The sequence below is a fragment of the Cryptomeria japonica genome, chromosome 10, assembly GCF_030272615.1.
Source record: "Cryptomeria japonica chromosome 10, Sugi_1.0, whole genome shotgun sequence".
NCBI lineage: Eukaryota > Viridiplantae > Streptophyta > Pinopsida > Cupressales > Cupressaceae > Cryptomeria > Cryptomeria japonica.
Genome location: NC_081414.1, coordinates 100,981,782 through 101,125,960, shown reverse-complemented (window position 1 = coordinate 101,125,960; position 144,179 = coordinate 100,981,782). Strand labels below are relative to the sequence as shown.

At 36.5% G+C, this 144,179-nt stretch overlaps 1 protein-coding gene across 6 annotated transcripts; it reads right to left on the bottom strand.

Moving 5' to 3' along the window:
• Positions 1-24,965: 24,965 nt before the first annotated feature.
• On the bottom strand, positions 24,966-129,413 carry LOC131072555 (flowering time control protein FY). Of its 6 annotated transcripts, none has more exons than XM_058008732.2 (19): positions 129,192-129,413; positions 129,022-129,083; positions 107,266-107,350; positions 106,775-106,866; positions 90,422-90,490; positions 90,123-90,227; positions 78,901-78,996; positions 78,688-78,770; positions 78,404-78,475; positions 78,200-78,297; positions 77,826-77,885; positions 77,646-77,706; positions 77,450-77,537; positions 76,838-76,901; positions 51,245-51,323; positions 50,791-50,880; positions 44,795-44,850; positions 43,447-44,360; positions 24,966-25,424 (listed from the first exon to the last, which is right to left on the bottom strand). In XM_058008732.2, exons 3-19 carry the CDS (start codon positions 107,297-107,299, stop codon positions 25,293-25,295), a joined length of 2,193 nt encoding a protein of 730 aa, XP_057864715.2. In that variant the 5' UTR covers positions 107,300-107,350; positions 129,022-129,083; positions 129,192-129,413; the 3' UTR covers positions 24,966-25,292. The 6 variants fall into 6 exon arrangements, with proteins under 6 accessions (XP_057864715.2, XP_057864713.2, XP_057864712.2 ...); XM_058008730.2 differs by having other exon boundaries at positions 44,765-44,850; positions 90,422-90,500; positions 129,192-129,410; XM_058008729.2 differs by having other exon boundaries at positions 44,765-44,850; positions 107,266-107,347; positions 129,192-129,408.
• Between the last annotated feature and the right edge of the window lie 14,766 nt (positions 129,414-144,179).

Here is a 144,179-nt window from a genome sequence, read left to right as displayed (position 1 = left end):
GTTAGCCTTTTCCTTTATAAAAATGAGACACAAGTTTGTACTTTTACCCTCAAAATTTTCAATCTCCTAAGACACCAACAGATGACATGATTCCATTTTCTCCTAAGCAAGATGTTGAACCTAAATCTCCAAATCATAAGTTGCAAAAAACATGTGATGGTTTTACTTACAATATTTTTTATTTTATTTTTATCGATAATGGGCCATAGCCATATAATTTTATTAATTAAAAGAAATGATTACATTTTCATACAAGTTTGGTTCAATGTGGCACCGGTGGGAAAGAACCGAATGAAGAAAACCTTTGGTCTTGCCCAAGGATAAAATCCTAGATCATCAATACATATCCCGAAGAGCCAAATGGGCTAATGGTTGGTTGCTTGGGTGATTAAATAATCCATTAGCCCCCCTTACAGCGTGATTAACCTTGACCTTCTGTGATGATATTCCAGTGGAAAAAAGGAGAGCCTTGTCTTCTGTGGAAGAGATGGTTTTGCATTAACCCCAAAAGCATATGCTTTTGTACCTGGTTGCAATAGTTAGAGAATGGTTTCCTTAATTGCCTATGGACCTGCAAATTACTGTAAAATGTTCCTCCTGCAACCTGGATATTCATGTTAATCTTGAAAGGAATTAAACTAAAAGCGTGAATAAAATTGTCGAACAAGGGAAGATAATAAGCTTAGCCTAACCAACTTCATAAAGCAAACCTCAGATACAGAGCCATGTACAGAAATGCTTCTTGAGTGCCTAAAACTGGCTAATTTTAAGTCAGACTGATAACAAATATAAAGGTTGATCCTACAACGACAACTTGTTAAAGAGCCTTATAAAGAAAGGAATAAATGTGACCAAATGGACCAGGGCCATTACTTTTGTGGGTCGTTGAAGATCAAATTTGAAGAGCAGAGAAAAGACAGAACGGAGTCAAAGCCATCTCAGAATACAGAAAGGGATGTCTATTTTATAAAGAAAACAGCATAGCAAAGGCCGAGAGTAGTATAAATTTATAAATTATCAGATTAAAGATGAATAATGAGAAAAAAGCTGATCTAAATAAACAGATAAGCCAAAATGAAGATACACCTAGGATTGAACCGACAGAAACGGTATTGAAAATGACAAAATGTATATACCTATATGTATCTATACATATATTTATGCAATATATATGTATATTTACATATGAGTATATATATGTATATCTACATATGTATATCTACATATGTATATCCACATATGTATATCCACATATATGCAAATGTATATATATCTTTGTAGTACTTACAACATTTTTCAATCACTTGGTTAATTCCAAAACGGGGTTTGACCTGATGGCAAACTCCCAATCCCAACAATAGTTTCCTCTCTTTTCTGTGTGTAGGTTGCAGGTGCGCGGCTATAGTTACAGGTTTAGGCTTCATTTTTCAAAGACGGCAAAACCCTTTTCAACGCACGGATTTTTCGGAGGATCATGTGCAACTTCAACTCGATCCCTGCAAATTTTTCTCAGATTTGCAAGGAAGCTTCATCTCCACATTCTACTCCTAATTCCAGGTGCATAGCTTCATTCCACATCTCCATCTCAAGATATAATTGCTTCTTTGTCATTTTTACACTTAGTCTCAATTTGCTTAATTCAACTAGTCTATTTTAAAAGAGGGTTAATTTACTTTCCTAATACATTCCAAATTCCCTACTATTTACTTAGTCTCCAATCTCTTTCCATTGGGATTGGATCTAGTGAATTCAACCCCTCTTTTAAATGTAATGTGTGTGAAAAGTTGAAGGGAATCCTTTGTGAAACTTTCATCTCTCCGTTGAGGGGAGTAAAGCTTTCCACTTGATCTCCCCTCATCACTTTTCACCATATTAAAATAGTATTCAACCAAATTCTTCTTGAAATGGATAATTTTACAACTTGATCCTACTAAAAGTACTATTTTTTTATAAAATCTAAATATAAGTAGTACTTAAAATTAATTGGTCCCCCCCCCCATCCCCCAATAGCAGTCGGTTGAAACTTAATTTTGATGGGTCTTGTAAAGGTAACCTGGATCAGGCGGGTGAGGGAGGGGTCATCATAGATCCAAGTTGTAAAGTCGTGGTAGCCTATGTTAAAAATCTCGAATCTCAAATGTCTAATGTGGTGGAAGTTATGATGGATTTCTTTGGAATTACTATTGTGAAAGACATTACCAACAAATCATCATTAAAGGTGATTCAAAAAATGTAATTTTGATGCCACAAGGGAAAGCAAAGTCAAGATGGTGGGTGAGGGATCTAATCAATAAATGTTGAGACAGGATTTCTATGCTTGGCCATCTTAGATATTGTCACACCTTCAGAGTAGGAAATAAGGCTATGGACATGCCAACCAATGTAGACCCTTTTATTAAGGGCCTTGAAACCTAGACAATGCTATACGATTTACTAGTATTGTTCATCCTATGATCCTTGAAGACAATCATCTTAATGTGAATTAAAGATTTTACTATTACCTTTTGTAGTCACACAAATCTGTCCAGCTTAATTAAATAAATATTCGCTATTTATTTGATTAAAAATCCACTAGCCATCAATTAATTAAATAAATATTTAATTAATTCATCCCCAAACATTCTTCTATTAATTAAATAAATTATTCAATTTATTTTAATTAATTCATTAAATCAAATTGCAATCAATTAAATAAATTAAATCTATTTATTTAATTAAATCCCTTTTTCCTCTTTTAAATAAATTAAATAAAACATTTATTTAAATCATTATCCCCACCCCACTTGCATTTTCCTACAAATACAACTTGCACACATTTATTGAAATAAATGAATTTTTATTTTAATAAAATCCTATTTTCCATCACCCACCAAATCCACTTGCAAAATCTAATCCCCTTCTAGATTCTTCTAAACCCTTCCTAATTAGCCTAATCCATCTCCTAATTATTGTCACATTCCTAAGCAAAATGGAGTCACTTCTCAAAGACTCCAAAGTCTTTGAAAAGCATTTAATGCTTTGTGTGTTCAACAAATTAACCCCCAAAGTCTTCCAAAACCACTAATGGCTCTTACATGACCATTTATGGCTCTTACATAACCATTTATGGTTATTTCAAACTTGTCTCCCCAAACATTTATTGTTTTGACCATATTCCTCCATTTCACATTTGCACAAGAGTTTATCCATTGGATAAAAGCTTTATTCTTTGAATAAAGAGTTTATTCATTCAACTAACCTTGACTTTAACTTCCAAAGTCATGTCAAGCATTTAATGCTTATTCCCTCTCCTCTCAACCTATCTCACATTGACACTTGTCATCCTAGGATTGGGTTGAAAGCCCTCACATGGATTTGAAATCATTCAATCCTGACCCTTGTTGAGATTACTCAATCTCAACCATCCATTGCTCCATTTTCCCTATAAATAGAGCCCATTTCTTCATAATCCAGATCCTGAAAACTTGTATGCATTTAAGCTATAGGCATTTTAAGAGAGCATTTTAGCAATAATTAACTAATATCTTGTCATTTTGGATAAAATCAATCATTTTAGTATCAATAGCTTAATATTAGCTTTTTATTTTACATTTAGAGCAATATTTCAATCTCAATCCTCCATAAGCATCCATAGTGCAAAAAGCTGCTGAGAGCTACACTATTTTGGAACTTGGAGAGGAGAGGAACAAGGGAGAAGGAATTAAGAGCATGCTAAGAGGCATTTGGAGATGCCTCATTATCTTTGTTTCATTAGTTAGATATATTAGCATGATTTTAGTGTCTCTCTTGGTATGCCTGTTTAGATTAGTCTTTGATTAAATAACACTAACGATTTTCTTGTGTGTCTTGTGTTGTTTGTCTCTTAGACTAACCTTGTCCATTTTGCAAGGCATCACCTTTATAGTCTCTTTTCTAGCCACATTGCACTGCAATCATTTATTGGAAATGACTAGCTTCGTTAAATCTTGTGATTGCTATGCTTTTAGCAATACTGCCCTTTGTTGTCTTTTTCCTAAAGTTGATTTTAGCTATCCCTCTATAACTCCTATATTTGGTTTTACTATGCATACCATGGGTGGGGAACTCATCCAGACATAGAAAAATAGTTATGATAAGTTTAAACAAAATGAGGTTCTCTTGAGTAAGGTAGTGGAAGGAAAGCTAACAACGTATGTTGAAGGTATGAAGGGTTACAACCCTACTGTATTTGAAAAAATTACCAAATATTGGGATGATGGTGAAGGTAAAGTTCAAGTGGGTTGGGTGAAAATCATTGTGTCTATGGAGACTCTTGCGGCTACTACAAGCCTAGTGGTTCAAGGCACGACCTTCACTAAGATGTCAAAAGGTAATTGCAAATAATATTTTCAAAGGTTCCTGAAGCCACAAGAAAGAAATGGATGTTATCAAAGTGGCTTCAATAGGAATGACATACCTAGAATATGGAAAGAGTGTATTACACTTTAGTTTTGGCTATTTTATTGTTGTTTTATCTCTGGCAAGAGGAATTTATACCTTGTTGTTGAGGTTTATGTCATATTTGCTCTAGCAAGATGAGTGTTCCTTGTTGTGGAGGATATGCGTGTTGCTCCAGCGAGAGGACCAACACCTCACTGTAGAGGTGATCTACGATTTGACTATGCAAGAGGATCTATACCTCGCCTTGATTATATGTGTATTTAGTTTCATGAGGCTCTTGATTTAAATGTTGGATTTATGGATCTTTTTATGTTTCAAATTTGCATATATGTGCAAGATTGATATTGTTGATATTCTTGTAATGGAGACCTTGGTTAATCGGGTTATGTTGTATTGAGAGCCCTAGTTCTTGTATATGTGGGATGTTACCCTAAGGCCTATGAGCATGATTAGGGAGAAAGGGCTTACATGAATCTACCAAGGTCATGAGGAATGGATTGATAGGATTCCTTGAGTGATGGAGTCGGGATCTAGACGATTGGGATATCTCATTGGAGGTTTATTATAATAATCAAGTGATAACATAATAAATTAATTATAGGTGGGTTGGGTAGTAGTAACTCATCTTAAAAGGATAAGAAATGTGTGTATTAGCCCATCTCATGGTTGGATTTCTCCTTATGAAGTTCATCACCTTGGATAGGAGGTTCAAATGCTTCCATTCACCAGTTTTCCCCATACTTAACCATTTAAGATATGGGTTGAAAATGAATTTCCCATATTGTATTTTTTGGTCTATTTCTCGATCTGTAGCTTTGGCCAAAACCAAAGATGTCCTTTCCCTACACTAGGGGCTTACCCTTGGGATTTACAATTTTCATCTTAACTTAACCCCTACCAATGGCTCGATTTTAATCCTTTTGGCCATTCTCTATGCATTGAGCTTTTAGACATCTCAGATTGCAAAGAGATTGACCCCTCTCTTAAACCTAAAGTGACCCCTGCCAAGGTTAACACATTGACACTATTGTAAGTATTGTTGAAGAGTTGAATGATGAGGAGAGTGCCTATGAGGATTATGCCTCCTCTTGGTCTACTTGGTCACAAATGGCCTCGAATGACCTTGTTAACAAATATGGTACTCGTTCTACCCCTTATTTTGGTTACCCCCCCCCATAGGAGAAATGGTCAAGAAAATAGGACTACCTTGTCTATGCAAAGAAGTTACTGATGTTTATGACGACTACAATAAGCAGAAAGATATTATCCACTAGCTTTGGGGTCAGCTTAATGTGGCAAGAGATAAAATTAATAGATTGGACGTCCTTGCTAAAGCAAATTCTAAAGCTTCTAGCTAGGTTGTGGAGGACAAATACTAGAGAGTTTGGGAAGCAATTAACAATTTGGCCACGAAGTTAAACAAATGGGAAGGAATGAAGGAAGAATTGAAGAGGCTATATGAGAGTATTGACCAAAATGGGGACAAGAAGGAAACAATGAAGGTGATGGAGGAGATTCAAAGTAGCTAGTTGTACCTCAAAAGAAAATGGAGGATGTGATTGTGCAGAGAAATGAAATGTTTTAAAGGAAATTATCAACCCTACAGGTTATTCAAGAGGAGATCGAGAAGAAGAAAACACGAAAGAAGAGGCATTTAGACTATTCCCCTACTATAGGGTTGGAAGTGTCAATGTGTAGGGTGAAAGTAACTTTTGAGTCACCTTCTATGTCATCTAGCAAAGGATCCAACAAGTGATTCTCCTTCTCTGATAAGAATGAGGTTATGAGTTAGGATTGGAAGATTGAGAAGCCTCTGACTAGGTAGGCCATCAATTCATTCCTTTGGTGGGGTTTACGTATTTTTGTTAGTCTTTAGTTTAATCTTTCTTTGGGTTTTGTTGCATCTGATTTTGGGTGTCGGTTGGTTTTTGTTATTTTTTGGTAGTTGGTACTAGGGTTTTTGTTTGTCACTACTCATGAATCGCATGTTTTTTCTCACTTTTTAACTTATGTAGTATGTATGTAATGGTTCATCATTTCCAATTCCAAGTTTAATCTAATCAAAACTTAAAATTAATTAGTAAAATTATCTCTTTAGTTATTAAGTTGAAGATTGTGTATGTATAAGGGAGGTCTTCTATCACTCTATTAAAATAAAAACAAGATCTCAAATAAATGTGAATGTAAATTGAATGTTGCATCTATGAGTAATAGACACAAAAAATAATTATAGACTTGACCAAGATTACATCACTATTTTTCCTTATCAATTTTGATGTTTACACGCTTATTTAGAGCACTACCTCTATAAACTAGTATTTTCATCCTTGAAAGTGATTTTTCTAGGTTAAGTTATTTTTCCTTGTTATATTGTTTCTTCATTTATTTTATTTATTTTATTTCATAATTTCAACACATAGATGGCTATCATTTGGATTCGAATTTATGACAATAATTTTAATGTTTGGTTTTTGAATTATTAGGTACTTTATGCTTAACATATTAATCAATAGGTATACAAGTAATTTATGTCTTGTAGGAGATTTGGCATGGCACATCTAGAGGTTTTGTGTCTATAACCATTACTATTTTTTAATTTATTTCAAAATGACTAGGTTGTACGATACAACCTATAACTAAATATCAACAGATAAGGATTCAAGGCATCCAAAAAAACTTAGAATAATTGTTGGGAGAAAATCAAGATCGTTAAAAGAAGTAGGATATTTAGTTGATAGGATTAAGGATTTATTAGATATTAAATAATAATATAATGTATTTATGTGAATGATTTAGTAGATAGAACAAGTTGATTTTGAGAATGAACTACTATAAAAATATGAACAAGAGTGAGAGGAATCAACTAAGAAAAATGGACCTGACACTTTTTAAGAAGAATAAATTTGTGAAATTATATGATTTATTTTACATGTTTGAAATGAATAAAATGGGTATTGGATCTAAAATGCGAGGATATTTCAAATAGAAGAAACTATAGAAAATGGTGTAGGACTTTGAAACATGGTTGTAGAAGCTTTAATCTTGGAGAAATTTCTAAGGAAATTATATTTCTATTGACTCTTATTTTAGAATGGTTCAATGTGATTATAGTATACTAGTTTCAATTATGATTTAGTTTGAGATAATTATATGCATTTATATGATTCCATAATTATGATGATTTTAAATTTTTCTATTGAGTAATTTGAACTAGTATTTGACTAATCAAGTTTTATGCCTATCATGGTTATAAATATCATGATGCTTGATATGGTAATTAAATTGACACATTTTTTGTGTTATATGTGACATAATTCTATGGAATTTTGTATAAATGTTAGCTCTACATACATGATGTTGGAATAACTCAAGGACTACAACTCTAAAGATCACCTACAACAAAAAATTCTTTCTGTAAGACAAAGAAGAAAATCGTATTCATTTTAGAATAATCTATGTATAATGATTACATTGATATAACTAGTTCCTAATGTACATATGGGGCCTTTCTTATGTAGGAAATATTGATAGGTAGGGATAGATATGATCATATATGACATGAGACAACTAGTCATAAGGTCATATGGAAAAGTTAGTACCTTCTTGATGTAGGGTTGTCTTGGAAACACTCAGACTAGACATAATTTGAAAACTTTGAAAACTTTTTCCAAGACATAGAGCTAATAAAGCATGTCATATTGAGCTAAGTGACATCTAAATAGGTCTACACCTATCCACTTGAGTATTTAAATCCCTTTCAACCAACCAATACTTATACACACATTACACCAACTTTAGGACCTAGGAGGATGACACAAATCACTTCTAGTGATGGGATCGATATTTTAACATATGATGAGGTATAGGAGAACATAAGTTAGTATCTATGGGTACTTATGTTGTGCTAGATATGACAAAGTTGATCTAGAATAATTATATTAGTTGTTATCTTTGTAATAAATGCATGGTGGCCTATGATCTTGCATGTGGGTCTAATGGACTAAACATGAGAACCATTTGATAGTTTACATAAATATACTCATTTTATATACATTAATAACAGTTTTTGTTACTTATTTTATTCAATTTAGTTTTACTCTTTTTATGAATGTTTGGCTGCAAGATTGGATAGTCCATTTAGAACCCTCTAACCTTTACTACAGCAAGTAGTACCAAAGAAATATTCAAACTTGAGGAGGTGGCAATTTTCTTAGTCAACATTTTATGTATTACACGCAAACCAAATATGTGGATGTACAATACCATTTTGTTTGTGAAAATATTTATAATGGATAAATAGAGCTGAAAAATATTGGCACTCAAATGTATGTTATAAATTTACTTAATCTATGCATGCAAAAAAGTTTGATGAGCATCTGATTATACTTGTGCGGGGGGGAGGGGGGTGAATAAGTATAATACTAATTTTTACTTTTTCAAAACTTAAGCAACCACAATAATCATAACCATACAAGATCTAGAAATTATGAACATAGGAACACAAGATGTACATGGATAACCTTATAGGAGTAAAGAACGACAAAATGTTGCTTATATAAACCTGTCTTACAAACTTCATAAGTACCAACCCATAGGCGACACCAATCCCCACAACTAAGCACCAACTTAGTGAGAGATACCAATCTTTGCTTTAGAAAGAACCAACTTCATAATTCTTCAATGGATAATATTGTCCTCACAAAATCTAAAAGCAAATATACTTTCCTTCACAAATATACTTGTAGATGATCCAACCGTTATCATAAAAATGCTCTCCTTCACAAATCTACTTGATGACAATGCAACTTTCCTCAACAAATATTTTTTTTTTAAATAAGGGTCTGGTAAAAATTTTAATGCAACCGGTGATGCTGGCAAGACATGCCCTATGGCCCCATGTGAAATGATTTTGACTTGGAGCTATTAACAAGTTAGGTCACAAATGGAGGACCTCATCTCCATTTATCAAAGCTCAGGCTCAAATCCACGAGCACCATAGATTGGCGAAGGTACAATCTTGTGATCATAATGGCCTAGTGGGTGTTTGAATCTTGGTGGCTACAACAACAACACTACTTAACCAACACATTATGGGAAGAATCCACTTTCCTCCACAAATCTGAATGCACTAGTTTCACATATATTTTTTCCATAGATTCTTCTTTTAAATCTTACATATGCTCTTTTTACAAATCTTCTATGGATCTCTTCTTTATATAATTTTCCGTATGAATCTACTATATATCCCTCTTTTGAATTTGCATATTTAATTAGTTCCAAAATTGCATATACTTACAATCTACAGAAACCCTCCTTTCAAAATCTTATGAAAATCATTACAAGTCTTCCTTCAACAATCTCCTTATATATATGTGTCTTCATCTATACTCTTCTATATCTTCACTGGTCTTCTTATATATCTTATTCACTTCATCATTCCATTCGCTTTAGTGATATATTTTCATTTATGTTCCATACTTCCACTTGTGTATGTACATTATGTTCTCTTTTATTTTCACACACTGCTAACTTCATTTTCTACTCACATCTATCCATCATTTTCTACTCACATCTATCCATGCCTTTAAACAATTTCATCTCCTCTCTTAACATAATTGTTGCCTTTTGAAATTGCTACACCTCTTCATATCTCCACTACACAAACTTATTGTTCCTTTTTATTATGATCATTGCCTTTAAATATATGTGATTAACCTGGGCTCTCTCTCTCTCTCTCTCTCTCTCTCTCTCTCTCTCTCTCTCTCTCTCTCTCTCTCTCTCTCTCTCTCTCTCTCTCTCTCTCTCTCTCTCTCTCTCTCTCTCTCATCCCCTATACTGCAGCAAAAATCATTCAAGAAGAATATAATAAAAATACAATTCAGTAGTTGGTCAATAATATACAATTAAATCAATCTTGCAGCATCCCCTATAATGGGCATTTGCCGCAAAAATCATCCAGGAAGAATATAATAAAAATACAATTCAGTAGTTGGTCAATAATTTACAATTAAATCAATCTTGCACTATATTTCTCGGATAGAACTTTAGAATAGGTGGTTCGATATTATTTCAATCTTGCAAAAATTATGGACACTCTATTCACAAAGTTCTATAAATCTTCTTGCAAAATACTAGAGGTACATGTAGGTGTCAATATGATAAGATCAGGATGTTCCTCTTTATCTTTTTGAAGAATATTATCCACAACTCCTTCTTGAATAGGATACAATTAAATCAATCTTGCACTATTTTTGCACTATATTAATTCAATAGCAGCGGATAGAACTTTAGAATAGGTGGTTCGATATTATTTAGATAGATGTCATAAACAAGAAAATTGGGATCAATTTCTAACCGATGCCCCTTTTGTCAATATAATTGGAATTTTTACATTGGGTTTTCATAATCAACACGATTGTCGTGAGTTAAGATGTTTATTATGAGATTTGGACATCGAAATTAATCAAATAATTCCTGAAGGAAGATCTATAGAAGATCTTAAAAAATTCCCAAAAGCTTGGTTCAATTTAATTCCTTATCGTGAAGTGGGCTTGATGACAACAATGTATTTAAATAAAGAATATGGGATGCCTTACGTATCTACAACTCCCATGGGAGCTATAGATATGGTGGAGTGGATCCAGCAGATTCAAAAAAATGTGAATACCTTGGCTCTTAGTTCATCGAGTAAAAGAGTGGATTATGAACCTTATATTGACGGATAGAACCTTATATCGACGGATAGACTCGATTTGTTTCCCAAGTTGCTTGGTTTAAGATCTATTGATTCTCAGAATTTGACGGGTAAAGAAATAGTTGTTTTTGGTGATACAACTCTAGCTACTTCAATCACTAAGATACTTGTTCAAGAAATGGGAATTTGTGTGAGTTATGTAGGTACTTATTGCAAACATGATGCAAAATGTTTTAAAGAGCAAATTCATGGTTTCTGTGATGAAATACTTGTTGGCAATTGACACTCATTTGGCTTAGTTGGGTTGTCATTGATGGAAACACACACCATTTTGGGTTGGTCACTTAACCGGTACTCGCTGCTATTCATCGTTTGGCAACCGACATTCAGTCATTCGACACACAAGGAACTGGCACAAGCAGGAAAGGGAAACCGGCAAACTAGGAACCGGTATATGAGGCCTCCATGGGAGATTGATTTGGCAAGTCCACACGGCAACAATCAAAGCCATCAGTCTTGAAGTTTAATGAATTTATTTTTGCTTAGGCCGACATGTAAATAAATTATAATATCATTGTAAGTCGGCATAAGGCATTTATGTTTGCGTTTGGGAAGGGTATTTAAGTCAGTCTAATTAGGTTATTTCGATGATGCAGTAGAAGGTAATGGAATATATTAATATGATGTTGTGTGAGCAATCTTGATCGACAACATGTGAATGTAATATTCTGTAGTCGGTCTTGGATTTTGGTTTAGAGGTTTGGGAAGCAAATAAAGATACCAGTAAGGAAGGACACAGTGTAAATTGGTATAGACTATGCTTTAACAGGAACTCATCCAGAATAGCAGATGAACTCTCAGAGTTCAAAATTTTGTTTGTAACTCCATATGTGGTGATTGTATTCAGCGGGGCTCCTTTTGTGATGAGCAGTGTGCTCTAAGTTGTTGGCCTTCCAGCATGTGCGGGCCCCTATTGTAAAATTTAATCATTTGGCCAATGGATAGATATTGTGGGTCTCCAATCCCACCATGGTTTTTCCTCTTCGAGGTTTTCCACGTATAAATCTATGTGTTATGGTGTATGTTCTTGTGGATGTTTCATTTCTATTTGTTGTTATTGATGGACTTGAAAAGCACTGAAAGGGGGGGGTGAATCAGTGACACCAAAAATAAAACTACTTCAAATACTAATCGGCAGATGAACTTAACAAAACTTTTAAACACAATGCATGCGATCCAAAATGATATAACGGCATCCACAAAAAGTAAAGCATCCACATTAACACAAGTGTTTGTACATGGAAAACCCAAATAGTTAAAAACCACGGTGAGATGGAACTCACAAGTTCACTATCTGCAGTAATAGATAACTGACCGGTTCAGTTCTACAAAGTGCACTGCTAGGAGCAAATCTTGTTAGAGATCCCAAAGCTTGATTAGAAGCTTATACCCTGTTAAAGGTAGTACCCTGTTAGGAGTAACCTCGATGGAGGATTTCTAAATCCAAACTAATGGATCACCCTGTTAGAGGATTTATACATTGAAGCTTGTTAGATCTTACCTGGTTAGGGGATTTGATTATGTTGTAATTGTTAGAAAACAATAGGATTGGTTTGATCTATCTGAGTAGCACAATACTTGCTTGATCAGATCCTTCTAAAGATATTCAACACTACTCTTCTGCATACTCTTCAACTTAACTCCTTTCTTTTACTTTCGCACACAACATAACACTTTCACTTATATCAAATAATTCATTGTGATGTCAATATATAGACATTATGATTTCATGTCGGCCTTAAGAAATCATAACACAATTTCCTAGGTGCAGTGTATCTGGACAAGTGATCATAACTCATCACAAAAATTACCGCCAAAAGTTTGTCGGTGGGATAACTCATCACGATCTGTGGTAACTCGTCACAAAATTATAGAATACCGATTGGAACAATCAAATACCGGTTTGAGTAAAACATATGAACCATTATCCTTGAATCTCTTGTCATGATCTCCACTTGATCTCCATCTTGATGTTGACTTAGTATAACCACGGGTTGTCTCTTATGCATAGACCGGTTGACTCAAAGTATCATTTAGAGATAAACCTCTTAGTATAACCTCTAGCATATCGGTTGTAGTATAAACAACTTGAAGTTATACTGGTAGACAGTACAAACATGTGTGTGTATGTGTTTCATCAATGACAGCATATGATGAATATATTACAATCATCATCAAGCCAAAAATATCCCCCTTTGGCATTGATGGCAACACTTAGAAAATTTTACAGTAATATCGCTAAGTGTGCATAAAAGAAAATTTACACATATACACATGCTCCCCCTTTATACATACATTATACAAAATTTTCAAAAACACACATACATATTTTTACTCCCCCTTTGACAACAATGCCAAATTGAAAAAACAAAATATATATATATATATAGAAAATTTGTTTCAAAGTGTTCAGCATATACCACAATAACTTCTTCTTTTTTAAACTGTATCAAAATTCAGGCATAAGCAATTCTCATGAAAATAACATTGTAGCTCTTCTTCAATTGTGACAAAGCATTTGTCCATGATGCCAACACGTTCTCAATGTACTCGAATGTAGACATCAGCTGTGAATAGAATTCTTCCATGGAATCCAGTGTGCAGGTTTCAGGAGTTGCTAGGATAGCTTCTACATTTGAGTAGGCTCTCTGAAGTATGTCTACTTGTGATGTGAGCAAACTTTTAAGTTCCTTTAGAGACCAGAGTCTCTTTGCCTTCTCATTATCATAGATATCCATCTTGTTATGCAAGTCATCTATGGATTTGCTAAAAGCAAATATAGAGTCCTAAAGTGGGACTTATGCCTTGTGTATCCTTTCTAGCTCTTGCTCTATTTCTGTTTGTCTTTTTGAAATGTCTGAATAAAAGAAAGAAACATGAGAGGTGGAAGCAAGATACTTTCCTCCTATTTCAATAGCTTTTCCCAACAAATCTTTATTGTGCGACAGAGCCATTTTTCCACTATCAATATCCTTTACCAGTTTCTCTCCATACTTCTGCTTGTGATTTTTCTCAGCATGGGTCTGAGTAGCTTCTTCAAGTGAATTGATTTGATCAGATGCATCTGCAACTAATTGACCAAGTTTGCTAATAGGGGATGTCAGATGTGTTGTAGAAGTGTTCTGTAGCAGACCAGATAAAATATATATTGCGGTCTGAATTGTCTCTGCCTCAATCCTTTTCTCTTTGAGTCTCTTCTTATGCACCCTAGATTGCATGACATTAGCAATCTTCATCATTCTAATGCGCTCATTTTGTCCACATCAATAGGTCCTAAAATACATAAAGAATCATCATCATCCTCATCAAATTGCTTTTTATTTGCTGGTTCAGAGGATACAACCTTAATGATCGCTTTCTCTGTATTCTTCTTCGTTTCCTTTTCAGAGAACTGTGTGACAACCTTTTCAGTAGACTCCTTATTTTCTTCAATGACCGGTGGAGATTGGGGTTTCTCTAGTTGTTGTATTTTTGGTGGATTGACCACTTTTAGTTGAGTTGTTGGTTGCTCAACTAAGGTAATATGTGTATCGGTGATTTCAGGAGGCTCCATATCTGGTGCAATGTTGTCTCCAGATAGATCAACTGTGTCCTGAACATCATCATCGACATGAATAATGGTGTCATCCTTCTTCTTGACAGGATAGACCTCATCAACTTGAATAATCTCTTGTTCATCCATTTTCGGTCGATTAACAACATCTTCCTCATTCATAGAGCAATGGATGAGTTCTTCCAAATTTTTTATTTCATAGGCTATTCGATGGGTCTCAGTTTCAATAATTGCCCTCTTTCCACTAAGTAGATTCAATCTTCTTGCTTTGAACATAAACTAAGATTTGTATCGAGCGACTAAAGCACTAATATCATCTTTAGAAAATTTAGGAAAATATTGTACAAATATTTCATCAATGATTTCTTTTTCTAATTTTATAGCTTCCTCTCATTTATATAAAAGAATAGTGTACAAAGAATTTGAGATATCCTTTCCAGTTCATGTGGATATCTACTGTAATGACACAAATGAGTGATTACTTGTTCAACGACTTGCTTCTTCTCATCTTCAGTGAAGGAATCAAAATGCTCTTTGACATTGTCAAACCTATTCCTCCCTAGTGTCTTCATTTTTCTTTCAAAATGGGTTTCGAGATTGTAAGATGCTATATCAATAGGCATAGTTGCCTTTGGCACTTCCTTAACTATTTTTGCTACTCTACCGGTAGCCTTCATCTTCTTAGGTTCTTCTTCAGTATTTGTACCCTCAGTTTCTGGTTGGAGAATAAGTTTTCGATTTCTCTTCTTTGGTGCATTCTCCCTCTTTGTATAGACTTTAGGTGTCAGTTCCTTCTTGGTTTGGATACTCCGAGTCACCCTTGTAGTCTTTATCACTGGAGGTGCTTCATCAGACTTCTTTTTCCTTCCTTTCACATTAGTAACAGGAGCAGTACTGGTTTTTGCTAGTGCAACTTGGGCTGCCACAATGTCCAATTTTGCCTTCTTTTTGTCTTTAGGAGATGCTAATAGGGTATTAGCATAACCAACCAATAGATCATAGTTCACCTCATAACTCATGTCTTCCATTTCTTCTTATCTTGGCTCAATTGCTTGCATTAAGCAAAAGTCAGTGGTAACCGTAAAGACTATGTCTTTTGCAAAGTGCCTTACCACATCTTTTGGTAATCTCATTCTCATGCTCATCTTTTTCTAAAATTCATTAAAATACTTATTCATAGCTACAGGAAAAGTATTTCTTACAACCTTAATGTTGTTCTTGATTTGTGCAGTGACCGGTAGGTCTTTTGACCATTCAATGTCTCCAATTCCCGGTAGGAAGTTTTGAAAATAGAAGAATAACCCGACCAATAGCTAACCATACTTGAATTTTAGACTATTTGCATTTTTGATAGATTGCAAATTTCAAAATAATTGTCTTCTAATTGCCTCGCAAAGATCATAATCTGCATTTTCAGCTATCATCTTGTAAGTTGTGTGTACTGTTGTTGATGGAACACTATTTAGTCTACTAGAGTAATATACTCGGTGGCCTATCACCATTGATGTCAGTTTCACAACAAGGTCTCTGATATTGTTAATAGAAAAAGCACGCTTGTCAAATGTTGAACCGGTTAGTGAGAAAACTGTCTCTTTTGAAATTCGTCTTAGAACAGGTACTTCACCAGTTAAGAAATAACCAGTTACAGCCTGAATGGCTTCCTTAGTAATTGTGTGAGTTCTCTCTAAATACATGTTCTCACCATGAACCCGACTCAAAAAAAATTTGATATGCTCTTCCTTGAAATCTTCAAGAAAGTAAGCGGCATTATGAAAACCATTTTTTGAAAACCCTAGCATACTTTGTTTCAATATTTTCGTTCTCATCACAAAGTGATTTCAACTAAGTATAAATGTATAAAGATCCTAGATCCTCTATCTTGCAGTCAATATAACTAGATAAATCACCTTTGACCAAAACTCCACTCGGAACTTATGACAATGCATTGTACGACACAATTTGTTCAGCAACTACAGCTTCCATAAGCTCAAAAGTAATCATTAACCTCTCTACATATTTTGAAGATGATACCATTGCAGATGAACAAGACTTTGAAGCAAGATTTTCAAATAAATACCTTGTTTCGCACACGTTGCCCCGTTTATCAGTTGAATGCCCAAGTGCACACAAGTTCGATCTTCTGCAACCTTCAATTCAGCTTGATTACACATATCAAAATTCAATTCAACAATTGACAACAAAACATTCTTTCTCAGCTCAGCAAGCGCTCCAAATTTCTTTCTCGAATGCGTTAGGGTAAAAATTACAAAGTAAAAACTCGCTTTTATCATTTTTACCTATTGCATTAAATGCTCGCCTATTAGGGTTACAAACCCTAATTTCACCGCTCAAGGAGAAAACCTGGTTGATAACATATTGACAAAAAGTTACCAAAATTTCATGCTTCACCGCTCATTTTTCTCAAGGGGTCCGGAGGTAATTTGACCGTTTAGCTCCCCTTAGCCATATTAAAAAGGCTTAAGTCACCGATGCAGGGTTCTCTTCATTGGGTGAAGGAACAGTTTCTTCTCCAAGTGAGTCGTCACTTTTCTTCTTCCAAATCCGATTCATTTCCTCTCTGGTTTCTTCAACATTAACTTTCTGCTTTCCTTTCTAATCCTTAGAAGAATTGACCAGTTTATTATTTCTTGATCTACAGAATTTCGCTAAGTGCCCCGGTTTGTTGCAGTGATAACAGGCCATACCAAATGATCTCCAAGGTCTTGCATTTCCTCTTCATGTTCTTCTTCTACAATTCATAGCCACATGACCAAAGTTATTATAGATGGTGCAAATAACATTTGTTACCTTTTCCATCTCAAATGGACTAAACTGGTTGTCGTAGGGTCTTTGCCAGTTCAGGTTTACCCGGTTGTCAAAATTCCTCATCCGGTCACCATTTGGTCTTGGATGCATGTGCGGTACAGGATTCTTTGCTCCATATCTGCACTCAACATATCTATGTCCATACATTCCACATGTGAAGCAATGACCTTCAAAATTCTTGGACACATACTTAGCATTAGTATTGTAACTTGCATTTATGTTAGGTTTGTCTCTACAAACATTTGCAGTGTGACTAGGTTTATGGCAAACAAAACAAATAGGTTTAAAGACCTTCTTACCAGTAGGCTTATTGATCTTAGGAGCAGATTTGTTCTTAAGAGTTTTTCTCTTTGTACCAGAGGATTCACCTTTTTCAGATGTGTGAAAACCAAGTCCAGAGATATCACCCTTCATCCTTTGTGATTGAATTTGTTCTTCCAGCATGGTAGAACTTTTTTTGAACTTTTCCTGTTTCTCATTGACTTCGATAAGCTAACTTGTGAGATCTTCATTATGTTTTGTCAGGTTCTCTCTCAGAGATGATGCAAGTTCAAGATCTAGTTGTAGGTTCTCCTTTTCTTCTCTTTCAGCAACCAAATGCTCATGCATAGTGACATTTTCCTGCTTGATCTTGGAAATCTCTTGATCTCTTTCCTTGATAAGATCTTCAGCAGCTCTTATGGCTTCCAATTCCTAACTCATGCAGATAGTGAGACCTTCTCACAGTTTAACTTTTCAACTTCCTCTAATAAGGCATCAATATTGGCTTCATCTGAAGAACTATTATCAAATATCTCTAACAGTTGTTCAGTTAGCTCTCTCCTTTTGACTTGTGAATCTTTCAGTTTGACCCTAAGGGTTTCAAGCTCATTTCTGCTAGCTTCTAGCTCTCTAGCCATCTCGAAGTAGCTCATGTCCTCCATGATGGTTTCAAGGTTCTCTTCTAAGCAATTAGGCTTCAAATAAGTTTGGCTCTTATACCAATTGATGGACTTGAAAAGCAATGAGAGGGGGGGGGAGTGAATCAATGACACCAAAAATAAAACTACTTCAAACACTAACCGGTAGATGAACTTAACAAAACTTTTAAACACAATGCATGCGATCCAAAATGATATAACAACATCCACAAAAAGTAAAACATCCACCATAACACAAGTGTTTGTATGTGGAAAACCCAAATAGGTAAAAACCACAGTGAGATGGAACTCACAAGTTAACTATCTGCAGTAATAGATAACTGACTGGTTAAGGTCTACAAAGTGCTCTGCTAGGAGCGAATCTTGTTAGAGATCCCAAAGCTTGATTAGAAGCTTATACCCTATTAAAGGTAGTACCCTGTTAGGAGTAACCTCTATGGAGGATTTTTGAATCCAAACTAATGGATCACCCTATTAGAGGATTTATACATTGACGCTTTTGTTAGAGCTTACCCAGTTAGGGCATTTGATTCTGTTGTAATTGTTAGAAAACAACCTTGGTTTGATCTGTCTGAGTAGCACAATACTTGCTTGATCAAATCCTTCTAAACATATTCAACACTACTCTTCTGCATACTCTGCAACTTAACTCTTTTTTTTTTACTTTTGCACACAACGTAACACTTTCACTTATATCAAGTAATTCATTGTGATGTCAATATATAGACATTATGATTTCATGTCGGCCTTAAGAAATCATAACACAATTTCCTAGGTGCAGTGTATCTGGACAAATGATCATAACTCATCACAAAAATTACTGCCAAAAGTTTGTCGGTGGGATAACTCATCATGATCTGTGGTAACTCATCACAAAATTACCGAATACCAGTTGGAACAATCAAATACCGGTTTGAGTAAAACATATAAACCGTTATCCTTGAATCTCTTGTCATGATCTCCACTTAATCTCCATCTTGATGTCGACTTAGTATAACCATAGGTTGTCTCTTATGCACATACCGGTTGACACAAGGTACCGGTTAGAGATAAACCTCTTAGTATAACCTCTAGCATGCCAGTTGTAGTATAAACAACTTGAAGTTATACCGGTAGACAATATAAACATGTGTGTGTGTGTGTGTGTGTGTGTGTGTGTGTGTGTGTGTGTGTGTGTGTGTGTGTTTCATCAATGACAACATATGATGAATATATTACAATCATCATCAAGCCAACAATCTCCCCCTTTGGCATTAATGGCAACACTTAGAAAATTTTACAGTAATACCGCTAAGTGTGCATAAAAAAAAAATTACCCATATATACATGCTCCCCCTTAATACATACATTATACAAAATTTTCAAAAACACTCATACATATTTTTACTCCCCCTTTGACAACAATGCCAAATTGAAAAAGCAAAATATATATAGGAGCTCAAGATACCTCCTTCTACAAGATACCTCCTACTTAAATGTGCTCAGGAGGATCAAACATTCCTATTTCTCAACATGGGAAATAGCAAAATGTATGTTACATCATTCCGTAAGGACGAGAACCACCAAAGTAAAGCTTGGACCTAATGATTCACAAAAATTGATCTCAAAACAAGAAAATTCTATTTCCGATCAAACGATTTGATCCATATAATGGATTGAGTTATTATTAACATATAATGTATAGAAAAAATAGATGAAAGACAGCAAGTGGAGAGAAATATTCCACTATATTAGTAATATTCTCTTCTTTTTTAAGATAACTCAAGCATACTTGAGCAAAGAATACAAATTTTATCTGTCATTCTCCTTTTTAATAATTAAAAGGAATAAGATATCTAATATTATGTGCTATTGTTCATTTTCTCGAATTAGGAGCTCAACCTACGAAAACTGTTCATGGTATTTTTAGGGCAAAAATTGATCATTTTAAGTGTGCTTTAAATTATTAAAAAAGGGGAGGGGGGGGGTATAAATAATGCATCTACGTCTAGGTCCAATAAATTTATCAATAACTTTGAATCATATAATATTTTTTTACTATACACGTTTCGTTTCATGGTTGTTTTCTTATTATCCATTTTTATTTCTCTTATTATATGTTCATTTCATGTATTTTTTTGCCTTGAGATCTAATATAGGGAAGCACATAAGGAATCTTTTTCAGCGTGTATGGAAATGAAAAACATTAGAGTTGTTCCACTGAGAACGAACTGAATGGAGGAAATAAAAAACTAAAAAAAATGATTATTTTTAATGAATATAAAAAAATTTTACGACCATTCCTAACGGTCTTCTCTTTCTAATTCTAATAATCTTTCATCTTATTGTAGTGCCAATCCAACAATCAATCCCAACATTTTGGGATTGACAATATCATATTGTTTTAATATAATAAAAGTGAGTATCTCCACCATTTATTTTTTATGATGAATTCGTTTAACGGATCAGAAATAACCTGATCCGAAAAGATCACTTGATTTGATTCAAAAATGGTGATTTCTTTTTTTAAAGGCTCTATTTCTGTCGTTCAATCAAAACAATTGTTCAAATATTGATTAAAGTAATTGTGTATTCCACTTCGACTATATCTCTCCAAATAAGGGTTGCTAACTCAATGGTAAAGTACTCGGCTTTTTAAGTGTGACTATGGTCTTTTACACATTTGGATGAACTACTAAATTTGTCTGTACCATCGATAAAATTAATAAGGCTATGACTGATCCTCAAAAGTAAATAAAATGGAAAAAGTAGCATGTCGTTCTAAGAATCTCGACTTTCTCTTTTGATTAGAAGCGGATTTTATCCAAGAAATTATGCATGCATGTAAATGCATATTATTTATATGTATAATTTGAAAAAAATTGAATTAATTTTGAAATCAAATCATATAAATTGAGAGTGCGAGTGATTAAGTCAAGTGAGTTAATGGATAAAGCTAGATGGCTTGAATCATACGTAAAACAAGAAGAATAAGCTTATGTTCCTCATTTCAACGAGGAATTCCCTTTTCTAATCAGAAGTTAAGAGCCTTTTAGTAACCGATAAAAGAAGTTTTCCCTGTAGTAAATCAGGATTTGTACATCCACAATGAGTCCTAAGTACTCAAAGAAAAATGTGTAAGAGAAATAGTGTTCTAACCAAGTTAATTGTATTCCACGAGTCAAGAGAGCGATCGGCGCCAAAATAAAAGATTTATGTTCTTTCTCATGACATGAAGATCTATGTGAAGAGAATTATTAGATGGATATTTTCTATGATGTCCCAACTAGATTGTACCATGTATCATTTAATAATACAAGAGGTTATTCTTGGGTCCAAGGGTTTTTTAAAATGGGTGAATTCCAAAGAAATGAAAACAAACATAAATCTTGGCAACATGCCTTTTTATATCCATTTTTTTTTGGGGAAGATCTTTACGCAATTTCTCATATCATCATTTAGATAGATCTGGTTCCTTCGAACCAACTCCAATTTTTTGAGATTCTTAACTGTAAAACATTCAATTTATCGAATATGTAAAAAGAAACAATTCAATTAGTTTATTCGAGAATTCCTATCCAAATAAATTGATAGGAACCCTATAGCAATGCAATAAAAACATTTCATAGAAGGAATGAATGAGTGGCATAGTCTTCGATCCATCCATTGCCTATTTCCTCTTATTGAGGATAAATTACCACATTCCAATTATATATCAGATATACGAGTGCCCTATTCTATTCATCCAAAAAATTTGGTTCGAATTTTTCATCACTGGATTCGAGATGCTCCTTTGCATTTATTAGGATCCATTCTCCATGAAAGGAAAAATAGTTTTAGTAGAGAAAATTTGCAGAAAGCTCTTATTACACAGAGAGAAAATACGAGGTTCTCCTTATTCCTTTCGAATTTTATGTATGAATGCGAATTATTTTTAATTCCTCTTATTAAACAATTTTTTAATTCACAATCGTTGCTATATGGATCTTTTCCCAATCAAACTCATTTTGATAAAAAAAGATCAATGATATTGTTCTATTTCCTCGTAAAATTTCAACAAAAAAATCTGGTTGTTGAAGGATTCTTTCATCCATTATGAGAGATATGGAGAAAGATCCCTTATAGCTCTAAAGGGTACGCACCTTCAAGTGAAAAAATGTAGAAATCATCTATTTCATTGTTGGCAAATATTATTTTCATCTTTGGTTTCAACCGTATAGGATATGCAATCTTGAATTATCCAAGACTTATTTTTCTTTTTTAGGTTATTTTATGCATGTTAAAATGAAACCTCTCGTGAATAGGCCCAAAATGCTAGATGATTTATTTCTTACTGATCTCATTACCAATGAATTAAACCCAATAGCTCCGATTAGATCAATTCTTTTCTTTTTGGCTAAAGAAAAGTTTTGTGACATCTCATGGTGACCAATTAGTAAATTGTCTTGGACCAATCTATTAGATGATGATATCCTCGATTGATTCGATCGAATTTGGATAAATACTTTTCATTACTACAATAGATCAATCAATCAAAATGGTTTATATCATATAAAATGTATGCTTCTACTTTCATGTGCTAAATTACATTTTGTTATATTCACCTTCATTTCTAACAAAATTTTATCTTTTTAACATTTTACAATTTCAAAATCACATTTACACCACTAAATTTTTATGTACTTGTAATATATCAATAAGACTTGTTGATAAAAATTCTCTTGAAAATATACGTTTTATCATTCTTACAATAACCACTCTAGATAGGCTGAAAAGGGGTTAGGGCAGGTTGCCACCTCCCTCTCCACCTTTACTACAAGTTTATTACACACCCTCGCTATTTTTGTCTTGGCTCCTTTAACACGAGTTATTTTTTCAAGCTTACTACAAGGTGTTCGCATTTGTCTTTGCTTACCGGACGGTTTGTATATATATATATATATATATATATATATATATTGTGTATTCATCTACATCCCGTGAACATAATATATTTGTATTATTTGTACCTTGAATAAAGGGGCCTCAAACCCACAAAGAAAAGATGGGGAAGTAAGAACCATTCAATTGGCAGAAAAAGTTTGTACAGTCAATTGCTCCTCAAAAGCAAAAACAGAATGGAATAATATCATGAAATTCTAAATAAATGCAAAAACTTTTTTTTGGTTACAAAAGGCTAAAATAATTACAGAAAAAGCGTAGTTCCCTCCTTTACAACAACTGGTCAATAAGCAAAAATTTACCTTCAAAAACTAGGTAACAATAGGTATATAATGAAATAAAGCATGTGTAAATTTTGGTTGCCCGCTCTTGCCTACAGGTTTTCAGTGGTCGATCTTGTGGTGTGGGTCGCCTAATTTTTTGATGATGTTTCAATGTATTTGAGTTTGAAGTCCCTTTAATTGTTGTGTAGCAACCTAGCGCAGTTTTCCTGTTGTCTGACATTTGTGCTGGTTGTTATGTGTTGTATAGGGTTCCAAAATCCTTTCAAAACCTGTTTTACTTTATTTAATAAAAAATGAAATAGAGCATAGGCTGGGATACGCTTAAACTGTAGGAAATATTACAGAGAACAGATTTACTCTGAAGGCAAACAACATGAGGTATTTTCTGATCTAAATTCCCTTCTTATCAAAGATAGCACGTTACCAAGCCCATTTTAATTTCTGGAAAATGGTAGTTACCTTTCAAGGAGGTATATATATAAAGCAAGTATTGAACACAATCAGTGTAAAAGAATCCACTACACTTAAAACAATATTTGGCAAATAACCATACAATTCTATACTTGAGGATAAAAAGATGAGACCTTTGAATATGTGATTTGGGAATACAGCATTGCATCCAGAGATTCAACCATATTGATAGATGCATTACCCTTACATGATACGTTAAGCATGTCATAAATAAATTTATTTTCCAGCACTCAAAAACAAAATTCTACAAGCTGGGGAAACAAAAACAAGCAGTAAATAGTACAAACCCATAATAATTTCCAAGATTAATCTTAAAATTCATTGCCAGTTGTTTGCATTCACTTTTTTGTAGATTGGACCTTAAGGGAATTAGCTTGGAGAGAGACTCAAGCAAATTGCTATGATAATTCAAGGAATAGCAAATTTTCCTAGAGTCAAAGAACTTTACATTTCAGCTTACTGCAAACTGCTAGACGTCACACCTTTGACTTTAAATTAGATTATTCTAAAAAGAAAATAAAAAAGATAAATTAAGTTAGCGAATGGTTCTCAATTATATCTAATTGTGCAGCTCAAATGTGAATCAGAAGTTTGCACTCCAAATGTGATATTTCAATGTCAGTTCAGCCACCAAACATCGGATGGAATGTTTGATCCTCTAAAGTTTGCTTGGCAAATATGAAAACTAATTTAGTTATCTAACACAATATTGTGTATCTGTTATGGAAAGATCACTCTCTACTGGTATTAAGAATAAAATGGAAAATTTTTCATACATCAATTTACAAAATTTCTCCCTGCTATTAAGAATTAATTACTTTGAATGAATGTCACCCTCACATTGAATTAGAATTATACATGAAAACTGCAATGAGCAGGACATGTGGTACTTCAACAGAATAAGAAATTATCATGCTTGACTATTGAAATATCAAAATCTGTTTACATTTCTCCTACGTTTATGGGTCACTACTTCAAGAAGTCTGGCTCATCCCTGATAAAGAATACCGGTACTAAATCTTATATCACCAGACAATTACATACAGAAGAAGAATTTCCAAACAAAGCTTGATGCGAGGGTGTATTTTAGTAATTGCAACCTTTCAAAATGACAAAGATCTACTGCAAATTCTGATAATCAACTATCATTGTTGAGGTGGAGCAGGACCACGAGGATGAGATGGAACACCCATGCCCATGCCCATTCCAAGGCCAACATTGGTTCCCAGGTTTGTGCCAGCCCCCCTCATGTCCATCATGTTTGCTGGAGCAGTTGACTGCAGAAACAGAATCAAACCCAAATGATTTACACAAGTATAATTTAAGTGCCACGCAAATTAAATAACAGTTAGCTTTTGTCAGCCCGCAAAAGCAAGCAGCAGTTATGCATGTCATGTACAAGCCATAAGTTTCAATGATCATGCAGTACCAAAAATTAGAATTCAAAGAAATACAAATGTTCCTACTCAATTCATCCTTCTGTCAAGCAGAAGTCAACACAGCTACCAAATAGATAAAACTTATTTATATTCTACGACCTCCCCGACAACAAGCCACAAAAACATAATTTTAAGCATTCTCCATGCTGCGTATGTATGTATCCACTTAAATCTGTCTAAGGATTATTTTTGGGGAACTTGCCATACACGGTTACTTCTTTTTGCAATTACTTAATGTAATCTTCCTTTTTCATTGACATAATTATTGAGATCATTTTTTATTTTTATTTTATTGGTAATTGGCCGAAGCCTGAATAGCTTTTGACTGGAGCTATGAACCAGTGGGGACACAGTAGGGGGCCCCATCCCCATTACATATCTTTGAATTATTATTATTATTATTATTATGTTTGATTAGATTGACCCCAAGACCTTCCCCATCCTATGGAAGGCCAAGAGTCACAGCTTAGAATTCCACTTCAGATGTCCCTATTGGGAATTGAACTTGGGTCTCCACAGTGAGAACCCAGTGTTTTAGCCAGTTAAGCTCAACCCTTTGGACATTATTGAGATCATTTTTTGTTTATCATAATGCAAGTTAATTATTTCAAATATGAAAAACCATAAATTATTTGCACTTTTTGAATTTAAATCCATATATATATATAGTCCATAACTTCTCATAAAAACTTGAAGAGTGTTTTAATTTGTTAAGTTTATGGTCCAATTTTTAGTCTATAATGTGCAGACATTCACCATTCAATTTGACATTAATTTGTGATCACCATCTAAATCTATTTCCTCCTTAAATGATAAATTCTTCAATTTGTTTGGGGAAAAACTCCAAGTATTTGTGTTCTATATAGTACATAGTATTTGTATTAAAAATGCTCCCTCTTTCTCTCTCTCTGGATCCTTTGCTCATGAAGAAATCTGGTCTATTTATGAAACAATAGTCACCTGCATTCAAAGCAAGAAAATCTCTCTCTCTCTCTCTCTCTCTCTCTCTCTATGAAACCTGATCTGTTCATGAAACAAAGTCCCACTCTCTCTTTTGGCTGTTTACTCTAAAGTAAAAATAACATTCCCTTTGGGTCCTTCGCTCATGAAGAAATCCGATCCGTTAGTGAACATTGATTACCTGCATTCAAAGCGACCACATCTCTCTCTCTCTCTCTCTCTCTCTCTCTCTCTCTCTCTCTCTGTGAAATGTGATCTGTTTATGAAACAAAAGTCTTGCTCTCTCTTCCTCTCTCTTTTGGCTGTTTTCTCTTTGAAGCAAGAACAGAATAAGGTCTTCACAGGGTCATGTGGTACTCAAAGCAAGAACAAGGTAAGGTTTTCATAGGATTCTTTGTTCATGAAGAAATCTGGTCTGTTTATGAAACATAACTACATTCAAATAAAGAACAACATTCTCTCTGGGTCTTTGATCAAGAAGAAATCTGGTCTGTCCATTAAACATTAATGTTTCGCTGTACTCCTCTCTGCGAGGTGTGATCTGTCAACAGGAAGGTTATACCTATCTCTACTATTAGAAAGTGGATTCTATATGCAGGAACTCTTCAAACACCTAAAAAAGCACTCTTAAACCACTCAAAAATGGTTATCAAATGAACAGAGATGTGGAAGTCAAGGAAACACAGATATCTTCACACACAAACATAGAAACTAACACTGAAAACATTGAACAAACTGAACACAATCAATTTCCCTTGGAGTAAACCCAGTATAGGGTGAAAAAATCCATCTCTACAGAGAAAATACCATCCATTCCACTAACAGGAGGTTTACATATGCTTAGAGTGTGCAAGTCGGGGCCATAACCCCGCCTTACACCAACACAAATGCACAAGAAAAACGGTGTATATCGAGGTTGTAACCCCGATCTACACCAAGTCTCCCCTTCACGGAGTATGTTGGGTTCATAACCCCGACCCACACCGTTTTCTTTTGTGATTTTCCCAAATGCTTTCACATGGTACATGTCGGGGGTATAACCCTGACATACACCAAATTGCAGTTTTCCTTTCCTTTGCTTTGAGCAAGGTGTAAATTGGGCTTATAAGCCCGATTGCCACCATTTAGTATTGTTTCATCTTCCTAGGTGTGAATCGGACTTTCAAGCCCGATTTACACCATTTTATATTTTTGAGTCTCTCAAGTGCAAATCAGACTTATAAGTCTGAAATGCAATTCTTAAACCCTAATTGGCAATTTTTGGTTTTTTTTATCTAACGTCGAGAATTCTTCAAAGCCACTCTTGCAACTCCGTTTCAGACATCAAATTCCACATACCAAGACCTGAGTACAGGCTACCAAGCGAGGACATCAAGACTCCATTGGTGAAGAATGTTGGAAACAAGACGAGGCTCTAGACACTTCGTCATTTTTATGCATCTCTAGTGTAGTGGCATTTTGTAATTTCAATCGACACCTCAAGTGTCATTTTGTATTCATACTTTTGAAACTAGAATCTGCACAAGTCTCAAGTCAAATAGGACTTTGCTTTTGAAAAAGCCATAATTAGTTGAATTTTTCCTAGATTAGCTCATTGCACCTCACCTATATATATAAGGTTCCTCAATGTAATTAAAAATAATAATCTTTAATCTTATGCAACGAAACTTTGTCGAAGTGAAGAGCAAAGTGAAACTTTGAGTTCATATTGTTGTTTTGCAAATTTGACCAAATAAGAAGAAATCTTTGGCATTCAGACTTTGTGTTGAATACATTGTGGTTTATGGTGAGAGCGTTCTTATGTCATTCTTGTGACAAAATCTTGTTGTGATCAAATAAAAGCATCGTGTTGAAATATTATTAAAGAGTAGAATAAGTGTTGGTTTGTAAACTTTGTGTTAAATTTCAGCTCTTGTTAAATAGAATTAGAAATTAGTACAAGAGATAACGATTTGAAGACTTTGTGCTTCACTTTGCTATCTTGGTTGATACCATGGGTACAAAAGTTATTTGTAAAAAGGTAGATAGGATTATAGTGATTACAAGACTTTGAGCTTGAACACTGTTTTCTCATCCCGAAGAAGCAACGAAGGACTTTATGCCTTTACGGAAACTTTGCTTCTTTATTTGTATTTTTCATTCGCATACTGTAAGTTATTTCTTTATAATTTAAGTTATATTAATCGTTACTGCTCCAAATTGTAAATTATTTTCTGAAAAAAGAGGAAAGAATAACATATATTCTAAAGAGAGAATAAGATGATTTACCACCGAAATTTAGAATAGGATTCATAGTTAAATTTGTGTTTCAGGTAGAGAGAGTAGTAAGTCAAAGGGGGAGCCTTCCCTTATAATTAAGAGAGATTCAATCTCACACACTGTGGCTGAAACCACAATTTTGTGAACTTCCCCATTTTACAAAATTTTCACCCAACAGAGTGCCAATACAGAATCAAAAAGTTCTTGCAAAGACTTAGAGTTCCAATTACAGCTGCAACTCACTCCTAAATATGGACTGATCTACTACAACAACCTACAACTGTCAAAGATGGGCTACAACCACTACTACCATGAAAACCAACAATTTTCCAAAGGTGCTAAAGCATCATATGACCTTCCTATCACCTCCCAATCTTGAGAAGATGGAAACCAATGCCAAAATGGAAGATCAAATATTCCAACTCTTCAAATTCCACTCACAGACTATATCAGAATTAGTTCACCAGTTGTCATAGAAAAGAGTTCACTGCCATGGACAGTGTGTGTGCTGCCTATTGCAAGAGGTGAACTCACAAAAGTCAGTTTTCTGGATCATTTTGGAAACTGCAATTTTGAACAAAGGCTTCAAGAAGATGTCTTATGCCATCTCTAATTAACCTAAGCGGTTCTCACATTCCTTTTACACTCTCTTGATGACAAATTCCTTGCCCTGGCCTTTAACAACACTTCAATGAGCTGGTAGCTTTGGAACCCCAATGATCCGATACACTTAGATCATATTTTCAGATCATGGTGAACTATTTGAGAAATGGTAGATGCTAGGGAAGGAACAAGGAACATGTAGCAATTGTATGCAAACATGAAGAGATAATAAGTGATTAGACCAGTGTTAAAAAGAGAAGTAAAAGTAAGAAAAGAAATGACACAAGGTATGAACTTGCTAGTGAACTCCTTTTTTTCTGAAATTCCTTCAGATGATTGTTGTTGGAGGACAAAAACCAATTGAACGAGTGAGTCTTTTTAGGCCACCAAAGCCTGACCACGTGTATGTATGCCACAAGGTGTACAAAAGTCAGGAAGCATAAGGGGATTAGGAAAGGTGTTAAAGTAGGTAAATTCTGGAAGGGATAGGCAAAGTAAATAATTACAAGAAATTGTTAAAAATTTCAAAGTGCTTAATGTGCAGAAAGAGACAATAATTTTACAATAGTTTAGGGAATGAGATATCAACAAGTGTAATCTGTAAGACTTCTAAGATCGCCAAGAGGAGGATAGGATGTTAAGACTTCAGAAAAGTGGACTTTATAGAAATATGTACTCATAATACATTAAAGGTTAATCTCTAGTATTTGTAACAATAAGACAAAATAAGGTGTCCTTTTCTTTTTGTTGTTCACAATCAATTGAAACATTGATTTTTGGCAAGAGGTTCTAGTGACTACCATAGAAAGTTTAGATGTCATTCAGATCAAGCATGTCAACAAATTTTGCTGTAAGTGTCCACTCTCTGAATGTAACAATGATGTCATTCAGATCAACCATGAGACTAATATTAGCTCCTTTTGAGCAACCACACTAGAACCATAGATGGAAATGCAAGATTCACAACTTAGAAACCCATTTATTTAGAAACCACCTCTTCACTAGAAGCCAACTATGGAAAACCAAGAGTCACAACTTAGAATTACATATTAGATGACCCTTTGGGATTGAAATTGGGCCTCCACAATGAGAACTCAATGCTTTAACCAATTAAGCACAATCCCTTGGACATATATTAAATTAATTGATTTATTATATTGTATATTAATTTTATTAATATTTTATCAGGCTTATAAATATTTCTGTATATTAAAACTACTAAAAGTATATGTTGTTTCTAATATCTATATATATTCAACATTTATTCAAGTTTTTTGTATGGACAAACCCAGCCCTCTAAAATCCTGTTAGATCCACAAAACCAAACCAAGATTTGTACCAAAACCAGTAACATAGCTTTTAAGAGATACAACAGTTGAATTCCCTGCCTCCATGCATCTCTCATCTCCCATTACCCTCTTCAATGATCAAAACCATGCACTCAACCTTTCTTAATAGTTGTTAGGTATCCCTCTCATACTTTGGAATGATCTGAATGGAACTCGAGTTTGAAGAGTCAGTTGTTCATTTCAAATTACTTTTGTTTTTCCTATCAAGACAAGAACTGGCAGTTTCATTCAAAACCACACAAGTATAGAACCAATGATTTCAAAACCACCCCTATATAGAACTAGTGAACAAAGAAGCAAAAATCTCCAAAATATCCCAATTATACCTGATTTTTTGCAAATTTGTCTCGGAGACTATTGTTTCTTCCCAAATATCCTTGTTTTTTCTAAAAATTCATTGATTGCAATTTTCAACTATTCTTTTGCATTTAAATCACTTTGAAATTGCATCTGAAACCTTAATCAATCTTCTGCCAACTTCTGAAATCCTCAAAACTTGTGAAATAAACTACAAATGGAATCTTTTTGGGACATGTATAGAAGGCACAACTAGTTGCAAATATGCAAGTAGTTAGGAAGTGATACATTTGAGTCAAAGGAAAGCAATTTTTTGCTGTAACACCGCTTCAAATACATTCTATGACTTCACACCATATAAATAGTATTTACACAATGTAAGGTGGTGAATAGGGATTCACTAGTTTAGTTGTTGTAAACAAGGAATGAACCTATTTCACGCAACGATTACATTAAAGGGAGACGATATCAATAGATTCAGTCCCTAAGGATGAATGCCGATTGATTTCAGGTGGTCCCTTTATTTGAGTTGAATTGGATCTTGTAAAGATGAAAATTGAATGCTAGATCTAGGACTAAGGATGGAACATTGATGTAAATTAACATAAACCAATAGTTTCAGATTTGATATTAAGTTGTAAACACAGATCTAGAGTGAGGAAGATGAATAGAACCTGTGACAAGAATTTGAACCCCAAAAAGCGGGACAATGGTACTCTGGACAACCTTGTCCTCAAAATGTCAAAGATGCAGATGAAATTTACCTTTCCAAAACCAAAATGCCACTTAAAATCTACCCTTGAAGTTTCACTGGAAATTTGTCAGACATAGGTGTGCGGGGCGACCCCGTCCTTTGCTTTTCGCTTCTGCAAAAGCTAGATCTGATTTGTTGTGAAATATGGATCGAAGAATAATGACAGCGATTCTGGAAGACTGATTGCCGTGAGTTATTTATTGTCTCCATCATTGAATCCGGTTTAAATACAAGAGGAAAGATTGCCTGCGTAGGGACATGTCCATACGTGGCAGTTGCCACGTATGGACATGCCCCTACGCAGGCAACCGTTCATAACAATTAGTTTGTTTATGTTTAACTTCCGAACTGTATGCTCTGTTAATAGATCACTCTCCAGATAATAACCGATTTACCATCAGTTAGATTCACGAGGGCTATATATTAACACTCCCTCTTAGCAGGAGTGGATCTAAGTAATTTTCTTGGGAGCATATTCTGTCATGACTTCCGACACAATTCGGGACAACATTTAATATAGTCTTGTCATGACAATAAACTCAATATCATGATATCCGGCTCAGTCCGGGACAATCACTTAAGAAGTCAATCATGAGATGATCACATACTTTAGGATCAAGATATCCGACACAATCCGGGACAACAACTTAATGTAGTCAATCTTGACACTTGGTCAACTATTGTCAAGATCGTCCCCTTGAAATAGTAACCTTAAACATAAGAAGATCGTCATCTTCTTGAACACAGTTAGAATATTGCAATATGCATTTTATTTATTTATTCATGAACAAATTACACATGGTAGGAATTTCATCCTAATAATCTCAATTATAATCTAGTCATACCAAGTTTACTTCTGAAGTAGTCTATCTTCAATCTTGCAAGTGGCTTGGTGAAGATATCAACATTTTGTTCTTCAGTACTGATGTACACTAGTTTTATGATGTTTTGATCTACCATATCTCTTATGTAGTGATAAGGGATCTCAATATGTTTGGATCGATTGTGAAAAAATGGATTTACTGAGAGCTTGATACAACTATGATTATCACAGTGAATTATTGTTGAATTCAGAGTTTTTCCAAATAATCCAAATAATAACTTTCTTAGCCATACCGCTTCACGAACTCCCATGGAGGCTGCCATATATTCTGCTTCGGTGGAGCTTTGTGCAACTGCTGATTGTTTTCTGCTGAACCAAGATATCATAGCGGAACCAAGACTGAAGCAACACCCTGTAGTACTTTTACGGTCAGTGGTACTTCCGGCCCAATCAGAATCAGAATATCCTTCAAGTTGAATCTCAACATTTTCATACTTTAAGCCAAGTCCGATTGTGCCTCGTAAATATCTTAGAATGTGTTTAGCAGCCATTAGATGTATCTTCTTAGGTTCACACATGAAGTGACTTAATACATTTGTAGCATAGCAAATATTAGGACGAGTATTTACCAAATACATGACTGAACCGACGATTTGTCTGTAGAGTGTGGGATCTGTAGGTTCTGAATCTTTTGCCTCAATTTTCAGCTTGTGCAAATTAGTTTCCATTGGTGTAGCTAATAGCTTACACTCCATCATCCCAAATCTAGTTAGAATATCTGAGGTGTACTTTCCTTGATTTAGGAAGATGTAGTTTTTCTTCTGCCATACTTCTAATCCCAAAAAATAATGTAGAAGCCCTAGATCCTTCATACTGAATTTTACTGCCAGATCTTGCTTACATTTCTCAATGAGATTATCCTCTCCTGTTATCAAAAGATCATCCACGTAAAGGACCAATATAATCATATTGCCATTTGAAGCCTTGAAGTAGATGTTGGGATCTGCTAGGTTCTTGGAGTACCCTAGTTTGGAGAGATAGTTGTCTATCCTTGCATACGAGGCCCTAGGTGCTTGTTTAAACCCATAGAGAGCTTTCTTTAGTTTACAAACATAGCAATTTTTATCACGTATGGTGAATCCTTCTGGTTGTTCTATATATACTTCTTCTTCAATTGAACCATTTAGGAAGGCAGTCTTTACGTCCATTTGGTGAATTTTCCATCCTTTGGATGCTGCAATTGCAATGATTGTTCTTACTGACGTATACCAAGCAATTGGGGCAAATGTCTCTTCATAATCAATTCCTGCTTTCTGAGAGAATCCCTTGGCCACAAAGCGAGCTTTATGTTTTTCAATGCTGCCATCAAATGCATATTTGATCTTGAATAACCACTTGGATGAGACAACTGATTTGTCTTTTGGTCTAGGCACTATATCCCAAACATCATTCTTTAGTATAGATTGATATTCTTCAACCATAGCATCTTTCCAAGCCTGTTTTGATAAGGCTTCTCTGACATTTGTTGGTTCAGAATTTGTGAGTTCGGTTAGAAGTGCAACATAACATTTTAGAGTTCTTGTTCTCTTATTTTCTTTGGAAATTTCATTTGGTTCTACATTATTCTCTTCAATCATTTTCCTTGCCCATAGAGGTCTTTTCTTGTTATTGAGTGTTTCAATATTGTCATCAACAAGAGGTTCAAAAGCTCTTATGATGTCCTCCCTCTCAGTGTCTGAAGGTTCAGAATTTTCTATGATATTCTCCCTCTCAATCTCAGTTATGTGATCTTCTTCTTCTTTAGTAATGTAATCATCCTCAAGTTCTTTGAGTGTAGTGTTTTCTTCAAATTTTACATCTCTACTTATCTCAGCAGATTTTTTCCCTGGAATGTAAATGCGATATACGGGACAGCCAAATATCCTTAAATGACTTAAGTCTGGTTTGTTCCCTGTAAAAGCTTCTTCAGGAGTAATGTTTTCTAGAACTGAGTGCGGACATCTGTTTTGAATGTAGACTGCTGTATTTGAAGCTTCTACCCAGAATGAAGTGTGTAAGTTTTGGTCATGCATCATGGCTTTTGCTGCTTCAATTATGGTTCTGTTCTTTCTTTCTACTACTCCATTCTGTTGTGGATTATATGGTACAGTATACTCCCTCTTAATCCCAACAGAATTACAAAAGTCTTTGAAGTTGTCAGATGTATATTCTCCCCCATTGTCGGATCTTAACACCTTAATTTTCTTCCCTGACTGGTTTTCTACTAGTGCCTTGAATTCTTTGAACTTAGATAGTACTTCATTTGAGTCTTTGCACTTTAGAAAATATATCCATGTTTTTCGAGAGTAGTCGTCAACAAAGATTATGTAGTATAAGGATCCAGTTAGGGATGGTGTTGACATGGGACCGCATAGGTCTGAGTGAATTAGTTCTAAAATAACTTTTGATTTGTGCTCGCTTGAGGGAAAAGAAACTTTCACATTCTTTCCCAAGGCACATCCTTTGCAAATGCCTGTGTGTTCAGATTTTAGTTGGGGCAGTCCTGAAGTAATCTTCTTTATGTTGGATAGAGCACTATATCTTAGGTGTCCTAATCTTTTGTGCCATAATTCATTATTATTTGAAACTTCAAGATTTAGTGCTTCCTTTTGATCACTGCATAGTTTGTATAGGCTACCATCTCTTGAACCTACTGTTATGGCATTTTTGATATTTGTATTTTTAGGCCAGAGTAGAACTTTATCTTCATTGAAGGTAACCCGATATCCTTGATCAGCTAGGCTTGAGATTGAGACTAGATTTCTTTTTATTCCAAGTACAAACAGAACATCCTTTAATTGTAGAGATACTCCATTTCTTAGTTTGATAGTACAGGTCCCAATTCCTTTCACAGGATATGTGGAGTTATCTCCAATAGTAACCTCTTCACTTGAGTGCCCGTTAAGTGTTTCAAACTGATTTCTGAATCCAGTTATATGCCTTGATGCTCCACTGTCTACGATCCAAGTGTTTTTATTTGTATTTATTTCGCTTGATAGGGCTAAGAAGAAAAGTGAGTTTTCTCCTTTGACTTCGGCTAGAGTAGCTTGTGTTTTCTTCCTTTCCAGACAATTTCTATGAGTGTGCCCATATTTGTCGCATTTGTAACACTGAATTTTAGACATATCTCTTTTCTGATGGTTTTTATTTCCTCTCTTCCATTTGGAGAACTTTTTCTTTTTGTTGAAGCTATTTGTATTAAGTGCTTGGATTTCTCCTTCTTTATTTGGCCCTAATCCTCATGAGATTAGTCGAGATTCCTCTTGAATGCACTCATTCTTAAGTTGTTCAAATTTGGGTAAGGGGGGTGTTCTGCTAATACATTGAATGTAGGATTCCCATGAAATTGGTAATCCTCTTAGGGCTATGAGAGAGATTTCTTGATCATCTACCTCATTTCCAATAGTTTGTAATTGGTCTTTTACTTCAAATATCCTTGAAAAGTATGTAGATATTGTTTCATCTTTATTCATCTTTATGTTTAAAAGTTGTTGTTTCAAGGTTAACATTCTGCTCGCATTGTTAACTTCATATGTATTTTTAATGGTTTTAAATACTTCATATGCTTTAGGCAGCCTGGCTATAGATGGAAGAATATGATCTTTGACTAAGTCAATAATTATTTTCTTTGCTTTATTATTACGCCTTTTCCAAGTAGATTTCTCTGGTTCATCATTTGGCATGCCTAGATTTTCTTCTATGTAAGACTCTAATTCTAGTTCTTCAAGAATGGCAATGATTCGTATCTTCCAGGAAACGAAGTTGGAGGCTCCTTCGAGTCTATCTTCCACTCTCATATTACTTGACATTTTGAATATTTTCTTAGTCGGATATATCCTCTGCGTATATAGCCTCTGCGTCGATTTGTTATTTACTTCCGATAAATGCTTATGAGTAATATGGCTGTCTAATTTATTCTCTTAATATGCTGGCTCTGATACCATGTTGTGAAATATGGATCAAAGAATAATGACAGCGATTCTAGAAGACTGATTGTCGTGAGTTATTTATCGTCTCCATCATTGAATCCGGTTTAAATACAAGAGGAAAGGTTGCCTACGTAGGGACATGTCCATATGTGCCAGTTGCCACGTATGGACATGCCCCTATGGAGGCAACCGTTCATAACAATTAGTTTGTTTATGTTTAACTTCCGAACTGTATGCTCTGTTAATATATCACTCTCCAGATAATAACCGATTTACCATCAGTTAGATTCACGAGGGCTATATATTAAGATGTTTGTCTTTGTCTACTCTACCTAATACCAGATTTACAACTCTTGAACATGTAACCTGCACCTGTAAAAGAGAGAAAGATGTTGGGAACCGGGGTTTGCCTAGATCAAACCCCGGGTTTGGAATTAACCTTTGAAATGAATTGAAATATTGAATTAAATGCTGAATATTATACCTCAGATCTGTTGTAGATGATTGTAGGTTTGATGATGTAACGCTCTTTGAATGCGATCACAAGTATTGATGCAATAACATGACATGACATGACAAGACATGAATGACCTAATCATAAACACATTGCTTGCATGAAGATTGTTGTAATTTTCTGCTCTATTATGTCTAGATCTTGAAGAATGCTTGAAGGATATGGTGGGATGAAATGTCACCTTGATGCTCAATGAATGCTTGATGATAGTAGTGCTTGATAACGAACGCTTGTGATATAATGTGATGACAAGATGAATTAGAGGAATGCTCTTATATAGGGTTCTCAAGGTATTTCCTTGATTAGGCCAACCTCCAACGGTCAAAATGAGACATTGTGATCCGAAACTAGTTGGAGAGAAACGTGCACTGGGATATTCAAATTTGGGTCCGGTTTGGGGGGACAAGGGTGCCCTGGGCGCTATTGTTTAGGACAAGGGCGCACTAGGTGCCACTGTCCACCCAAAGCAAGGTGAACAAGCTAGAGATAGGGTGCACACAACTCAAGACAGGTTCAGACCGCCATTTGAACAAATGACACCAATTTTGAGGTAAAAGGTCAAAAATAGGCTTGGATGAGAGCTAACATGGGTCACACTAAGGCAAGGGCATATAAAGTGGTGTAAATTGTATAGGGTTACAAATTTACGATGCTACACACAAAATTCAACCAATGCATACAAATAGGTGAATAAATTGTTAAATAAAGTTTTCAATGTGCACATCACAAGGATCTTTCAATCTAAATTAACAAGATTTAAAATGTTAGATCTATCTTATTTTGGTTGGGCTTCCATCCAAAGAGAGTATTTTAATGTTATGACAAGTGAATGGTCTATATTTCAAGTTATATCTTCGCTTGTTGTTCATACTTCATATTTTTGTGTCTACTTTATCATGTTTTAATTTCATCTATATTCAGATGCTAGAATTTCTATCAATATCATCAATTCGCTTTCACGCATACTTTGATTTTGTGCCTACTTCTGATCTATGTCAAATGTTAAATAAATTTTCAATGTGCACATCAAAAGGATCTTTCAACTTATATTAACAAGACAAAAATGTTAAATCCATTTTATTTTGGTGACGCTTCCATCCAAAGAGAGTATTTTACTATTATGACAAATGAATGGTTTATATTTTGAGGTTATATTTTAGCCCGTTTTGTCTTATTAATTTTTTACTGTTACTGTGTTGTTTTGTTAATTCAAACACTTATTTGCCTCAATATTCAATTAATCAATCTTTATACCAAACTATTCTAGCAAAGCACTAAAATAAATCTCAGCTAATCCTCAACTAACCACATTTCCAATAAAAGGTAAAAAGAGAGAGTAAGGAGGAAAGCATCAAAGAGACTCCAAGTCTCGTGACCCTTGTCTTCCATGCATCATTTGGCAGATAGTCGAATTCAACCAAACCAATCCTTGATTGACCAACGTTGCAATCATCAAATCACCATGTAGGCTGGTACTATCTTCAAAAAAACTCTGTGCGGATGAAAGATATACTTCATTTAGCCTATGTAAACCGAGAACGTGTCCCTGCCCTGAAAACCCCCGTCCTAGTCCCGGGGACATTTCGGGGACTTGGGGACGGCTAGGGGACGTTTCCCCTTGTCCCCAAATTGCCAAGAATTTAGAGGGGACGTCCTCAAAACAAGGGGACATCCGTCCCAGGGATGGCGAGACATCCCCCACATCTAAGACTATTAAAAAATATTAAAAAAATTTTAAAATGTCATATTTTCAAAAAGAAAAATTAATTTTCTAATATTGGCCCCTATTAATTCAAATTGTTATTAAAAAAATTAAAAGGCAACATTAATTAAATTTTAAATTTATTAAAACTTAATTCATATGAAACCTTTAAATTAATTCATATTATAAATAGAAAATATTAAATTGTTAAATTAATTGTTAAACATTTAAAAAATTTAAAATTAATAAATAATAAATTATAAATAGGAAATCAAAATAATAAAATATTAAAATATTAATTCATTAGTACTACTTTGATTTTCATATCGTAATTGACAATGAAACTATATGGCAGCAGTGTAGCCTTTGGGCATTTTGACATTTTGTATGTTATTTCTTTAATATCTATTATGATATGCATATTGACAATGTGAATGAATTGAAATTCTGAATTATGAATGCATAATTGCATATCGAGTATTGACAATGTTGTATGTTCAGAATTTACATTCTAAAATGCTTTCATAGTATCATACACATGCTATACCCATGTTCTCATATGAATATAATGTATATATGCATGCTTTATCCATGTTTTCGTATGATCATTTAGAATTTTCCTATATATTTTAAATTTACCCTATATTGTATATAGCCGTCCCCTTTGCCGTCCCCAAATTTGGCAAAAAAAATTGTCGTCCCGAAAACGCATCCCACCGTCCCTTGCCGTGCTCGTCCCGAAAACTCGGGGTAACATAGTTTAACCAATGTGGTATAAATTACGATACAAAAGACTTTACCATCAGCAAAGCATTAGTGGCCATTCTTTGTACTAAACTTGTAAAAGATAGGACAAGACTCAAAAGTTGGAAGGCAGAGTTTGTATTGCAATAACAGAGTTGCCAACCCTTATCAAATGGGTTTACATTGACATTTATAGGTTTCAAATGAGGAATAAGAGGAGACGTTCCCTCCAAAAACCCCACTATGCAACAAAACTTGCATAATGCAATGAGATACATTTGTCTTCTCATACATTTTCTTATTACACTTATTTTACAAGACAAATTTGACATTGACTCCCTTCAACAATTTCATTTTTCAACTTTTATAGATAAGATGGAAAATTGTCTAATGCTGATCTAACTAACTAAGGATCAAGTCCTAAATGAGCAATTTTGACTTCAATATTCATGAAGGTCTCCAAAATTCTTTTACACATAATTCAAAATTCAACAACTTTTGCTCAAAGCCTTGACAAGCACCATTCACCCTCATTAGATGATTGATTGAATTAGTGGTGAAACCAAGGTCATTGGGAGATTCTCTTTCAATTAATTCCTAAAACTAATCCTTTAGAACCTAAAGCATTTGAACATTTCTATCTCCATCAAATAATGAATATCACCATTTGTCCATGAATCCTTTTATTTTGTCCAACATATCCTGGACTGGGGATTGTCACGGTTCCTTTTTACTCTTATTTTGACAACTTTGTAGAATCTTCATTTGAAACATATATGCCAATCTTTACTTTTGGTGCACATTAGGTATTTGATTGCTTAGGATTCCTTCATGTACCAGATTAAAAAAAACCATTTCTACCATCTAATCTAAGGACATTAATAAAAATTAAAGATTATTTTATTTATTAAATTTCTATTTAAAATTAATATTATTTTTATTAAATTTTTATATAAAATTTATATTTAAATTTAGTTCTATTTTACTTTAATTATTAATATGTTTTTAAAATGAATTTAATTTCGCATTTTTGTTAAACTATTTTTATAATTATTCGGATATACTATTTATATATTTGTTTAAATTAAATTTATATAAGGCGAATTTGACATCAAATTCTTCTCCGAATTCTTTTGCCTTTCCGAACTTCGCCCGAATTTTATAGTTGCCAAACACAAACTTGGATTCCAACCTTGTGATTTAGAGTACAGGCCTTTTACACTTTAGAATAAGAATTAAATTTGCATGTGAAGCTTTGTGTTCAAGAGGAAACTGAAATTGAATGCGAAACTTTGAGTCATGCTTTAATCTCTGATTATGTGTTGTCATTGTCTTTATGTGATAATGCATTACATTTCTTCCATTATGTAGTTATGAAAAGTTGAATCCTACAGATTGCCCAAGCTTATATTTTAATCTTTTTTCTTTGCATGCAAATCTAAACTCTTGTAAATTCAGATAAGCATGCAATGTTTTTTCTTCTAAAATTGATTTATGTTATATTATTCATGTTAAATATAGATGATATACATAAAGTTGTAATGTTGTGCATAACCAAGGAGCTTCCTCTTAGAATATAAGAGGAACATTGAAGAGGGATTATGTCCCTCACAATGTTACAATCAGAACTTGTCCCAGTGGCAATTCTTTTTGATAGCATGCCTCTTTTGTATAGAGGTTATAATAAATACAACTATGAGATCGTACCCTACTATATGCTGTAACAAAGACCTAGAGGATAATTAGTGAACAGGATGCCATATGGGTACTGTTATCACAAAAGCTTGCACCCTTGCTGAGCTATCAACTCAACAACCTTGTGAAACATGGAAACAACCCCGAAGTGTGGGACCTTGCACGAGGAGGTTGAATCTTCGGAGAAGACCGGCTTCCTTCTCAATCCAAGTGCAGGTGTTGAACCAACTCAACACTTCAAAACTTACTTCTAAGCCTATCCTAACAACTTGCAGAGGAAAAGGGAAGAGGGAAATGCTTAAAATGAAAGGAGGTGATGCACCAAGATAAGAGATTGTTTCTCTCCCTACCCGAAACGACACAAAGAACCAACTGAAATACGCAGGGGATGCACAAACTTCAGTTGTATGAGTGACCCCAATGCATGTATGGAGGTTAGAATTCGTTGAATGTCAAGAGGGGAGAAGGTTTCCCACAAGTCACACTCAGAAATAAATTAACACAACATATATGAGAGAAGAGCCACAAAACATACACCCATGATGAATATAAGGAAACATACACAATATACATAAGTTGAAGAAACGCAAGAATAGCAATTTCAATTCATTCAAAGGCCAATGGCCAAACTTACAGTTGCAGAAATGCAAGATAAATACAAGAGAAGTGAAAGAGCATGGAATAGCTCAAGCTAGCAGGGAGAGAACCCTTTACAATGAGGCTTAACAGCCTTTATATAGAAAATTGGTTACAAGAGTGATCATGACCCTTATGTGTGCGGGGAAATGTCAATCTGGGAGTGCAGGGAAGTGCATGCACCTAACTTTCTATACATGCAAGCAACCTAGCGATACCCTGAAAATGCAACCCTGAGAAGGGTGGATTGACTGTCATTCCAAAGTCAGAGCATGCAAACATGACATAAGTTACCACAACAATCATGGCCCTGTACCTCTCTTGATGGAAATCCTGCCAAAATCATTAAATGCACCCCTGTAGCTCCACAAAAGAAGGTGCACAAGTCACAAAAGTCGTCGGAGCATTTAAAGCTTTGAGTGTTGATCACGCCATCCGGCAATGCTGCAAGCCGGAAGGAAGTTCGAGGACTTCAAAAACTCGAGTTCCCGAAGTGGGGAAGGCAAGGAGGGAACTTCGGAACCTCGAGGTTCTAGAGTTCCAGGGAAGGGGAAGGAGAACTTCGGAACCTCGGGGTTCTAGAGTTTCGAGAAAGGGAAGAAGAGACTAAGCGAAAGGAAAAGGGGAGACCTAGCAAAGGAACTTCGGAACCTCGGGGTTCCGAAGTTCCGGAGAATAGAGAAAAGGCAAGGAGGGAAGGAACTTTGAAACCTCGAGGTTCCGGAGTTCCAGGAAAAGAAAGGGGCTAAGGGAAAGGAACTTCGAAACCTCAGGGTTTCGAAGTTCTGCAAAAGAAAAAGGAGAGGCAGCAAAGGGAAGGAACTTCAGAACCTTGGGGTTCCGGAGTTCCAGGGAAGGGAAGAAGACGAGGGAACTTCGGAACCTCGGGGTTCCGGAGTTGTGGAGAAGAAAAGAAGATAAGGCAAAGAGAAGGGACTTTGGAACCTCAGGGTTCCGGAGTTCCGAGAAACATGAAAGAAAAGGGGAAGCAAAGGTAAGGGACTTCCTCCAAACAAGACCACTTCTCACCTCATAATTCTTCTGCTTTTCTCACCTCATAATTCTTCTGCTCTTCTCCTTGATCAACTGGGGCAGTGCTGGTCCATGGATCGTATCTCTGATTGGTTCTTACTGATGGACCAAGGGTGTCATAAAATGACAACAAGTACCAGTAAACATTAACATTAAATCTTGGTAATTGAATTCCCAATTGCAATACATTTAAGTATTATAAACATGGACCCCAACTAATGGCAAGATACAATCTCATAAAGAAGATTGAAAGTTAATCAAATAAACATGACAGCATATATATGAGAATTTTCAAAAGCTGCAAAAAACCGCCTCATATCAATAAGACAAAAAAGCATTGGGATATAGATAAGTCATTCTAACAATCATAAAGGCCTTGACAATTTACAAACTTTCACTAGCCTTTTTTATTTGACTCCTTGAATCAAGTTGTCTCAGAGTCCTAATACACAAATTATACAGAACCAACAAAAAAGGGAAAAATAGTTATCACTTAAATTTGCTTTCAACGGAAGAATGCATACCTGGTATGCATGAAGTCCTGGAGTTATTGATGAAGTTTGTAATGGACCACCTTGTGGCCTGTTGTAAACTCCAGAAGTTGGTGCAATTGTTGCATGTGGTTGAAGCTGCATTCCTACCGTGTTAGTTGGAAAAGGTGGAGCTCCAGAAACACTGCTTTGACTTTCCAATATATGTGTAATGCCATTCCCAAAGCTTCCCATGCTCGTTGGAAGGCTTGAGCCAGAAACCTGTCCCGGATGCATGGAACTCAAGCCAAGTGCATGTGATTGAGATATTTGAGGTCTCATTTGATTCGATGAACCTTGGGCTAATTGCCCTGACAAAGGTACCATAGAAGAATATTGATTGGAATGAAGCATCGGAGCAGAAGGCAAAGTGGATGGTATTGAAAGAGGCATTGAGGAAGGCATTCCTAACTGTGAAGGTTGTGGTAATGGTGGTCTAGGTGGTGGTGGTGGAGGATGTGCATGCAATCCTAAATGCATGGGAGGACCTTGTAGTTGCTGTGCTTGTTGCAGCTGCTGTTGTATATTTGGTAATTGTTGTGGTAAAGTTGAAGCCTGTTGTAGCTGAGGAATCATCTGATGCTGCTGTTGCTGCTGTGTCGGAATCTGTTGTATCTGCTGATACATTTGTTGACTAGATGTAGCAATTGATGGATGTGGAGCAAAGGGAGGATGAGGCCCTCCTGGATGCACTCCTTGGGGTGCTGAACCCAGCACCATCTGTTGTGGTGGTTCAGGCTGAGAAGTCATATCCAGGGTTGGAAGCATGAAAGGCATTGCAGCACCAACACCTGGAATAGTTCCTTCAACACGCATGGCTCCCCCTGCTGCAAATGGTCCTGGAGTAGTTGGACCTTCTCCTGTCTGAAATGAACGGCCTGGGACAACAGTATTTTGCTCACTAGATCCTGCACATAACATAAAAAAATCAATTGTTACAATTATGAGAACATAATACACTAAATCAACAAATTTCAATTATGTCGGCATCCAACATCATGAGCAAGAAGTTCCACTCCACATGGTCATAAGCCTTCTCAAAATCAATAATACACTAAATCAACAAATTTCAATTATGTCCACACAGCCATCAAGCTGCATTGAACATAGAAGCATTCATTTGTCACTGCAAACAATAAATTGTTACAAAGCACAAATAAACTACAGTGGAATGGACTTTAGTTGTGTTTGATTCAATACAGAGAGTTTGGTAGAGCAAGCTTTGACAATGTCACCTTTGGATGGATATCAAGGCACCAAAGATTGTAAGGGCATGCCATATAAACAGATAAACAAACTACAAAATTCAAACCTTGAACATAGCCAGTGTGTTTGTCTCGACCTGTATCACCTGGACGGTTTCTACACCAAAACTTGGTTGTGTGATCATTACTCCCACTGCCAATTAAATAGAAAAGTCTTAGATATCCAAATAACATTCATATGCAATCACTAGTTGATCACCAAGTGCCAAATTACATTTTCCAGAAAAAAATTGCACAAATAATACATATCCAAGAGCCATGCCCAATACCAAAAAGATAAAAAATGAAACACAAGAAAATGAAAACACTATGCAATCACTAGTTGATCACCAAGTGCCAAATTACATTTTCCAGAAAAAAATTGCACAAATAATACATATCCAAGAGCCATGCCCAATACCAAAAAGATAAAAAATGAAACACAAAAGAAAATGAAAACACCTCTTCACTAACATTAAAGGGTATGTCTGGTAAAAAGATCAATAAAAATTAAAATACATTAAATTATGGCAAAAAAATTCTGAACCAGAATGTGCCAATGATATGCATGTCCCCAATATTAAAGTAATTAGTGCTTGTGGTTAAAACTAACATGAGGTGATAATAGAAATTATACTTCTAGGGCAACTAAAATGAATATGGTGGTCAATAAATTTTTGAGAACTAATCAAACAAAAATAACTACATTGGCCAATGCCAATCATCACAGCAATCACAACACTGGCGACAGAATCGGAAAAGAATCGCAAGAATGTGTATACATCAAGGTTGAAATAATCTTACATGCAATGCATTTTTTACAAAATGCAATATAAGATCTTGAATATCCAGCTATTGACATATATCAGAACACTGGATGCAGATACTAATCTGTAAACACTCAAGCACACAGACATGATAGAATTTGCTGACCACAAAAGGGTTGTCATATTTGCATTGTCTTCAAAGGATGGCTATAGAATGTTTACTGGAATGCTAAGACTGGAATTAGTACTGTATTATATAGGAAACATGAACAACATTTGCATGTCACAACAATATTCAAGAGCATAAATAACAATGCCTGGAAAGCTAAGTCACAAGGTTTGAATTCGAATTCAACAGCCATGAAATTTGGATGAAATTCGACAAGGGCGAAAAAAAAAATCGGACTAAATTCACCTTACATAATTTTGTTTATTTTTAAATATATGTAATACTTCTAATAAATAAACTATGAAAAGGCGAATTATTAGAAGTATTTGTTTATTTTGTTTATTTTTAAATATATGTAATACTTCTAATATATAATTCGAGGAGGTATGCACGGCAGCTAGAGGAAGTTTGCTATGAAAAGGAAATCGCCGCCCCAGCAGACACAGAGATAACCCACCCCAGCTCGTGTTGTTGTTGACAAAGCCACGCTATCCACTGTCGACCAAAAAAAATCCAATGCCTTCACTGGTTCGCAGGGGTTTGTGTTTTTACAGAGGGGAGAGAGGCAATTTATAATAAAATCCACCAAAAATCCGTCGGAAACCCTAAAAGCCTTTCAAAACCCTAAAAAAGCGCTTTTTAGATTTTTCCTTTAATGAAAAAAAATGATGTCTGTGTCGGTAGGAATTAATGTCCGAATTTAAACGTATTGAGATTCGAAAAAAATCGAACTTAATTTTGTGATTGCTGTGATGATTGGCAACACAGAATAAAATACAAAGTATTCTATCCTCTCTTGAACAAAGACTCCCAAATGCTAAGCTGCGTGATCAAGTGGAACGACTCCAAAGTTCTCGAATGTCAGGTCTTGACGTGCTCTTGGATAGACTCAGTTGTTTGATATGATATTGCTGGGATCACAAGGTGGACTTTGGGTAATGAGGCCATTTGAAAAGAAAATATCTCCTTGCTGCAGTTTAGGAATTTCAGCAAATCCCATGATCACAAATCCAACATAAAAATCAAAGCCCTAGTTGCAAATTCTTTTGCAGGAAAGGTCTGTAAGAACTGTGTGATGCCCACCTATATGTAGACAAGGCAATCATATCACAAAGGAATGCAAGATAAATTTAGGTAAGAAGGAGGTATATGGTGTTGGGAACTAAAGTAAAAAAAGAATTGTTAGTGTTGTGTCATGTTCACTTGGTTAAAAAGTGGGCATGACAAACTGCCCTAGTGGGTCAAAATCTATAACTAGAACTCCAACAAACTATAGAAATTTGTGTGACCAGCAAAAGACATAAATCATGTGCATTGTTCATGTCAAACAAATCCCAATTTTCCTTTTAAATAAAAACAAATAAAACAACATCAAATTTTTGCACGATTTTCAAGGCATGATTTAGAAGAAAAACACAAAAAGTTAGCACACAACGTAATGTTTAAAGTTATATTATTTACTAAAGTATTATATTTTTATAAAGTCACTTTGTGTCCCCTCAAAAGTTGATGTCGGGGGACTTACACATGAATTCATTTTAATATTTCAAAAAGGGCATTTTAAGGGAAAATGAATTGTTTGTAATTTCAAATTTACTCTTTTCCCTCTAAAAGCTACAAAAGAAGGTCTAGGGTCTCATTCGCATATGTTGACAATTACACATACTGTTATGCTACTAGATTGAACCTACGAGTTCTTCCAAAGATCGTTTGAGGACGAAAACCTCATTCGGTTGCTAGTTTCAGATTTGAGAGACAATCCTTAAATAGTTGGAGTGATTCTACTCAAGAATCACCATTGTTCTTCACAGAGTTTAAAGATTAGGGATTTCAAAAATGAAGGCTTTTGCAGTTTTCTGAGTTGCAAGGGTTTTGGCTTTGTTATTTGTCATTTACATTGATTGTTGATAATTTTGGGGGCAATTAGAAGCTTCCTTTTGGCTGGCCATACAGTTTGGGGGTTTGATTGTACCCTAGCGGGCCATGTTATTCATGTTTTACTTGGAAATTGTGTTTTTTTATAGCTAAACGAACCCCTTTGAGGTGTTGTTGAAGCTGATTTCAGGTTGCTGAAAATTTCTATAGCATATTGTACCTGAAGCATGGTTTAAGGGTTTCAAGGCAGAAGCACTTGGCATATTGAGGATTTTTAATCATTGTTGGAGGTGCCCTGATTCTGGGTAGCATATTCAGACTCCTTTCAATGAATGAACTTTATTGAGGGTTGTCATCATTTGATGCTAGCAACCCGTCGCCACATTTAGAGGTGTATGAATGAAATTTACTTTCAGACCTGTGATCTGCCATTCTTCTGCAATTTTAAAGCTATTTCGTGTCGGTTGGGTGTGTGGGAAGTTGATTGACACTTTTGGGAGGAGTTCTATAACAGTTTTGGAAGGTGTTTGAAAAGACTCTACTACTCTGACCTGCAACAAAAGTATTTCAGACCTTCGAAATGATGAATGCTTTGCCTTTAGAGCTGTTATGTGGTGTTGAGTTGTTGAGTGTATTCAAGGCCGATGATCAACTATAGGAGATGTATTCTACCTGCTAGGAGGTTTTTAATGGTCATTTAGGTGACTGATATGATGGGCAACAGTCCTACAATCAATGTTTTCAGACCTGCTGTACGTTATTTTGGAGACCTGCAATGCAGTTTAATGGAGCTGGGTGTATTTGAAGATCTTTATGACAGCACTGGGTATATTCTGCTAATTGTCTTTGTTTGGAGGTGAGCATGGTTTCTTAGGATGAGTTCTAGAAGGGTCAAGTGACAGTTTAGACCTGGCAACAGTGATATGACAGACCTGCAAAACTCTCTATCATGCTCATTTTCACGGTATTGCTGTACATTTAATGTTAGTATTATTCCAGCTAGTTGGTGTTGGTTTTGAAGTGTCTATGCCAATGTTTTTGCTCTGTTCTTGTAATCAGCACTGAAAATATTACAAATGGTATCAGAGCTTTGATCCTGCCATCCTGCATGGTAAAGATGATTCAATGAATCATTCTAGTCAATGAGAAGGAATCTAACAATACATGTATTTGCGTGTATGCCCCGTGTCTGCATATATTCATGTGTACGCTCCATGTTTGGTTTAGACCTGATGTATTTCCAACATGTCTATCATGTTAGCAAAAGTTAACATAACGAAGATAATGAAAGAAACATCACTTGGTACAGAACCTCCAATTCCTATATCTTAGAGTGTATAGAAGAAGCTAATTACATCACAAGAAAGATAACAAATTCCCAAAGGTCGATTTGGGGGATCCTCATATTGGTAGGTGACAGTTAATATTCAATTTTGGTTTATTTACGTTGACATCCATATTAGCAAAATTAAAAATTAAAAAAAGGGGTAACTATTACACACAATGACTACAAAAGACAATTTGACAACTGCAAAAGAAATCAGGACAATTGCAAAAGAAAAATCCTTGATTTTTTTGATGAAATAAAAAAGCTACACTTTGTCGAGAACCTGCAACAATTTTTGAATAAAAAGCTCTGCAATTTTCAAAAGAAAAACATGCTGCAATTTTCAAAGAGAAATGACATGATTTTGACTCTTGCCCTCAATTTTGTATAAATCTACCATACAAATCCCTCTTTTGGCTCTTTATTGAGCTATGCTAACAACCTCTCGATCTGTCTTTGCTGGCAGCAATCCCTAGGTCTTTATGCTTTCACTGACTCCATAGCTTTACTATGTTTTGATATTAGTAAAACCAAGCACATAGGGATAACCTAGATATTCATTAAATAAATAAGAAGGGAAAGCCTTTCTATAGAGAATTAAAAGTACACGAGATAATCCACGTTCCAAATCTGGGATAAAATGAACACAATAAAGAGAAATAAAACATAAAAATATATCCTAAAGTCGGAACAACTATTTAATATTTACTTTAACAACCACCACCAAGCAACAGTGCCAAACATTTTTAATCAGTCATAAGAAAGAAAAAAATTATGGTAATGACAAGAAGTAACCAAGATAAGTCAACGGGGCTGGGAAACAAAGAAACAAACATGATCCAGGAACAAAAATTAGAAATGGAATGACTAAAGCTCTGATTTTAGACAAACTGGCCAATCAAGTTAAAGATGGCATTGTTTTAGAGCAATCTGTATCTTGTAAATTGTAGAGAAAAATCCTTAAAAGAGAGTTTCTGATAATTTATTCAATCCCACAGGTCACTATAGATAGCAAACCTTGTGTGCATGTGTGCACATCAGAATACAATTGCAGAAGCTATAATAAAGTATTCCCCCACCACAAATGTCCCATTTAGCTATGCAGTGATGCTGTATCCAGATGAGGTAAGCTTGGGAATAAAAACAGCTATGTCAGGCACAAAATCTCAATGATGTAAGATGAAAATTTTAAAACAAAATTAAAACAGCTCATAAATGAGAGTGAAAAAAAAAAGTCATTTCAAAGAGAAACAAAACATTTCTTTGAACACACCCAACTCAAACTTTGACATATTTTTGGCTTCTTTGGCTGCAGAGCATTTCAAGATACATTTTAAGAGTTTCTGAAGCTGTATCCTAGCTGTGGGGTTATATTTTTAGTTATTGATATACTTAGGATGCTATTTCTGCCCATGTCCTCATACTAGCATATGATCCTACAGAAGCAATGGGTTTACTAAGAAGAGCATTAATGACATTTTCCTTTTAGAATTGTATGTGATTTATGTCTGCTTCATATTGGCAAGATAGACCCACCCATTGAAAACATCAAACATGACAAGTACCAATTCCTCATGTACCATGAAGACAAGGATGATGAAACATGTTTTGAGCTACTCTATCACATATCATTACTTTATATTATATTTGATCCCACCTGTAACATATGCTCTAAGAATCTCATATCTACATGTCCATAGAAACAAGAGCAGAAGTACATAATTTTAATTTCTACATATTTTCATGCAGATATTATGTTGCATTGTGTTTTGCTTGTGTGTTAACATGCCTTCCTAAAGCTTGTGATGTTATCTTACAAAAACCATGAGTAAGAGTAAACACATTAATCAAATTTACTGTTAAATGTAGCAAAGCTGAAATGTCTTATAAGTGATTCGAACGATAAGAATTGATAAAAGTACCTTGTCATACTACCAAAATAAATTAATATACTACCTGCAGAGGATATGACCCATCGGATGCCATGCAAGGTCCCATACAGCACTTTCATGTGCATTATGTATCTCAACTTGAGGAACTTCATGCCTGCCCAAAACAGTGTTATCTTTGAGTCTAAGAAAACATGTTTAGCATTTTATAACTGTTCCCCTTGTCATTCTGCAATAGAACTCCTTATTTATGTACCCTCGAGTGTTTTATAGTTAAAAAATCATTGTAATTCCATGGCAGAATGAAAATATACTAAAAAAAGAATGTGAATTATTACTTATCAAGTTTTACCATACTCCAGAATTTTAATCCAAAAAAAAATGGAAAAGACGTGAAATGATTTCACATCAAGTAAAATTCATATCCCATGATCTCCTTAAAACTGTTTCACAATATCTTAACCTTCTCTCTACATATTTTAAGTTCCAGTTTAAAAAGTAATTTGAGCATCGGACATTACCCAACAAGCCAGTGTATAATTGATCCATCAAAGCTTCCACTTACAAATAACTCCTCATGGAATGGATGCCATGCCAAAGCTGTTGCAAGAGAAAAAAAAAAGAGAGAATACATTGTCAGAATATGTGACAATTGGCGAATTCATGCAAATGCATTTTTAGAAGAGTGTTACATGACCTGGGTAGAACCTCAATAATTGCAACTATGTAGCATCACCAATCACAAATAATAAATTTATTTTCTTATGAAAAATATAATAAAAGAAGAAAAATGAATGTCAACAAGTAACCAGAATAAGTCAATGGGATTTGGAAATACAACCAGAAATGAGAGCAAGAAAAAATTAAAAAGAGTCACAAAGAAGCTACAAATTAGGAGATAACTACAGGCAAAACAAAAGCTGAAAGGGGGGTCAACCTAGAGTGGTGAAACTCAAGTTCTATGAAAAAAGAAATAACTTTGAGACTACCAACATGACTGTTTACTCCCTACGGTGAGTTGTTCAAGTTCAAGGAATAAACAGTAAATGCATACAGAACATCTAACCAGCAATTACAATTATATCCAAAACATTGATTAAGTAACTGTCACAACAATATGGCAAAAAAATATATCTTTTATTGCATTCCAAAATGTTCAATACATCAACATTATTGCCGAGGTTCCCTTACATGGCAATATCTACTATCTGGCGGTTGGCCGAGGTACCAACCGTCGTAAAAGACATGGGAACCCACACGGCCGACTCCACACATAACAAAAATGACATAACAAAAACTTAAAATTTTTATTCCTAATTATGGCCTAACATCAGCCCCCCAAAAAAAGAAGTCGTCTTCCAGACAACAAACAAATGGAAGTAGATGGAAGCAGCAACTGAAACTAATGTGGAGAGGGATGAGAGGGCGTCACTGGAAGTATAAATGATTGAGATGTGCCTGCTCGCTGGAGACGTTGTGTAGCTGCCAGTTCCCACTCTCGTGCCAACTTAACCATATGAGCAGCCTCAACAATCTTGTTGCGGGCTCTCTAAAGCTCCTGCCCCTACTCCTACAGGGGCTGCTCTTTCTCGACGAGTCTAGCCTCCAATCCTACCACCTTAGCTGCTAGCTCATCCTTTGCCTTGCCACCTGTTGTCATTTTATGACACCCTTAGTCCATCAGTGAGAACCGATCAGAGATACAATCCATGGACCGGCGCTGCCCCAGTTGATCAAGGAGAAAAGCAGTGGATTTATGAAGTGTGAAGTGTTGTCTTGTCTGAAGGAAGTTCCTTTCCATTGCTTCTCTTTCCACTTCCTCGGAAATCCAAAACCCCGAGGTTCCGAAGTTCCTTCCTTAGCCTTTTCTCTCTTCCCCGAAACTCTGGAACCCCAAGGTTCCAAAGTTCCTTCCTTTGCTTCCTTTTCTCTTTGGTTCCCCAGAACTTCGGAACCCTGAGGTTCCGAAGTTCCTTTCCTTAGCCCTTTTTTCCAGTTCCTTTGCTAAGTCTTTTTTTCTCTTCTCTTAGTCTCTTCTTCCCTTTCCCGGAACCCGAAGGTTCCGAATTTCCTTCCCTTGGTCTCCTTCCTCTTTCCCAGAACTCCGAAACCCCATGGTTCCGAAGTTCCCTCCTTGCCTTTTTTCAGTTACCCCAAAACTCCAAAACCCCGAGGTTCCAAAGTTCCTTTGCTAAGCCTTCTCTCCTCTCCCCGGAACTCCAGAATCCCGAAGTTCCGAGATCTCTTCCTTAGTCGTCCCCACTTCGGGAACCCGAGTTTCCAAAGTCTTCCGACTTCCTTCCGTCTTGCAACACTTCTAGATGGTGTGATCAACACTCAAGGTTTTTAATGCTCCAACAACTCTTGCAACCAGTTTTTCTATATAAGGTTGTTAGGCCTCATTGTAAAGGGTTCTCCTTCCCTGCTGGCTTGAGCTATTCTATGCTCTTTCACTTCTCTTGTATTTATCTTGCATTTCTGTAACTGTAAGTTTGGCCATTGGCCTTTGAATGAATTGAAATTACCACTCTTGCCTTCCTTCAACTTATCCATGTTGTTATGTTTCCTTACCTTCATCATAGGTGCATGTTTTGTGGCTCTTCTCTCATATATGTTGTGTTAATTTATTTCTGAGTGTGACTTGTGGGAAATCTTCTCCCCTTTGACATTTAGCAAATTCTAACCTCCATACACGCATTGGGGTCATTCATGCAACTGAAGTTTGTGCATCTCTTGGGTACTTTAGTTGATTCTTTGTGCCATTTCGAGTGGAGAGAGAAACATCTCGTATCTTGGTGCATCACCTCCTTTCATTTTAAGCATTTTTCTCTTCCCTTTTCTTTTGCAAGTTGTTAGGATAGGCTTAGGAGTAAGTTTTGTAGTGTTGAGTTGGTTCAACACCTACACCTGGATTGAGAAGGAAGTCGGCCTTCTTCGGAGATTCAACCCCCTTGCGCAAGGTCCCACACTTCGGGGTTATTTCCATGTTTCAGGAGGTTGTTGAGTTGATATCTCAGCAAGGGTGCAAGCTTTTGTGACAACAGTTTTTGGCACGCCCAGTGGGACAGACTTTCGATGTACATGCTAAGGATTCAGTGTTGTTCTTAGTGTCTCACCCTTTAGAGGCAGTCATCTCTCAAGCACTTGGCGACTCTGCTCACAAGTCCAGTTCTTGTTCATGCCAAGTTCCTAGCTCTAGAACCCTGGAACCCCTAGGTTCCCAAGTCATCAACTCCGGAGCCCCCAGGTTGCGAAGTTCCCAACTCCAGAATCCCAAATTCCGAAGTGCCTAGGTCCTCAACTCCGAAACCCCGAGGTTCCGAGGTCTCTGCTCACAAGTCCATTGCTAGTTCATGACTTGTTGCAACTCTGGATTTCATGCCTAGAGTTCATACAAGGGCATCTTCTAGAGGTAGCTTCCAATTGGTAGAACTCTCATCTTCGGGCTCTAGAAGGCAGAGAGGTAGACCTTCATTGTCACCAGTCGAGGGGGGGGTCAAGGTTGTAAACACTCCATCTCTCAAGTCTCGTTCTACCCCTCCATTTACAAGACCACTACTGTCGAGGGCTTCCACCACTCATATCAATAGACCATTGTTTCGCATGGCCAGAAATGAAGTTTTTGTTACCTTCAATGGGGGGAGTCCTCTTATTTTGACTCAATGGAATGATATACCAGTGGCTGCGTTAAAGAGTATACCATACTCCACTGGTGAAACAGCTACTACCCCCATTGAGCACATTCAAGACATTGCGAACATTTGCTCCGTCCATAATGTCACTCAAGATGATGTTGCTGTCAGACTCTTAGCCACATCTTTGAAAGGAAAAGCTTTGCAGTGGTATAGAAGGTTGTCGTTTAGCTCCATTCACAATTGGGATGAATTGGGGGAGAAGTTGTGCAACCATTTCGAAGACAAAAGTGATCATCTATCACTTGTAGAGTAGTTGACTACAATTAAGAGGGCACCTCATGAGTTCATGGAAGATTTCAATTTCAGATTTCATAAGACATGGAATAGAATTCCTACTTTAGTGAAGCCATCTCCAAATCATGCCTTCTTGTATTATCTTAGAGCTCTCAACAGCGATATAGCTGTCATGATACAGTCAATGGGTGGAGCCTCTCTACCGGGTGCATATGACATAGCCATAAGGGCAAAAAATTGTTTAATAGAGTCTAGGAAGATAGCTCCAAGGCCTCCAATGCCCCTCTTCCTAGAGGCTCCTACTCAACAACCCACCTTGGCTCCTATCCCCATGGCGCCCACAGGTCAACCATCCACATCCTCTAATGAGCTCCATGAAGTCAAGACTCTATTGCAAAACTTTAGCAATGAGTTGGTGACACTAAAGAGGCAACAAGCCCAGCATAGCAGACCTTATCAAGCACAAAATCAGAACTATCAACAGAATAGGCCACCCTTTCAAGGGCAAAACCAGTGGAGCAACGCCGGGCCTTTGAATAGTGTGAACCCCATAGCTGCAAGTAACTCAAAAGCAATGGTTCCAATGCAAAACAACCTCGCCCAGGAGTAAGATTGGTGTCAACCATGCAATCAGCCATGCAGCCAAGGTGCATGCCAAAATGGAGCGTTTGTCCAAGCTTTAGTGGTGCAGGATGAGCCAACCACCTCTGGCCAGCAATATGACCCAAATCAACCTAGTGTTGGCACTCAAGCTTACTTGCAAAGGGATTCTACCTTTGTCAATTGGCAGGAGGCAGAATTCTGTGGTATGAACCAAACAAATGGTGAGTCTATGCTACAATATACAAGGTCAAAGAAGAGAGTCCTGGAGGCTGCCTCACCTTCAACATCAGCCCAAGCTCCAATGCCTAATGTATTTGTCCAGGATACAAGCCAAAACACTATGCAAGGGAGCAAGAGGCAGGAGGAGGCTTTAGTGGTGCAGGATGAGCCAACCACCTCTGGCCAGCAATATGACCCAAATCAACCTAGTGTTGGCACTCAAGCTTACTTGCAAAGGGATTCTACCTTTGTCAATTGGCAGGAGGCAGAATTCTGTGGTATGAACCAAACAAATGGTGAGTCTATGCTACAATATACAAGGTCAAAGAAGAGAGTCCTGGAGGCTGCCTCACCTTCAACATCAGCCCAAGCTCCAATGCCTAATGTATTTGTCCAGGATACAAGCCAAAACACTATGCAAGGGAGCAAGAGGCAGGAGGAGGCCCAAGCCGTCCAAAGAGAAAAGGTAGACCTTGTAGCCTCAGGGGGGCCTCTAAAATCAGTTGGTGTTCCTTTCAACATAGTAGATCAGATGAAGAAGGACAACCTCAATGTCACTATGTGGGAGGCCCTTTCCATCCCATCTCAAAGGGATTTGCTCAAGGAAGCATTGAAAGACATCAACCAATCAGGTGATGAGGCAGTAGTCAGCAAGAAGGCAGTCTCCACCAATTTGGTGCAACCCATGGAGGAGGAAGATTCAAGCAAGATCAGCAAACCTCCCCCCTTCTATCTCTCCTTAATCATAGGAGATAACTTAGTTCACAAGAGGAGCTAGTAGCTCAATCATGCCTAAGAAGGTAGCTGATCTTCTTGGCATAGAATATGAACCTGTGACTAAAGGGGTGATCCAATTGGATGGCACTTCTATTAAGACAGTAGGGGTTGTTAAATATTTGAAGTTAACCTTGCATGCATGCCCTAGTTGCACTATCTTGCAAGACGTATCAATCATCGACCTCCCTGCCTTCTTTGCCATCTGCCTGTCTAGAGACTTCACCACCAAGATAGGTGGGTACCTGTCTTCTGATTGGTCCCACGTGCTATTTCAAACAAGGTATGGTACCAAAGTTACCATAAGGGCAGAGCCCATTGCGCAAAACCACATTGAGCCCTACACCCCCAGCCCTATAAACATGAATTGCACTTTGCACGAAGAGGGGGAAGAGTGTACTGTCTGTGAACCTGCTACTCTTTTGCAAGAGGTCCCTGATTGTTTGCTGGATGAATGGGCCAATGCTTTTTAGTTTGATCCTTTAGCTAAGACTGAAGAGACTGGGCTTGGCACCTATTGTATCCATGAAGAGGATACTCCTATCCCAAACCTCATCAAGAGAGGGAGATTCAAAGTGGTTATGAAGCATGTTTTTTTATGGTTCAAGAAACAAGAACGGTACAGGTGTCGGTGTGAAGCTTGTTTCTCCTAAGCAAGAGAAATATTTCTTCTCTTTTAGGCTTCAGTTTGGTTGCACCAACAATGTCGTTGAGTATGAAGCCTTGATCCAAGGCCTCCAACTTGCACAAAACAAAAAGATCAAATCTTTGCAAGTATTTGGAAATAGCGAATTGGTTGCTAATCACATCCGAGCTCAAAATATAACAAAGAACAACCTACTCAAATCATACAAGCATAGGGTTTGGGACTTGATTGAAGGATTCAAGGCCTTCAACGTCCAAAGTATTCCTAGAAGTCAGAACAAGCATGTTGATAGGCTTGCAGCAGTTGGTGCTCAGTTCGACATACCAGCGCATGTTGCAAGCGAGGAGCAACACATCAGGCTTGTTGTGAGGCCTGTTGTCCCAAACAATCAGGCAAATTGGCAAGTGTTCAAAAATGATCAGCAGATTGTTAATTTCTTGCAAAATGAAGCAGAAAAATCAATCTAAGCTGCAAGACCAGTATGGAGATCAAATCATGCAGCTCAACTCCAACAAGTTGCCTAAAGGTCTAGTTACCTTGGAAGGCATTTTCAACTCGGATGATCAATTGAAGAAGAAGATGAACCTGGTTGCAAAGAAGGGTGATTACAAGCCAGTTGTTGTTGCCAAGGGTAAGTCTCTAAACTTGGGCAAGGTATGTTCCTCAACCGAACAAGAGGCTTTTGTTGAGCTTTGCCAAAAATATGATGACATAGTTGCTTGGACCTATGAAGATTTGAAGGGTTTTGACCCTAGCTTAGCCCAGCATACTATAGAGCTAAACCCAAATGCAAAGCCAGTTAGACAAAAGCAAAGGCCAATAAACCCCAAGATTGAGCCACTAACGAGGAAGGAGTTGGCCAAGCTTATAGAAGCCAATATCATCTTCCCTATCAAGCAGTCCTCCTGGGTGGCCAAGCTTGTCCCTGTAAGGAAAAAGAATGGGGAAATCGAACTATGTGTAGACTTTAGGGACCTCAATAGAGCCTCTCTCAAGAATCATTATCCCCTTCCCTCCATGGAGCAGATTCTCCAAAAGGTCAATGGCTCAGAAAGATTTTCATTCTTGGATGGGTATTCAGGCTACAATCAAATTTTAGTCCAAGAATCAGACCAATACAAGACTGCATTTACTACTAAGTGGGGTACCTATGCTTATTGCAAAATGCCTTTTGGGCTAACCAATGCAGGTGCCACGTTTCAAAGCACAATGGACATGACTTTCAAAGGGGTATTAGCAAAGTTTGTGCTTATATACCTTGATGGCATAACTGTTTATTCAAAGCATGCAGCTAACCATCTTGGTCATCTTGAGCAGGTGTTCATGAAATGCAGGGAGTATGGTGTGTCTCTGAACCCTAGCAAGTGTGTATTTGCTACTGATCAAGGAAGATTGCTAGGACACATTGTATCCAAAGAGGGCTTGACCATTGATTCAGAGCGAGTGGAGCCTATTCTTTCTCTTCCACTCCCCAGTCACAAGAAGGGATTGCAAAGTTTCCTTGGTAGGATCAACTTTGTGAGGAGGTTCATTCCTAACCTTGCCACCATGGTAAAACCTCTCACCTCCATGTTGAAGAAAAATTTGGTTTTCAATTGGACCAAGGAGGGAAGGGCCGGTTTTGAAGAAATTAAACAAGCAATTGCTCAGGCCCCTACTCTTGTCAATCCTAACTATGAAAGGGATTTTATCCTCTATACCTTCGGAGGAGAATACAGCATCTCAGTTGTCCTAACACAACTGAACGATGATAATTTGGAGCAACCTATTGCTTTCTTTAATGAGGGGTTAAAGGACTATGAGCTTAAGTATAGCTATGTAGAGAAGCAAGTCCTCACTGTTGTAAGGGCACTAAAAAAATTAAGACACGTGTTGTCTAACAACAAGATCGGGCTCTTAGTTCCACATGCAAGTGTCAAGGATTTTCTTCTAAACAAGGACATGTTGATGTGTTTTTTATGCACATAACAATACAGAATAAATTACCGAAGTAATTTACCCTCTCTTGAACAAAATCACCTCAGATGCTAAGAATGAGATCAACTAAAATGATTCCAAGGTTTCTACATGTCAGGTCTTGACGAGTGGGTAAGTTCAGTGGTTAACGTGAATTGTTGTGTTTCACTTGGGGACTTATGCAAATGTTTGGATTATCATGAATGATGCAGAATAGGTGTGCTGACAACATAAGATTTATCAATATGGCTCTGGATTTACTTCTTACTAAAAAAGGGGGAAAAAGAATAGGGTTCAGGAAATCTATTCTAAAACTAGGAATGTAGGAAATTATGAATGGATCTAGTGGAATCAAACCAGGCAAGGTCTCACAATCAGGTATTGACACAAGCTTAGTGCAATCATCTAAGGTATACTTAATGATTTTCAAACTATTACCATCAAACGTAGACACCATCCAAGCTGATGCTTGTCAACGGACGCATAATAGTTGAAGTTATGCTTACTCAAATTCCAGTTGACCACACAAGGCGCACTTACCAGTGGCAAGAGGCTAGTGGTATGGATTAAGGATTCCACACAAATGAATTCAACAAATCTTTCACTCAATCTAACATACATGAAAATAAATTCTAATCTAACTTGGAGGAATTGAGAACCATGAATGCAAATACAACACTTGAAGAGCAAAATCACCAACAATTGAACAATGATTAGGATTCAAATAGCTGCAACATATACCAACAATTCTACAAAAACTCTCTTACAAATGAGAGACGAGGAGGCATATTGTTGTGACGTATTCACACATCGCCCCATTGCAAATGGGGATCCCTGCTTTTTGCTTTCTAGGGTTTGTTTTCTAGGTCTTTTAGGGTTTTGTCTGTTAGCCTTTGCAGGATGAGTGTTGTCGAGGGGATCGTTGGATTGCAGGCTTTGCTTGAGCCAAGGTGAGTCCACAGGGCCCCAGAATTAGGGTTTCTTTGAGACTCTTCCTTAGGGCCTGGTTTTGCTCTTGTTACTAATTGTGTCTTGCTTGGTGAGTGAGTATCATTCTTGAAGGTCCGAGCTAGGTCAAGTTGGTGAGTGATAAAGTCTGGAATGTCATCCTGATCTTTAAATGTCCTGAAATTTGGCTGTCTGGAATGTCCTGATCCTGAAATTTGACTAAGTCTGGAAAACTGAAGAATCCTCCAAAAACTAGATTTTGCAATATAACTCCTGGAGGTCCAAAACCACTCTCAAACATCCTGGAAGTATATATGGAATATAACTTAAAGTATAAGAATTTCTTATACTTAAATGTTATATTCCATAAAATAATCCTCACGAAGAGGCTAACATGTCAAAATTCGCTCCTGACCCTTCCAAAGGGTCCAGAGCGAAAATTCACAAAGACTCAAGATCTCGCCTAAGTCAAAGAGTGGTCGAGCAAGTTTGCAAGGATATGGAAGGAAATGGATCTAGGATTGGGTCTAAGACAAAGTCAAGTCAGTTTGAAGGTGAATTGAGCCTAGAATAGAAAATTCGCTCCTGACCCTTCCAAAGGGTCCAAAGCGAAATTCTTGAAAACACTCATTTTCCCCTTTGCTAAAGTCAAGACCAAGATGGAGATGAAAGGAGAGTAGTCTATGTTTGCCTCCCAAAGAAAATTAGAGTTGAAAAAAGCAAGAATCAAGGTCAAATCATGATTTTCGCTCCTGACCCTTCCAAAGGGTCCAGAGCGAAAATCCTTGTAGCTCTTATTTCCTTCTTTGTTTTGGCTAGGTGTTGGCGTGATGTAGGATAAATTGGTATGTTCTTGCCTTAGGAGGGAGTTGGACACTTTGAAAGATGAAGATTTTAGCCAAAAAGTGAATTTCGCTCCTGACCCTTCCAAAGGGTCCGAAGCGAAATTCATCATAAACCTTATTTGTTGCCTTGAATGGACTAGAAACCTTGTTCCTAATGTGGAAAATGATCTAATTTTGCCTTATGAGATGGTTTGAAGTTTGAAAAGTGAGCACTCTAGCTTGGACTGAGATTTTCGCTCCTGACCCTTCCAAAGGGTCCAGAGCGATAATCTTCTTAAAGCTCATTTCCTCCTAAGTTTGACTAAATTTTGATCTGCAGGGTATCTTGGAAGGAAGGTTGGACATTCTTGTTGCCTTTGAAATGTTTGAAAGCATTGAAAAATGAAGGATTTTGGACCAAAAAGGAAATTTCACTCCTGACCCTTCCAAAGGGTCCAGAGCGAAATTCCTAAAAAACTCTTATTTTTGCATTGAAGAAGGTCAAGTTCTTGGTCTTTTATGAATTGAATGGAAGGGAGATAGCTTGTCTTTGCCTCTTGAAGATGTTTTGAATTGAAAAAATGAAGAATCTAGCCCAAGTCAAGATTTTCACTCCTGACCCTTCCAAAGGGTCCAGAGCGAAAATCTCTCTAAGAGGCATTTCTTTCCTTGTTTGGCCAAATCTTGATGACCAAGACATTTTGAAGGAGAGAATTGACATGTTGGAATCCTTGGGGATGCTTGGAAGTTATGAAAATGAAGGATTTTAGCCAGGAAAGGAAATTTCGCTCCTGACCCTCCCAAAGGGTCCAAAGCGAAATTCCTTATAAACCTACTTTTTGACCTTTCTTGGACATGAAACCTTGTTCCTAGGGCAATAAAAGATGAAATTCTACCTTGCAAAGAAGTTTCAAGTTGAAAAAATGATGATTCTTGGTCAAGAATGAGAATTTCGCTCCTGCCCCTTCCAAAGGGTCCAAAGCGAATTTTCTCAAAACCTCTCTTTGCTATCAATTTTGTGCTAGATCAAGTGTGGACTAAGGTAAAATCAAGGAGGAGTTGCCCCTGAGAGTGATTTTAAGTGGCTAAAAACCATTTAAGATGAAGGAATTGAGCCTAAAAAGTGATTTTCGCTCCTGACCCTTCCAAAGGGTCCAGAGCAAAAATCCTAAAAACCATCTTTTCTTCCAAAAATTGAGCAAAGTCGAACTTGGACAAGGGTGAGAGAAGTCATTTGGATTGCCTTAGAGTGGATTTTGGTCGCCAAGAATGCAAATTTTGAAGCCAAAATGAGAATTTCGCTCCTGACCCTTCCAAAGGGTCCAGAGTGAAATTCTTAAGATCACCCCTTTTTCCTTGCAAATCAAGTCAAGAATTTGATTTTATGACCTAGAGAGAAGTGAGGCAAGGTGTTCCAAGTCTTGGAGGTAATTTGAAGTTGAAAGGATGGAGAAATAGCCCTAAAACAAGATTTTCGCTCCTGACCCTTCCAAAGGGTCCAAAGCGAAAAACCCAAAATCTACCTATTCATTTCAAATTTTTGCTAAGCTACGCCTAGGCCAAGGTAAAAGATGCCCTTGTGATTGCCCTTGAGTTGATGGTTGTCTCCAGAAATGATGATTTTAGGTCAGAGGAGGAAAATCGCTCCTGACCCTTCCGAATGGTCCAAGGCGAAAATCCTTCAATCACCTATTTTGCCTTGCAAAATCAAGTTAATCTTGGGTTGGATGAAAGAAGAGAAATATTTCCTTGCCTTGTGAGGAGAATTCAAGATGAAATGATGAAGAAGGGAGCTACAAAAGTGAAATTCGCTCCTGACCCTTCCAAAGGGTCCAGAGCGAAATTCATCAAAATCCCTATTTTCTCCTTGTGTCAAGTCAAGACTTTGAGTCCTCAGGCGAAGTTGAGGTTAAATTGATGTTACTTTGCCCTACAAGATGAATTGAAGTGAAGAAAATGAAGAGTTGTGACCTAAAAGGTGAATTTCGGTCCTGACCCTTCCAAAGGGTCCAGAGCGAAATTCCCAATTTCAGTCAAATTGCTCATGATAAAGATCAAGGCGAAGAGTTGGTTGTGAGGTAATGTTGAAGAGAGGTCTAAATGAGCCAAGAATGCAAAATTCGCTCCTGACCCTTCCAGAGGGTCCAGGGCGAAATTCTTATGAAGCCTGTCCCTGGAAAGAATCTTGAGCAAACTTCATTTTGATGTCTTCTTGTTGATGATTTAAGGTATAAAATGCTATGTCGAAATGAATTTATTATGTGTCCTTAATCATCTCTTGGGTTTGTTTTGCAGAGGAAAGAAGACCATAACAAGGACGACCTTCTCTAGTCCAGCATCATCAAGGATGACCTTCTCCAGTCCAGCATCAACAGGGACGACCTTTTCGGTCTAGCATCATCAAGGACGACATCTTCCAGTCCAAGGTACATCATCCATCCTACACATCAAAGACAACGGAAGATAAAGCAAGGGTTCGTTGAAGAAGCAGATAGCTTCAGAAGAGTTAATTAAAGCTAGCTTCGCAACATCATCAAATTGAACATTAGCCAAGTTCCGAGTGTCAGGCAAGGTGGCGTCCCAGTCATCACTCCTCCATGTTGGGTTGATCCACCTCAGCGTGTCCAAGTTCAATGTACCTGACTCATCAAAGATGACACAAAATTCAATGTACCTACCCCGGCTATCCATTGGTCGAATATTCCAGAGAAGACATGTGTCCAAATAATGCAATTATTTCATTGGCCAGAATTGAGTTTGTTGTAACAAACCCTAATTAGGGTTTTCATTGTAAAATCTCGGCCATTGATCTCAAGTTGATCTGAGCCATCGAATTGTATTGAGGGCACTATATAAGCCTTGGCTCCTCATTTGTAAAGGCTAATAGTTAGTCAATAGTTGATAGTAGGTGAATAGTTAGCTAATAGTGAATAGTCAGTTGATAGAATAGCAATTAGAGTAGAATAGCAAGAGAAGGCAAAGATTGTTGCCAAGATGTTGTTGTAAAAGACTTGTAAAACTTCATTGAAGAAATGGTGAAATCTATGGGTCGATTCAACAATTTGCATGGTCTTTATACTTCTCAGATTTGATTTCATGTTATTAGATGAGTGGAAGAAATGTGTTTGATTGATGGTGAAGTTTGTATATCCATACTACTAGCAGTTTGTTGATTGCAGACTTGCCTTGTGTAGTCAACTGAAATCATTTAGCTTAAGTTTAACTTCAATTGCCGCTTCTTCACTGACATGCATCAACCTGATGGTGTCTATGCTTATAGCAACGATCTGAACATCATAAAGCTTTCCTCCGAAGACCGCACTAACCTTGTGGAGATGGTCCTGGGATGTCAAAACAAGACTTAGTTAGAATTTCATCAAAGGTTATTCATTGCTCCTACATTCTTAGTGTCAGAATTAGATCCTTTCCTCGCCCTCATCCTTTTCCTTTTTTTTCAAAATCTAGGCTAGTGAAATCTTGTGATTCCAGCAAATCAGACGTTCAGGTCATCGAGTGTAAGTCCCCTTGTGATTCCAACAAATCACATCATACCACAGAGAGCTTATCCATGAGTAGAGAACCTACATACAAGAACCTTGGAGTTGCCTCGACTGATCCTTCGGCGAGATCTTTAGCAGTCGGGAAACTTTGCTCAAGAGAGGATAAGGTACCTTTAGGTATTTTATTCTGTGTTTGGTCGTGTACAAAATACACATCAACACATATATAGAGTCTCTTACAAAAATGGATGGCCTAGATTGATCTAAGATCAACGACCGAGATCATGCCAACAAAACCCTAGAATTGCCCTAATTAGGGTTACATCAAAAATGGAGCCACCAACATATGGCCCAATGAAAAGATACCTAGTCATCAAATAAGGAATCTTCTAAAAGATTCCTCCCTGCATCTCTCTCTCTCTCTCCTAGCATACTCCAAGAATCTAGCCAATACTGAATCTAACTCCTCCATGGAAATGCTAGGCAAGGTATCCTATTGTGAATCAATCACATCCAATGAATCTGAGCAAGCATTCAAAGTGTTCTCCCATTCTGGCATGAGCTTCTACGAATTATGAACATGAATCAACAAAGAGACCAAGTCATCTATCTGACTCTTTTTCAAAGAGTCCAACTGGCAAAAATACATAAATTTTATTTTGTCTCTTAATTCGGCTAAGTGTAAACCACTAGCATCACTAACATCAACACCCAATAATTCCTCAATCAAGGCAAGGATCTTCATCTGAATGTCCTGAATTAATCCTTCCATCTCCATACAACTCAATTGGGCGTTCTCATAAGCTAGTTTCTTCAAGGCTAATGCACAATACCAGCAATGGAAATCATATATGTCTCCACTGTGCACAATGTTCTCGCTGACCAAGGTGGAATTAGGAACCTTCTTCAATGCCAGGAGGCGTGGAATAGTCTTGTCCTAAGTAGGCCGGAATTCTTCCCAAACTCCCTCCAAATACTGGATTCTGAATACGAGCGTTGTTGTCTTATCATATGCATGGACAAACTGAGTAAGGAAATCATCTACCTGCTTTCTTGTGCTTTCAATCCACTTTTCCACCTCTGAGTGTGTACCTCTCGCTACCTCAGAGTGTGAATGTATTCCATGGTCAACTGCAATAGAGGAAATAAGGGTGGGAACTCCATGCCTTGTCCCTGCAATATACTCTCTGAGTCTAATATTTTCTTCTCTGTACCTTTCATTTTCCGCAATTGCTCTATCTAACCTTGCATTGATTGCCTGGAGGTTGTCACCAATCTCCTGGAATTCCTGCCCTGTGGATGTACGACCAAGGGCGACTGAAGTGATCTGGAAATCCATAGGAGTAGCAATGTCCGTTGTCACGCCTGCAATAGGAACAGCAATCTGCGCAATCCGCATTCCTGTCTCATCTCTAGCTATGTGCAACAAAATCTCCGCTCTCTTGGGCTCCTCCTTCTTAGCACTCCTAGCTAGGTAGTCATCAATATCATCAATAGGCTGTACCTATATCATTTGTTTACTTTTCTCCATGCTTCTCCTCAGCCATTCAGGAATAGCGGCCATTTCCATACCATCATCAAAACATACTTCTCGATCAAGTCCTTTCAATACCGAAATAACATCATCATTATCATCAGGATTACTCCTGGTCCAATCATATGCTTCATTTCCCAAGCTAACTTCCAAAAGGACAGTAGGGGATTCCGACTGATCATTATTCTCATCAGGAGGTGCAGATGTCGTTGTGGCATGGAATTCCTGAATATTCTTTGGTAGTATCACTGTGTTGGAACACTGTTGAGTCTCCTTATTCTGTTATGTTACTTAATCACTTCGACTGATGAGACACTGGGAGGGGGTGAAGGAATGGTAAGTGGAGTGATAGTCTTCTGTTTCTCCTTCACCTCCTCAATCTTCTTCCCTCTGGCCTTGACTTCTCCAGGCGTGTTCTTCCTTCTCTTGAGAGCTTGACTCTCTTCGTGTGCATGAATCCTAACATCACTGACAGTCCTCCGATCATCCTCGGAAGTAGATTCTTTCAGCTTCATCTTTTCATAAGTGAAGGGAACACCCATGTCAACTAACTTATTCATTTGTATATCCACCCATAAGCGGGAGAAATTCAAGACCTCTCTCATCAATGCATTCAGGTCAATCTCTTCTGACTCTGACCAATTTGGCAATAGGATTGCCCTCTTCATTTCACTCTCATACTGTGGATGTGTATGATCTCTATCATCTAATACCTGATCAGGGATGAGGAAAAGTCCACACTTCCTCATGAAATCCACTGACATTCTGGACCACATTCTTCTCTTCACTGCTTGTTCGTCCATCAAGTTAGCCCAATAATCCTCTATTCAACCTTATGAGTGAACTTCTCTTCCCTGATCCTTCCCACCTTCTTGTCTGGATCGAATCCTTCTCTCTTCTTATATATAGCAAATCTGTAGAATGCAATCTCCTCACCTGCGGTGCTGGCAGCTATGGCGGATTGGCAAACCTCTGACGTCTTCCCAACTGAAATAGGGAACGTCATTCCTGTCCTGTGCTTCTCTCTCTGGATAACATCGAACTCTAGAAGTTGTCTCACCACTTCCAACAATATCATTCTGTCGGTTGGATACCTAGGAAGTTTGTAAGGTTCAAATTGAAACCCATGAATCCTGAGGTATGTGAAAGTGGGAAACTGTATATACCACGATCCATATTTTTCTATTAACTCTGTTGCCTCCTTGAACAATCTTCTGTGGATTCCGCATTGCAGCATCCGTGTGATGTACATAGTGAATGCATCATTCACTCTCTTATAATCTTCAATTCTATGCATGCTCAGCTGGGGGTAGCATTCATAACTCTTAAATCTTGCCCATTCCCGACTTCACCTTTGCATATTAATCCTCTGTATGAAACAAATCATGCAAGCAGGCACACCAGGTAGGAAGTCGTGGCGAATGACTTAGACCGCTCTACATTTCTCAACTAGAAATCCAGATTGTCACTTATAATCTTGGACCAATTCACTAGTGTTCCTCTAAGACAATCCTAGATGAAGTAGAACATCCATCCATGAAATATTGCTCCCTGCAGCATCCCCATCACTCTGTTGAGTAGGAATATCAAATCACTATATTCCTCCTTAAAATCTATGCACATAAGTGTCTTGACTCTTGGGAGCCTTGGAATGATGAGACCTAGGCTCAATCATCCACTCTTTGTTAATTAAATTCTTACATACACCCATCTTCTTCGTGTATCTGTCTGCATAATCCTCCTTGGTCAAATCCTTCATGTTTGTTCCGCGTGGAATTCCGAACACCTCAGCAATGGCATCCTCAACAAGGTAGGCGATGACAACGCCCTTAGGACTCTTGATCATTCTCGTGAGCAGATCATAACATTGTGCACATTCCAGGATCAGCTCACTGCACTGTATGGACTGTGGAAATCCAACGGCATGGAAAATGTCACTCTTCATAATATTTGCATATGTTGGGGAAGGAACCTGATCTCTGACTCCGAACATCCGACGCTGCATCTGGTCGCAGTCCAAGAAATGCATGTTTGTATCAACGATCTCCTTCCATCTGGATGAAATCTTAAACTCTGGATAAAATCCAGCGTCTTCAGCAATTCTTTTCTTTCCTTGTATCTTGACTTTGACATCGCACCTGTACGAAGCTTGAAGTTAAACTTAGGAAAATATTCGTAATAAAATTCCTGACTTTCTAAAGATTTAGCTAATTCAAAGCATGGAGTCAAGAAAATAATCCATACACTTGGTAGATTTTAGCAATTAAGTTCAAAGTGTGACAACACTAAGGCATGGAAAGTCTTCCATAAAATTCATTTAATACCTCCTTACGCTTAGAAAATATGCAAGCTAAAGTGCAAAGGAGTATACCGGATTGATGATGACTAAGGAAAAGGTGTGAAAGATTGTGTTTTCTCACAATGAATGTCTGAAGACACCTTCCGCAGTCAACAATGGAGGTCAAAATTCTGAAGACAACCTGAAAATCAGACTTTTAAAACATGTTGCAATCTTCAAAATGTGCATAAAATCAATAAAAATCAGTTTTATTGATGAAAACAATCATTTTCTGGAATGTAAGTATGGCTGGTAAAATTTAGTGTTCTGAGAACAAGTCTGAAAATCGGATACTTCAGACTTACCAGCACCTTGCAAAGTGGTTTAAATCCTTGAAAATGATGAAAAATTGCTAAGGAAACAGCCCCAAGCAAATTCGCCAAAATTGGTTAGGTGGCTGGAAATGAAAATTTCTGAGGACAACTGCCTAACAATGGAGTTTTAGACCTGCAACAGCGATAAAATGGTCTAAAAAAATGCACAGAAAACTCCATAAAACACCTCCAAATGCTAAATGTTTAAGTTGGAATTGGTTGGGCAATAAAAACTTAAGTCTGAAAATTAATGGCAGCCATTAATGGAGGTCAAAATTTGAAGCAAGCCTCAAATCTGAAGTGAATCAGCAGGCTGGAAATGATGGCAGCCAACAAGCATGCATGAAAATCACCAAAATGTGGCACCAAATCACCTCCTTAGCAAAATCGAATTTTCCCAACTATGACACCAAAATGGAAATCTGGAAATCGATGTCAATGGCAGCCTTGATCTGCTGTAGCAAGGATGGCAGCAATCTGAAAAAAATCGCCCAAGTTGGGGTTGGATACCCCAAACACAAAAAAATTGCCTTCCTTTTCAAAAATCGAAATTTTCAGAATTCTGAAAAATGTGTTAATGGCAGCAATCTGCAACAATGAAGGTCTAAACAGCAAGCAAAAATGGTGGAGGAAAAATCGCCCAAGTCTCCAAACAAGAAATTGCCAACTTTCACCAAAAAATGCTAAATTTGGAAAAAATCGCCAAACTTAGCAAAATCGAAAATCTGAAACTGGTCTTTAAAGGCAGCCAAGAGGAATAAATCAACAAGCTGGAAAAAATGGAGGAAAATAAATCCTCAATCCCACACTTCACAAAAATGCCTTGCTAAAAATTCGCCCAACTGGGAGAAAAAATCACTTTCATGGAGACACCTGGCAAAAATAATAATAAAATAATGTTGAAGTTCCTCTCATATACTTGCTTTCACCTCTCTCTTTCACCACACAAGCAATGTGGGATAAATCATAAAACACTTGTATAAATACTTGCTTGGTGAAAACCTAACTTGCTTCTAGAAGGTTCAAACATTTAATGATTATTGCAAGTTATTAAATTTTGCTTTTAAATTTTAAATAATCATTAATAATTATTTAAAAGCAATTAAATGGGGCTTTATTTATTAAAATATCACAAATTAAATCCAAAATAAGCCTCCAAGAGAAAATCGATATAGGTTGGGATTGAAAAACCCCTTCAAAAATCACTTAAGTGCCAAAATTTGCCCCATAAGGGAAATTCGACCTCTGCTTGGATAAAAATCCATGCTCAAATTCATCAAAATGCACACAAAAAAACCTCCAAGGGAAAATCGATGTGAGTTTGGACAAAAATCCAGACAAAAATGCACTCAATTTGCAAAAAATCATCCCCCAGGGGAAATTCAATGTGTGTAGACAAAAATCCACACTCAAAACTCACTTAACTTGGAAAAAATACCCCTCCCTGGTGGAAATTCGACCTCAGTCTGGATGAAAATCCGCACTCAAAACTCTTCATAATGTTCCCAGTGGAAAATCGATCCCTATCTGAATGAAAATCCGGACAAAAATTCTTACAAATGCTCTCAGGGGAAATTCGATCCCTGCCTGGATAAAAATCAGGACAAAAATCCTCACTTAGTTGTCACAAAAATCCTGGTGCAAAATCGACCCAGGCATGGAATTATCCTTGCACTCTAGTCCGCACTCCCAGGGGAAGTTCGATGGCAGTCTGGATAAATTCTGACACTTAGCCAAATTTTAGCACTTCCAGGAGAAATTCAACCCAGGTGTGGATAAATAGTAGGGGAAATTAGTAGCCAGTATGGATTTCAGGGGAAACCCATGTGTAGTGCGGATTTTGAGTGGGGGAATGGGTTGGGTAGTCTGGAATGTGAGGGGAAAAACACCTCTACCATGGATTTTGACCCTTTAACCCTTGGAATATGAATTTCCCTTAGGGTTTTATCATTCTAACCACTCAAAATCACTCAACGACTTTAAATTTGACTGGACTTATACTAATTTTCCAAAAATATGAGCAAAACGCTAGGAAAATATTGGAATAAAGTGCTAAACCAACTTAAATAATACCTTAGGAGCGAGAAAACAACTCCAAAAGGTCTGTGAATATCTTGGCACTTTAAAATCACTGATGCGCGTGTTTAAAAACACGTTGACACTCAAATTGTCAAACACTTAGCAAAACTTAGGATCATTAAAAATATCATCTTTTGCAACTTGATCCTAACACTTCAAAAACCCTAGACAGCTCTAGGCATGATCAAAATTCCGAGACTCGGGCACGGAAAACGCAAAATTGCCCACTAAGCAGCCAAAACCCTAACCTAACAACGCAAAAAGCCGGCAAAGAGGGGGTCCCCGTTAGCAATGGGGCGATGTGTGAAAAGGTCACAACAGGACATCAGCGAGAAGAGGGCTGGGTGGATAACAAAGGTCATGGAATACGACATCAACATCAAGATCACCAAGATTGTATGAGGCAGGGGCCTATGTGAACAACTTGTCTCATCTTCTGAGACTACTTCAGAGGTCGCCCTTGTGTTACAAGGGGATCAACCAACTAGCAACGACACTCAATTCAATTGGGTAAGTGACGTGACCACCTTCTTAATGGAAGGTAGATACCCCCAAGGTCTGGACAGGACCAAAAGAAGGCATTTTAGGTTGCAGTCCATCCCCTATGTCTTAGTGGATGGCACCCTTTTTCGAAGAGACTCTAATGGAGTCTTGTTAAGATGTATCGAGCAAAATCAAGTCAGCGGATTGTTAGAAGAATTTCATGATGGCTCTTCAGGGGGCCACTTCTCTGAAAGGACTACAGCTATCAAAATAATGAGGGTTGGTTATTACTGGTCGTCCTTATTAAATGACTCACATAGATGGGTGAAGAATTGCAAGAAATGTACTTTCTTCTCTGGAAAGAAAAGACTAGCTGCCCTACCTCTTCACCCCATCAGAGCAGATCAACCATTCGCACAATGGGGTTTAGACTTCCATTGGAATGATAAATCCACCTTCTAGTGATGGCCACAGGTGGATCTTGGCCGCAACCAATTACTTCACTAGGTGGACAGAGGTAGTTGCATTGAGGGATGCCACTAAGGCCTCAGTATTGGAATTCCTTGATGGAATTGTGACAAGATTCGGTGTCCCCTCCACCATCATATCAAATAATGCCAAGGCATTCGTTGGAACCCAAATCAGTTCTTGGGTAGTGAAGCATGGTGTATACTTGAAGACATCATCCAATTATTACCCTCAGGGTAATGGCTTAGTTGAATCTTCCAACAAGAACCTCATCAAGATAATTAAAAGGACGATTGAAGACAACTAGAGGGCATGGCATACTAAGTTGAGGACAGCCTTTTGGGCTGACAGGATCACACCCAAGAGGGCGATCAGTAACTCCCCTTTCATGCTAGTATATGGGAAAGAAGCAAGACTTCCAACTTCCCTAGAGTAACCCTCTCTTGAACTAGCACATCAGCTCGAATTGACAGAGAATGATGCCATGACAGTAAGGCTAGCTGAGCTGATGGAGCTGGAGGAGGTTAGAGGTTAGGCTATGCATACGCCTAAGACTAATCAAGAACGGGTCAAGAGATTTTTTGACAAAAAGGCTATTAGACACAATGCACCACTAAGAGGGAGAGGGGGTGAATTAGTGGTTCTCAAATCTCTATCTCTTTTGCAATCCTATGTGAGCATACCGGTTGATAGATTTAACTCAATGCAGACTTACCGGTTATGGAGGAGACTAACTTAAATGAAAACACACTCACAAGGGGACATCACATAACACCAGCATATACAAGGAAAACCCAAAATGGGAAAAACCTCGGTGAGCAATGTTGTTGGAGTCTACTACTCCAATCCAACCTCACAATAAACACAGTTACAAAGTTTAGGGCACCAACACCTACCTGATTTATGGGCTACAACCCAAAGGAGCACCAACCCCTGACTTTAGGGCACCAACCCAAGGAGCTACAACCCCTGCACCGAGCTACAACTCAGTGTACACAATGTAAACATCAAATACATAAGTAGTTATCTTGTTACAAGTGAATCTTGCAACCATTATACATATCTTACTCTGTTGGTGAGATACCTTCTCTGCTTCACCGACTCACTTCTCTGCTGCTCTTCACCTGCTGCTTCTCTACTGGTAAGCCCTACAAGTTTATCTCTCTTTTGAATTGCTCTCACTGTATCTCCTCCTCACTACTCTGCTCTTCACCGATTCAACTCTCTGCCAGTTCTTTGTCTATCTTCTCTGCAGTCTCTTTCACCTTTGTTCTGCCGGTATGAATACTACCGGTTCTTCTCTCCAACCGGTTGAATGCTTCAACCAGGTTCTCTCTCACTCCCACTCTCTTCACAAATGCTTGTTGAGCACTTGGCTGATTTGCTCTTACTTGCAGAAGTCTTCAACTTCGCAATCGCACAATATTCTACTATTCAGCAGCAACAACCATTCTCTTTGGCCCCCACACTTATAGCAAGGTTTTCCCTCCAAAAACCAATTCAAAATCCAAGCGGTTAGGGTTTCCTCACCTTCCTCGAGGCAAACCAAATCCAATCAGATCTTGCACGATCTGATCTTTCTGACATCTAATTGCACAGCTCCGCCATTTTCGCATCTCCTAGATCACACCTTTCATCTCTGGCGACTTGCTTTTTACCCTCATAGTTGATCCCTTGGTCAATCACAAAAGATTTGTCGTGTTGTTTCCTCCATTGCCTCGATCTTTTGAATCGCTCTTAGCTGACTTGTAGTTGTCTTCTAGACCTCGAGCCTCAAACGCCTGCAATAGCTCTGCAACCTGTCCTGTGATTTGAGTGACATCCAATTAAAGTTGACCAGCCCTGCAACAACCCTGTTGATGTACATTCCATCTTTATCCAAACGCGTGTTCGCCACGTTGACTTCATGTGACATCCATATCGACTAACTGCCAGCTTGGCACTTCATGGTGGTTCAAATGGGATCACCGATCAACCACTCAACCGGTTCCTTTTTCCTGCCGATTCGTTAACCTCGCCGGTGTCACACATTGTACCGATAACCTTATCATATCTGCATTTTGCACCTTGCTCATATTACAGGTAAGCTTTACATACCGGTTATCACTCTTGATGATACCAGTCATCATCCTTCACTAGACTCCTTCATCGGTCAGACTGTTCTCCTCTGACTATATCTGCTCATCCAGTTTGTCTGAATGACAAAAACATCACTCTTCCGTTGTATCAGCATCTCAACATGCCTTCTCTGTCGGTCCAGTGCATAACCCTGATCTCATGCACTTAAGGCATTCCCTCAATTTACCGGTGGATCTAGAGTGATCCTTCAAGTTCTTGCCTTTATCTGTTTACTCTTATCCACCAAACTATAATGCACTTAATGCATATAGGGGATAAGCTCCACTTACTTGGTGGAGGAACACCTTGTCATCTGCTCATGTGAGTTCCCTGTTTGTGCAGCATATCCTCAAACAGGCATATGTGAACCGGTGTTAGCACATACACTGTTAGTCATTGCTTCTCATGATGATTGCATCTTCATCCGATGGGAGTCCTGTTGTTCAGCAACCTCACAGCATATCGGTGACATGTTCAATCTTCTCTTCCGGTGTGGATGTGATTCAGATAACATTTTGCCTCTTCATCATAAACAACCGCTCAAACACCTCTCTATCTCATCACACAAGTCGGGCATTATCTTGTGTGCAGGTGACTCCTGAGGTCATCTTTCTTACATTACCGGTGTTCTGCAACACAAGGTGATATCCAAGATATCACATCATGTACTCCTTCATAGCAGTGTTGCACATACATCTCATCTACCGATGGTCATCCCATACCGGTTGACATCAATGACAACACAATGCCAACAAAGGCTACTAATAGGGTCTTCAAGGAGGGAGATCTAGTTCTAAAGTGGGATGCAGACAGAGCCAAAGTTGGGCAACACTCCAAATTTGATGCAATCTGAAGTGGTCCATATGTCATCACTAGTTGCAAAGAGGCCAATGCATTTCATCTCTCCAGGCTTGATGCCAAAATTCTTCCAATCCCAGTGAATGGGATTCATCTCAAGCCCTACTTTTGAAGAGGGTGTTGATGACTATGTAAATATTAGACTAGAAGTTGTTTTGCTTTCATAAGTGTTTGTGCACCTGCCGCATCCTCCTTAAGAGGGTGTGCGCTCTAGTTTCCAGTTTCCCTCCAAGTGATCGTGCACATATGTTTTGGGTTTTTTCAATGATTCAGTGCCCAATGGATGCTCAAGGCTTCTGGACTTCATGCTTAGCAGGCAAGCATCCTGAAGGGGTCGCCAAAAATGTTGTCATTTTATGACACCCTTGGTCCATCAGTGAGAACCGATCACAGATACGATCCATGTACCGGCGTTGCCCCAGTTGATCAAGGAGAAAAAGAGTGGATTTATGAAGTGTGAAGTGTTGTCTTGTCTGGAGGAAGTTCCTTTCCTTTGCTTCTCTTTCCTCTTCCTTGGAACTCCGAAACCTCGAGGTTCCAAAGTTCCTTCCTTAGCCTTTTCTCTCTTCCTCGGAACTCCGGAACCCCGAGGTTCAAAAGTTCTTTCTTTTGCTTCCTTTTCTCTTTGGTTCCCCGAAACTACCCTGAGGTTCCGAAGTTCCTTTCCTCTTCCCCAGAACTCCAGAACCTCGAGGTTCCGAAGTTCCTTTCCTTAGCCCTTTTTTCCAGTTCCCCGAAACTCTAGAACCCCGAGGTTCCAAAGTTCCTTTGCTAAGTCTCTTTTTCTCTTCTTCCCTTTCCCGAAACTCTGGAACTCAAAGGTTCCGAAGTTCCTTCCCTTAGTCTCCTTCCTCTTTCCCGAAACTCCGGAACCCCGTGGTTCCGAAGTTCCCTCCTTGCCTTTTTTCAGTTCCCCTGGAACTTTGAAACCCCGAAGTTCCTTTGCTAAGCCTCCTCTCCTCTCCTCGGAACTCCGGAATCCCGAAGTTCCGAGATCCCTTCCTTAGTCTTCCCAACTTCGGGAACCCAAGTTTTCGAAGTCTTCCGACTTCCTTCCGTCTTGCAACACTTCTAGATGGTGTGATCAACACTAAAGGTTTTTAATGCTCCAACAACTCTTGCAACCAATTTTTCTATATAAGGTTGTTAAGCCTCATTGTAAAGGGTTCTCTTCCTTGTTGGCTTGAGCTATTCTATGCTCTTTCACTTCTCTTGTATTTATCTTGCATTTCTGCAACTGTAAGTTTGGCCATTGGCCTTTGAATGAATTGAAATTACCATTCTTGTCGTCCTTCAACTTATGCATGTTGTGTATGTTCCCTTACCTTCATCATAGGTGCATGTTTTGTGGCTCTTCTCTCATATATGTTGTGTTAATTTATTTCTAAGTGTGCCTTGTGGGAAATCTTCTCCCCTTTGACATGTAACAAATTCTAACCTCCATACATGCATTGGGGTCATTCATGCAACTGAAGTTTGTGCATCTCTTAGGTACTTTAGTTGATTCTTTGAGCCATTTCGAGTGGAGAGAGAAACATCTCTTATCTTGGTGCATCACCTCCTTTCATTTTAAGCATTTTTCTCTTCCCTATTCTTCTACAAGTTGTTAGGATAGGCTTAGGAGTAATTTTTGAAGTGTTGAGTTGGTTCAACACCTGCACCTAGATTGAGAAGGAAGTCGGGCTTCTCGGGAGATTCAACCCCCTTGCGCAAGGTCCCACACTTCGGGGTTGTTTCCATGTTTCACGAGGTTGTTGAGTTGATAGCTCAGCAAGGGTGCAAGCTTTTGTGACAACAGTAACACGCTCACCAATCCCAAGGTTTTGCAAACCTGAGCTCTGATACCATAAAATAATTAAAAACACAAAGAATGATTTCTAAGATATTTGATATTGAAATAAAGAGTGAAAGTCTCCTTAAATAAGACATTACAAAGATCTATCCATAAAAGAAAAGATCAACTAGGAAAAGCAAAGAATAAGAACTTAATTGAAAGAATAAAAGAATACTCCTAAAGTCTATCCTAATTAACTTAATTGACCATTATTAACTATATTTTATAATATTATTTTAATTTTTTTTTGGCACAAATACTTCTAACTTTCACATTTCCAAAGACACTTGATAGGAATTAAAAAACATATTTTAACAATATTACTTCATCAAATATCTTAAATAGACTAGACATGCAAGAAAACCAAATAGAACTTATCAATTGTCATGCGATTGCACAAAAAAGAGCAAGACTTGTTGCATAACAAAAATATGTAATTAATATATTAACAACTTATAAACAAGAGGCAAGTAGTAAGTAAAGTTAATTTTTTTATTTGGGTATTATCTAAAAACACAATTGCAATGTTTAGTGAACTGGCCATAACAAACGACTTCACAAGGACGAATATTGAAAAAAGCAAACATTGAAAGTCAATGCTTATGATAGCAACAAAAAAAGTTTTAATTCCAAATTGTTTGAACTTTGTTGCAAAATTGCTGATAGGCAACCAAAAATTTCAAACTAACCTGTGACATCCTTACGATGCCCATGATATGATTCAAGCTCTTTCATTGTTCGTATGTCATAAAGCTGCAAACATATTAACAAAAAAATAATAAGAAAAATTACTTGCATAACAAGACACTCATTTTCCTGAGGCACTTCAATTATGAATCATATGATTTGATAATATAAAATTTCCTATGCAATGTTATACTACTGACAATTATTCACAACTTCACACATGGTAAGCAATGAAAGGAACTAAATATTGTGACACAGTAGTAAATGTCTTCCCCTTACAGCATTTAAACAATAAACCTGTGTTAATAACATTAGCAGTGTGTGATGTATTACTAGGATAGAAGTCAGAGTATGGTTAGTATATAACATCTGTATTCTCAAAAAAGACTAAACCTTGGACTAGCAAAAACTTATATGAAATACATAGAGTCTTCCGACAGAACCAGAAAATGGGAAATGTCACATGAAGACGTCTTCAACAAATGGAGCAAAAACCATAACAGAATTCAAATATCAAAAGATATACATTAAAACTAACTAAACTATGCTTGATAAGACTACTGTAAAAAATAAAATTTCAATTCCCCAAACAAGCTCTTAGACAAAAGAAAAACCTTTATAGTTTGGTCCTTCGATGCAGTAAGCACCCAATTACCATTCTGATTCCATTTGACACAGAGGACTGTATTCTTATGACCATGTCTGCACTTAAATGTCAACATTAACCAAACGATTTCATCAAAAAAGTTCACAAGGAAAAACCTCAAGCTCCTTTGAAAATAATCTATTAAAAAGCATATAAATACTCACAGATTGCTTAGAACCCGTCCTGTTTTTGCATCCCACAGTTTTACGACATTGTCCTTACCCCCTAGAGAATTCAAATAAAGTTTCAACTTTCAGTCAATATAATATCATAGTTTGGAAATATAGACAGAAGCCTCGAACAGTTGTAATCAACCTGGCTACCAAATCAGACTTTGATCTTACCAGAAACAAGCAAAGATTTTGTTGGATGCCAGTCAACACTCTTTACATCCCAACCATGACCTGACTGAGTGAGAACCATATGAAAAGACCCTTTGTCAATCCAGCTTATTTTTGCATTCTGAAATTAAACTAACTTTAGTTGAAACTACATGGGTAAATAAAATCAATAAACAATAAAATTGAAAAACACTATTAATACCTAGCTGAGGAAATGTTTTTCTGTCTCAGAAAATGGGATATGTAAGAAAAAGTATGCAGAGATAAATAGAGAAAAATTTATCAGATTAAGAGAAAGTATCCACAGCAAAATAGGTTGAAATTCACACACAGAAGTCATTTTGTATGAAGTAAAGCTATTGGCATATTCTTGTTACCTTCCAAGGAACGTTCTTCCTGACATCGAGCAAAATCCCAAACTTTAACAGTTGTGTCATCAGAACAGGAGCAAAACTTTAAATCTGTCCTACAAAAACTGTTCAAATACAAAAAGCAGCATTGCAACAGATGAAATAAAGATAGATAATTGGCAAACAAAACCAAAAGTACAGGGAATACACAAAGCACTAGAACAAAACTACCTCAGATCACGTACAGCCTCTCTGTGTGCAGATTTGTTTGCTTTCACATTATTCATATTAGTTTGCCAGTACCTGGAAATTGCCATCAAAGAATGTGTGATGAAAAACATGTGAAAAGCATTCTACTGATATATTTAAATAAATAGACAACAAAACTAACTTTGCAGAAGACAATGAGATAAACTCTTGCTCTGTAAATAGTCATTCATAAATGAAACTTGAAAGCCCTAGTGATGAAAAGATAAGGTTCCAAGAACAGCACAGATTATAAATGTGAGACCCACTTGATGAAACCACCATCGTCACCAGTGACCATCCAATTCTCATTGTGACTCCATACCATTGACCGGACTGCCTGATCATGAGCCTGGTAACAAGATAAAGTCACATACAAATTAATTTATGTGTTACATATTTAACATATAGCAGCAGAATCTTTATCTATTTAACAAAACTTTTGCTTCTCTCTGAAATAGTTTAGATGAAGCGCCTAATACCTGAAGAATCATTTCAAAATTAAAAGATTGCCCATTCCAAAGTGTGAACTCTCCACTTTGTGAACCAGTAATAAGGCGCCTTCCCGGTGGTGTCCACTTCAAATTAACCAAAAAGGTAAAGAAATAACTCAGAAACCTCATCCAGCACACAAGAGGCAGTGCAAGGATTTCAAATATTGTTTAAAGAACTGCTAGAGCTAAACATGGTATTACTCAAAGCCAAATGAAGTACCACTTTAATTTCCCAACCAAGAGGCTAATTATAAAACCTGAACATGTAATTAAAATAAGAGTATTTTACTACTACAATACCAATTTCAAAAATTCTAACACTGGACCAAGATTGAATCATCAATTAATCCTAGCATATTAATTTCAGAGTTTCATAAGTCAAAAAGATAAATTGTAGCTGCCCACAATGGTGAGATGAAAATAAAGCAAAGCACATGAACCTATTGGCATTCCTTACAAACAATGATTTTAGGCTTTACAATTTTAGGCATGTGTCTAACTGAATTCAAAGAGCTAATCTTGACAAGATTATCAAAATTCACGTGACCTAATCTTCTATGCCATAGCCAACTTTCATCATATTTACCCAGCAAACATTTTTTGCCCTTAACCTCTCTTAGATCATATACATTACTTTCAGTTCTCTTTCCTTCAGCCACTAATTTCCCTAAATTAATTTTTCTAACTTCACAACCTTGTGCATTGAAAATCACAAAATACCCATTGTCACACATCTGGTTGACACTTAATAAATTATACTTTAGTTTCTCTACATACTGAACATTATGAAGATTTAGAGTACCATTAATGCTTAGAGAACCTTTACCTCGAATTTGCATTGATGATCTGTCACTAAACTTTACTGCACCACCATTCCAATCAGTTAAATTAGTAAACTTACTCTTATCATCTATCCTGTGATTCGAGCAACCACTATAAATTATCCACAGATATTGTTTCTTTGCAATGCAGTCTGAACAATCATGGATTTCTTCTCTTTCTTTCTCCACACCTTTTCTGTCTTTTTATCCAAAACCTTGCTCTTTGTCCTATTGTTTTCTGTAAAATTCATCTAACAGTTTCTTGCAATATGACCGATATTCTGACAATTAAAACAGATCATACTAAAGTCCTTCAAGGAATCAAAAGAATTTCTACTGATATGTAATGTCCTCATTTTGGAGGCAAAATAATTAATTAAGTTGTCCCAATTAATAATATTTCTTAAGGATAACGTAATTGATTATTTTAATTAAAAGTATTAAGTTAATTATTTATAAAGTTATCAAATAAATAAAAAATTAAAAGGTAACTTTATATTTAATTAATGTAATAAAGTGACTTAAATTAATATTATATCATAAAAGTCACTTAAGTGAAATAATATTATTTCTAGAAGCTTCTTGAAAGGTTGGAAAAAAAGTATAAAAGAAGGTCCAGTTAAGCTTCTAACTCGTCCAGGATTTGATTTTTGATTTGGGAGTTCTTGTAGGGAGAAGGAACCAGTTTGGGTTTCTGCTATTATTCAGCCTTTGGGAATGGTAACTCTCATAGGTTAAGCAATTTTGAGGCCGTGAAACTATCAGCTGAGATTATTGCAGATTGGAAAGCATATCTCAGTCCTTTCATTGATGCAAAATTAGTGGCCAAGGGCCAATTTTCTCATTTGCAATTGGAGGGTTTGCTGGAGATAATCTTGCTTCTTATGTTACATCAATTCAGGCATTGGTGAATCGTTTGGGCATCATCTCCAAAAGCTATCGGGTCTGATACAGTTATTACACTTATGAATTTCCAGTCATGAGAAACACGTTTTTGCTCACGGGGGTGCCTAGAGCCATCGATTTCATGCTTTAAAGGTGGCACTTGGTTCACAAAGGAGTGGAGATCATTTTAGGTGCTTGTGTTGGCACTTGGAGGCAGCCAACAATTTAATAAAATTATCTTCTCCAAAAATAGGGGCGGCAGCTAGAGAGTCGCGATTTGGGCACATGAGGAGGTCATTTTTAGTGGAGTTTGCATTGCAATTCATCTATTCTTTAAGGAGACTTTCCTTTACCTAGTTTTCTGTATTTTTTATAGTGCATTGATCATATGTCATCATTAGGGGAATTGCTGCTGTAGATATCATTTTATATTAAATCTTCATTGTAATTGATTCATGAATGTAAGCCTAGAGTCATGGTATCTACATGTTCGGTTGTATTTGGAGATTGCATATAATAAAGGAGAAATAAGTTGCATGTCATTATTTAATGATATATCCATATTCATGATGATAGAAGTTTGCAAGCCAAGTGTTTGTGAAAATGACACTTGACTGTAGGTGCACATTTCTAATTTGGAAATCATATATATGTATTGAAAAGGTCAAAAGAAGTCATTTATGAATTGAGCTTATAGCTTAGATATTGTAGAAATCATTTGCAAACATTTTTGGTGCCTTTGTATCAATTAGAGGCATTTATATCAGACTGATAACTCAGACCAGCAAGCTAGAAGTTTGTATGTGAATTGTTTGACAATTTTCCTTGTGTTATAAACTGCAAAAAACTACATCAAATTGGACAAGGGATATTACATGATAAAAATTAGCATTCCTTCATGGTAATACTCTGCAATTGACTACTTTATGACCAAAGTACTTACAAAGATTACAAAAACCAAGAAAGGAATGATATATGTTGTTGCCAATCTTCTTGACAGGAAATGCCATTATGAATACCTCTTTTGCTCCTAAACTTTAACTAATTTATTACTATTGTTCTTGTCACTAGAACTTTAGCCTTTTTCAAAGCCCAAACCAAATGTATTATTATTTAACCTCTATTTGGTTAACATTTCATCTAACAAATCTGAACTCTCTTCAAATTTAATGTTTATCAAAGCCTATCTTCAATTGTTTAAGTTCATTCCTCAAATTGACTACTTCATTTTCGAACTTTAAACAATTTTCAGATTTTAAAAAGAGTTTGGTGTTGATTACCTTTGCTTGCTTCTTACCTTCTTCAATTTCAATCTCCAGATTGATGATCATCTGGTTCCTTTCCTCAAGTTCCCTTTTGAGGCCATCACCTTCCTTCAATGCTGACACTTTTTGCTGTGAATTCTCTCTTTTTAATCTCTTCTAAGGCACACAATAGTTCTCCTTCAAGACTTATCTCACTCTCTTCATCATCATGCAACTTTCCATCACTTTGATTTGCACTAATAGGTCCGATTGCCATAAACAATGTTTCAACACTAAACTCTTCATTGTCTTTTGAGTTTGAATTGCCTTCTTTAATGCATTAGCTTTTCTTCTTTTTTGAAAAGTTTTGTTGTTTGTAAGAAGATTGTCCTTTATTCTTCTTTTTGAAGCCTTCCCCATTATCTTGGTCATCATTTTCATAAGGACACTTAGCAGCACAATGCCAAGTTTTCCCAAAATTGAAGCACTTGAAGGGTAACTTCCCTTTGCACTTGCCAAAACTCCTTTTTAGTTTATTTACCAAATATGTAAGTTCTTCATCCATGTCAGTGTCTCATCCCAAACTTTCTCCTTTTGTCTTCTTTGTGGACTCGAAAGCAATTTCTCTCTTAGTAGTCTCTTCATCATACGTTCTCAATTCATAAGCAATTAGTATTCCATGCAAATCAACAAAAGTAATTTGTTTAAGATCTCTAGCTTCTTCTATAGTAGAAATTTTAGCATTATACCTGGAGGGTAAAGATCTTAGAATTTTATGTACCACTACTTTTTTTCTCACTACTTCTCCAAGGCCCTTGATTGCGCGTTCACTATCTCGTCCACTCGTAACAGATAGTCTACAACCTGTTCTTCTTCTTTCATGTTTACACTTTCAAATCGATCCCTGTAGGTTTGTAATTTGGCCCGTTTCACCTTGTCATCTCCTTCATAAATGCTCTTCAATTTGTCCCAAAATTCCTTGGCTGACTTACAATGCATAACTTTGACAAACTCAATGTTAGACAAACCACATAGTATAGTATTTTAAGCTCTGGCATTGTCTCATAATCCCTTTTCTCCGCAGGATAAGTTAAAGGAAGGCTAGGCATAGTATAACCATTTTCTACTGCTATCAAAACCTAAGGAAGAAATATAACTTACTTTCCATTCTAATGGTCCAAAACCCTTCCAAAGGTGCCTTGTTAGACGAAGACCCTTCCAAGTTAGCCATGTGTTATATAGCCAAGATCTACTTAGACTGATTAGGTCTTTTTCTAAGCATTGGCTCTGACACCAATTGTAGAACACAACACAATAAATAAGTAACTTCAATCTGGTTGATAAGATAAAGTATCCTACTTGACCACTGAAACAATTACTTTCAATCTGAATATTGACCAACAAGTTTAATCTGATTGCAATCTGAATATGTACTCCAAAACAATGTTATCCTTCAATAAACTCTCTACAAACTGAAAACTGATTATCCTTGTCTGTTAAATCAATAAGGAGTATAAATGATATTCTAAAGCATATGCATAAAATGGTTCCTTCCAGGAATACAAATTCTGAATAAACACAGGATTACAATCACATTGCTATATAGCTGACTCAAGCCTTTGCACTTTCAGTTCTTATTCTGAATCAGATTCAGAACTGTCTTCAATGCCTATTCAATGTGCTCAGAATTATCTTCAATCCATCTCACCAATAAAATATACACAGGACAGTCTTCAATGTCTATTCATAACCCTTTCTCAACCTTACAGCTCTATGAACATCATGCAGACAACTTTTTCAGATTATGAATGATATTCTTTATCCTTCAGATTCGGTCCTCATGGAAATACATTTCAATTTCTTTCCTTTTTCAGCATTTACACAATTTTTACTAACTTCCTCTCCCAAACTCCAAACAAGGCATATATAGTATGTGAATGCAGGTTGGGGAAGTTAGAACTGTCATCATAACTACCTCATGGTTCGAACTGCTTTCAACTAACCATAATACATTGTTCATAAACCAAACATTGCCAAATACTTGTCAAAAGGGTCGCAGAAATAAGGATAGTGATTAGTTGTTATTTGAAAACGGTTATAACTACAAAGAACCGACTTCTAACTTCCATTCAAACTGTCCTCAATACAATCTTTTGTTATAAACATAATCATTTCAAGGATCACATGTTGCTGCAAGACGGATATTAGATCCTTTGTTCAATAGTTCCAGATATGGCATAATAAATAACAACAAAATAATGGTAAAGATTTCAAGTTTTGAATTCTGTACTCTCATCAACACCATTCTGTTCTCTGTTCAGTTTGTCATGTTAATTCTTATATATCTGCTGTTAACATTAGTAATGTTGTTGTCAATCTACAGATATCAAAATGCGTATTAGAAACTGCAAGCATTACCAGCCCAAACTGGGTGTGCAAGTGGACATCAATGACAAATATGCCAACAGAACCCTACAGACAAACTTAACACTAACCACAAAGAGAGTACATTGAAAACCATAGAAACTCATGCATTTCGCCAAGATTATATTTCTATCTGTAAAATTCAAAACCCTATGGGTACCTACATCTGTGGCTTTCCTCTTGACATTTCCTGTCCCTAAATTATAAACCTGACTACAAGACTGCCAAACTTTAATGCTTCCCAATTTTGATAATTTGAACATATACAATACTCTTTTTCCAAGAAATTGAGTAACGACCAAGGAAAACGTTTTGATATTTCTGCATGCAGGAATTTTTTCCTTCACTAAGCAAAAAAAAATTTGCATATTAATATGCTTAATAACTATATAGACAGATAGCCTAAAAATGTATCTTGTTGCTCCATTAGCCAATAAGAGCCAAGGAAATATCTATCACAAACAGATTAGTCTATAAAACTAACAACAATTTCTATAAAAGATGGTAAAGACCATGACTACAAACCAAGTTTTCAAGAAACGAAATGTTCTCATTGTCATAGGAAAGGACATACTAAAGAGAGGTGTTGGAACCTTCATTTAAAAAAGAATAGTTTCACCAATCAAACAATTCAAATTTTATTGCATCCAAACTATTTTTTCCAATCTTGTGTAGATAAGACAGTCTTCAACTCTGAAAATCCGTATGCTTTATGAGCTGTGGAAATTTCATAATTTTAATCCGGATCTTATTTGATAGCTGTCCTCAACTAGTTGTAAAGGACTATTAAATTGGAATTACGAGTAAAAGCAAAACAGTACTTTATATCAGTAAAGTAACATGACTATGCGGGCTGAAAGGGACATAAAGTTTAGAAAATAGACATGACATGAAAACCTCTTTCCACGAAATGCATGAACAGACAGAAGAATAATGATAAAAGTAGTCTATTGGTCAAGCAGGCCGGAGCCCCACTCTGCTCTCCACTACTTTTTAACGTGGTACCATACACTAACGAGTCGATTCGAATTAGAGAATCATTCTGAAAAAATGTGTTGGAATAAAAAGTTGAAGGACTCTAAGTTAGAATGTATGCAAACAAATAATGAATGGATTGATGGATCCAAATGGAAAAAGATAACATATATGTTTCAGTTGTTGCAATTTCAAATTTTTTAGTAGAGATAGAGTGAACAAAGGGGTACTACTAAAAATAAGTAAAGAATAACTGAAAAGACTACAATAGAAACATGTCACAAAAACAAAGAGTGTTGTTATTGAGGAAGAACCATAACAAGAAAGGCATTCATTAAGGATATGAGTGATTTCACCAAGTTGTCTTGAGGACAAGATAAAATTTTAGGCCTCTGAAGAATGTTAGCATGATATAGAGGGCAGTGAGGCACCACACATGTCATTTGGGTCATTTCTAGACCCATATATCCATTATATACCACTTAAATAGCTTTAAAACACCTCTCATATACCAAAATAAGCTATAAAAGTGTAAAATACTATAGAATTAAAGGCAAGTTCGTGGGAATAAGATAATTAAGAGCTATTATGAAAGAATATGATGGAAAGGCATTACGAAAAGGCATTAAGAGCATATATAAAAAAGGAAAGTGGGAGATAAGAGTGTGAAATAGTGTGGAATAATATGGAATCATATATGAACTAAATATATATACGAATAAAGAAGTGTGGAAGATAAATATGATTTATATGGATGAAACATGATGAATGAATTATGACATATGTAAGACATTAAAGTAAATGGGTATATGATGTTATGGATGTCTATATATGAATGTCATTTATTATAAATTGGTTTATAATTATTACATATATAAGTTCTCCCTTTGAATTGCATCACACCAAGATTTACTACATATAATAGAATATTAAACCTTACACTTTGGTCAAGGTTTTTCTATCAACAATCACCAACAACTATACCCAATAAACCTAAGAAAGAATCTGTACCAAATAGCGGAAAAACTATTCTTGGCATGGACTCATAAAACAAGAGTCCCTTGGAATAAACCACGAAAAACAAATCAGATTAATGAAAGGAAACACCTTGTGATAACCCTCACACAATAAATGAAAGAGAGTAATATATAGGTTTCCTCTGAAAATATGCATACTCATTTACATTAATTATCATACTCAATCACTACTAATCAAGCCATCCCTATAATCATTTGTGGACCTCTTGGAGAAGCACAACCCCTATAACTAGTGACTCGGCACAATTTAACAATCATCCTGATCCCCCTACAACAAATATGTGATATTTCATCAGAATGGGAATTTCTTCTTCTTCAAGTTTAGTAACCCTTGCCTCGTACAACTAAATTCAGACTTCCAGATCAACCATTACGTTTTTCCTTAAAATTGTTCTCGAGTACTTTCACTAGAACAATACAAATAGATTAAGAATGGAAATGTGGGCCCTGGCCTCAACTCTGTAGATGTTAAAGGCTGGTGATTTGGATCTTTGGCTGGCCTTATTCTGCAACCAAGTGTAAATATTTTTATTATTAATACAATTACCGCAACCTTGGTTGTGCCTTACAAATCAAAAATAAAGAATGGAAATCTGGAATTAAGAAGACCCTAATTAATTTCTTAATCATAGATTAGAAAAGGGCTTCAAGCTGCACCTCTCCTAAGGATGACAAAAGATATGTAGTAAAGGTAACCCATCAATATTTGGCTTAAATACAGTGCAACAATCATACACAAAAGAAAAATAAAAAGCCTCAAGGAACCACAACTGACACTTTTCAAGTGAAAGTTTTGTTCCTGTGAGGTTTTTTATTGTCTACTTCTACATTCATCAATCATATAGATTTAAAAAGAGTACTTGCTAATCTATCCTAGAGTGTGGAACAAAATGGTCATAAATTTTAATTGAGCACCTTCAAAGGAACCCATGAATTCTTGTCGTATACCAAAACAATGTTGCACCAAAATTCCAAAAAAAGATGAAAGAAGTGGAAAACATCTCCAAAATTACCCATGCATTGTGGTTGGACCATGCAAATTCACCACTCAAAAGTACCTTTTTTTCTGCAAAAGCATAGCAATGACCCAACAAAGAATTGAAAACAAATTTGAAGCAAACAAAAAAATACCCTACCACAATGACACAATAAAGAATCATAATTCTTGTAGTGGACATGTCATTCCTATCAAATCATGACACAACATTGATTTCCTTATGTATAAAGGAAAAATGGAAAAAAATATATACCAAGCAAAAACAAAAGCCAAGGAGAAGAAGTGAGTAATAAAATCCATGCAACAGAAAACCAAGGAGAACTACAATGCTATCACAACATTTTGCAACTTATCTGTGTTAATGCATGATAGCCTTGGTAAGATAAATGATTGAATGAGAGATAAATGAAGTCTCTCATTCAAACATTTATTATCGTGAGGGGGCACTATCAAGTGATGTCTTGATCGGCCATGTCCAAAAGACATGGCCGGTCAAGGCATCGCTTGACCGTACCCAGCCCACTACATATACCAAATGAAATGTGTGAGAATGTACATTGAAAATAAAAAATGCTCCTCCTCTCCTGCAACATAAAAGAAGACAATCAGATTTATACAACAATTCAGTGATAGATAATACATAGAAGAAGATAAATTTTAATTCTGATCCACAAAATTAACAATCTGCAGTTAATTTAAGAATAGTCGATGACCCTACAAGAACATAACAGATTGGTCTCAACTCTGACTTGGTTGAAAAATCAGACAACTATTCCAAAAAGGGTGAAAAGATAGAAAGAAAGAAAGAAACTATATTAACGTCAAAAAATAATCAAAAAATAATCAAAGAAGGAAAGGACATCATGCACAAGTAACGAAAAATGAGAAAAGAATTTAAGTTATAAAAAATAGAAAACAGAATTCACAAATTAATATCAAATGAAGCAAATGTATGAAATGATAATCGATTGTTATTAACAAAGTAGAGGAATACTCCTTATATAATCATTTACAGAAGATCTTTATATAACTAAAACAATCGAGAACTAAAGACAGAATAGAAAGATTCTAAATACTAACTGACTTACAGAATAGAAAGTTACTAAAAACTAACTAAACAACTTAAATAACCATTATAAGCTAAATATTACAACATTACTTTATAATGTATGCTTACATTTCCATATTGTTGTATGAATGTATATAACATTATTTAACTATAGAAAATTAGTTCCACAAATATTTTTACTAAACCCACCAAACAAAACAGATGAAAATAAGACAGATTGGAACTTATTTAACTACCATTAAAACTAAGTAGGAAAATACCTTAAATAATAACAAAACCCAACAATGAATTTTATAAGGAACATGGCACAGCATGCGTAACATTAACGTTAAAAAGCAGGTTAGTAAACATTTAGTTATTGTCCTTAGTGAACAAACTTCAATGGAGTTAGTCTTTAAATGTATTGGCTATCAGACAGTTCATAGTGCAAAGAGCAGTGTATCAGATACTCTTTGAGGTCTTGCAAAATATTCTAGCCAATGCAGAAGGTTCCAACATAAAATAAGAAATTACTTCTGACACTATGATTGTTGAACAGGATACCTTTTTATTAGGTTCATTACAAGAATAAATCACTTAAGAAAAAGTTGTGCAGGTACAAACATGTGGCAAATAAGATGGAAATGATGACATGCTCAAATCCCTGATAAAGAAATAATATCAACTGTTAGTAGCGAAGTCAACCAAGAAGAAATAATAAATTGAAATAGAAGAATCATAGATCTATCAAAATGATGGAGGTACTGGGCATCACTAAAACATTAATATCAAAGGATTTAGATTTGCATTCAAAAAATTTAAAAAGTAATGTGAAGGTCAATATTAGGGCACGGGACTCTGCACAGTATCAAGATAGTACATATGCTGACATGCCTTCCACTAAAAAACTGCTGTAGACAAAAAGGGAAGATAAATTCCTTTCAGTTTATTGACAACAACCTATTGTTAAAAGACAGTTTATATTTCCTCCTGAAAACTGCTTCTTTGCAAATCACCAGTTCAGTTTCAAAGACCAGCAGCAAAGAAATCCAAGGCACAAAACTTTCCAACAAATTGAATTTTGTTTTGAAAAAAGATTTCATACCAGAAAAAAGAACTTCTACAGTTTTTTCACCCTACTGAACAGGTGAGAATAAACACACAGGCATCAAGGAGAAAGGACAAACTTAAAACAGCTTACTAAATAAAACAATACTAGTGTTACTAAATCCTCTAAAGAATATTGTAATGGTAGAATCCAGTATTCAGAAACAAGACATGCTGTGGAAGATTTTTTATATTTAGTGCTGATAAGGAAATACTCACTGAGGAGCTGTAGTAAGTATATTTCTATAATTGCATTTGTATGACTAAAAGAAATAAATAACACTCACATATCTTCTAGTGTTCACTAGCTACAATATTTTGAGGATGGTTAGAAACCTATTCTACCATACCTCTTTCACTTGTGGAAGACCTCTTCTAGGGGATTCTTGGATGTAAAGGAACAACTGCAAGAGTCTTAAGGGATACAATTTGGTTGGCAACAATAAGTTTTCTTTAAACAAAAAGATGAGAAACTACTTTTCCAAATGATACCTATCCATTCACCAAGGTGCAGTTAAAAAAATTTAAACAAGATTGGGCCATAGTCGAGGTTCTCTCATTCCTTGCATAGGCAAAGGTTTCTTTGACAATCACAATGCTCTGTTGGTGTAAATCTTGTTTTCAGGAGTAAAATAAAATGGATTCATTCAAATAAAATAGAACAGGAGTTACCACCACTCGGTTGATAGAGCATCGATTTTTGTTTGTGGATGCATGCACAAATTTTGTTGCAAAGCTTGTAGCAGGATTGTCTGGGTAGGCAGCAGCAGGTAACATCTGCAGAAAAATTTCTCTCCCAAACAAACTGATTTCAGAAAGCAGCAGATACTCCAACAGAAATAGATTTCAGAAAAATGATTAAAGTTTAGATGAATGAAAAACAAGCAATCAAATGGCAGCATTTTATATTTTGTGATCTGCTTCAAATTGTGGAATGTTTAAACATTCATTTACTAGAAATAATGACTCACATCTACAGCTGCGATGGGTGTGGGTTGCAAAATGGTACCATCCCCAGCATTGTGTTGTGACATGCGTACCTGCAACGCCCTATTCAATTATATTAAAGCCTACTTCAGAAAATACTAAAGCCAAACATCATATAAATTCTATGAGAATTTGAGAAGATTATAGTGATTATTACTACTCATTGAAACATAAAAATCTTCCCACAATTACACAAAAAATATTTCCCTTCCCACCTATTCAAGAATATTTTTACAATATGCATATATTTACTATGTTGTAATGCAGTTTCCAGAGTTGTCTGAAATTGCAGGTAAGACCAACTCTGATAAAATACAATAGGCTATGCAACCTGGCAGGTTGAGCAATAACAACAACCAGCTTGTCATGTCCTCTTTTTCAAATTAAGATAATTAATAATATTATTTAAAAACTGAACCAATAATATATAGTTTTAAAAGCAACTTAATAATATTATTATAATTAAACGTGCATTGAATTGAGATAATTTCAAGCAAAATGAATAATTGCTAATGGTATCCGACCTAATTGATGTAAAACGAATTCAAGGGTGAAGAGTCATATAAAGAAAGGATCAGATTGCTCATTTCAAACATCAATCAATCCAATTCAAGGCGACTAAGGAACAGAGGAGCAGACCTTAGTAGCAGATTTGAAACAATCTTTTCGATTACCTTGCATTGAAGGCAAATTCATCAGCAAAAAGGGAGAATTTGTAAAGTTTATTCAATTTCAATTGAAGAACAAGTTATATTACTAATAATGCTATGTGATTATTATTTCTAAATTCAATGTCTAATAATTCTGATTTATGATGCAGGCTGAAGGAGAGAGATCATTTATCGTTTTCTATGTCTTCTCCAAATGATTCTTATCAGCCTTTATATGTTTAGGCAATCAATCAATAGATGTCTTGACCGGGCATGACCGATCAAGGCACCTATTGATTGGTGCCTCTTCATGCCCGATATCGGTTATTATTTGGCATTTAGCAATTATCATTAATTATGCAGCCCGATAATGAATCGGTGTTTGATAACAAAGCGGGGTTTAATTTATGTTTACCCGATACCATTACATTGCGGGTTTTATAACATAACATTATATGTTATCGGGTTAATACCCTGATAACATATTAATGTTGATTCATAAAATGAATCGCCATTAATATGCTATTGGGTTTATTAGCCCGATAGCATATAGATCAATGCTTATCATATATGCACAGTGTTAACAATTGCTAATAACAGTGACAATATTTATAATTTGACAATCATCTGTTAAAACCCGATTATCATATTCAAATCGGAAAGCATAGCAAAGAAGAATAAACAATAACAGAATTAAGGAGGTCAATTGCAATGGTTAGAGATGTCTTATCTTGCAGAAGCTATTATGCATTAACAGAATTAAGAATCAGATTTAGGAGCGAATTTGAAAAAAGGACTTAGAGCAATTTCAGGGCAGATTCATGGTGATTTACACCAGGTTTTGAGGAGCAGAAAATTCAGATCAGACCTGATTGCAAACAATTTCCAGACTTGAAAAGTCATTTCCAGATTTGAAGGAATCCGAATTTTTTAAAACATGATTAAGGATCTACAAAGAGTGAAGGACTGAGTGTTGCTTTATTATTATATTTACATGATTATTGAGTCATTGTGTTTCCTTTCAGATTTTGATGTGAGATTGGAAGGCTAGGAAAGATGAATATGAAGAACTCACCAATAGAAGGACAAGGTCTACATTCCAAGGCGAGCACAAGATTCACATTTCAATGATGAAGACAAGGAGAAACATCATCACAACTTCAAAGATACAATGTGGAGATGGCTACACAAGGATTACTCTACAAAGATGGCAAGGTGACATGAAATTTAATAGCATGGAAGAGTTCAACGTCAACACATTCAAAGCAAAGAGGAAGATAAAATGCGCAATCAAGTCTAAGGAACATATCAAGATAGTTCTAAAAGAGGCGTCAAGGAAGGAACACCTCAACGATGCAAGGAAAGGACATCATGCACAAGTAACAAATGCAGACGGAGGATGCACTTGCAAAGACAACACTATGAAGATGAGGATCACATTCACCATTTGACAAGGAATTCAAGAAGATGATAAAGAGGGATACTACTACAACAATCTTGAATTTCCTTCGGAAATCCAAGATCCTAAGGTCAAAGTTAAAGAACATTCAAGATCAACACCTCGAGATTAAGACATGATGAAGATGATGGTGAGGCATGGACAACATCAAGGCAAGAATCACACTACAAGGAAGACAACCACATGGAATGTATTACAACAACAAGACAATCAATGAAGAAGACGTCAAGATGCATATTGCAACATATTCCACAACTCAAGAATAGCATACAAGGAAGTGAATTTCAAGATTCCAAGGTTGAAAGAGGAAACTCATCATAAGGAGGAAAATTCCCAAATAAGATGTGAAAGTTAGATGTGTCAAGGAAAGAGAGTTTCAAAAGAGTTGAGCAAAGTTAGAAACTTGATCACCAAGATGATGCAATTTGCGAATATGACCCATCATAATCACATCAAAGCTTGGAAATGTTGAGTATCAAGAGATATTGCCCAAAAGCAAAGACTTCTTTGTAATGATCTATAGTCATCATCAACCAATCAAGTCATTCAAAGTCAAGGTGTCCAAGTTCAATGTACCTAGCTCATCTTACTGTCATGTCCCCTCCTTAAATCGTTATATATAGCCTAAACAAAACAATTATTATTATTAATTAATATATTATTTATTAATGTATGAAGATTTGAAGCTATTAAATACTTATTTATTTATTAAATATTATTATTAATTAATATTTTCTTGAAAATTCAAATAGAATAAACTAATATTATTGTATAAACAATGATATTACATACTTTTGTAAGGTAGTGGTAGAGTAGTATTTATTAATTATAAGTTACAGGCAGCACATCTGTGTATTCGATGGGATGCAACAGCAACTCGTATACATCAATTCGATAATAATCAAGCATTTAACCTGAGCGCTTTTATTCAATATCAATTCGATAGTCAACTACAAACTAATGGATATCTTAATTAAGAGGTACCTTTTTACTAATTATCAGTAATAATAATGATCAAGACACTGATCACATGTTAAGAGACGTAATTAGATCATAATGGGAAAAACACAACCCATTAATGAAGGGTTACAACTCTCAACGAAAAAGCAGAATAAAAGTAAATAATAAAGGGAAAATTCATTCCATCGAAGGGGAATGGAATATATATATTATGGGTAATCATCAGATGGAATATAGATATTGGCAACCTGGGATTGTAAATATATCCAGTTTGGATCATTTGAGCATTTGGCCGCAAAGGCCCAATCAGGCAGTAAACATCTTTGTTCTTGGTGGTATGCACGGGGATGTGCTTAATATATATACAACCTATAATATTTTAATAAAGGATTTAATAGTAATGTTAATATACTCTATAATACGTAAGGCAGTCATACTTAACCCCATATACAGTGGCAAACCAGATCTGACGCACGTCAGATCTGTCTACCCTTGCAGCTACCAGATAGACTAATGATTAGAAAATGGCATTGTTAATAATTGATATAGTAGGGAATATATATATATATATATATATATATATATATGGTTTGATTAGACTAATAACAATATTAAATTGTATAATCAGAAAGAACTAAATAGTAATATAATTATAGAAAATAATATAATGATTATAATTATTATAATATTTTATAAGAACTGCTCTATAGTAAAATATATATTATAATACTATCTGAAAATAAATATAAATATACATAGAAATATATGGAAATGGTAATTTGAATTACTGATTGAACGGTGGAATGACACTGATTTCATTCATGTTAAGATAGATTTGTCTCCTACTTAAGTTAGTTTAAGTCATAAGTGTATAGAAATAGATTAATTATGGTTAAACAGGTCTAAACCTAATAGGGGACATTACAAGTGGTATCAGAGCATGTTCTTGCTCACCTGAGGGAAAAAGGCTGCCAGCTGGGATTAAAGGAGAAGCAAGCAGTGACAGGTACGCATGGGAGTAATTTTCTGAGTTAGTATTAAATGTAACAGCTATAATTTATATATAATAAAATAGTAATTGTTAAACTTTTGTGTACAATCACAATAAAATTAGTGACGTCAATACAATATGATATTAGATGGGCAAATAACATACAATTGTTCAAAACAATCTTAAGGCTCCATTACTGTTAGACACTATGCATATATAAACCCGGAAATGAATTAGAAAATCAAATTCAGTCTGTGCAAATTATTATAAATTTATAATACTATGAATTCATATAATGCTAATAATATAAGGATTAGCGCAGTGATTGACAAACAATGATTAATGCTGATATAAAGCAGAACTAACAAAAAAAATTGATACAAATATAAAACAGGGAGAACTGCTTATGGGGCACCCTGTAAATATAAATCAGGGAGAACTGCTACTAGGGCACCCTGTAAATCTAAATCAGGGAGAACTGCTTATAGGGCACCCTGTAGATATATATTAGGGAGAACTGCTATATAGGGCACCCTACAAGACAACATTGGTAGGGGGAACTGCTGTTTAAGGCACCCTACATAATAATATTGAGTAGGGGGAACTGTTGAACAAGACACCCTACATGATTATTTTCTCCACTATCATAATTTATGTTTTTGTTTCTGATATTGCTACATGAGTCTCTCTTTATGCTATAGTTGCTTATATAATCATTCCCTAGTGAAAATTGTAGTATTTTCTAACTCTAATCTGCAGGTTTAACTACAACAGAAGTTGAGGTACTTTCTCTTAATCCCTACACCGAGATCTGAAACATCATAACTAGGATATTTCATTAAGGGACGTGTTTGATGTGTATTCATTGCCTTATGCCTGACATATGTACTTCATGCCTTACGTGCATTTGTGATTGATGATTTGCAGCTATTCAATGAGCATTCGTTTCATATGCTTTAAAATATATATGTATGCCTTGAATAAATGCTCATATATTTGTATGTATGCTTCATGTCCTATATGCCTTATGTGTATTCATATGGGTGTTTCACATCTTATGTGTATTCATATGTATGGTTATGTCGTAGGAGTTTTCATGTGTATGACTCGAGCCATATGTATATTCATGCTTTGCAATGTATATGTTTCATGTTCTATATGTGTATGAATGCCTAGACTTATATACCTAATGCCTTGCTCATATTTATGTGCCTTACATGTATAATCAATACTTCATGTGTTTTCATATGAATGCTTCTTGCCTTAAGTATATTCACGCATATTCTCTATGCCCTATGTGTATACTTTATGTTTTACGTGTGTATTTATTGCCTTAAGTGTATGCTTCATGTTTTAAGTGTATTCACATGCCTTATGTATGTTTCTCTTAAAAGTATGTTTCATGTATATTTGCAGATAATTATGTGTTTTCTATATGCCTAATGTGTCTTCAACATGATTGCTCCATTATATAAATGATTATGAGGTTGTATAATGTTGTCATGTTTTCGGCATGATTGCCCTTTCCTAATGTACGCTTTGTGTACTCTTTGCCTATATAGTACACGAATTCGTGTGACTGTCTAATGCCTGATATATTTTTCAGCATGTATGCCTTGAGTCTTTATGCGTGTCTCATGACTGATGTGTCTTCAGCATGTCCATTCCATGACCGCCTTCCTTATATATATCATGTGCCTTATGTGTATTGGTATATTGTTTCAGGCCTTACATGTCTTATGTGCATACTTCATGCCTCAGTGTATTGGTATATTTCCTTGTGCTTTACGTGAATGCTCTCTCTATGTTTCATGCCTTATGTATATTACTTAATGTTTACATGTGCACTACTTCAAACTTCATGCTTTCGCACTCCATGTCTGATGTATAGGATATTGCTTCATGCTTTACGTGCCTGCTGTGTATTTATTGCTTCACCCCTGACATGTATACTTCATGCCTTACATGTATGTATATGTCTACATGCCTTATGAATGATTTATGCATTGGGCATGTTCTTGTGGATGATTTGCATTATTTTCCATATGTGATTCATGTGTTCTTCATGCTTTGTATGCTCTATGACAGTGAATTTATATGCGCTATGTGCATTCATATATATACTTCTTGACTTAATTGAATTCATGCTACTTAACTTAAGCAAATTCAAGTGTATAATCCGTACTTTATGTACGTGTATTTCACGTGTATGTTGCATGCCTTAATTGTATTACACATATGCTTCAAACCTTGTGTATATTCATGTGTATACTCCATGCTTTACGTTGATGCTTCTTACCTCATATACTTTGGATTTGCACCTTATGTGTATTCATATATATGACTCATGTCTTATGTGTACATGTGTATGCTCGGTGTGTTGGGTTTGTGCATAGAGTGTTTACTCTGCATGTTTTTCATATACATGCTTTGCACATGCATATGACATGTACGCGTCATATTTTACGTGTATTATTGTCCATGCTTCAAGACTTTCATGTATACTTCAAGTCTTGCATGTATTTACATGATTTCGTGTGTATTACTTCATACCCTCCCTGTCTTACATACTTTTAATGCCTCATGCTACATTCCTTGCACGTATTCATGTGTATTAGATGTATTCAGGCTTCATCCCTCATTACTTTACATGTATTGAGTGTATATTTCATGTATGCTACATATCTTTATGTATGCCTTGTCTTTTTATTGGGAGATAACTCAATTTGAGAAAATTGTTAATTGCTTGAGGACAAGCAATTTCAGGAAGGGCGGACTGTCATGTCCCCTCCTTAAATCATTATATATAACCTAAACAAAACAATTATTATTATTAATTAATATATTATTTATTAATGTATGAAGATTTGAAGCTATTAAATACTTATTTATTTATTAAATATTATTATTAATTAATATTTTCTTGAAATATTCAAATAGAATAAACTAATATTATTGTATAAACAATGATATTACATACTTTTGTAAGGTAGTGGTAGAGTAGTATTTATTATTTATAAGTTACAGGCAGCACATCTGTGTATTCGATGGGATGCAACAGCAACTCGTATACATCAATTCGATAATAATCAAGCATTTAACCTGAGCGCTTTTATTCAATATCAATTCAATAGTCAACTACAAACTAATGGATATCTTAATTAAGAGGTACGTTTTAACTAATTATCAGTAATTATAATGATCAAGACACTGATCACATGTTAAGAGACGTAATTAGTTCATAATGGGAAAAACACGACCCATTAATGAAGGGTTATAACTCTCAACGAAAAAGAAGAATGCAAGTATATAATAAAGGGAGAATTCATTCCATCGAAGGGGAATGGAATATATATATTATGGGTAGTCATCAGATGGAATATAGATATTGGCAACCTGGGATTGTAAATATATCCAATTTGGATCATTTGAGCATTTGGCCGCAAAGGCCCAATCAGGCAGTAAACATCTTTGTTCTTGGTGGTATGCACGGGGATGTGCTTAATATATATACAACCTATAATATTTTTATAAAGGATTTAATAGTAAAGTTAATATATTCTATAATACGTAAGGCAGTCATACTTACCCCATATACAGTGGCAGACCAGATCTGACGCACGTCAGATCTGTCTACCCTTGCAGCTACCAGATAGACTAATGATTAGAAAATGGCATTGTTAATAATTGATATTCTAGGGAATATATATATATATATATGGTTTGATTAGACCAATAACAATATTAAATTGTATAATCAGAAAGAACTAAATAGTAATATAATTATAGAAAATAATATAATGATTATAATTATTATAATATTTTATAAGAACTGCTCTATAGTAAAATATATATTATAATACTATCTGAAAATAAATATAAATATATATAGAAATATATGGAAATGGTAATTTGAATTACTGATTGAACTGTGGAATGACACTAATTTCATTCATGTTAAGATAGATTTGTCTCCTACTTAAGTTAGTTTAGGTCATAAGTGTATAGAAATAGATTAATTATGGTTAAACAGGTCTAAACCTAATAGGGGACATTACACTTACAAAGAAGATAACTACCCATGTGGAAGGTACCAAGTTCTATGTACCTAACCTCATTTCTCATTGGTCCACATTCAAGGGGGACATGTGTCCAAAACAATGTAATTTTCTCATTGCTCAAATAGGAGTTGGTTATAACTAACCCTAATTAGGGTTTCAACATGTAATCTCGGCCATTGATCTTAAATCAATCCTGGCCCTTGAATTGTAATTGGGATGTCTCTGTAAGGCATTACCTTCTCATTTGTAAAGTTTAATAGTTAATCCTTAATAGACAATAAGTAGCAATTAGCAGTAGAGTAAGAGGAAGCTAGAGATTGTTGCCAAGACTATGGTTGAACTAATACATGATTTTCATTGAAGCATGGTGGATCTTTATCCGGTGTTTCAACAATTTGCATGGTTTCTTGTTACTTCTCAAATTTAGTTGAAGTTCATTGATTATAATGGAGAAATGTGATGATATTTTGATGGAATTCCAGTTCATACCATTTTGAATTTGTTGATTGCAAATTGTAGTGCATGGTTAGTCTAAACTTGATTTAGCACTAGTTCGATTGTGGATGTTCACTTCAAGTGCGCCAGTCTTGGGTATTTGATGAATGTTTACAATATGAAAATCCTTTGTTATCCTTTGGAGGTTACAATACTTTTGTGTAGTTGTTTCCTCATGGTGGAGCAAGGCTTGATTATGGAACCCATCTCTCTTAGCACTATCGTTTTTCATCAATGTCCTTAGGTTTAGATTAGATTTCTCAGCCCTTCATCCTTTTGTCTTTTATTTTCCAAGTGAGTTAAGTTAGATTCCACATTCCATCTGTGATTCATAGGGGTAAGTCCCTTTGTGTTAACCAACATTATCACATCAAATACACTGAGTCTATCTAACATTAAAAACGATCGTTTGTCTTATTTGGTCATATTGTTAAGCATATGAGGCTTCTTTGTTCAAGAGAGGATAGAATACTTGATATTCTATTTTGTATTCGAGGTGTCCTAAAAAACACATCAGCACATTCCTTTTTTGTTCTTACACTTGTTCATATGCCCTCTTTTTCCACAATTCCAACACTACTCTTTTCGGAGAAATTAGAGTGTCCTTTAGACTTATCCTTCTTTTTATCCCCTTTAGCCCTTTCTCTTTGGACCTACCCCATGCATGCAAGCCATCTTAGGAGTCAACATTCAAAGACCTTCTCGTTTTTTTTGAAATACATATAGCAACAATTATCCATCATTGGCTCCGCATTACCACTATTTATGGCAACAATTAATTTTTTCAAGATTCAAGCAAATAACAAATAAAACAAAATACACTTGTCTTCATCTTCTAACTTAACATCTAATAATGCAAGCTCACGTATAATCAATTTAAATGCATTTAAATGATCTACAATTGAATCACCAAGTTTCATCTTTAATGTATCGATACACACACAAAAAAATAGAGAAGAAGATAGAGATATAGATAGAGATGGAGATGGGAATGGAGAAAGGGGAGAGGAGGATGGATAAAAGGAGAGAGATATGGAGAGATAAAAAGAGAAAGAAGAGAGGATTACAAAGATGTGTAGAGATAGAGGAATAGATGCACACACCCATATACTATACATATATGTATATATATACATGTGTATATGCATACATGTTTATATATATATATATATATATATATAATGTCTTTTGAGATATAATTTGTTCGAAAAAAAATTTGTTTGATAGATTTCACCTACCTTCTTCCACAACTTGTATGTGGTGTCTTTTGTGGAGACATGCAAGAGGACGAAATCTATAAAACACAATTGTCGAACTTCTTCCGATCTTCATCCGACATAGCAGATAGTTTTGTTTCATGTGAAACTAGCAACCACCGATCTCTCTCTTTAAAGAGATCCTCCATCCTCAACTTCCACATCCTGTGCTAATGTTGTTGAATTTCTCAATATCTTGGCAAAAGGCAATGGCCATGCTATACAATTCTCTTCACAAATATGCAAGAAACCACAAAGAAAAAGCTCACACTACATCCAAAACCTTCACTACATCGAAAAAATCTTCAACACTTACGAGAAACGCATCCCCCTCTCAATAGAACTGTAAGCTCTAATACTAAATGTTGATAACAAGGTGAAACTAAACTAAAATATTAACTTATGAATGTGTTTGCAAATTTGAAAACTAGATTATCAAATGAGATTAAATGTGATTGCACATTCAACACTAATATAAAAAATCAGCAAACCATAAGAAATCAGGTTTACATGGCGAAACCCTTTTGGGAAAAAAACGCCAAATGAGAAAGGAGGGCAATATATAATTAATCTTCAATGAAGAGATACAAAACAATACACTTCACTTCTACACTTTGGTCAATCCAAAATCACTCCTTTACTTGCCAAATACTTCACATAAAATTACTATTAAATGGCTCCAATTTATAGCAAATTGTGGAAGGTAAAACCACAATTGTAAGCCAAAACAAGAGGCAAAAACCACTTACAAATACCAACACCTAGACTAATGGGCAGCCAACAATTATAGCAATAAAATAATGATTTTTACATGGCTCCGACATGAACAATTAGCCCATGGCCAATCAACTCATCAACCTCCCGAATACTTTGTAACTCCCCGATGACTCTTTTGATCACACAATAGGACAGTCTTTCACCTTCCAATCTTGGGCACCCAACACATGACCATTCATATTTCCAAAGTGGACGCCTAGAAAGAATCTTATCCCATTTTGTCTTGTAACCATCACTGACATGTGTTCACCTCCTTGAAATGCAATTACAATTTGTCATAGAAATAAATATTAAACGTATTTACTCTCATGTCCCCTAAACACTTGCCAAGGAACATGGAGACAACTGAGAATGACATAAGCATGCAAGGTTAATGTCACCTATCCTAACAATTCTCAAATCATATTCAATGACCTTAAAAAAGTTCTATGCTGATTTGGAAACTTAGTAATCCTCTAACAGAAGCCTTAGACATGCCCCTTGATTTGAAGGGGTTTTAATGTCTTGATGTATTAATGAGGCCCAATAAAGCAACAAACCTTTTAGCCAAGGAAGTTTTCAATTCTAAGTTAAATGTTGAAGATTGGACACAACTAGAAGAGGTGGTGCTAGAAGTTTTGTGGACACCACAAGTGCCTACACCACCCTTCATGATGAAGAGACATGTTTTAAGCTAGAATATAAATTCTAGGTCAAATTCATTATATCTTTATTGTTTTAAAGCGAAGTTGGCACACTTATTGTCTCTATTGTTAATTGCCTTGACAATTCACCATGAAGCTACATGAGAATTCTCGCCAACCATCAAAGAATTTTGTAAGTCTGTTTGAGACGTCGGGACAAATTAACTCTTCTTTGTGTTTATATTCTCTCGGTTCACTTTGTGTTGTCTATTACACTCAAATTTGTAACTGCTTGAATTTGTTGTTAAGTAGCAAGCAAACAAAAAGGCAGCTCCAAAGTCTAGACAGCACCATCTCAGACAAACTCTTGAAATTAACATTCCTCAATGTCAAACAACGCTCCAAAACTTGTGACATATTTTAGGCCCTAAAGGCATAGTTTGCAAACTCGGACTTAGAGAGTACTTGGCAAGCCCAAAAAAATTGACTCTACAAAAGCTTGGCAACTTAGAAAGTACTAAAAATCAAAATTTCTTGAAAAAACCATATTTTTTTTGCAAAATTCAATTGCAAAGTGTATTAAACAATGAATTGACATCTCAAAAGAGAAAATGCATGGTTTTATAGCAAAAAAAAAAGTGTTAAAAATGTATTTTAACTTAAGTTTTACCCGCGCGAGCATTTTTACCCATGTTTTTCTTGTGTCTATGAAAACGCGCGAGTTTAATTTGTAAAAACTTGTAGAGTGAAAAAAATAGAGTACTCAACAACTCAAAGTACTTGTAGAGTTTGCAAACTATGCCTAATAGGATGGTTTTCAGTGGAAATAACCACTGAAATTTAAGGACAAGAAGGCCAAAGCATCCATTCTCCAAATCTTAACAAGCCATATTCCTTATGTGAGGCCCTACCTAAAGGTCATAAGATTCCAAGTAAACAGCTTACATGTCTACCAAAGTAAAGGATATTGATAAGGAAGTGAAGGTTAAGAAAATGTGTTTGGCATATCACAAGTACTTGGTGGGTATGAAAGTGAAAGTCATCCCAAATAAGATGCAAGCTAAAAGGCAAAATACCCTTTCCTGTTCAGTCGCTAGAAGCAATTATCATCACTTTGGTTATCCTAAAATGGCTGCCAGATTCTAGCTCCAAAAGTATGTTTTTCCAAACCAATTACAAAGATTACTCATGTTCCTAAACCAGTAAAACATTACAAAGGTTGTCTGCAATGGGTCAACCCACTGCTAGTGAAGAATGCATCAACTATGATATTGCTATCAAGATGCAAATGTGTAGTTTTCGAGTCAAACTCATTGACCCATATTTCATAAGTAGAGGTTCACAAGAACCCATCCTTGAGAAGGCTCGATGCTTCACCTCTGTGAGCGTCACCTAGATGCAATGAGTGCTAAGTGGAACATTCATTCTCATGAGAGATGGGTTCTTGTGAACCACTCACCTAGATGCAATGAGTGCTAAGTGGAACATTCATTCTCATGAGAGATGGATTCTTGTGAACCACTACTCATGAAATATGAATCAATGAGTTCGACTCAAAAACTACATAGTTGAACCCTGATAGCAATATCATCATTTAACTTCTTGTGGAAAATATCTCCTACATATCAATGCATCAACTGTTAAATTCACTTCCTTGAGAGCCACCCTTCTTGTATCAGTTGTGGAATTGGTTCATTTATGCAAACAACGAGATAGTTTTTCACTGCTCTTAGGCTAGGTGTGTATTGCTATATCTGATAAATCAAATACAAGAAATTATAATATACATGACACCGCATACGACACAGAGCTCGGTAAAATATATCTTTATTCGTACATGAAATTATTATAAAGAAGACCAGAGATGGTTGCCCAAGGACTACAACCATGCTACCTTTCTTAGCGGTACACAACATATTTAAACGACTCAACAATTGTCGAGAGGAACACAACCATCAACCAATAGACACATAACTACCTGAGAGTGAGAACCCACTTAATACAAATAAATAATACATTGGCAGATAACAAATATTATCAAACATAACAATAGGCATTTTATGCCAACTACGTCATCCCCCCCAAAAGAAAAAGTCATCTTCCAAACAAGAAGTAAACAACATGTCATATTTGGAAAGACTAATGACAGACAATGACTTGGACTGGACGACCCCAACTTGTAGTGTACCTGCCAAATCAAATGGGGATTTGGGGATAACACCCCCAATGGGGGTTTGGAGGCAACACCCCTGTTGCAAAGCCCAAATTAAGACCTTCAAAACCACATGAAACTCCATGGCGCACATGATTTTCTTGATTTTTTAAGATGCCAAAAACATTGTTGATGAAGCCAAAAAATTTCCTACCCTTACCATACGGCCTGATCACATACGGCTTGATACGCATCACATATGGCCCAAAACAAAACACGTAGTCTAAAACAAAACATGTATAGTCTGAAACCTTATGTACAATCTTGAATACCTAGATTGGTTTTCCACGTACAGTTTAGTGTTTCCAACGATGTCTTTGAATTCGAGTACGACATCTCCTTTGCCCCATACGGACTTGACTTCTCTACTGTCACATGCGGCTCCGTGTATGACCTTGACCCATACATCCTCTTTTATCCATACGACGCGTGTAAGTATGTTCTTGCAGTTACGTATGGTCTTTCATGTATGTACAACTTGTGTATTTGCTCTTCGTACTACCTCCTCCCTACTTGTCCATATAGTGTACTCATGTACGGCCTTCTCTTTCTTCCATACGGCTTCCTCACGTACGGCTCACATGGCACCTCATCTTCTCCCACGCATGGTGTGTTCTTTCCACCCTTTTCACCTTTGTACGAACCGCTCATGTGGGATTTTTGTTTTCCATATGGATTGCTTGTTCTCATGCTTGGCCGGTTGCTTCTCTGTAAATACAATCTCTGCCCATACGGTATACTCCTTATGTACATTGTTCTTCCCCTCATACAGCTCCCTTGCATATGATTTGCCAAGCTTGGATGGTACTTCATCTCCTCCATGTAGCTTCTTTCCACTGTCCCGTACGGTTTGTGGTTCTTCCTTACATACAAGTTACTTCCTCTCACTCCAACGTATGTGTGGTCCTCTCCGTACGGCTCTATTGCTTTGCTCACGTACGACCTACCAATCTTTTCCTCGTGTAGTTCAATGCTCTCATATGGCCAAGTATCCTTTTCTCCGTACGAATTGGAATGATTGTTGTTTGTAGCATAGGGTCCTGCATCTAAATTCTTGTCATACGGCATGAGGGTTGGGGGATGCCATCACCAAACTCTTACAGTGTTGTCCGCCAAATGTTGTCGTTCCCTCCATTTAACTTTTTAAATTTTTATTGGCTGCATTATATTTTTCTTTTTCTTTTCATTTTCCATCATCATAACTTTACACGCTTTCATCACCAAGGGTTGTAGCTTCAAGGAAATTACATGTTGGAGAAAATACCTTGTAGTCCATTTGTCGATGGAATAGTTCATTCAAAGAACTTGTTTCATCCTCCCAGCAATCTTCCAGTTCCATTACCCATTCATCATTTTGTTTCATTCTCTTCCTTCCTCCGTACTCCACTCTCCGTCTTCAAACTCTGAGTCTAAAGCCGTCAGCTCTTCACTCACAACCTGATTCATCAAGTCAATGACGTACTTCCTTCCCTTGCTCTCGATGAAAAGTGTGTTTCACTTCCAATTGTGATCTACCTTCGCAGTGATTAACCACCCTCTCTCAAGGAGAACCTCGTACGCCAAATGTTTACTACTATATCTGATGAATCAAATACAGGAAATTATAATATACATGACACCGCATACCAAACACAACAATAAAATATATCTTTATTTGTACATGAAATTATTACAGAGAAGAAGACCAAAGATGGTCGGCCAAGGATTACAATTAATATGACTATACCATACTACCTTCCTTGGTGGTACACAACATATTTAAAGGACTCAACGGTTGCTGAGAGGAACACAACCGTCAACCAACGGAGACATAACTACCCGAGAGTAACAACCCACTTAATACAAATAATTAATACATTGGCAGATAACAAATATTATTAACATAACAATAGGCATTTTATGCTAACTACACTAGGTTAAGGACCAATAGCTATTCCAGGCAAGGATAATCTGTTAGAAGCATTTTTTATTTTTTCAGGTTATCCTTAGCATAGTGTAGAAGAATGCAGCCAGCAATACTGTACAATAACCCTGGCATACTTCTCTAATTTTGGATTTCAGAGGTTCAACTGGACCACAGTTGAAAATTCAATTATGTTGTTTGGCATTCTAAAACTCTTGATGGTTTAATGAAGACCGATTCACTTCATTTTCAATTTTTTTCAATTAAATGTTCCAAAAAGATCCTGTGACTTAGCCAAAAAAACCACAATTGCAGAACTATCTTTCAATTCAAAATCATGCATCCTATACTTCATAGAGAAAATATTTAGCTATATTTTGATGAAGATTGTCAAAAGTTTAAGGCAGTTTCTTGGACAGAACCATATATTAAAATAAGATGCATGGCATAGTGAAAAAAAAATCATAAATATTGGTGTCAAAATTTGACTGCAACCAGTAGCTGTCCGATTGATAAAATCAGATGCCTAAAATTGTAGTCAACAAAGGAAAACAATGACTCTGTGCAACTAAGAAGAAAATTTGTGAGATAATTACTCGCTAACTACTTGGGCTAACCAACCCACTTGAAACAATAAGAAGAAATAAAGAATCAATGTTATATCTCTATTGTCAATGCATGTCTGTTCCTTAAGGAAATTTGTAGATTGAGATAGGAAACCAAAGGTTTCTTGATGATCACTGAATTTGAAACTTTGCCTAACTTGAGCCAAATGTTAATAAATATTCCTTCATCATTCAAACAAAGTTGACGAACAAATAGATAGTTTTAAAATATTATATATAAAAGAAAAATTCAATACTGTAAAAATATCTAGAGATTATAACAAAACATCTTCAAAAGTAAGCTCCTGAACTTTCATAACAAGACTATATTTAATTGCTGCAAACCTGCATATATCGTACAACTGTGCTAGTATAATCAACAGTCCGCCGATGTACAACCTTTCTGACTCTTCTAGCAGCAAGCCCATCTCCATGTGCTGCAAAATAAGCCCAACAATTGTTTTTTTAGTACAAGCAGGCATGAATTCCCAAAGAACTTATCTTAAAACTTTATAACACACTTAATTGAAAACCCAGAAGAAAACTTCTATAAAATTCTTTGTTATAAACATGCAAAGTATTTCAAATTTAAGCTCAATTGTTCAAATAGTAACAAAGACAGCTGATAGCCTGATTCCAATAAATAGGACACTGTAAAGTCCAACCACAACTTAATACCGTATCCAAATACCTTACTTAAGGATGAAAAATGCTTCAAAGCCAATGCAATATCTAGAATTCAGTATCCTGTATCTTTGGGAATAAATCATTTAAAAGATCATATTTGGAATCCAACATATACTTGGATTTCAAAACAGTTCCATATCTATACATACAGCTATACTCTCCAGTTAAGGTGCTTGACGCCATAGAGGACTGCCACACTGGAAGTGCGCTGTGATATTCACCACTCTGCTGCTGCTGTTTTCATACATAGAATTATAAAAAATAAGTAGCACACTTATCACCCTACCCTACAGTACCTATCATAAATTTTCATAAATGAATAATAAATTAAAAACAAACCATACCCTTTTCAACAAACCAAAAGATCATGAACCATAAAGGTCACCAACAGAAGAGGTAGATATTGAGCATTGCTATATTATATATCAACTAGCACTAAGCAAACCTTTGTGCCTGCTAGCAATTAAAGAGAATAAGCTGAAAGTCTTTCTTGAAATGCAAATTTGTTTTTGTGTGTTTTTTAGGCAATCCTCGTTTCCAAAGTTGTCAAATTTTAGTTTATCTGTAGGCAAGCTTCTGGAAATGATTGTGTGTGAGTTTTTTATCGATGTTTCGGATCACACTCCGTGATCCATCATCAAGATGTATGAGAGTACAAGAAGCAAAAAAATTCCAGAAGCTTGCCTACAGATTATCTATGGATTGTGGAAATCTCATTTCATCACATTTTAGTTTCATAATTTCATTCATTACAATGCTATAAGGCCATAAACACTTTAGATAAGATTGGGTTTGGAAATCCAGAACCCTGTTTCCGGGTTTTGCATTGTAAAAAAGTTACAATAGTAAAGTGCAATGGTAGAAAAAGAATAAATACAAGGAGCTGTAAAATACCTTAACCCTATAAGAAAGTCCTTAAGGGTACTGCACTCAACTCCTTAAATAAAAGTAATGACATATATAGTAAATATAAATACTTATGATTCCAGACTAGCCAAAATGGTGCATACATCAAGAATATGCAACATTATTTGGTGCAGTGTATACAGAATCAGCAAGTACTGGCAAAATTTTTTGCCCAGTGAATGACTTGCAGGTTTTCTCGTGCACGCAGGGGACCCCAAAACTCACCCTAACTCATAAACTCTAAAAAATCATGATTCAGACCTGTGCGCGGAGAAAACAACAGCAATGGACAAAAAAACACAGGTTTTTTCGCTATAAAAAAACCCTCTTTCAACGCTTACAAGCACGATGATGCAAGCAGAGACCAGAGATTTCCAATGCGATTTGCAGCAATTCAACATGTATGTTCAAATTAAATTTTTTTCCTATTTTTTTATTTAGTATCACCAGAAAGAAGGGTTGTTCTTGTTAATTTAATGTTTCTGTATTTTGTTATGTAATGGAAGAACTATTTACTTTTTATTAGCTTAGACTGCATGCAAAAGCTTGTACCACTACTATATGAGTTTATTGTTCAACAATGAAAATGAATTTTGTCAAGCAATAGTGTGTTTTAATCTTATTTTCTTGTTTGTCTAGTCCCTTTCTAAAGTGCAGAACATTTGCAATTTAGGCTTAGGCTTATTTGCAATTTTCTTTTTCTAATTTTCCTCTCAATTTTGCTATAATTCACAGTAAAGTAATGAAGATAAATTTATTTGAAAGAATTTGCATTAAGGAAACTATAATATGGTTTCTAGGAAATGGATTGTTGTATTAGTTAAAAAATATTTTAAAGAAGCATAGACGAGTATAAAAGTTATGGGGATGAAAATAAGAGGAACTAAGAAGGCAATACATGGAGCTTGTCACAAGAAACCAAACAAACTGATTTGGAAATTAAATCATTCCTTATCCAAGGCTTTAAAATGTAACTATTTCTCTAAAGATGTCAACAAAAAGATACGGGTTGAATGGCATGGTCGTCACTGTCAAACTGAAACATGAACAAACAAGAACATAGAACATCTTGACAGCACTTTAGAAGCACAACCAAGACAAATTATATATAGAAGAAAAAGGGATTGAAAATAACAGTGATTGGCATTTAAAATAAGACTTTCACACATCATTATTTTAGATATGAACGAAATTATTTCTGTTCTTTAAAATCCTCGATGTTCTTGAAATCAGGCATTTAAAATCCTTCTTGTTCTTCTGGAAGGATGAATGGAATAATTTATTTCATTCATTCTTTCAGAAGAACAGCAAGGATTTTATATCAGTTCAAAAAAATCTAAGCAGCCTTCATTATTTTCAATTATCTACACTTACAGCACTATTCTCTATCAAAAATTATTGTATTTCAATGGTTTTTTTCACCAAGTGCCTGATTTCAAAAAAAAATTACATTATTGTTACTATCAATGTTGCAGGTTGACTTAAAATCACAATGGTATCCAAATCCGCATCTGCTTCAAACTCAGCAAGTGCAAGTGCAAGTCAACCTGTTGGAGGAAAACCCCCTAGTAACCGTGACCCCACTTGGAAACATGGCATAATGGGACCAATACCAAAGAATGTTATTTCTACTTGGTGCACGAAGAAGCATAGTGGAGGCATCAATCGCCTTAAATATCATCTTGTAGGCATTCCTTGTCGTGATGCTAAGCAATGCAAAAAAGCCCCTAAAGAGGTCAAACGAGAGATGATAGCCCTCCTTGCAGCACTAGATCAAACAAAATTGGAGAGGGCAATGTAACAAGCAGCCATAAAAGAAGCCATTGCTCCTAATTTGTCAATAAAGGTGAACGTGTAACACAATGTTGGCTCTAGTAGCAGTCCATGTATATGTGGCCAATCTTCCTCCTCCACTTCAAGCAAATTAATTTTTTTTGTGCCTAGAAATGAACCAAGATCACAACCTTCAATGGAAGCTAATGGGTGGAATAGAAAGGTGCATAAGGAAGCAGATAAACCTCGTACAAACTTTTGGTATTATAACAGAATTCCCTTCAACATGCCAAGGAATCCATATTGGGAGAGTTTGGTGACAGCATTGATAGTTGCAGGGAAAGGGTTCAAGGACCCTAGTCCAAAAGATTTATTGTTGATGCAAAAGAAATTGTGGAAGCTAAAAAGAAGCAATGGAAAAAGTATGGATGCTCAATTCTTTCAGATGGCTAGACAAATCGAAGAAACTACACACTTATCAATTTTATAGTGGTTTTAAATGGAGTGATGGTTTATTTGAAATCAATTGATGCCTCCAACATAATAAAGAATGCAGAAAATTTGAGCTTGATGCTGGAGGAGGTTGTTTTAGAGTTGGGCATAGAAAATGTTGTCCAAATTATTATCGACAATGCAGTGGCATACATGGCAGCTAGAAGATTGCTTCAAGAGAGGCATCCAACACTTTTTTGGACCCCTTGTGCAACTCATTGCTTTGACCTTCTTTTGGAGGACATAGGCAAAACTGATTGGGGGAAACCAATTTTAGAAGAAGCAAGCGATATAACAATATATAATCACCCATGGGTTCTATTGTGACGATTTCACACATTGCCTCATTGCAAATGGGGACCCACACCCCCACTTTTTTGCTTGTAAGCGTTAGTTGTCTTAGTTTAGTTGTCTAGCTTGGCGGTAGTTTCTTGAGCTATTAGCCTCTTGCTTGTGAGGGGATGCAGTGCAACTTCTAGGTCAGGTCAGGGTATGGGTCTCAAGCAATTTGTTAGTAGTCAAGTCTCTCTCTAGGTTAGAATGAAGTCATAGCAGCTATCAAAAACTTGAGTGATGAATAGAGATCAAAGTGAACAAACCTACATGCTATGTAATGGGTGTAACAAACCCTAACTAAGGTTTCCACCTTTCAATCTTGACCATTGATGTGGATTTGATCTTGGCCCTTCAATTGTATTGAGAGGTTTGTTGTGACCTAATCACACATCACCCCATTCAAAACGGGGACCCCCTACTTTTTAGGCCCTCTCGATCTTTTGTTTTGGTTCTTGGGGTCTTTTGGTGGCAATCTCATCAATCTCTCTGCTTTGCAAGTGTTTGGGGGTCAAATTGATCAAGTCTGCTTTTTGTTTGAGCTAATTTGGTTAAGTCTAGGGCTTGTTTTGGTCATTTTAGGGTTTTATCCTTCGGTCCAAGATTTTAGGGGTTTCTTTTAAGGTTTTTGAAAAACTAAGCTTAGAACAAGAATCAGGACCCTTCAAGGAACCTCCCAGTAAAATGAGCGAAATTGGAGTTTAGAAAGTTCCTATTTTTTAGGGATTTTACTGCATCCCAAAATGTCTTCATTTTGCCAAAAATCAAACTTACTATTGTTAGTAAGTTTCTATTTATAGTAAGTCTTCCTACGTCCTGTTTTGGGGTTTAACTCTGACATTTTGAAAAGTTTCTATTTTTGGAAAGTTCATTTTTGACAGGACCATTCAGGCAAACGCTAAAGACTGAGCATTCTTGAAGATCTGTACAAATCCAGAAGGTTAGAAAGCAAACAAGATCAATCAAAAATGGCTCAGTGTTGGCATCCATTCCTGAAATGGAAAGCTCAAAAATCACCTAAGTATGGAAGGTCACTTCAAATTGATAAATGGCACCCTGAATCTGAGACATCAAAGATTGATCAAGTCTAAAAGATGAAATTGTGCCAAAATCCATGGCATAGGGGATTTGGCACCCTGGAAAGAGATAGGGCGTTGGAATGGGGCACTCAAGGAAATCTTCAAAATCTTCAAATTCCATGCCAAATGCAAAATAGCGCCCAAGTGCAAGATGGGGCGCCAAACTCACCTAAGCTTGGAAATCCAAAAGTTGGTGAAAATCCTTGCCAAAGTGATTTTAGCACCCATTCCTGGGGAGGGGTGCTAAAGTCACATCAGCATGGAGGAATGAAAAAGTGTAATTTCCTTGCTTATGTGGGAATAGTGCCTAAAGGTTATAAAGGGTGCCAAATTAGGTGGTTCATGGAAATCCCAAAATTCCATGCTCATGGGCATTTAGCACCCAAAGTCTTGGAGGGGCGCTAAAGTAGAGTTATCAAGGAAAACTCCAAAACATCAAAATTCCAAGCCAAAGAAGAAATAACGCCCAAAGTGGAGGATAAGGCGCCAAATGAAGCCAAGCTTGGAAAAGAGGGAACAATGAAAAATCCTTCATAGAGTGGATTTAGTGCCCAAAGTCCTAGAGGGGCGCTAGAATGGGGAGAGCATGGAAAACTAAAAATTAATCAAATTGCTTCATCACTAGGATTCAATGCCCAAGGAAGGTATCCAACTTCAAAGTGATTAAGACGTGGAAAATGATGAAATTCCATGACAAAGTGAATTCCACGCCTAAGTTGGAAAATTCAGAAAATCTTCCAAGGCATGGAAATCCAGGGGTCGGGGATGAAGGAAAAGCAAGAATTTTTAGGCACCAAATCTTATCAGAATTCAAAAAATTTTGCAGATTTGGACTCATGAGAGATTTCTCTCTCTCCTAGATCCAGGTCCTAAATTTTAGGAAAGTTTCTAAAAAATAGGAGATGGCGAAAAAGCATGGAAAATCTTCTCCAGAGCAAGTAAGGGCGTGCCAAGTGGAATTAGTTGAATCTTGAAGAATCTTCCATTTTCCCTCCAAAAAATTCGAAATTAGAAATTAATGAGTTGGCAAAGGAATATTCTAAGTATGACGCATGACTTAATGCATTAAGAGAAATTTCCAAATTTGAACTCAACTACAACGGAAATTCCATTTGCATGGCGTGGTGAATGGTAAAGTATGACACATAATGAATGCAATTGCCAAATTAGATTCCTCCCAACTTAATAGCACGATTGGAGAAATTCTATATGCGTGAAGATACATTTCATTTCTCATGTGCAAGATTTAAGAAAAAAGAGTTGGAGAGTGAAGAAAGTCATACTTAGAGAATTTTTCATCATTTTCGAAGACCTTTTCCAGAATGGCAAAATCAAGCAAGGCGGCTACCATCACCAAGCAAGCATAGATAAAAGCAAAGCTGAAGGGATTCCTTTCAGAATCTAAGATGGTGTCCAAGTGGAAGGAGATCAGCGATACAAATTTTGGAACATTCAACTTGGCTGCTTTCAAGATCAGGATGTTCGGAACAACAAGGCATAGTCCATCTCCTACAGCCGCTAGGATCGTCAGAAGTGGAATTGTTGCGGTGGCTGATTTTCTCCTGCCATCCAGTGTCCAGACTTGATTCTTGAATGTGCAAAACACTACAATCCAGAATGGAGGACAATTTCAATATCAAGTGGCAAGTTGTTAGCCACATTGACTCCGGAATCAATTGGTGAAGCCTTTGGAATTCCTTCACATCATTCGATGACTTACCGAACCATGAATGGCGCTAAGGCAATTATTGATGCAGGTCCTGACAGATGTGCAGAAACCATCAACAAACATTGGTTGCCGAAGCCTAGACCGCACATCTCCAAAATGCTAAAGACACTCACCATCTTCAAATTCAAATAGGAATATGTGGACTTGATAATGATGTTGAGTAGGATAATGGGGTATCCACATACCATTAATTTTGAGTCGTGGATGTTCTTCTACATTGGCGAGGTTATGAATTCCAATAGGTTGGTGGATTGGGCCAAACTAATCAACCACTACATGCATGAGCAGCTAAAAGATTTGAAAGAAAAGAAATCCCAATCCTTCTACATGAGCTCCTATGTAATTTACATGCTTGCAAGGATGCGAGGCTTTGATGGGCTGCCTAAAAAAGAGTTATGGGTTGCGGACCAACACAACTAAAAGTTCATGAGAATTATCCTCAGTTGCACCTCCACAATACTAATTCTTTCAAGCTGGCGAATGACACTCTCACCATGTACCTGACCAGACTCAAGCAGAATGAGCTCCACACAAGAGTGTCACCACAGGCTAAGGCATTGGTTCAACAATTTAGAGCCACGTTCCTACAATTTCCAAAATTCACATATAGCAAGACACAGGACTTCGCTTTCCAGTCATATAAACTGTCACGGTATCCATCCGACAAACTCATACTGTTAGAACTTATGAGGCAATTGACAGCTTATGATTAAATTCAGAAGAAGAAAAATTTATCTATTGAATTCCCAATCGTCCTCAGGGATTATGTGGAAGTGTGCCCGAACTTAGCAGCAGCGGAGAAAGCAACTAAAGAATTGCCATTTTACCGCTTGGCATATTACACCACCAGGTCTTGCTACAATCCATATCGCAAGATTAGAATGGTTGTCGGAGTGAAATTTTTACACAAGTTTCACCTAGAAGACTACTAGGAAGATGCAAGGGAATTTTTATACAAATTTCACCTAGAAGACTACTAGGAAGATGCAAAGGATGATTTTGATGTCAGAAAGAAGATGTTCTCCAGGCTGCCCTTGCAAATAATCAGAAAAGGTGAAGTAATGCAGGTGCCAAATCAAGTGAAAGAAGATTCGGACTTGGTGCAACCAAAATTTGAAAAGGTGAAGGATGAACCTATACAGCTCCCAAATTGGTTAGAACCAAAAGTTGATGATCTGGATGTTTTGGCCAGACCAGTTCTATAATTTACTAAACACCGGGTTGATCGGCATATAATAAGGCTGAAAGAGAGAAATGTTTGCTTGACTTTTCAATTGATGGGAAATCTTGATTCCCACAGCGAGACTACGGGAGGATCTTCACAAGCCCAAGGTGAATAAGGAGAAGTTCGGCTTGATAAAGGGAAGAGCACTCCAAAGAGGCCGAGGACGACAAGGAAGAAGGATGATCAACAAGAAACCCAACAAGAAGTCCATCAAGAAGTTCAGCAGGAAGAACTACCGTAGAAACGAGCAAGGGTGGAAAGGATGCAGTCGTCGGCTAGTTCTTCTAGTGTGTGGGAGGTAGAAATGTTTTCACAGGAAAATCCAGTAGGTCCACCTCCAAGCAACGTTCTTGACAATGCTCCAGCACAAGGTATTCTCAGTGGCAGTGCTTCACATAGACCCAATCAGCCAGGAGGTCAGAGACAGGAAATTCCTCCTTATCAAGAAGAAACTCGCCAAGATAGTTTCGTAGAGGCCATCCTCTGGGAGAGGGAAGAAGAGTCGCAAGAGCACGAGCAGATGGAAATTCATAGTCACTCCATTCCTGCTCCTAATTGGCTGATGGATAGATTAAGGAGGGAGCCCAAAAAAGAGATTGATCCAGCACAAGGGTTAGAAGAGCTTTAGAAAAGAATGGATCAGCTGACAGAGAAGGCTCCCCAGAAATTCTCCAAGGTCGTAAGGGATGAATTTGGATCTCGAACCCTGCATATAGCTAGGCCTATAGTAGATAAAGACAGGAATAAGATTATACCAGAGGATTATGTGATTAGACAGGTTGATCTAGGGCATGCTTCCACCGGACAGGTAATTGAAGACTTTGAAGGATCTTCCTTGGCCATGACAGAAAAGATGTAGAAAACAAAGGCAAAATATAAAGGTTGAAGGAAGAAAATAAGGCCTTATGCGAATACATGTGAAGTCTCAAGCGGCCGCTCAAGGAAGCAAATCCTTCATTTGTTCCTCCTTCCCTCCCTAAGGAAGTCATTGATGACACAGAAGTAATCAGGGAAATGGCCTAGTGTTCCAGGAAGTGGGTGGAAGATGTCTTTGCTGCGGCTGGAAAGTTCATTGAAGACTTGGCTCAGCTTCACACCAAATTTATTTCCCTTCTAAACAAATTGGAGTTAGCGGAAGGTTTATGGGAGGACGTTCACGTTTACCAGGACTTAACCATTCCGCGACTCAAGGCCTTAATTAAAGTTCCAAAGCAAACACTAATTGATGGGAAAGTAATTCAGGAGAACGAGGTTTATGACTTTTCCCAATGGTTCTGCGTCGTTTGCTCCAGAAGGAATACCTTTGAAAAGTTTAGCATGGAGTCTTTAGCTTTGAAAGACTCAATTAGAAGGGTGCAAGAAGAAATTATTAGCAGAATTGAAGCATTGTTCGCAAAGAGGCTGAGTGAAGATGGAGTGACGGTGAATTCCTTGAAATCCCAACTGCATGAATTCTTCTTCGTAGGTTCGTTTTCTAAGGAACATTTTGCAAATGTTTCTTCATTTTCCCGCACGATGAAGAAAACACAGGAAATGATGGTGGAGTGGGAAAACTTCTTTTCCAAGAGCGAGGAAGAAATCACCCTGATGGAATTCGACAATGAAAGTGTGCCAAGTGTCTCCATAGGAGAACTGGAAGCCGTCATTGCTCAATTCATCACGTATACAATTAATGAGCGAGATAATGGTCGTCCATTCTTGGACGAGAATCTTTTGATGGAATAGTGGCGGTACATTTATTGATGGAATATTTTGACTTAGTGGCGGCCCGGTCAATGCATGTTGAATGCATGAGGAATCTTTTTGCATGCAGCCGCCATATTAATGATTTTATGACAAATTCCTTTTGCATGCAGTCGTCACATGGAGAATGATGGGCATTTATTTCTACATGAGGAATATTTATGGTATTTTGGGCATGTTTGATGTAATGGGGTGCATTTAATGCACAAATGGATGCCATTTTTGGCTTATTTGAATTTATTGTATATGGGCTTAGTGGGTATTCATTGTTGATTCCCACCTTGTTGCATCTTGAGTGGAGAATCTTTTATGGTGAAACCCTAATTAGGGTTTGCATGTTTTCATGGCCCAAGGCCTATATAAAGGGGTGACCCCCTCATTTGTAAGAGAGGAGGTATTGTTTTCAAAGATTGTTGCTTAGAGTTTTTGAAGCAAACACTTAATACATTGTTCGATTGTTGGTGTGCTCTTGTGTTGTTTCAAAGCTTGCATGTTCTCGCTCTCTTCATTTAAAGTAGATTTGCTTTATGTTGTTAGAAGAACTGGATTTGATAGGATTGCTTATTGCAGAGTCTGAGCACATACTTTTGTGTGCAACTGATTGTTGCATACTTTGCAAAGTTAGCCTGAGCCTATTATATGTGTATGCTTAACTTCGATTATCAATGAAGATTGTTCGACTTGAAGGTCTCCATTCGTGATTTGAAAAACCTCTACACACCCTCTAAAGATTGCACCGCCTTCGCATAGGCGTGGATTGATTCTACTTAAGTAATCCTGTCTCCTTGTTCTTAGGATTAAGTTAGTCTTAGTGTAGTTTCTTAAACCCTCGCCTTATTTTATTTTCAGTATATTCCAAATCAAAAAGTCTTGCAAAAACATTGTTTTCAAAGCTAAATCATTCGTATCAAATCCTTGAACTTGCACAAATTTGTTATCCTCTTCAAGTGAATGTGTAAGACCCCTTAGGTTATCAGCAAACTCATCAACTGACTGAGTCACGTCCAGGCTTAAAGAAACCTTGGAGTTAGCCGTTTGAACTTTTTTTTGCAATCTTTGCACACGGTATAACTTTGATCAAGAGAGAATAGAGTGACCGTTGGTAAACTTTATTCTATGTTAGACACTGTCCTAAAAAACACGTCAACAGTTCCATTTTCATTGCATAACATTCAATGATTTTGAGCTAGCCTTAATTAGGGTTTTATTTGTTTTAACTTTGGCCATTGATCCTAGATCAATTTGGAACTTTCATTTGTAATAAGAACTCTGACCTTTCATTTGTAATAAGAGTTCTATATAAGATAGCTCATTTCATTTGTACCTCATAAGAATTTTGGACAATTGTTGCTATAGTGCTGCCAAATTGATATAAGACATTGAAGCTTGGAGATTTTATATGCTATCTTGGAGTATTTGCATGGTTTTCTATCTTCTCAAGTCAATTTAAATTTACTTAAGTTACGTTAGTTAAATGGAAGTCATTGTGGATGATTTATTGTGAAGCTCTTATGTTCATACCATTTACAATTTGTTGATTATAAGTTGTGGTGCATGGTTAGTCTGAACCTTTAAAATAAGCTTAACTTCAATTGTTTCTCACTCATTGATATGCATACCTATGGTATTAATGATTATTACTAGTAATTTGAATATCATTAGCTTTCCTTAGAAGATCACACCATCTTCACCAATTTGTTCATTGCATGGCAAAACAAAGCATGGTTAAGTTTCCTTATGTCATTCATTGTCCCTTGCATTCTAGGATTAGATTAGGATCTCTCTCAAACCTTATTCCTTTTTCACTTTTTTTTACAAGTCATTAGTAGTAGTAAACAGAGAACTTCATTAAAATCGTTCCAAAGCACAATCAAACTCATATGGCATTTTCCTTGACTTGAAGTGATCATCTCCGAGAACCATTGCGTAAGCCCCCTTGGATTACCAGCAATACCATTGAGACTATCCACATGTCAAGACTTGACAATAGAAACCTTGGAGTCATCTCAAGTGATCATTTAACTCAGCATTTAAGAGGATTTTGTTCAAGAGAGGATCGAATGTTCAATACTTTATTCTATGTTCGAGGTATCATAAAAAACACATCAACACATGATTGTTGTCATATGTTAATATATATTTTTCTTCTCATACATCATGCCTACTGTCTCAATACTCATTTGTTGCGCACTTAGCGAATCGACAATAATCTTTTTGTCTTGTGCTTCAATAAAGTTGAGAGGCATAAACTTGTTATTTTATACTACCTTCAATCATATTAGCAATTTATCTCTTAATATCAGTCTAAACTTCAACATGGTAAGTAGACATCAATATGCCTTATCTTGATTGCTTCATCTGATGGTAGGTAGACTTCATTCCACAATTTAGTGGCCTTTGGCCTTAATAAGATATACCTCATTTTCCTTTGACATTGATGATAGAAATGTGCACATCCTTGACATCATTGACAACTTGTCTAGGACATTGTCTTCTTACCTACTTGACATCAATGACAACATTTCCAACGCCAAGTATGACAAGGACGATTTTTGGGAATGGTATTGTATGTCTCCAAACAGCTCCAAGTCTGTCCCAGCAATCTTTGTTTGCCATCAGCAATACAGAACTCCAATGTCAACCACTTTCCAATGCTCAAAATGAAGATTTAACTCTCCCCACAAACCCACGTGCTAGCAAGATGAATGGCACCTGTCTAGAGGGCAATTTGCATAGAAAATTCAGTTCTTCAAACCCAACGTATGAATGCTCTAAAGATAGCACCCAACAATGAGGAATGCAACTAAGCAATACCTAGAATGAAATCTCTAACAACCACTGAGTTATGAGCATAAAAATGATTTCTCATTACTCTAAAAAAGCACACCAGCACTCAGAAAATCTCCAAAACTCAACCAAAAATTGAACAGCACTTCAAAAAGGCTCACCACACCCAAAATCACAACACCCACATCAAAATACTGTAAATGCTTTCATCTTCTCCAAACCTAGAAACACCCACAAAGATAAAATAATTGTAAGTCTCAAACCAAGTACACCAACCAGCTAGAGTGGGTCTCTCACCACCGAAACCAGCAAACAAGAAGAGGATTTTCATCCTCAACCAGCAAAAGAATAACTCCTTGAGCTCATTCCAGCAACATTTTATTAAGTTGTCAAATCATCTATGTGCAAATGAGAGCTCAAACTCATATTTATAAAGTGAGAAGAATTAGGGCAACTTGCATTTGAATATGAATATTTTTCCCTCTCATTTCACTTTATTAAATAACATGAAATTATGCCCAAGAGGTTCAACCCCTTTCTGAGCTCACAACATAACTTTTAAAAGACACTTTATCTCTCCTTTAATCTCGGTGTCACTTTTGGAGGCAATATATAAATATTTTAAATTACTAAAACTCCTCCTATGCCTTGGCATCACCTTTTATGTCTAATTTGCTTTTTAAAAACAACTTGAAGTGATCACATTCCTAGGGGTAGGAATAGAGGAACACTTTATGAACACACAACCCTTAAGTTAAAATGAAAATAAAAGAGCTCTTAAGTGAAATAAATCAAATATCAACTTGTCAACCTTAAAAATCACCAAGGCACAAAACTGGAAAGCATTGCACTCTGAACTGAGAGAAGATAGAAGTCAAGACCCAGTGCTAAAAATAGCACTTACTAAAAAAAGCCATAGCTATCCAAAGCTTGAAACTGAAGATACTGCATGTTGAATCTGGGAGGAGACCAAAGCTAAGACCGATTGCCAAAAATAGTGATTACTATAAATAGTAAGTCAGTCAAATTTCTCAACCAACCAATCAATGTCCAAACTGACACTTATAAAAATAGTAAACCCCGGACGAGTTGTCTGAAATCACTCCGAAAAGTGTCATTTATCTCTATTAATCCATCTAAACACATGGGCAACATCAAAATACCCCTCTAATCCTGCTGACACCAACCCAAAAAACCAACACTAGTTGCACTAGAAGAGTACCAGAAAATGGGGACATTGTGAAGGATGCATACTTCATTTCAAAAACCCTCATTGAGGTCATAGAGATGGTGGGTGTTAAAAACATTGTTCGAATCATGATAGACAGCACAAAAGTTTACAAAGTAGAAGATGTTTGTTTGAGGAAAGGTAAGCACACATTTTTTGAACAGCAAGTATCATCCACTTCGTCAACTTGGTGATGAAAAAGATTGACAGATAAATAGATTGGGTGAAAGAAATATACACCACGGGTGAGGATGTTTAATGTTCATGACAAAACATCAGTGATCACAAGGCATATTTAGGACATTTCCAATTTGGAGTTGTTCAAAACTTCAAGGTAACTTCACCAAATTTCACTTTTATTGTAAATTTAAAATACCTTTAAGTTTACAACAAAATTATAGTAAGAAATTATAAATTATATGGCATTATTACTTTTTAAAGTCTTAATTTGTTGGTTTTTCACTACATTAGGCTGTTGGGACTCAATTCACATCCCACACATTCATTTTGAGATGACTTGTGAAGGTGCGAAAGGTGTTGAGTTCCATGATCAATTGCAGTCCTCCACTTAAAACCCTTTTTGCATTTCTCTAATATACTTTGCTTGAGAAATAAAAATACCTTTATCTGATTGTACCAAAAATCAAATCATCAACATAAACTACAACAATCAACACATAATTACCTCCTCCTTTGACATATAGATTGCTGTCCACTAGCCCTCTTCTGCTTCCCTACTGCTGTAGCTAACTATCAAGTCTATCATACCAAGCATATGGGGCTTGTTTGAAGCCATAAAGAGCCTTTTTCAACTTGCAAATATAGTTCTGATTTTCTGATAATACAAACCCATCTAGCTGCTCTACATAAACTTCATTCAAATTACGATTCAGAAAAGCAGCTTTAACATCCATTTGAAAAACTTTAAAACCTTTAAATGAAGCAAAGGCTAAGAACATTCTAATTACTTCTAAACGTGCAACTAAAGCAAAGGTTTCATCGAAGTCAATACCTTCTACCTTTGCATAACCTTTGCACACAAGTCTTGCATCAAAGTCAATACCTTCTGCCTTCTACTGGAGTCTCGGCATTGAATTTGCAAACACTTAGACAGGCACTTTAAGTGATAAAATCAGATTACTTGCAATTGCTTTCAAGTAGAGACCATACCATCATGTTTGCAAGGCAGCTATATCGAGCATTTGCAGAGAAAGAGGCTCAAGAAGCTACTTCAAGGGCTATAAAGATCAAGTCCGCCCAAAGGAGAAGGAAGTAGCATGTGGGAGATGTGCAAAGGTTTGAGCAAGTCCGCCCTCCTAAGGAGCATAAGATAAATGAAGTCCGCCCTAGCATGATATGTGGTGCAGAAACTCAACAAAGTCCGCCCTCCTACTTGGGAAAGAAACTCACAAAGTTCACCCTTGATTGGATAAGAAGCAAGTAAATGGTGCACAAACTTAACCAAGTCCGCCCAAGCTTGGAGAATCAAATCAATGAAGTCCGCCCTCATGAGGAACTTGTTAAATTTGGAATAAAGGAATATTCCCATATGATGTCAGCAAAGATCTTGATCAAGTTCAAACTAAGGCAAATTTAGAAAGTTTTTTTGAAATGGGAAAATTGAAGATTAAGTTCAAATCATGGACTGAAATTCAAAATAGAAACTTTCATTTTAGAAATCAGAACTTTCTTAAGTGATTCAACTCAACTCAAAATTCAAAATAGAAAGTTTCTTAGGGGATTAAATCAAACTCCAAATGAAGATAGAAATTGCCTTTAAAGGACCAAGTTCGACTGAGCATCAAAATTGGAAACTTTCTAAGAGATTCAAATCGAGCTCATTAACTGAATGTCCAGATTCGATGTATGGACAAATTAGAAACAAATTTTAAGAGATCTTCTTAAGAATTTGAACTTCATTACAAATACAATTCATTCTTTCATTTTCTCATTTGAAGTTCAAACTCTCAAGAGCAAGTTGAGAATGTTTAAGAGATATTTGGTGCAGGTGAAGGACATTTTGAAGAGCTTTTGCAGATTAGAAGTGATTTCAAAGGAGATTTCAAATATAAGTCTAAGATTTTCAACAATTTTTCACAAGCTCATACAAAGATTTTGGAAGAACCTTGACTGTTTGGAGGGAAAATTCATTAATTTTCTGAGTTAAACTTCTGATTTTACCTCCTTGGCAGCTTCTTTTCCCTTCTTCCTCATTCTTCCAAAGGTGAAAATGGACTCTATGGGCAGAATATTGGGTTCTCAACCTGGTTTTTCTTCAAAGTTTTAAAAAGAAAGAATGAATCCGACAGATTTTCCTTCTTTTCTTTCTCATTTTCTGCCTTGTGAACAAGTCAGTATGATCTCAATCAAGTTGTCTTGGACTTGGTTCTGATTTTCGATTGAAATCAGACATACAGCTTCCTGAGTTTGGTTATGTTCAAGGGATTTTCTTGAGATTTTCAGAATATCCAAGTGCTGAAAAATCCCCTTTAAAGTGCTAAGTGTTGGAGAAAGAGTAAAATTGTGATACACTTGGCTGCCAACCTTCGAAAATTGATGCTCAAAATGAGCATTCTAACTTAATTTCTTTTGGTTTTGCAGATCATAGATGACAACTGAGGTGGGATCATCGCAGAAAACACAAATGGAGTTTCAAGCCAAATTCCAGATTAAAGACAAATCCACAGGCAAGGTTCGTCTGAGCATAAAATTGGCTAAAATTTGGTAAGTATGGGAAAAACTATTTCATAGAAAAATCCAATTTCCTCCATTGTGGCTAAGGCACAGAGGAATTCTTCTCCAAATTCGAGGCACTTGAAAGAATCTCAAGGCATCAAAAAAGAAAAGTTCTCAGACTTGGTGGAAATATAGAAAAGACTTTCAAACTTTTTGGGGAATTTCATCCATAATCCCAGACCTATTGGAGCAATCAGGACAACTTCTTTAAGGATTTTATCTCCTAAAGAATCAAAGACAAGCTCCCAATCAAAATCAGATGGCGACAAGAAGAATCAAATTTCCATACTTAGACAATTTCTTCACACAAATTGGAAAATTCAAGGAGGACATCCAACACGTTGAGGTGGCGCCTCGTCATCTTCCAACCAATCAGATTGTTCCAAGTCGACATGTCCAAGTTCAATGAACCTGACTTATCCACAGAAGCTTCTAGAGGGCACACTTCACAATGCAACAACCTTCTATTTTTACTGTTGGTTCATATTTAGCAAGAAGGACAAGTGTCCCCGAATGTAATTTTCTCATTAGTCGAGGGGTAGTTAGTTGTAACAAACCCTAATTAGGGTTTTTATCTTTTAATCTGAGCCCTTGATCATTGTTTGATCTCGGTCATTCATAATTTTTGGACTCCTATATAAGGTTGCCTCCTCTCATTTGGAGAGTGTGTGAGGTTTTGAAATATTGTTTCATGAAGGTCATTTTTCAAATAATATATTACATGTGTGCTTTCTCTTAAGGCTTTGTAATCCCTATTGTTTGAGTGATTAAACAAGGTTTTCAATTTCTTCAACACATTAGTTTAGAATTTATTTCATGTTGTTAGATTGAATGAAAGATCTAATAAGTATTGGTTTATGGTGTATTTCCGCTCATACTTTTGGTGAATGGATGATTTTCATTCACTATACAAAGTTAGTTTGAGCTTTCCATTTTGTGCATGCTTAAACTTCCGATCATAAGCACATCCCTTGAAGATTGCATCCACTTTGTGTAAGTTGCCTTAAGTGAGGCGGAACAAAGTGTGGTTTATTGAGTTCACCAAATCAATACCGTCTTTGGAATTCATTGGATTAGAGTAGAATTCTCAACCCTTATCCCTTTGGTTTTTCTGAAAGTCTTAAACCCCGAAAATCCCAAAAAGAGAGAGAAAGAGAGGGTTTTAATTGATAAATTCATCTAAGTCCCAAAGTTGTTGACAATTCGTTCAAGCGTAAGTCCCTTTGTGTATTACCAGCAAATCACAACGCCCATTGAGCTTATCCACACGTCAAGACCTAACAAAAGAAATCTTGGAATCACCATATGATCTTCTCACAATCTTAGCATATGCGGTGATTTTTCAAGAGAGGATAAATTATCTTTGAGTATTTTATTCTAATGTTTGGTAGATGATAAAACAGACACCAACAGGCAGTAACATAGATGTTGCTCTTGAGAATTGACAGTGCATAAATAGGGGCCATTACATTTTTTAAAATAATTGATCTAAGACCTCATGCATTTCCATCCTTATCTGAATGTTAAGGCCACTGACATATCACCTATTAAGGTCCGATATAACAATGCTGAAGGGAGTTCCTAAAAAGTGAGACAAGATTCCAATTGGGAATAGTTAATGAATGTCAATATAAACCTATCTATTGATGGGTTTTGTGTAGGTCATATTCTCGATTCTCACAGATACGCCAAACTTCAGATCCTATACTATATATGTTTGAACTTTACACTTACTGTGCATATATGGGCACATGGAAGGAGATTCACTAAAATGTAATTTTAGCATACAAACATTGATGCAACCTGTCATTTTCATAATTGACATACAGCACAAGTATAAACTAATAAGTAATAACAGATTGCTCACATTTAAAACTTAAGTCTCAGACCTGGAATGGAATAGACTTTACTTTATTATGATATTTGCTAGTCTTTTAAGACCAAGTTACATATAGGTCCGAGCCTTCAAATATTCCATCCTCGTCTGGACCCTGAACATCAATATGATATATGTTAGTTTACACATATGTTGCCAAGTTCAATACTGAGGTGAGGAGCACTGTTTTGCATCTATTTTAATGGTGGTTCATTGATAATATGAAATTTTAAAGCTCCAAATAGCTAGCTAACTGTCATGAGTTACATGTACATTTTCTCAGTAGGCTGTCATGAGTTACATGTACATGTTGTTGGTAGGCAGCTACCCATAGTTGCAAAAATTGCCAAATAAGTCAATCTGGTTCACGGGTAACTCATAAAATTACTTAAATCCAAGTAAATACAAAAACTCGCCATGATTGTTTCCAGAAAACTCACAAAATCTGCGAATAACTCATTATTTATGTGAAAAACTCTCCTGCTACATTTTTATGCCCTTTCTGACTCCCACAATGGGTATTTCTCTGCCCGCAACTGGTTTTTTGTGCTTGCAACTTGTACTTTTCTTGCCACTTACTGGTTTTTTCACTAGCTAGCTAACTGTCATGAGTTACATGTACATTTTGTTGGTAGGCAGCTACCCATTGTTGCAAAAATTGGCAAATAAGTCAATCTGTTTCATGGGTAACTCATAAAATTACTTGAATCCAAGTAATAACAAAAAGTCGCCATGATTGTTTCCAGAAAACTCACAAAATCTGCGAATACCTCATGATTTGTGTGAAAAAATCTCCCGCATCATTTTTATGCCCTTTCAAACTCCCACAATGGGTATTTCTGTGCCCACAACTGGTTCCCACTGACTGGTTTTTTCTGATACTCAAACAGAATGTGCCCATGAGCTGCATTTTTCACAGTTGCATCAAGATTGTTCATATTCATTTCAACTTTGTACCAAAAACTGGACATGGAAAGGATCGTTTGTACCAAAAACTGGAGATAGACAGGATTGTTTGTACCAAAATCACTTACAAACTTGGATTGTTTTTCAACAATGTGACAGCATGAGAACACGTGCAGTGCAAGGCAGCAGTAATTTGTGAATAAATTCCAGGAGCTTGTAGCAATGGCACAGTAGAAGTAGCACTTATCGAGGACCCAGAAGAAGTTCTTATTATAAAGTTCATAAAAACTGGGTTCAGATTTTATTAAAAGAAAAGAATTTTATTACAATAATATTTCCTTTCTATGTGTTCTCTACACTATTCTTCCAGAAACATTTTTAAAAAATTAAAATTCATTACATTAACTTTTTAAGTAGTTTTAGATGCTCATTTTTACTTGTACCTTCAAATTTTTGTGGGCTTAAGTTACATGGTAATAATAGAGGCAGAGACAATGTTGAATTCATTTTCTGGTCTGTGATGTGTATTGAACTCTAATTTTGATCTATATATAAAGAAATAAGTAATATGCTCCTTACATTCAATAATATATGTGTTCTTGAAGAAAAATTATAATGTGTTTTTAATGTTCAGAAAATTTGCCAAGTTATCCCCAAAATTTTCACTGGATTTTTGTCAAGTCCAAGCTTTCCAAATTATGCAGCTACCAACATGGCATTGTGGGGTCTTCAATATAAGCCTGCTCCATTTTTTATCAATTATTATTTTTTTATATCACCTCATTTATTACAACAATAATTATCTACCAAATATTTTTTGTAATTTTTCCCAGATTCTTAGGCTGTAACATTGTGTCTATCCAAAGTATAACCTTGACAAAACAGATAATAGAAGACGACTCTCCTTACCAGATAGCAGCAACTAATAAACTCAGTCAGCAAAAGGAGTCACTAACAAAAATCAAGGATTATAGAACCTTAATCCAACAAATAAACTAAATAAGTAATTACAGTCAAAAGAAATTCTCAATCATAAATATTCACTAAATCTTATCATGAAAGATGACAATACTTCATACATATACTAAAGAATGTGTATCGAATCATGAACAGACAATCATGGAAAAATCAACTACCAACTCTGGATCACGCCTTTTACTGAAGATGTGAATATCCAAGTTTATGGAAATTAAAGATGATACTTCTTTTCATAGCAAGTTTTTATTGCCCAGCATCCTAAGCTGGCCAAAATCCAGCGACAAGGGTTTGTTTAGTATAAGAACTGGCAAACTTCTAAAGGTAGCAGCTTTATCTCACATATTAGCTACCTAATTAAGAACTTATAAAAAGGGACCTCAATGAAATTGGCTCCAAACCAAAGGCTTTATGAGTATGGATTATGTTAAGGATTACTAGATTCAACTCCTAGTGAGTTCGGTTGGTAAGGTTGAAAGGTGGCACAGAGATTGGCTATCCTTGATTTCATCAGTCAAGTTTTCTACAAAAGAAACATATCGCATCTACTGCAGAACCTAGGCAAGGTTTATCAGATATAAGAAGTGAACACTTATTTATAATAGCTTAAAATACTCTATTTACATTCCTCTTTATTGTTTTTGGTTGTTTTGACCTTTGATGACCCCAGGAGACTCTCTTGAGCATTGCAGACACTCAAACTCAGCTTTCTATTATACATGATCTGTTTATTTCATGTTGTAACTTTCAACATATTGCAGATCATGTAACTAGAAAGAGGCCGAGCCGATTATTTGTCAGCAATAACACAACCAGAAACTGATTTCTTTAGCCTTATTTTTAGCAGTTTGCCTTGGTCAACTTGTTGCTAACTCTTTTATTATCTTTTAATTATGCGATCTAGATGCTCAATTTTCTGATAAAAAAGAGATTGTTTTATTGAATGACGAATTCTGATTAGGTGAATGCTGGCTGCTAGACAGTGTCTAAGGGTAAGGGCTCGCTGCATGGTGTTACTATATGTTTATTTTGTTTTATTGGTTGGATATATGGTCAAGGCGCAGTCCAAGGTCTCTCAATCATCTCATACATGTATTTCATCTCTAATTGACCTTAAATATTGGATTCCGTTTCTTTCCCATTATTCCCCTCTGATAAACACAGTAAGCAAATGCAGAAAAGATCACAGAACATATATTTCTTGACAGCTTGAATTGCATTCTTTGGCCATATCAGCCCATATGCATTATGTTAATAAACCTTAGTTTGATTTTAAATGTCCATGAAATTTGTTTAAAGCTGATTCTCTTCCCAAATAAATAAAATTATAACATTAAAGGCACACGTACCTCATAAGGGAATTCACATGCTTAAAGCCAGATAGACGTAGGTTGTACATCTCTTTGAGCAATATAAGTTTTATGATAAACAATACCAAGTTAAGATTTCATAAAGTAGGTCTCATGCACCAAATTGGTGCCACCCTTGGCACTAAACAAAATGACATTGTTTTTTAATACAATGAAATTCAATCGAGCATATGATGCAATAGTCAAATTTGTAAGAACTAAGGATTTGATCATAAGTTTTACAAGTCTTTTCTTCTCTTTTGCTACTAATTGGTGGTGACCTCAAACGGCTACCTTTCACTTTTATAATTATAACGAATTGCAACAAACCCAACAATATAGTAGTTAAAGGCTTCTGAATTATGTAGCATGAAATTAAAATTTGATCACAGGTCGCTGCTTTTTTCCAGGAGCCTTTTGCTACTCATTGTGGACAAAAGAATCCTTGAAAATAGTCAACCAATTTTCCCCCAACAAAGCAAATATACTTAAGTAGCCAAAAGGCTTACTGCTAGAATACAGACAGACAAACAAAAGGACAAGCGTGACCAAGGTTAAAATCTCTCCACTGTAATAAGTGGCTCATAACTACAGCCAATATGTGGCAGCCAACAAGCTCACCCAAACTTTGCCCAAAAAACTTATAACAAAGAAAATGGAGAGAGAGAGCTAATCCAAAATATCAATGCAGAAGCCCTAAGCAATAAACATGTGATAAACTAGAGTCATAATAATAAAAATTAAAATTACAAGGGTTTTAAAAAATACCTGTAGATGCCAAGAAGGGTTATATTATAACTTCGCAACTCTTACTGCAGCTCTTTAAACCCCTGCAAACACCCAGAATTCACTAATGAGGCTATAAATTTTTCGCAAAGATTTTTTAAAGTGGAAATCCCGCCTAAACTAAGAATAGATGCTGTGCGAGAATTATCTACCTTTAAGAAATTCTTCCACCGTTAAACAGAAATTCCACTGATTTGCATATCAGACGATACTTATATTAAGAAGAACTTTATATGGTTTGGGTGGGCAAAAAGCAAGTCCGTAAAGCGAAAAATTACAAATAATAAATAATAAAAATGGTGAACAGTTATCTTGTAGTAGTGATGGATTGAAGAAGAAGATTATTTTAACGTTCACGAGATTAAATATAGTCTATAGGACAAAACTGCCAACCCCACTAATCAGTTCTGCATTTCAGCTCTCTTCTTATGCAGCGTGAATTGTACCCCCAACAAATTTATATTGTGGCATTTTTATTTTTTATTAGATAATGGTTTGAGAATAAAATTTCAAAGATATACTTCAATGGAGATTCTAATAAAGGTGGTTTTTTTATTATAAAAGTGTCATTGTTGTTTTTATAATATTGAAATAAAGGTAGTTGTTAATAAAAAGAAGGTAAGAATTTTGTGAATAAGATTTGGAATAAAAATGGCATGTTAATGGGCTTTTGAGGGTTAATCCCCACAGGAAGGGTGACAAAAGTCAGGAATGGGTTCCGCCAAATAAGGGCTTGATCAAGGTCAACTTTGATGGGGCTTCTAGGGGGAATCCCGGGATCTCAGGGGTAGGGGTCATAGCTCATGATGAGTATGGAAGTATTCTAGCTTTTGGAGCTAAGAGGTTGGTGGATGGTACGAACAATGAAGCCGAGTGTCAAGTGGCTTTAGAAGCCATTCTTTTGGCAAAGAAATTGGACGTGGAGAAACTCCATCTTGAGGGGGATTCCCAGATTGTGTTGAATGGGATTGCTAAGGGTCGGATAGAGGCCTGGCATCTTGACAAACACATCAGAAGGATGAATCTCCTTATGTGCGGGTTTGATGATTTTAAGGTTTCGCATGTTCTAGGGAAGCAAACGTTGAGGCAGACAAGCTCTCGAATGTTGGAGCTAATGGTTCTTTGGATAGCAACTTCAATTTATTTGAGGACCTACAGAATGTGTGTTCTCTTTAGTTTGGTTGATTATGCTTAAGAAGTGAAAAGCGAACCCGAGTTGTGTTTTTGAGTTTGGTTTGATTTGTTCTTGACACTGGACTTGAGGGAAGAGATGTGTCACATGGCTTGTGACCTTCGATCTGGTTGCAAGTTGCAATGGCGGCATAGGAATGATGATGGTAGTAATTGGGGGGCTGATCAGATGATGATGCATGGTTTAAGGTGTTACGTGTGGAGTAATTATTTCTTGATGTGGCGCTGGCTATTTTAGGGCCTAATCTCTTGGTTTTCTAGCACTCCGTAGTGGTTGGTTTTGGTTTTGCTTGTGAGTGCAGGTTTCGGACGAGAGAGTGGGGAAGGATGGAAGCCAATTTCTCCCTGTCTACAAATGGACAAATGCCTGCATTATGTGGTTCAATATCATGTAATCGACAGTTGAATGTTTTTAGGGTTGATGGGGAAGTGTTTTGGAGGGTTGTGCGCTTGATGGTCGAGGAAGAATTTATGGTTTCCGATTGCCGATCACGTACAAATTTGGGCATCTCATCCTTGTTTGTGGCGTTGGCCCTGACGGTGGGTGGTTCGACAGAGGAGGTGATGCGGGTGACATATTTGGAGCTGAGACCTAAATGGTTGAGAGGGTTGGAGGAGGTGGTGGCTCGTGCAGAGATTGGCAAAGGTCTGAGAGTGGTGCAAGGACCATGGCGACGGATTGGTGTGGAAACGGGAGATGTTCAGTCGTTGGTGGTTTGGTCGGTGTCCTGAAGAGTGGATGCTTAGATGGAAGATGCAAGAAAGGGGTGGAGGGAAGTTGTGAAGTTTGTGCGAGAGCTGGGACCGATGGAAAGAGCAAAATTGTGTTGCAAACAGACCCCAATTAAGTCGGAGGCTCCTATGGATGAAGATGGGCGGCCTCTGGTCCGTCATCAAGTCCCTCGGAAGCAAGCGAAGGTGGTGGAGCGCAGCTCGCTTCAAGATGGCAGGTCGGGTACCATGCTAGGTGGCGGGCGAGAGATACATGTGGCAGGTCCCAGTCAGGGCATTCCTAATTTCTCAAGGGGAGAGGCCCTTGGTTGGTTTCGATAGGCTGGCCCCATGGGGTTGTCGGGTTTTGGGTGGGGAAGTTTTTTTGTATGGCTTGTTTTTGTGGTGGTAGGCTATGTAGGTTCGGTGTTTATCTCGGGTTATGTTGGTTTTGTAGGGGCGAGACCCCATGTTGTGGTATGCTAATGATCAACTTTAAGCATGTAATCTTTCCTTTTTAAGCAATATAAATCTATCCTGGTTATCGATCAAAAAAAAAAGCTTTGGAATAAAAATATTAGAATAAGATATGAAAAAAAAATTCAAAATTAGCATAATAATTTTTTTGTGATAACATATAAATCAGATTTCATGAGAAGGGGAGGCAATTCGATACATGGGTAGGGCACGCAAATTTGGATCTGTCGATTAAGGAATTGCAAGTCTATTGAGGGCAAGATTAGCAAAGACAAAGGGTGTATGGAGATTTCAATCTGGAGGTAAATGAGAGAGGCAAGGGAGAGAGGCAAGGAAGCAATGGAACAATTAATGGGGAAAAAAAGGTTTGTGGAAGGATAAATTTAGGGTACTGGATAGAGGGAACAGGTGAATCCATAATGGTGCCTCGCAACGTATGACTAAGTCAACTAGTATGGAGCCCCTAGGAGAACAATATGAACAACATCGACAAAGTTTCTTTGAAGAAAAATGGAAGCATATTTGGAAAGATAGAGAGAGCAAACAAGTGTTCAATGGATAATTTGTGAAAACCCCAACATGAAAGAGGCATGATCCAAATTGGCAACACAGTGAGAGAAACTCTACATTTGGGCATGGATGTGGTATTGAGATCCAGGTGATGAAAGATTTTTTTTTACCTCGAGCAATAGTTTGATGCATTTCTTTCTTTCTAGATAATTTAGATCAGATGATCCAACAAATGAAAGAGGTTGCCCTCTTTGTCAAATGGGGTTTGGGATGCTCCAATCCCTAAGTTGGAACAATGGTGTGAAAGTTATTGGGGTCAAGTTAGTCTGAAATCCTGACAATTAGCTTTTTTCTAATTGATTCCCTAATAAGTAGATGAAAACCCAAGTCGTGAATAATGGCCCTTGTGTTATGGAAGTGATGGGCTTCCACATCAAGGATTGGAAGTCGAATTTTGATCCCTTGAGACAATCCATAGATGAGGCACTCGTACGGATCACGCGCTATATAATCTTCTAACTGAATATTAGGATATAGAAACCCTAAAAATCATTGGAAACATATCAAGATCATTCATGGAAGCAAATAAGAACCTAGTAGATAGAAAATATGGAATGTATACAAGATTGTGTTGTGATGTATGAAAATAGAACCAAGTAGCTAAGACCTAATCCCACTCTAATCCACACATTGGAATACAAGAGAGCCTAAGGGAGATATTTCACTTTGACTACTTCTTATGAGAGAAAGAGAGAGTTAAGGAATATCTCTTAGGGTTTCTATTCATTTGTTGATAATGAAGGGGAGATGTGCAAAATATGATGCAATAACCAACTATGGTAGGAGATGAACAATGAAGCAAACATAAACTAAAAATGTAGAATCTGACTGAACTAAAACCAAGAAATTGAAAGCTCCCCAAAATGAACTCAGAAGTGCACCTGTTACTGAAATTTGGTGCAGACTGGGCAGGACCAGGGCTCCACACCCTAGTCCCTATCACGACAAAGAGTTGAAAACCTGGATCTGAGACTTTGAAGGTAAAAAATGTTGAACTACCAAGAAATGATGCAAAAATCAAGGGACCAAGGCATCACACCATGGTCCTAGAGCAGGACGCCACACCCTAGTCTCTGAAAACTGAGACCTAACTCTGTGACTAGGTATGCACCTATGTCTTCTGTCAGTCCCAAAAATCGTGTGTTTGTTGGATTCCTATACCTGCACCTACAACTTAAAAAACGGTGTCTAGGTGGCTATATAGGGTTTTTCCTTAGTAAAACCCCTTATTTTGGTGGTTTCCACCTCCACAAATAGCTGATAATGTACTAAAAATGAGTGTGCAAGAATCTTGTCTATATGCAATATCCTAAAATAATGAGAAAGTAAATCTATAGTTCTACCCTACACTTTGGAGAACAAACCCTAAATGACTGTAAATGTAAATACAAATGCTTCAAATCACTAATGCAATAGTAAATCTAAAAATGATTGTTGTGAAGCTCATACAAAGACATGAAAACAACATGAAATCATACCAAACCCTGAGGGGGAGGTACAAGCCAATCAACAGTCGATGAACTCCTATTTTTCTTTAATGTCTTCAAAGCTCCTAATTGATATTGAAGATGATTGATGAAGGCTTGATAAATGCTTGATTTACTGATTGTAGACTCCACATAACCTACTCTTTCACTTCATAAGAGGCTCCTTCCAAATTACTTGATGGGTTGTTGGATTAGATGTCTCAAATGAGAAAAGGAAAGGCTATATATATGAAACCCTAACTTTGTTTTGAGTCATAGGTCGACTGATAAATAATATTTTTTGCCATTTTTTTGGATTTGAACATTAAAATAGCATCAAAATATGCTCCCGAAATTCGGGGAGAAAAAGTTGGGACTAGGTAGCTAGCTACCTGGTCTGACCAACTTTTTGTCAAATTTTTGGGGAAGCAAGATATTGTGATTTTAGAGCTAACTCCAAGAGTGTGGGAATTTGAGGCATCTAGATATGTGAAATCGGGCCTTCAAGGTCGAAATAGGACATAGTTAGGAGTTTTGATGAAATAATTAATTGGGAGAATAAAATAAAAAGGGGCACACTTAGGGTAAAGGGCCCAATTTTATAATGTGTAGAGTGATGAAAGAAGACTTTAGATTTAATTAAATACTTAAAGAGAAATTGAAATACAAGATGCAAACACACTAAGGCGGGTGCTAACCTAAGCATGTAATTGTACCACCTAATTAAGGGTGTACAATTTATTTAATGCTACATTTAGCCCCCACTTTAGCAGTCATATGACCCTACGTGCATATGCAAGCTAAAGTATAGAAAAATAAACATTCGTAAAAAAGGATATATCCAAAAGGTGTTGAACAAAGCCCCCAATAGTATCTGTAGTACATTGTTAGAAACCGCATCTTACAAAACCACTTGATAGATAAAATCACAAAATCACCTAAATGTTTACTAGGGTAGCGATGAAATTCATGGGTAGCTATATGCCCCCCTGTTTCAGCTTGCTAATTTTAGTGAGGTGAAACAAGGTATCATGTCTACCACAATGAATTGTTAAGGAAAAATGATGACAAATGCTCACAACAAGGTTTGATGCAAGATCAAAACCAATGGAGAATCATTTGGTAAGAAAGAGAACTAAATCATAATTTCAACACAACCAAGAGTGTGAGGATTGGAGCTCACAAGATGAAAGATTATGCAGAATTGGGTTTTAGATAAGAACTACCTTCTAAATTGTGAAAAGGATGAAGAGATAACTATTCAAAGACACCCACCTTCAAAAATAGAGGGATCTTTGATAAAGATGACATCTTAAAAAGGGGAGAAGGAAAATAAGAATACCTACCTTCTCCAATATGTAGGAAAAGAGGTTTCTTAATGAAGGATTACACACTTTTACCATGGAGAGATTGTTCATGAAGGATGTATCATTCCCAATGAAGAATAAGTCCTAAATAGGGAACACATATTCTATGCAAGAGATGAAATCCATTTGAAAAATGCAACTCAACAAAGGAAAGGTGAATCTTTGGAGAAAAGAATATAAGATTGAGATATCACCCTTGCCCCCCATGGATAGAGGCAAGGACGTCAAAGAGAGATCATTTATAAAAGAAACACTCTTGTAAGAGGAAAGAGTTCCTCTTCAAGGATAAGCACATCCACAACATAGAAGGGTTCAATATAAAAGATATCACGCAATGAAGAAAAGGATTTGATGAACGATTATATACTTCCAACACCAAGGAAGAGGTCCTATTTAAGGATGTGTACATTAAGATCCTTATTAAGAATACTTAATATGAGAGAGGGAATTCTCAATAGGAATATACACCTCTAAAACAAATAAGAGATCCTCACAAAACACACTACTTCACAAAGGGTAAATTTGTATTCTTAAGGAGGAGTAATGTTTTAAATCACTCGTGCCCCCATACATAGAGATAGGAGGTGGGAAAAAATAGGCTATTATGTTGCTTCCAAAGTATGATTTCACGTGAAATTGTACTATCATGAATGACAATGAGCCCCCAGTAAGTGAGCTACCATTGTCACATAATGATGAGCAACATAATAGCCACTAATGTTATTTAAATGTATGATAGTTTGGATGAAGAATTTTACTATGACATGTTAAATGCTCTATGTATAAGATGATAAATATTGTAAAGTCTTGATCAAGAAAGTAGTTTGTAGGAGAAGAATAGGCCACTAAGTCATGCTCCTCTTGCACACAAGAAACTTTAGTAAAGGGACAAGTGTAACTCATTAGGGCCTTATTTCTAGAAAAAGGGATATTAGAATGAATAGAAGATGAAGCCTCATAAGTAGGATTAGAAATATCTTGGGCAGACTCATAAAGAGACTTGTCAATCACCATAATTTCCTTATGAGTGGGATGAGTGTTGAGAGAAGTAGAGGATGATCTAATTGAGGTGAAGTCATCATCACTAATAAATATAGCATTCACATTGAGATGTGGTCTTTTAGAAGCTTTAGTAGGATTTGAAGGATTATATCCAAGTCCAAAAGTGGCTTCATATATGTTATTTTCTAAAGGAACCTCAATCCCTTGTTCATTTATACCACAACCACTACCATTATATCCACTCTTAGCTAAGGTGTGAAAACCCGGACCATAAAGGGATACCATATCGGAAAGAGATGGTGGGGCCTCATAGGACTCAATGCCATAAGTAGATGAATAAGAAGAAGATTGTGAATAATTGTTTGGATTAGAAGCAACCACGAAATTGTTACGTAGTTGTTTAGACAAAGTGGATTGCTTTTTAGGTTCATCCTTATTCTTTTCCTCCTCAATCTTAGATTCTTTCAAAGATACCCTATATTCTTACACAAAAGTAGGATTAAAGTCCAGAGATCCCCAATTGTCATCTGAGAGTACCCCTTTGGGAGAAAAGATATCTTTAGGAAGGGATGGTGATTTAGAGTTAGTGGAAGAAGAATCAGGAGTACTTGAAGATGTAGGAGTGTTTGAAAAAGAATTAGAAATATTCGAAGAGGACGAGGTTGAGCTTGTAAATTTGTATCAGCAAACAAAGTATGCATCTTATTGTTATAGATGAACTTAAGTTGCCTATTCAAAGTAGAAGGGGCAACTTGCATACCGTGAAGCCAAGGTCATCCTAATAGATGATTGTAGGTTAGTTTATCGGGCATGACGTGAATAGGTGTGGGTAAAATAATAGGTCCCGCCTTAATAGGCAAGGTTATAATACCTAAAGAAGATATAGCAACATTATCAAAGCCATGGATAGTAAGAGAATATGTTTAAATAAGAGATGTATCCACACTGATCTTATGCAATAAATTAATGCTACAAACATTAAGGCTAAAGCCATTGTCAATGATGGTTCTTCTTATAGCATTCCCATTAATAAGGGCAATGATCATGAGAGGATCATATTGATGTTGAATCTTATGAGACGACAACTCATCTTGTGTAAATACAATTTGAGCTTTAGATTCATTCATAGGATCAATCAAAGAAGCCATATTATTAGGTGTCATTGTAGGTGGGACACATAAGTTCTTTAAACCATCTTGTAACATTCCATGATATGTGGATGAAGTTTGGATCAAATCCCAAAGAGATTTCTTGGTAGGCATAGCTTTAAGTTGTTCAATAAGATCATACTCCTTACTAAGAGTTTGTGATATATGAGGTGTTGGTGGAAGAATAGGTTGAGAAGCAGGAAGTGAAGGGGGAATAGGAGGATTAGGTTGCTTATTGTTTCACGTGTTATATGTATGGGCAATTAAATTTTAACTCTCTCAGGTGATTTGTTTAGCATACTCATTAGGACTTTTAGTGGGATATCCTCCTCGCACAGTAATAACCGATTTTTTGGCAGTGCAAAAAACATCATTACTATAACCACCTTGAACCACAAAGAGAGGCTTGTTAAGAGGTTGATAATTTGAAGAAGTAAAGCACCTTGAACTATGAAGAGGGGCTTGTTAGGTGTTCCATAACCATTCACATATATCATATTGATCGAAGATGGTTTGGAAACATGTGAAGAAGGTTTACAAAAGTTGAAATCATCAAGTTGTTCATGAAGAAGATTATCAACCTTAAACATTTCTTCATGAGTAGGATTTTCTTTAGATTGAGTGAAAGGGATATCCTCATAGAGGGGATTATTAATGATAGTGACCCCTTGTAACCTCTTAACATTCCCTTGTTCCAAAGTATCCTTACAAGGGGTGTAAATTCTAGAAGGAGGATCAACATCATTCATATGATAAAGATTATTGAAAGAAGTGTTTATAGTCCCTTCTTGCACAAAAATGTCATCATGAATAGGATCAATTTTAGGAGAGGGGTTACCATCAGTCATCAATGATTCATCCCTAGTAGGAAGAGAATTGAAATAAGATGTAGTTTTAGTAAGGGAAGGTAGGTATCATATCATCTTTTATCACCAAAGGATTCACATGGGGGAGGTACTCTCTATGAGAAGGATTAGCATTACTTTTCAAAGCTTCATCCTTGGGAGGGACATCTTTGAAAGAAACATGAACAATGTCTTCTTGAACTAGAGTATCCTCATAGGGGAGGGACAAATTAAGAGAATAATCAATACCATCATCTAATGGTTCATCCCAAATAGAGAGATCATTGAGAGAAGTGTTACAACAATCTTCTTGCATTATGGTGTCCACATGGATAGGGTCAATTTTGGGAGAGGGAATAACACTATTATTAATGCTTCATCTTTAGGAGGGGGAGCATTAACAAAGTTTTTATTGAAACCATCCTCTTGCCTCAAGATGTCCTTAATAGGTTCCTTAAGAAGGAGATGGAGTGTTAGAGCAAGGTCTAAGAAACTATTATGAAACATTTTTTATTTTTATGAAATGAAAGAAATAATGGAAGCAAAGAAAGTAAACCGGATGTCTAAAATTTGAAGTAGCTATGTGATACACTAAATGCAAGCATGAAAGTGCATGAGCTATATATTTAAGAAATGAACACACAATGCATGTAATAATATTTTTGATAGAAAATAAACATACAATCAGAAAATGCAAATCTAAGAAGGTTGGATTCATGTTGAGTTCACTAAAATGTGATGTATGAAAATGGAACCAAGTAGTTAAGACCTAATCCCACTCTCATTCACACATTGGAATACGAAAGAGCCTAGGGAGATATTTCACTTTGACTACTTCTTATGAGAGGAAGAGAGAGTGAAGGAATATCTCTTAGGGTTTATATTCATTTGCTGCTAATGAAGGGGAGATGTGCAAAATATGATGCAATAACCAACTATGCTAGGAGATGAACAACGAAGCAAACATAAACTGAAAATGCAAAATTTGTCTAAATTGAAACTAAGAAACAAAAAGAAGAATTGGAGAATGAACTCAGAAGTGCACCTGTTATTGAAATTTGGTGTAGACTGGACATGACTAGGGCGCCATGCCCTGGTCCCTATCAGAACAGAGAGCTGAAAACCTAGATCTAAGACTTTGAAGGCCAAAAATGTTGAACTGCTAAGAAATGATGCAAAACTCGGGGGACCAAGGCGCCATGCCCTCGTCCTGGACCAGGGCGACTGAGACCTAACTCTGTGACTGGGTCTGCACCTATGTCTTCCGTTGGTCCCGAAAATCGTGTGTTTGCTAGATTCCTGTACCTGCACCTACAACTTGAAAAATGGTGTCTAGGTGGCTATATAGTGTTTTGCCTTAGTAAAACCCCTTGTTTTGGTGGTTTCCACCTCCACAAATAGTCGGTAATGTACTGAAAATGTGTGTGAAAGAATCTTGTGTGTATGCAAGATCCTAAATAAATGAGAAAGTAAATCTAGAGTTCTACCCTACACTTTGGAGAGCAAACCCTAAATGAGTGTAAATGTAAATACAATTGATTCATCACTAATGCAATAGTAAATTTGAAAATGAATGTTATGAATCTCATACAAATACATGAAATAATGTGAAACCATACCAAACCCTAAGGGAGAGGTACAAGCCAATCAATCACTAATACATTTGGCCTCAAGTTCCAACGAGCATTTCCGACGATCTATGGGATTTCTTTTGCTTTGTCGGATTGATTTGTTTTTTTTTTCAAAAATTTCCCTGTGTTCGTCGGAATTCCGACATGGTAAAATTTCACGTCGAAATTCCGACTAAAAACTGACATCTTGAAATTTCACCTCGGCATTCCGACGAACATGGATTTTACTTGTTGATCGGCATGTGTTGGTCTGATGATTTTCACAGCCTTTGGATGTCTTCTTACTCATCAGGATAACATAAGCCAATGACCTCTCTTCATACTGATCGGTGCGATTTATCCCGCTACTCTCATCAACCATCGGGATAGCTTAAAATGTGTTCAGGCGATGGGCATGATTTCCCCGATGTCTTTTCCCTTGGCATAGCTCCTCTCGATACGTTATGTCTCCTCAACATAATCTCTGACCCTAATCGTCTTAACCTTTGTCGATGCTTTTTACTTTTGCTAGTGTCCATAAGGAAAATTCTTGTCGATAGCATCATCGGCTATCAACAATACATCATCTCTGCTTTGCCGCTAGTGTGTGTTGTGCCGATGGACTTCTCTAGTGTATTATATCCCGATGACATGCTTCTAGTTGTGTTACCATCTGGTTGACTTTTGTCGATAGTGCAGATTTCATATTTCACGTCGAAATTTCGACGAACACGTGGTATTTAAAAAAAAAGTAATTACGCGCCATCATTATATGCGGGCTCATCAAGATGCAAAAATTGGGAGGAAGCGGGCACAATTGCTACAGATAGATGTTGATGAAGAATTCACCCATGGCAATGACAAGCAACCTTTTTCTCATTCACAATCCGCTCTTTCTCTTTCTCATGAGTCCCTATTGAAAATTGAATGCGGAACCTCTTCCTTGCAAATTCGTCGCGCATGGGAAGCAACCCATTGGAGCTAGAAACTGTAAACCCCAGGGAATTCACTCTACTTTTACTCACAAAATTCAAATTAAAAAATATTGCAGCAACAGACGGCGGTGCCATTGATCCACGACAACCGTCACCATTATTGTTACTACCTCTTACCTCCTGCGCTTCATGTTGTGTACTATATAAGAGGTTGGTCTTTTCGTTCTTGTCATCAAGATTTATTTGCAAGTTCCTTTGCTTTCCTTGCATTCTCTTGTTCACTTTGTTTAATGGTATCGACTTTGGAAAAATATGGATCGTCAACCTCCTTAACCTCTCCATTTTGTAGCTGCTAGTTATAAAGACAAGTTGCTAGACATACCAATCGTCCCAGTTATGATTCACTATCTTTCTGTCATCAAAATATTCAGGTCTTGATTCAGTTATAATTTGATCTTGTGTAATGAGAATCCCAAACATAAGTCCATAATTGAACATGTTGCTCCTCCCCTTGGTTGTTTATGATGTTAAGCCTCAATTCCTCGGGCCACATACCCCCAAAACGTCCACAAAATAAGATTAAATGCATCAATAACGAGTAAAAATTAAAATTAGGGCAATTATTAGGGCACAATTGTTGCTGTAGACACCCAAAATTGTCCAGTCTAATTAAATAAATATTTTATTTATTTAATTATCTAAGCCTAATTCTTCTATTAATTAAATAAATCTTTATTTATTTAATTAATTCATTTATCCTCTTCTAGCCTTATTTCTCATTTAAATAAATACATTTATTTATTTAAATTATCCCTTTCCTAAATTAAATAAATATTTTATTTATTTAATTATCCTACTTCTTCTATTAATTAAATAAATATTTATTTATTTAATCAATTCATTAGCTTTTTCTACACATGACACATGTCATTCATCTCTTAATTCATACACTACCTACCTCTTTCATTATTTTGGTATTTCTTTTACCTACCCTATAATCATAGCCGACCTCCTTTTACACCTCTCAATCTTATCCCTCTATTTCATATTGTGCCTTCTATTTAAGAAGATGCCTCCTTCATTATCAAACCCTGATCATTCTATGCATTCTAATCAATCATCCTAATGACCTAATCTTGAAGACTTGGCTACACTACGATCCTACTTGCAACCACATTCCGTTCTTTGTTGAGCTCTTGTGCATATAAAATCTGAGAGCAAATATATCAAGCAAGATCAATGGAGATAGGAAGAATGGAGATCAAAACCCTATTGGACATGTGATGGTATAATCCTTGTGATTTCATTTGATTTGCATTGTCTTAGGTAATCTTCATATGTTATGGTGGATCTTTGTTGATTGTTAGACTAGGGTTTGGTGGTTGAATTCATTTAGTCTTTCAATATTGTTATTATTGTATCCATTTTCACCATACACATTTTGGCACGCCCGGTGGGACTCTTGTCCCTTTGCATTTAACCCTTTTGTTGCAGATTTTGCGTTTTTGAAGTTGCAGATCGGACATTTTTCCACGACATTTTAGGTATTTCCGCATCTGCGAGTGGTCAGATCGCGTCTCTAAGTTTCAGGAGCGTCTGCGGAGGCGGGAATCATGTCTGTGTTTTCAACAAATTTTGTTTTGCAGGTCTCAGACAGGGGCGTCTGTGTTACATAATCGCGTCTGTGTTACTTCTGATCGCGTCTGTGTCCGAGAAGGGCGTCTGTGTGTTTTGGCCGCGTCTGTGCATCACAGAACCGCGTCTGTGTCTGGTATAACAGCGTTTGTGTTTTTACTGTTTCGGAATTTCAAACTTTCTTTGATTCGGTTTTCGGATTTCGCACCTAGGGTTTCAGATCTAGTTTATTTTTGGACTAACCCTTGCAGATTTAGCTAACCAAGTTTGTGCAGCTTGTCTTAGAAGCAAAAAAAAAACGTTTTTGTTGAAGGCCCCTTTTTCACAAAGTCTTTTGGGTTTCTAAAATTTACCTAACTTGTGTGCTTGCAGGAAGGGGTGATCATTTGAAACAACCCAAACTACTAACAAATTTTGTTGCAGGTCCTTGGCTAGGGTTTTTGAGATTTTGTTGTGTGCCTTGTTTTCATAGATTAGCAAACACTTCCATTGGTGCACTAAAATTGAATCATTGTCTTTTGTGTCTTGAGCAATAGGCTCTTTTTGTTTAATCTTTAGAGGGCCTGTCTTCCCGTGTGGTCATTAGGACTACTAGTGAGAAGAGAACGACCCAAGTGGTAGCGAGGAAAACCCACCTCATCCGAACCACTATAATCAAATGTATTCATGGTGAAAACTATGAATAACGTGTGCTGATTAGTTCATACTGACACTATGTCTCCCCATAAACTCGTTTGATCAAATTTATTTGATCATTTGTAGGGCGTAACCCCTACCGGCTGGGAGCCTTCTGTATTTATAGAGCTGAAAGTGCCGCATGTATGGCCACAAGAGCGGATGCCCTTACTAGCACCTTTTTGTTTTAGAAGCCCAAATCCTTCTAGTTGTTGAGGCAGGAGGTCGGACCTCTGGTAGCGGCCCACACACATACGGTTCTTAGTAGAGATACAAAGTTCACCATGGGGACTGATGCTTGGCTGACCCGAGAAGTGAGTGCCGAGGGTGGAGCCAGTGAGGTCAAGCATCTAAGTATCCGCTCTGAATAGTGTAGCCTCGGGGGTAAAACCCTATGTGGGATCAACAACTATTGTCTTGGTCAGCCATAAGAATTGTGCTTGTCTTATGTTAAACATTCTAACATTCAAGACCAAACAACTAAACATTGTGTCTTTTGTGTCTTCAAGTGTATGCAAAACAACTTTACATCAAACAACACACTTTTGGAGTCTAAACACTTGCAAACATTGAGTCCTCATTAACATTGTGTCCTCTTGTCACGAAAAACAGTCAAACAGTCGGATTTGGTCACAACAAAACAACTTCACAGATTGGAAAAATTGCATGAAGTTTACAGAAACGCGTCTGTGTCTGTTCTAACCGCGTCTGAGTCATCTAAGCGCATCTGTGAAGGGTAGAATAGCGTCTGTGTTTGTAACAGCGTCTGTGTCAAACAGAGACACGTCTGTGTCTCGGAATCGCGTCTGTGAAGTATACAGAAGCGTCTATGTCCAGAATTGAAAATTTTTACAGTCCGGCAAATAAGAGAAATCAGTTTCAGAATACTTGAGCTTCCTAGGTTGTTTCTTTAGGTTTCATCTAGCATTCAACCTGTCCTTGGGTCTCATACAGTCCATCATTGCTTCACATTCATACTTGTCTAAACTTGAGTCAAAAGGTCACTTGCTTGTCCTCATCATACTTTGTCAACACACTACATACAACTACACTTTGCTAAGTGGTCCCTCATCAAGGTTTCTTACCTTTGGGTCTCATTTGGTCTTACTTAGAGTCAAGGTCAGCTTACCTCATCAAGAGAAACAATCATCTCTTTGGAAGTCACACCTACTCTACTACTTACATACTTGGTCTTATACTTTGGACATTGCAAGTACACCTCAAGATTCATTTACACTCCATACAACTCTTGGTCTTCCGTACTCTTTTCATTTTTCATATAGTCTCTCACATCTTGGTCAAACACCTAGTTCATGGTTGAAACCCGTCTTCAAAAATCTAGGAGAAAAGCTAAAGAAGCTCAAGAGTCCGCAAACATGAGTTCTTATGAGTATGACAATGATTTATTTTTTAATCTTGAGCACACTACATTGCCTGACATGGATGTTTATAGACACATTCCAAATGTGGAAAACACAGACACTACAAACAAAAATGCTACACACAAT

What these genes read in the sequence shown, in the direction of transcription:
- LOC131072555 (XM_058008729.2), bottom strand. Translation starts at nt 107,299, where the DNA reads ATGGCGTCAAGCACCTTAACTGGAGAGTATAGCT. An exon ending in CACCCATCGCAGCTGTAGAT is followed by an intron (nt 90,228 to 90,421) that starts GTGAGTCATTAT and finishes ATTTTTCTGCAG; the next exon opens with ATGTTACCTGCTGCTGCCTA. An exon ending in GCTCTATCAACCGAGTGGTG is followed by an intron (nt 78,997 to 90,122) that starts GTAACTCCTGTT and finishes GTTAATTTGAAG; the next exon opens with TGGACACCACCGGGAAGGCG.